The sequence below is a fragment of the Callorhinus ursinus genome, unplaced genomic scaffold (assembly GCF_003265705.2).
Source record: "Callorhinus ursinus isolate GAN/ISIS: 27379988/994484 unplaced genomic scaffold, GSC_fseal_2.0 scaffold29, whole genome shotgun sequence".
Taxonomy (NCBI): Eukaryota; Metazoa; Chordata; class Mammalia; order Carnivora; family Otariidae; genus Callorhinus; species Callorhinus ursinus.
Window position 1 is genome coordinate 251,098 of NW_027397091.1, and position 143,649 is coordinate 394,746.

Consider the following 143,649-nt stretch of genomic DNA (forward strand, 5'->3'; position numbering starts at 1 on the left):
TTCCTGACATAGCAAATGGTAACTGTCACGATCATCTGCCTCATTCTCTTTAATGGATGCATAATCCCATTGTCTCGAGTTTCTCTCTTTTTTTGTTAAAGATTTTATTTATTTATTCATGAGAGACAGAGAGAGAGAGGGAGAGAGAGAGAGAGAGAGAAGCAGAGGGAGAAGCAGGCTCCCAAGGAGCAGGGAGCCCGATGCGGGACTCGATCCCAGGACCCTGGGATCATGACCTGAGCCGAAGGCAGACGCTTAACCATCTGAGCCACCCAGGCGCCCTTGAGTTTCTCTTGATTTGGCAGGAAAGTCATCGCCCAGCTAATGAGCTGTGCTATTTTCTTGTCAGTGCCAGATAAGGTGGCCCCAGCTGATGCCGTCTGCAAGGCATTGGAGCAGAAAGAGGTCTTGCCCCGACTGTTGAATCTGGATGGCTGACCAGTGGACCGCTGCCCTTTTCCCTACCTCCTTTGGGTTAGAGCTCCCTTTAGAGGAGCACCCATTCGAAGTGGTGTGATTTAGGTTAACTCTGCTTCTCCTATTGCCAGTGAGGCAGCCACCCACCCAGGCCTGGATAAAGCCCTTTCCTCCTGGCAGTACTGGTTACTTTAAGCATCATTGCAGATAGGGTCCTCCCTAGGAGTCATTTGCTAGCACAGTCTGGAATAGCTACAATGAACCAGAAGTACAGAAATAGATGCAGCCCAGGGGCGCCTGGGTGGCTCAGTTGGTTAAGCGACTGCCTTCGGCTCAGGTCATGATCCTGGAGTCCCGGGATCGAGTCCCACATCGGACTCCCTGCTCAGCAGGGAGTCTGCTTCTCCCTCTGGCCCTCCCCCCTCTCGTGCTCTCTATCTCTCATTCTCTCTCTCTCAAATAAATAAATAAAATCTTAAAAAAAAAAAAAAAAGAAATAGATGCAGCCCAGCCCCAGACAGAGGTGATCCTCAGGTCTAAAAGGGGAGACAGCCAATATGAAGACCCAGCTCCCCAGTACCCCAAATCCCAAAAAGATCACTACTTTTCACTTCTCTGTCATGCCTTCCAACGAGGCACCAAAACTGAACTTCTCAGAAACCAGCTTTATCTGCAAGACAGAGATTTAAGGTTGCAGATTTAAGGTTGCCACAGAAAGACTCGCGAGGAGCAATTTCCTCCCAATTACTAGTTTCTCAACGCCATTCCCTTGGGAGGCTTTATCGAGGGGAGATGGTGCTGGCTGATAATGTCAGGGGATCTGCATTATTAAGTAAGTTCTGGAAATCCCCAAGGCTTAATGACAATGTTTTTCCTTTGACTCCTAACTTCTTTAGAGAAAAAAAAAAAAAGCATTCTCCAGCTATTTCATTTTATTGTGTTCAGACTATCCTTTGACGCAAATGGGACAAATATAGTCCTATCTGTCTCTCTGAGAGCAGAGGAGGTGGTGCGGTGTCGTGGAGAAGAACGCGGGCTCTGGCGTCAGACTGCTGCCTTCACCCTTGGCTCTGCCAATTAGCAGCTTTGTAATCCTGGGCCAGTGACTCGGCTTTTTTTGAGCCCCGGTTCCCTCTTCTGTGAAATAGGGGTTAAAAAGTACCTGCTGTGTGGCATTGTGGTAAGGCTCAAAGGAAATCATGAATACAGGGGCAAAACCTGGCACATAGTAGGTCTTCAATAAGTATTAGCTATTATTATTGTTGTTGTTGTTATTGTTATTGCAGACAGTCCAGGGATGACAAAGGTAGATAAGCAATCATGGACGGCTTCCAGGCAGAAGCATGATATTAGACATGGAGGCAGATACAAGGGCCAAGAAAATTGTCCCTGCTCTCCAGGACCTCACAACTAGGTTGGGAAAGGGGGACAAAATCAGGGGCAAGCAAAATGATAATGCCCAACAATTAGAAAGGGGTCTTCCATCAAAGATGTTTCAAGGGGGCATCAACACCCAGGTGTACAGTGTAGGCACTGGTGTGAGCTCCACATGGTCAGATGGGAACTCATTCATCTCCAGCTGGGACTCAGCAGAGACTCAAGCCCCAGGAGATGCTCAAGTAAACATATATATACATATACACGTTCAAATGTTCAGAGTGAGGACATTTGTTACAGACAGATGTGCTTTGAGAAGTGTCTTGCCAAATTCTCACAGGGAGGAAATGTCACGAAGTTAGCCTGGCTTAGAATTCAGGTCTGTCTGATGCCAGAGTTCCCAATCTTTCTGTGACGTCTCACTGCCTTCCCTGATTTCTGCCTACATCTCCTCCGTTCTGAAGCATGGTGGGTGCAGACAATAGAAGGATGCGTAGATGGCATACAGTGGGTGGATGGAGAGAGGGTAGATGGTGCGTGAATGGAAGATAAGGGATAGAGAGAAGGGTAGTGGATAGCAGAAGGGGTGGACGGTGGCCAGACAGATGTGCAGTGGATGGATGAGTGGCTGGTGGCTGGAAGAATGGGAGCGGGGGATGGAGGGGGGGATGGAGCGGTGGCAGATAGATAGACAAAGACGCAGACTTGCTTTATACATAAAAGCCCAGGAGATATAACCTATAGATGAGACACTAGCCTAGGGTGAAGTCCAGATGACAAAGCAACCTAGTCAGGTACTTAAGAGCCCAGTTACTCCTTGTTAAAATCACAACTATTTCATGGTAGTTAATAAGTACTATAACTGAGTACTTACTATGTGCCTGAGCCTGTGCTAAGCCCTCGAGAGGGATCATGTCACAAAAATCCAGAGGTCATTGTCGTCACACCCCTACAGAAACGAGAGCTTCGGAAGATGCATCCCCAGGTTGCACAGCAAGTAAACAAGTTGGCAGAATCAGGACTCAGATTCAGGCGGCCGAAAACCCCAAACTCCTGTTCTTAACCACTGTGATTGACCCTCTTCTTCACAGAAGAAGCGTCAGAGCACCAGCTAAGAGTCAAGAAATTTTCCCAGGGAAGGAGACACCAGAGCTGAGTCTTAAAAGCCAGGAGAAGGAAGGGCTGTCAAGGCAGAAAGCGCAGAGAGCCATGAGGAGACATGACAAATCCTACCTACATGTGATAGCGAAGCAGGAAAAGAAATGGGGCTGGAGATGTAGGCTGGGACCAAGTCAAGGTGGGCCTCAAGTGCCATATCTAGAATAAGTAATAGTAATATTAATAGCAGAGTACTATGAGTCAAGCACTCTGCAAAGTACCTTCACTTGTATTAGCTCATCTGATCCTCTTAAATATGTAAGCTTAGTGGCTACTGTTTGCCCAATTTGCAGCTGAACATCTGAAAGACTGTCACTTACTGAAGGTCACACAGCTAATAAGTGGCAGAGCCACACCTCGAACCCACATTTCTCTGACCCCATGGTCCATGTCTTAACCACCATGCTGCCCTGCCCAGTGTGAGCTTGAACTTGATCCATTCCACAAGGGTTTGGACTTCCTCCTGTCCAATGGGAAGCCATTGGGAGTTTTTGAACAGGGGAATAACCTGATAAAATGTGTGTCTTCGAAAGGTCCCCAACTCTGCAAGTTGGACAGAGTAAGACAAAACTGGTCTCCACTGTAAGTCCACCTTTGATCGGCCTCTCCTAAGTGCCTCGCTCTGCCTAGACAACCTGGAGCTCACCTCCCAGCCCCCAGAGCCCACTCACTGTGTCAGGAGGCCAAAACAACAGCTTCTCTGTGGGACCTTAAGCAGGACCTGCCCCTCACTGGGCCTCGAATTCCTGATAGGAAGGGGCTGGCTCCTACATCTTTAAAAATCTCTCCAGCTCTGACATTATACTTCCCTCTGATGTTCTCTGGGGCTAGGCAGAGAAATGTGTCACTTTTAGCCACTCATAACAGCCTTGGGAAAGTTGACATCTGCATTTTTTCCCCCACCACCGTGAAGTTCCAATGGCTCTTCCTCCCATCATAAAAGAGTTATTTTTGGCCGCTGTTCAATATAAAGCTTTGTTCTCCCAGCCCTCGTGTGTCATCACCAGTTTGTCGCTACAGAATCCCCTTCAAGACACCTTTGCCTTCCGGAGCCACTAATTCCAAGGGGGAACCTATTTATAAGCCTCCGACAGTGCATAATTGCTGATTGCGTCTAGCTGAGAAGTTGTCAACAAGTAGAGTTATGCTGGAGACTGGCTTTCTTAATGCCAGCAGATGTGTCAACTGTCACTTTGTTGAGACTCTGGGGAAGGTCTGCATTCCATTTAAATGTAGCCCAAGAACTAAATGGAGGTCAGGGGGGAGGGTTGTTGGTGAACATGACCTCTGGCCTGTGCCCTGAATCATATTCAGGTAGACCGGGCTCATTTAGTCCCTGATGGAAGGGCAGATGCTGATGAGCAGGGAGCACTGTCGTGTGGTATCCAGAGGAGTGGGCTTGGAGCCAGACTGCCTGCATTCAAAGCTCAGCTCTGCTTCTTAGAGGCGCTACAACCTTGAGCAAGTCACCTAACATCTCCGTGCCCCACGTTCCCCGTGTGGAAAATGGGGATATTGTGGGTTTAAAAGGGAGTTACTGTGTGTGAAGTCGTAAGAGTATAAGCACATCGTAACAGCTCAACAAAATGTGGGACATTGTCATTATTATTATTAGGATTACAGGCATAGTGAAAGCCCCCACCAGACTGAAGAAATAAGGAGACCACAAGGCAGTGGTCCTCAAAGTGTGGTCGCCAGCTTTACCAGAGAACCTGTTAGAAATGCAAATTCTCAGACGCCACCGGACCCACCTAATCAGACTCTCTCATGGTGGAGCCATAAATCTGGGTTTTAAGAAGCCCTCTGTGTGACACTGATACACAATGACATCTGGATGGCATCCTTCCCTTTCTCCTAACTGGTCATCCCCTAAGATGAATGAAAATGGCAGCATTCACTGTGTGACTTAGGGCAGTCCTTTTCTTTTGCCTGGCCCTTCTCTCCATGGTGAAATGGGTGAAGATACAGGGCTGGCGTGCGGGAGTCAATGATATTAGGAATATGACAAGGCTGAATGACCTCTCCCGCCTCTGTTTTGTCTTCCCAGGTGACCTGAGGAAAATGTCCCAGGGACAAAAGTTGTCCCTGGGACAAAACTCAGGCTCCAGCTGATTCCACAGTTTGGTTCACTGGCTTTGGAAACATGCAGACCTTTACAGTGAAGAGAAAACCAACAGAGAGGCGAGTGTCTGAGTGGCTCTCAGCAGGTGGCTTCCTCCTCTTGGATCCAATTCCTCCCAGCCATTGATAAACATGGCAGCAGAGGGCCTTCAGACCAGATGACTGGGGGAAGAAGAATGGCTTCAGAATGATCAAGACTCAAATCTTGGTTCCAGCTCAGTGACACGGGCAACTTGCTGCACCTCCCTGAGCCTTTCTGTAAAACAAAAATAAGCATCCCTCGGTTCAAGTGGCTGAGACAAGGAAATGAGATCTCTCACCAAGAGACCCTCCTCAAGCACATACTGTGTGCAGGCTCTACAGATACAGCAGTGACAAGACAGATGGGCCCCTGCCCTTATGGAGCAGATGTTCTAATGAAGGAGAGAGATATCCAGCATCCAGTTACCAGGCTAATTATCTTATTTCAGTTGTCATCGATACATGGTGGCCTAAGAGGGACTCCCTCTGATGTGTGAGCTTTGGGACTGGTGAGGAAAAATGGTAACATTTGGTCTGAGAGCAGGAACTCGGTGGGTAAAATTCCAGAACCTTGAAGGCCTCCTTGAGAATTCTAAGCAATAAGAAGCAATAACAGATTTCCAGCCAGGGTATGAAGTGATCAAATCTGAGTTTTTTGAAGAACCCTCTAATTTAAAAAAAAACAAAAACAAAAACAAAAAAACCATGAGGATGTGGAGCAACTAGAACTCTCCCGTATTGCTGGAGGGAATGTTAAATTGCACAATGACTTTGGAAAACAGTTGGCAATTTCATATAAAGTTAAAAATACTTCTGGGGCGCCTGGGTGGCTCAGTTGGTTAAGCAACTGCCTTTGGCTCAAGTCATGATCCTGGAGTCCCAGGATCGAGTCCCGCATCAGGCTCGCAGCTTAGCAGGGAGTCTGCTTCTCCCTCTGACCCTCACCCCTCTCATGCTCTCTCTCTCTCATTCTCTCTCTCTCAAAAATAAATAAAATCTTTTAAAAAATACTTTTATTACCATCTAATCTAGCAGTCCCATTTTTAGGTATTTGCCCATGTGAAATTGACCATATGTTCACACACACACACACACACACACACACACACACACACACACATTGGAGGCCAATGTCTATAGCAGCTTTGTACAAAATCACTAAAACCTGGAAACAATCCAGATGCCCCCTGACTATTCAAGGGATAAACAAAATGCCCACCACTATACAGCAAAAAGAAACAAATCACAAATACATGCAGTGACATGGCTGAATCTCATAAGAATGATGCTGTGTGAGAGAAGACTCGAGAGTACCTAGTGTATTGTTGTATTTATATGCTATTTGAGAAAAGCCAAAGCTCCAGATAGAAAACAGATCAGTGGCCGCCAGGGGATAGAGGGAAGGAGGGCTTGATTGTAAAGGGGCACAGGGAAACTTTTGGGGGTCACGGAACTGTTCTAGATAATTCACAAAACTGTACGTGAAAAAGAGGGAATTTTACTGTGTGTGAATTATGCTTTAAAAAAAAGTGTTTGTTACAGAAAGGAAATAATTAGGGCTGGGGGACCATTAGAAGGCTTTTACATGTCAGAGATAAGAGATGACAAGTCTGTGCTTGGGGTGGGGTGGTAGGGATAGAGAAGCAGGCAGATTTAAGAACTGGTCCAGGGGTGAGTATATACACAAAATGCCCCACAGCATGAGGGCTGGCACCTCACCTCTCTCCATGTTATTTATATGAGCCATATGTATACACAGACAGCTTTCACATACTTATCTGCAACTCCTGCCAATCACAGCATGCTGTGGCCTTGCAGTTTCATAAGGGACAGTGGTCAGGTGAGGGCACAGAGGAATCACTGGGGACAGGGTGGAACAGAGTCACAGGAGAACAGCAGGGCAGTTGGAGTCAAGGCATATCTAAGGTGTGAACATGGCGGCAGAGGCACAACCAGCCCCGTCCGTGAATGAAGAGACCAATGTAAGGATGACAGTGACCCTGACATGGCTGTCCTGGGCTACCACCACCCCTCCCTGTACCCACTTTGAGCCATTGAGCCTCAAAGCAGAGCCATGAATCATGGTTCAAATCTCAGGTCTAATTATTTCCTTGGATGATATTATCCTGTCTTTCAAATCTTGGACACAGAGCTAGTCTTGCACCGTAAGACCTGGGGTGGGAGTCGTGAGACCTGAATCATCATTCGGGTTCTGACACTCTGACTCTGGGTGACTTACTTTCACTCTCTGGACTTTGACTTCTGTGTTTGGAAATGAGCTGGTTGATCTCTAAGGACTCACCCAGCTTTTAAAATAAGTGAATTCTACCCCCAAATTTTTATTTTGCCCATCCTAATTCCAAAATGTATGTGTTAAAATATTTTACCAAAACGAATAGAGCAAGATAGAATTAATTGATTAGGAAATTGACATGAACGAGGCCAAGGGTAGGATTATAGGCTTGTACTTTGCTAGAGATTAACCTTATCCTTGACCTTGGAGATTGAATTTATCTCCAAGATTTCTAGCAGCCAAAGCAAAGAGGCAATCAAGATTCATTATATTAGAGGGCGCCTGGGTGGCTCAGTCGGTTAAGTGTTAGACTCTTGGTTTCGGCTCAGGTCATGATCTCAGGGTCCTGAGATCAAGCCCCATGCCGGGCTCCACACTCAGCGTGGAGTCTGCTTGTCCCTCTCCCTCTTCTCCTCCCCCTGCTCTCTCTCTCTCTCCCTCTTGAATAAATAAAATCTTTAAAAAAAAAAAAAAGATACATTAGATCAGAACTGTTTGATAGAAATTTCTATGATGAAGTCTGTGATGTAATATTCTATATCTGCCCTGTTCTAATGTAGTAGCCTCTAGCCACAGGTTTCATGTTGCTGTACTATCAGTGCAGCTTTAGAGAATTCACCATGTTTTCTCGGGGTGCCAATTATAAATCTACTGCCTCAGTCCCACCCCTTGTTGCTGGGTCTGCCATACTGCAGCCGGGCCTTATAATTATGTCTCCTTTGCCATCTGGTACAATGTTAGGTTTTATCACGAGCGGCAAGGGTGGGACCCTGAAGGAGGAAGGGGTTTCTCTTCTTGTTTCCAGCCCACTCTCCCAGGTAGGCTTCCAGAGCTCTGCCTGGTTTATGCAGCACCAGGCTCTGGGTAGCACCTGTGGCTTCGGCAGGTCCCAGCTCCTGCAACACACATGGCTTCTCCTGCAGTGTCTGGGGCTTCTCCAGGGCCTGGCAGCTTCTCCAACCTGCGGCCTCTGGAGAGCCGGCACCAGCTCCTGCAGTGTGCCCAGAGACAAGCAGCTCTCCCCAGGAGCTCTTCGGGTGCCTCCAGAATGGAAGGCTACAGACCAAGTACCTCCCTGTGAACCACCCCCCCTTGGGCAATTTTATAGCAAGCTCCAAGGCATCACATCTCCAGGCAGGTGGCTCCCCACTGGGACCCCCGAGGACAAATGTCCAGCAAATCCTGCAGATGCAGGACCTCCGAGGCTCATCCACTATCCCACTGGCCCTCTCCAAGGTCTGGGTCACAGCCCTGGGGCCGGGAACCTTTCCTAGGTCTCTCTCTTAGTCCCAAGCATAGGACTACCCTCAGAGCCTTGTACCCACTATTCCTGTATTCTTCACAAGTTCTTTACTTCTCACTAGCCAATTCTTTGTTACTCCAAACTTCTCTTTGGGTTAATTTTATATTAATTTTTCTCTGTTCCAATTTCTGTGTAGTTTTTATCTCCTGATGGACTCTGGCTGCGACAGGAGTCGTCTCCAGAGACAGACCTGTAAAAATGGGATTTTGGTGTTGGTGTGGTCATGCCCTTGGGCTTGAGAGCAATAATGAGCTCCTCGCCAATGGGAAATGGGATGCTAGTGATCCACTGCATGCAGCGCTGATTAAATAAGCTATCACCTGTGCTCGACTATGATGAAGAGCCAGCTGAAATAAGCGCCCAAGGAGCCCCATGAGACACTTCACTTGGCTCTATGGCCGTAATGATGACGATAATGACTAGAGTGGGGGATATGTTCCTTTGAGTGGACTGGAATGCTTACAGAGAAAAAAAATGCCAAGTTCAGTTCAAACCATGGCCTGAGAAGTTAAAACGATAGAAGTTAAGTGGGTTGAGCATCCGACTCTTGACTTCAGCTCAGGTCATGATCTCAGGGTCATGGAATCTGGCCCTGTGTCAGACTCCACGCTAGGCTTGAGATTCTCTCTCTCTCTCTCTCCCGCCCCTCCCCACTCTAAAAAACAAAACAAAAAGAATAGAAGTTAAAAGGATATTTTCTTTCCTAAAGACATAAGGTTGATATGACTGAAAATATAGAATCTAATTGTATGAGTGGCTGAATGTCAATAACAATAGAATTCACAGCTTCATTGAGTTAGTTGTTCATGTGAAACTAGATCGGGAAAGAATGGGATTATAAAATGTGGAAGGAAAACATCTGATTGAATCCAGATGAAACTGACAATCTTGAACCCCTATGTCATTCTGAGCATCCATTATCAGTAGCAGTAGCTTTCCCCCGGGTGTATTAGGACACTAGCATTTTTTTTTCCTTGAACCCCGTGATAACTTCATCCAAGGCAAATGCCTTAAGAGGGTATGCTCACTCTCCTCAAGACCCACCACGACCACCTCTAGTTGCCACTAAACCCACAAGTAGGGTCAAATATTAGTATGCTTTATGGAGACAGGTACACATGATGACCCTGGAGGAAACAGCTTAAATATCCAAGAATTACAAAATTTTGCTAATATATATCAGCAGAAATCTGGGATCCCATGTGTGGGTCTGGATTTGAAGAGTGGAGTGTTAGACCAAGGATGGTGGACTATAACACTACAGTAGGCAAATTCATTGATGTAGATGAACCTACTAGAGACTTCAGATTTATTGTTATCTCATGCCCCTGGAGGTGTCTCTAACTGCTCACTTGGTGATTGACTGAAACTTGAACTCAACAGTGACCTACATTTAATGAAATTGAGAGGCTACAGCCTGGATTTATATGCCTGGAATTATATGGAAGACATGAGAAGATTTGATTGGATTTGCCATGTACAACTTGTACACGCACCCACCAACTGTGTTCCATGAGAACACCCAGAAGACACTCCCTTGATTAAGGCATTGAGAAATACATTTGAGAGGGGAGCACCTATATTCTTGAAAGCTCTGGGGTTGCTCTTTTTGAATGATAGGTTCAACTATAGGGAATGTCACTGTTGATATGGGCTCCCTGATTTCAGTGAAAATCATGGGATCCTGAAGTAGCAGAGGACAAATGGTATTACTTAACTGCTAAAGACCAGGTGGGTATATCTAATGGCAGGAGGGATGTACCAGTAACTAGATGTCTTGGTACACAAAGATCTTTGGCAATGATTAATTGATCATGGAATCCTAGGGATAAAACAGATGGCCACCCTAGGAGGGCACTGCTTGATTTCTATAACAGGAAAAGACTCTAGGTCTCGTAGCCAAAAATCTGACCTAGTGTCCACAGTAAAGAGTCATGGCTCTCACCCAATTTCGAAGCCTAGGTCAATTCACACAGTAAGAGCCCTTTGATTGAAGGAGTGGTGGGGTACCCTTGAAGAATGGCCCTGCACCACTGCCTCAAATATGCACAGTAAATCTTCTTTAAGAGTTCCCCAAAAGGACCACCAGTCATTTGCTAGAGTGACTTTATTAGGAGGAAAAAGAAAATTTCAGAGCTAACTAGACACTGGCTCTAAACTGAAGCTTATGCCGGGAGACCCAAAACACCACCACAGCCCAAAGTGGGGGTTACAGTGGTCAGGCTGTAGAATCTTAGCTCAAGTCAGATTCACGGTAGACCCAGTTCATCCACAAATCCACCCTGTAGGTTATTTTCCCAGCTTCTAAATTTATCATTTAAATAGACATACTTGACAAGGGGCAGAGTCCTCACACTGGCTCTCCGACCAATGGGAAGAGGATCGCTATGGTAGGAAAGATTGAGAGGAAACTGTTAGAACTTCCCCTCTTATTGCTGTGGCAAACCAGAAGTGATACCACCTCACTGGGGAAATTGCAAAGATTGATGTCACTTTCAAAGACTTGAAAAAAGTAGGGAAAAGTTACCTATCACATACCCTAATTAACTCACCAGTTTGACCTATGAGGAAATCAGATCTTGAAAAATGTGAACTCTTATAAACGTAACCAGTGATGCTTCCCACGGCAGTTGCTGTTCCAGATTTAGTATCTTTACTGGAACACATCACCAAGGCCCCAGGCACTTAGTAGGCAGTGGATTGTCTACTGGATTTTCTAATGCCTCCCCCCACCCCAGATCAGTGTGTAGGGACAGTTAGAAGCAGTTTGTTTTTACTTAGCAGGGACAACAGTATACCTTCCCAGTTGTGCTCCATAAATACATCAATTCTATTCTCTGCCATAAATAATAATCTGTAGAGATCTTAATTATCATGATATTCTATAAAATATCACACCAGGGGCGCCTGGGTGGCTCAGTCGGTTAAGCATCTGCCTTCGGCTCAGGTCATGATCCCAGGGTCCTGGGATCGAGCCCCACATCGGGCTCCCTGCTCAGCAGGGAGCCTGCTTCTCCCTCTCCCACTCCCCCTGCTTGTGTTCCCTCTCTCACTGTCTCTCTCTCTGTCAAATAAATAAATAAAATCTTTAAATAAATAAAATAAAATATCATACCGATTCACTACATTGATGACATTTTGCTAATTGGATCTGAGCTATTTTATGCTTCTCAAATTTTTGTGTTATATACAAGTTTTTGAAACTTAATCTTACAATTTGGTCTTCTAATAACAATATTCAGTGGGACGTGACAGAACTGGGGAACAATTAATATAGCTAGCAATGGATACAATGCCTGTTGGGATGGTGCTTCTCCTCTTTTGGGAGAGAGGGTGAGAACTTCTTCATGTGTAATAAGGAGAACTATACCTTATTAGATGGAAAATTTAATCCCATTGGGGATTTCTGGGACACAGTGGAGAACCCACACCTCAGGGATATCCCCCCCCCCGAGGGTCAACACAGATAGACTATTTATGCGTGAACTCCCACCAGTCAGTGGTTAAAAGCTGCTGGGGATTGCTGATGCTCCAGCACATTTAGCTGCCAGGCCAAGGGCAATAGGAAACGCCTGGGCAAAGAAATGCAGGTGCCCACTTTTGGAAGGGGTGGTAAGGGCAGGAGGATGCAGGTGAAGCCCTGAAAGTGTCTGTTCCCCAGCAGTTTCCTTCTTTCTAAACCAGGAAGGACAGGGGCACCTGGGTAGCTCAGTTGGTTAAATGTCCAACTCTTGATTTAGTTTCAGGTCATGATCTCAGGGTCATGAGATGGAGCCCTGTGTCAGGCTCTGCACTCAGCAGGGAGTCTGCTTGAGATTCCCTCTCTCTCTTTCCCTCTGCCCCTCCCCCCCCAAAAGCGTATAAAACAGGGAGGAAAATTCCTACTTCATAGGGTTGTTTCTGTGCTCCTGACTTGCAAGCTCTGGGAGTCACTATTCATGACTTGGGGGCCCTGAACTGCTGGGAGAACTAAGAGAGACGGTGTAGAGAGAGCAGCTGACAAAGAGTCCATCCTCCATGGGAGTCCATTCCCTCTCCCTTTCCATTTTAGTAACAGCTTCCCTATATCCAGGACTTACTCTGTGCCTGTGTGGTACAGGTGTTAACCATCCTATCCAGAAGAGGAAACAGAGGCTCGGAGCATTTAAGTCCCTCTCCCCACGTCACTGATGGTCTGACTCCAGCGCCCTGGCTCTTAACCTCTGTGCTGCACTATGCCACTAAGGGCTGGTTTCCGACATGCTCTCAACGGTGCTTAGTGAGGAGCTCAGGTACCACACACCTCAGGAGCATCTGCCCTAGCCAGACAGGACCCAGATTCGCTTTGGGAGAAGCCACTGCCAGCAACGGGTGTGTCTTCTGCTTCTCTTCCTTCATAACTGGCGTCCCACCAAGATAGCTGAGGTGGGAGGGAGAAAGTCTCCTTCCTACCTGCCCAGGCTTCATCCTCTTCTACCCACACATGCCCCTGAGGCATCACCTAGCCTCACCTTCTGAGGGCTTCCTTCGGGGAATTAATTTTGAGTCTAGGCCTCGAGGCTCCCATGGCCAGGCTCTTTGTTCTGTCAAGCTGGTTCATCTGAGCACAGACAACATGGACATTCTGCCTACTTTCTACCTTTCTGCCTGGGAAGGCCCAAGCTGTCGCTACTCACCTTTTCCTCACTGGGCTCGTAGTCTAGCAGAGGCAGAATGAGCATGTGCTTAGAGCACCAGCAAAGAAAGGCACCAGAAAGGGATAGTGATAAGTGCAAACCAATGTAGTGACCAGGAAAATGGTTCCTACATTTGGGGTGTGCTTCTGACATCAAGGGTTGTCTCGCTCAACTCCATACCCCACCCCTGTGCCTACTTTACCACATGCTAGAGGCTGGCGAGCACAAGTCTACAGACTGGTCCTTGAGGAACTTGATTTCCAAAAATGGCCACGTCGTGTGGAAGCTAGAAGTGAGGTGGAGAATGTACTTCCGCTCTCTGCATTAATAAGCGTGTTCTTGGAGCATTTTTTTTTCCCTTGCAGCAGGGACAGCAGAGGTCCAGGGACTGGGGCCTCACTTTGTTTTACTAAGAGGAAGGTCCTGGGACATCCGTTTGGTCGCCTTCGATCAAGGCAGAGGTAGTATGGCCCTAGAGCCTAGAGCCTCTCCACCCCTCATTTGCAAAGGAGAAGGGGTAGCAGTTTCCTGATCTATGCATCTCAGCTGAGGAAACGTGGCTTGGAGCCAGCAACTGAGACACAGGCTTCCTGAATCTTCATCTTCCTCATCACAGAAGCTCCTTTGGTGGACCAATACTACTGGCACATTCTGGGAGACATTCCTGGAAGTTCTGCCTACATCTGGGAGGCAAAAGGCACGTTTTGCTCCTCTGCACTCGTGGTTAGACACATGGTTAGGATACTGAAAGGGGCTCTGGAAAACACATACGTGACCTCATTTGATTTTCACAGCAACCCTATGAAGAAGAGGCTGTCCATAATCCCACCTAACAGATAAGTAAGTAAAGGTTAAATAATCACCCTAGGCCACAGGTCTATTGACTGCAGAGCTCCTGTTCACTTTCTCCTATTCCCCAACATCCTGCCCTGCTCACCTCCACCCCTCATTTGCAAAGGAGAGGGGGTAGCAGGTGCAGGAGAGGAGAGAGCTGGGCAGGAAGGACCCAGAGATCGCCTGGAGCCAGGCAGCGGTCAAAGCACAAACTATCCTTGGAATGTTAGAAAGTTCTCTTGGAAAGTCCTTCAGAGCCTGAAGCACATTCTTCTAAAGCACTTTCTTGATGGGAAAAATCCGGTGCTTTGAGAATGGAATTGAACGTGTGGGAACGGCCCAAGGACGCTGGGTAGCACAGTTGCAGAGTAAGGAAGCAGGTCAAGCTAGGGGACACCATCAGAGGTCAGAGCCAGCCAACATCACCCAGAGACAGGCCCCAGGGGGCAGTCAACATTGTCAGGACCATGGCAGCTTCAAGGGAGGAACTCAGAGGATGAGCATTCCAAAGGCACTCATTAGCTGTGCACCCTCGGAGAAGTCACTTCCCCTCTCTGAGACTCAGAATTCCCATCAGCCCTCTGCCCGAGGGGCAGAGCATTACAGTGGTTAGGATTGCTGGCTTTCAAACCCGCCAGCTGAGTCCTTGGCTCTGCCACCAGCGTGGTTTCTCTGTGCCTGTTTCCACATCTGTGAAATGAGAATGAAAGTCCCTAGGAAACAGCGTCATTGGGACAGTTAAATGAATTGGCATAGAAAAAGGATTTTGAACTGCGCTAGGTGTATAGCAAACACCGAATACACGTTAGCTGTATTTAGTTGTTTTTCTTACCTAAGAGGATTAAAGGAGACAGTATGGGGGTGCCTCAGTGGCTCAGTCGGTTAAGCATCTGCCTTCAGCTCAGGTCCTGATCCCAGAGTCCTGGGATGGGAGCCCCTCATCGGGCTCCCTGCTCAGCCTCCTTCTTCCTCTCCCTCTGCCTGCAGCTCCCCCTGCTTATGCTCTCACTCACTCTCTCTCTGTCAAATAAATAAATAAAATCTAAAAAAAAAAAAAAGAGACAGTATGTGTCTAAGGTTTCATATATAATTTGCCTTAGAAGATCAGCTCAGAAAGTGGTGGTATTCTGGTTATCTAATACTGCATATAAAACCATTCCAAAACGTAGTGGCTTAAAATAACAATGATCAATTACTTTGCTCACAAATCTGCAATCTGGGCAGGACTTAGCAGGATTGGCTCATCTCTGCTCCATGCAACATCAGCTGGGGAGGTTGAAGAGGGGCTGACGGACTCACCTCCAAGATGGTTCACTCCCATGGGTAGCCAGTTGGTGCTAGCTGATGGCTAAGAGTTCAGCTGGGGCTATAGAACAATGGCCTATGTTATCTCTCCATGGCATCTCCATGGGGCTGCTTGGGCTTCCTCACAGCATGGCAGCTGGATTGTAAGAACAAGTGTCCCAAGAGACGGAAGGTGGAGCTTCCAGTCTCTAAAGGTGTTGGCCTGAAAAATGGGCCCAACCTCACTTCTGCTGTATTCTGTTAGTCAAGCACTCACTGAGACTGTCCAGTCTCAAAGGGAGGAAGATATATTCCTCCTCTCGAATGGAAAGAATGTCAAAGAATTTGCAGCTATCTTTAATCTATTACAGATAATTTGTGTTTTCACTCCAGGTACCGGCCCCAGGTCTGTGTAAGACATAGGTGGGTAAGCTCTTGTTCCCAAACCACACCCAACTGAGAAGTAGATGATCAAAGGGGGAAAGAGGTACCCCCTCCAACCTGGATAAGTCCTATTTGTTGTTCCAGATCCAATAGAAGAGAGTCTGTGAGTCTCTCATCTCCCAAGATCCCTGGGTCAAATGCCTACCCTGCATCCCCAGTATCCCTGCTTCCCTTTCCCTAGAGCTGGTTGGGAGCCCATGGTTTATTCAGGGTTGTAAGTCAGAATGGTGAAGCACACAGGCTTTGGGTAGCTTCCTAAGCTCTTTCAGCCTTACGCATCTCATCCAGAAAATGGGCATGAGACGCCCTACATCACAAAGTCGTTCTCAGGCTTAAGTGAGGTCATGAGTAGGTAGGGTGAAAGCAAATTAACAAGTGACCCATCAGGCTCATTTTTTTTTAATGTGGCATATTTTTTATTTCAGAAACAGATTTCCTCTTTCTCTCCAGCTCCCTACCCTACTAGATTGTGGTGAGTAGACAGGAGTATGATCTTAACTGTGTGAAAAGATAAGAGACTAGAGGAAATGTGCTGAGATACTAACAGTGGTTGACTCTAGAAGATGAGACTATGGCTGATTTTTCCCCTGCTTCTCCTTTATAACTTTTGTGTGTGCGTCCCCCACATCTTAGTAGATTCTGTGTCACTTTTATAATAAGGACATACAGATAAAATGAATAGATATGTGATAGCACCCTTCCCACACATCCCCACACAACCTCCCACACAAACTTGTCTTTCTACAGAGCAGGCTTTGCACAGGATGATGCTATTGGACCTTTAGGCCAATAAGTCTTCCTTGAGCTGGAGTAGACCAGGCATCAGGGACATTGAGCACCCCTGCCCCTCGCCCACGGAATTGCCAGCAGAGCTCCCCAGTATCAGCTAAGAACGCCCCCACGTTATGCAGAAAAAATGTTCTTGTTTTTCAGAGATGCATTTGGGGTGAAATGTCAGGATGTTTGTAATTTAGTTTCAACTACTTCAAAAAAAATGGAACAAACATAACAATCGAGAAATCTAGGCCATGGGTATATGTGCATTGGTTCAATTACTCTTCTTACTTTTCTGCTTGAACATTTTCCTAATCAAAAAGTGGGAGGAAATGCCCCACCTCCCCATTTTCCGAATGTCCCTGATGGATGTGGTACTACCCCTTGTTGAAAACCCTATGGCTACGTTCTGTACCAGCCTCTTCTTCATAGATGGTGTGTCTGGTTCTAAGTCGTAAACCCCTACAGTGCTGCTTCTTTGGTCTTCAAATGTTTCCTCGATGACGTCTGGAGGTAGGGGGCCTGTCCTCATGGCAACGGGAAGAAGGGGCCCTTGTCTGGTCCTCTGGGGCCTTGCTGGTTCCGTGAGGTGACCCCTGCCCTGCCTGGTCAGTGGTTGTCCCGATGGCTTGAGCTAAAACTCATGATCCATTCCCACTGGCATGGACTCAATGCCTCCACCTCTGTCCTGGGCACCTGCGTGGCTCAGAGACTCAGCTGCACCCTCCATGCAGCCCTGCCTCAGCTTGCCATGTGGCCGCTCTTCAGGCTCATCCATTCTTCCCTGGGGGCACATAGGGACCTCCAGGGCCTCCCAGGCCATGCACACCCTGAGATGACTCTTAACACAGGTGACAACACCAGATGGGATAAGATGCAGTAACAGGGATGCCCAACCATCCACCCATACCTTACTCGTACGTGGCATTTTATAGATTTCATGTACATGCTCCCTTCAGTCACAAACCCTTTCTGAGTGCCTACCCTGTGCCAGGCACTGTGCTAAGGGTCTGGGCCCCCCACCCCACTGCATATACATACCAGGTGTCTACTGATATGTGAAAAGGCAAAGAGATCATGCTGCAGCCATACAAGTGAATATCAAGCTGCTGTTACAAAGAATAAAATGAATTGATATGTACTGATAAGGAAAGATATCCAAGCAATGTCGTCCAAAGGAAAAGCAAGTTTCAATGTAATAGGTGGGGTAGGCTAGGAGCCCTTTTCCACGAAAAAAAAATGTATAACAATAAGAACTGAAAGTAACACTCTTTTCTGTCCCTGCATTAAATAATATTGCGACCAAGTAATAATTCAGTTGCTTGCTCTAGGAAATTCCTGCTCGCGGAAGATAAGACAGAACCAGCCAAATGCCTTACTTACCGAAACAAAATTTGCTCATCTGGACTCACTTCAAGTCCCTCGCCTCTCTGGGCCCACAATCCAAAGCTTAGGTCATAAATTTTGCCCAATCTCAACCAGTTACCTGCCTTATATGACCATGTTAATGAGTTATCCACTTATATGATCAGTGCAGCCTTTAACGCCCCAGCAGTATCCTTCCTTAACATCTTCACTTTCCGATGCCCCTAAGACTTTTTCTAGGTGGTGTTCTCCCTTTCTGCAGGAAGTTGAATACACTTAGCTATGTCTGATCAACAAGTTTTCCTGGTGGCCTTTCAGGGAATCAATGATCAAGAATTATAATAATTACTATGTGCTAGGGACTGAGCTGATTGTTTTATACACTAATCTTACTCTGTGAGATGTTTAATATCGCTGTTCCCATTTTACAGGTGAAGAAAGTAAGGATTGGAATTTGAACAAATTGCTCAATATTACACAGGAATAAGTGGCAGAGAAGAACTCAAGAAATCTGACTCGAGCCTGAGAGTTCAACTCCCTGCTAAGACCTCTGTTCTAACTGTTATGACTATATTACAAGTTGCTCAAAAATCCCAGTGGCTTAAAAAAAATTTCATTTTGCTTACGGATCTTCATTTCGGGCCGGGCTTGGTAGAGATAAGTGCCTCGGCTCCATGCAGCATCAGCCGAGGTGGCTCAGACGCTGGAAGCTGGAATCATCTGGAAACTCATTCTTTCGCTTATCTGGCAATTAATGCTGATCGTCAGCTGGGACCTCAGCTGGGCAATTAGCCACCACACATGCACGAGGCCTCTTCCTGTGACCAGGGCTTCTGCATAATGTGGTGGCTGGCTTCCCAGAGTGAGCATCCCAGGAAAAGAAATTTCCAGGTAAAGCCATATTGCCTTTCATAACCTAGCCTTGGAAGTCAGGCAGTGTCACTTCTGCCACATTCTATCTGTCAAGGCAATCACAGATCCCTCTCAGATTCCAGGGCAGGGGAAATAGACTCACCTAGCGATGGGGAGTGGCAATGTCTGGAAGAGCATAATGGGACCAGAAATATTGATGTGGTCATTTTTGGAAACACAATCTTCCACAGACCCACATATTCAGTGTGCATGCATATAAAACCTGAAATATTATATAACAGTTAGCTGTGGTTATGCTGGAGTTAATAGGGCATTTTTTTTTAATTTTCTATGCTGTTTGGATTTTTATAACAGGTGTGCAGAACACTATGGCAACATATTTTTCAAAGTCTAGTGTCCAATCTCAAGAACCTCATGCTGAAGGTGAGGAATACACTGACCCTTGGCTTTCTTCTCCTATATCCATTCTGCCCCTTGCTGCTCTACTTTGTGCCTCAAGAGGATGACCCCTACAGATGGTGTCACCTGGATTCCTCTCCCCTCTGTCTTCTGACTGGGTTGATCCTATAGGAGCTGAAGTCAGAGGGTGAGAGGAGAGAAGGGTGGGTATCTATTCTCCCCTCCCTACCTGCCCATGGTTCTCGTGATGGCCATGTTCCCCTATAGCCCAGGGCATCTGTTGGGGAGCCCCTCTTCCATAGCTACAGGTCTCACTGGGTTCCAGTAACACTTTGCTTTATCTTGATTATTCAGAGATAATGGCTAGTCCCTGGGACACCTCATCATCCCTTATGGGTTTCCTTAATCCTCTCTATTCCTCTATAATTGTCTCTTCATTAAACTCTCTTCAGTTGAGCCCTTTAAGTGTGCTCTCTGCTCCCTACCAAGTCCCAGTCCCTGACTGATCCAATAAGGCATTGATGGAGACAAATATGCAAACAATGACATTACAGTATACTGACAGCTTTGAAAGGCATGTATAGGAAAAGCATATCTTTTCTTTTTTTTCTTTTCTTCTTTTCTTTTCTCTTTTCTTTTCTTTCTCTTCTTCTTTTCTTTTCTTTTCTTTTTTCTTTCTTTTCTCTTCTCTTCTCTTCTCTTCTCTTCTCTTCTCTTCTCTTCTCTTCTCTTCTCTTCTCTTTTCTTTCTTTTCTTTTCTTTTCTTTGAGAGAGACAGAGAGCATGAGCAGGGGTACCAGCAGGGAGAGAGAGATTCCCAAGCAGGCTCCGTGCCCAGCGTGGAGTGCAACTCAGGACTCGACCCCATCACCCCAAGACCATGACCCAAATCACGATCAAGAGTCAGACGCTCAACCGACTGATCCACCTAGCACCCCAGGAAAAGAATATCGTGGTTTTAAAAGGAAGAGTCAGAGAAGTCTTCCCAAAGAAAATGACACTTAAATTGAGACAAAAAAGATGAGCCAGTGTTCACTAGTTTGTGAAAAAGAGAAGAACTTTCAATCTCATGAGATTTCCATGGATAAGCAAAGGGGCCAAGAGAGGTTAGGTTACTTAGTTGTGGCCACACAGGATGTACCATAGACTCAAGCTTTCTGCTTAATCCATCACACTACAGGACAAGTTTATATTAGTTGTATTAGTTGAGATGTTTTTGGCTGCAAGTAACCAGGAAAAAAATTACTTAAGCAGTAAGGAAAATATTTATATGATAGATTTATATAATCCTGTTATATAATAACAAGAAAACCAAGGTAAGGTAACTCCAGGGTTGATTAAATGAAATCAGATGTTCAACAAAGTCATCCAAGGATTGGAAGACTGAACACTGTTAAATCAATCCTCCTTAAATTGACTTATAGATTTAATACAATCACAATCAAATTCCCACAAAGTTTATGTGTGGAAATCATCAAGATAATTCTACAATTTATATGGAAATACACAGGAGCAGCCTAGACTATACTGAAGAAGAACATACACTACCAGATATCAACACTTAATATCAAGCTATAGTAATTCAGTCAGTGTGGTATTGGTACAAAGATAGACAAATAGACCAGTGGAACAGAACTGAGAGTCCAGAAATGGAACCAAACATGTATGTTCATTTTATTTCCAACAAGGGTGCCACTGAAATTCGGCAGCACTGGAGAAATGGGCTATCCATACAGAACATAGGCTGCATGGGGGGAAAAATGAATCTTTACCTCACACCATATATAAAAATTAATGTGATGTAGATCACAGACCTAAATGTAAAGGTTAAAAAGAAACAGGCTTCTCAAGGAAAATATAGAAAAATACCTTCATGATCTTAGGGGTAGGCAAATATCTCTGAAATTTGAGCACAAAAATAAACAAACAAACAAACAAAAAACCCTATACTGAAAACATTGATAATTTGGACTTCATTAAATATAAGAACTTATGTCCACCAAAAGACATTATTCTGGAAGTGAAGAAGCAATCTACAGACTGGGAGAAGATATTTGCATTCCATATATCTGACAAAGAACTTATATCCAGAATATAAATGAACACCTACAAATCAATAAGTAAAAGACAAAATGACCCACTTTTAAGAAGGGAAAGAGACTTGAACAGGCACCTCTTAGAAGAGGAAATGACCAAAATGCACTTGAAAAACTCATCAGAAAAATGCAAACTAAAACTACAACAGGGTATCACTACTCACCCACCAGAATGGACAAAATGAAAGACTGGGAATATCAAGCATTGATGAGCACCTAGAACAACTGGAAATCTCACACACTTCCGGTAGGAGTATAGGTTGGTTAAACCACTTTGGAAACTGGCAGTATCTACTAACTAAATAAAGTGTTATTTATCCCATGTCTCAGCAATTTCACTCCTAGGTGTACATTCAAGAGAAATGAGGACACCTATCCACCCAAAGATGGGTACATAGAATGTTTATTGCACATTTTTCCCCCATAATAGCCAAAAACTGGAAATAGCTCAAATGTCCATCAGCAGGAAATGGATCAGCAAAATTGTGGTACCACTGGAACACTACACAGTGATTTTTTTTTAAGAGATAAACTACTGGTATACATAAAAACATAAATGAATGTCAAAGAAAACATGCTGAACAAAAGAAGCCAAACACAAAATAGTAAGTACTGCATGAATCCATTTATATGAAGTTCTGGTACAATAATTTATGGAGCTAGAAATCAGAACAGTAGGTGCTGGATATTGCCTGTGAAGGAGCGTGAGATAACCGTCTGGAGAACCCACTGGTTATGTTCTGCATCTTGATCCAGTAGTGGTTACTCAAGTGAATACACACATAAAAATTTGCCACGCTGTGTACACTTAAGGTTTGCATATTTTATTGCATGGAAATTACACTTCCAGTTTGAAAATCTGCTACCAAGGATTTTCACTCTGCCATCCTCTGTGCGTGGACTCTGTTCCCACATAAGCACAAGACTGTGGCTTCAATATCAAGGCATCGCATATAGTCAAGAATATGGCTGGGGGAAAGGGAGACCCTCTTTTCCTGTGTCTCTTTGAAAAGTAAAGAAACTTTCCGCAGATGCTTCCTCACATCTTATTGGCCACAATCTCATCACATGTGCTGACTTAACCCAACCACTGGCAAGGGAAGTAGGAGTGTCCTGATCAGAGTTTACCTTCCTCCTGGTCATATGGGAAAGAGGGTCAGTGATAAATACTAAGCTCGTAGCAATCAGTTCTTGAACAAGGAACTGGGCTCACCCCACAGAGATTACCTCACAGGGATAATGCAGCATTCCATCCCTTAAAACGTCTTGTTTTGTCTTTTATAATATTTTTTTCCAAAATGCATCTATCTTTGTTGTTTTCCTGTGTAGGTGATTAATGTTCATTGTAAAAGTTCAACACATAAGTGAAAACCAGCTGTAATTAATTCTCCCCCCACACACATTATGATAATCACTATTAAAAGTTTGATCTATGGTCAACCAGAATTTTTTCTTGACGTATATGTCACTTTATATACTTATATGATTTTTTTTCACCTAAAGAAATAGGGACACACCATATTTGTCAAATACTACCATTCGCCTACACATTGAACCCTTTCTATCATTTTCTCTGATGCAACCCTCATTATTCTTCAGGTGTCTGGCGGCCAAGTGCTTCAGGGAAAGTAGCCCCTTCCCTGGCCCCAGGGGATGAATTATGATTAGTGTGAAAGAGTGGTTCTGATCCGTGCTGCCCATCAAAAATACCTAGGGAATTAAAAGATCTATGTGAAGGAGATGCCTGGGTGGCTCAGTTGGTTAAGCGTCTGCCTTCGGCTCAGGTCATGATCCCAGGGTCCTGGGACTGAGCCCCACATCGGGCTCCCTGCTCGGCGAGGAGTCTGCTTCTCCCTCTCCCTCTGCCCCTCTTCCTTGCTCTCGTGCTCACTCACTCCCTTGCTCTTTCTCAAATAAATAAATAAAATCTTTAAAAAAAAATCCTGTGTAAAGCCCTAGGTGTCCCACCCCCAGAGAGATGCCCAGACCTCACAGGTATTGCTGAGAGGCAGCTGGGGTTGAGATATGCTAGTCTCAGCTCTTAGCGATGTACCCATTCCCTGTCAGTGTGCCACTCCTAGAATGATGGCAGTCACCTAGGACCGGGAGGGGAGGAGACTCTGGAGATGGCCGAGCAGAAATGTGGAAAGAGCTTGAGTCCCTAATGATGTCATCATGCCGCCAAATCTGACCTTCTTGAGTGAGATGATAAGATTTCATTCGCCTTTTCACCCCTTTGAGTTACATACAGCCAGAAGCTTCCTAACTAGGGGAACCATTGTTCACAATCTGCTTACAAACTTCGTTGTTTTGGGTTTGGGCTTTTATTACAGTTGTACATTTGTTGTTTGTTTGCTCCCAGCCCCCCATTCGGGTTGCTGAGGACGATCATCTGTTAGAGGGAAGGACTTGGAACGGGTGAGGCTCTTGAGGGGCTCCAGCTTGGAACCTGAAAAGCAGCTACTCCCTCCAGATTGGGGGTGCTGTGGAGCAAAAGGGGGAGATGCTAGAATTGGGGAGGCCCAGCTCAGCTGTAGGAGTGAGGGGTCCAGGGGTTGTGCCAGATGTGGTCAGTCAGGGTCAGGAGCCCCTGCAAGGATCAGCAGGTAGGCAGATCCTGAGCCCTGGGGGACAGAAGGGGTAGAAGTGGAACGGGGGGCCAAGGAACCCATAGAGGTAGGAATCGGCCTTAGGGCAGCAGGGTCCCCTCCCAGTCTGGGCATATCCCATTTCATCTCACTAACCAGGTCCTAAAAAACAGATGTCCTTAATAAAAGTATCAAAAGGAAACCTATTATCATTATATTAAATGGGAAAACCTCAGAATCCTCAACAAATTTCCTGAAATTTTACTGAGGTAAAACTCAGTAAAATATATGTATGTGTGTATATACACACACACACACACATACATATACACATATGCACATACATACATATATATGTTTTATAAAACTATCGTGTTAGGGGTGCCTGGGTGGCTCAGTCAGTTAAGTGTCTGCCTTCAGCTCAGGTCAAGATCGCAGAGTCCTGAGATCAAGTCCTGTACCCGGCTCCGGGCCCCTGCATCTCCCTCTGCCCCTCCCCCTTGTTCATGCGCACGTGTTCTCTCTCTCTCTCTCTCTCTCTCTCTCTCTCACAAAAAAATAAATAAATAAAATCTTTTTAAAAAAACTATCATGTTAGGAGCTGGACAGTCTGGGTCACTTGGTTGACTTTTCAACACTTCTCCACGTATTTCTAATCTATCCATTTTGATTGGGATATTATGTGAAAAATTTTCTTCTAAATAATTTTGTTTAAAATGTCCTAATGAGGGGCGCCTGGGTGGCCGGTGGCGCAGTCGTTAAGCGTCTGCCTTCAGCTCAGGTCATGATCCCAGGGTCCTGGGATGGAGCCCCACATCAGGCTCCCTGCTCCGCGGGAGGCCTGCTTCTCCGTCTCCCACTCCCCCTGCTTGTGTTCCCTCTCTCGCTGTCTCTCTCTCTGTCAAATAAATAAATAAAATCTTTTAAAAAAATAAAAAATAAATAAAACGTCCTAATGAATTTTAGGATCTAAATATAAATGTTTTCCTATATGAACATTTGCCCCAAAAAAGCATTGTTATTGACAGACACATCTACACTATCAGTTTGGGTATTATAACTAAGAGTCTTTCTAGTGGGAGAACATTAAGGAGGGAAATATTCTACAGGATATGCCTGAATACTCGGGAGGTTTCTCTCTCCTTACAGCTCAACCCGGTCTTTGGCAACAGTCACATAGTAAACACACCATTGTGTGCCGTAATTGACGTAAACTGTCCTGTATTGTTGGACATTTAGAATGTTTCCAATTTTTCACAACTAAACAAAGCTGCATTAAACATCTTTGTAAAAACATCCTTTTGTCCAATTACCTCTTTGAGATGAATTAAAACCTTGAAATGAAACTGCTGGGCTGAAGCTTCTACAAATTTAAACTTTTGATACATACTGCCACATCGCCCTCCAGAAAGGTTGTACCAACTCCCCTACTTCCCCACTGCTGGAACAATGAACATGCATCACTGTGTCATGCTGGCCCACCTTGATGGAGAGGAGAATGGATGGCTCTGTTAACACAGCCTTTGGAAGCAGAGAGCTTCGTAATTCAGGTACCAACTACATTTGGAAATGAGATTAGCACATGGAATCTTCCCATTCATCTCTCTGGGAGTTTCAAGGTTCCATTCCTGGGCAGATGAAACAATAAAACAAAACTGGTGAAATGAAGTCAATGTGGAGCCAGGACGTTTATCCTGATAAATATTTTCATTTAGGACAGATTTCCAGGGCTTGCTTGGAGCTGACTTGAAGGAACATCCACAGCACACTCAGTCCCGGGTTGTTCCTCACAAGTGACCCATCCTCCCTAAAACATACACGCTGAGCCCATCAGCCCCCTTCTTAAAAGTAAATCATGATGCCCCACCCAAAACGTGTTCTTGAGAAGGATGCCCAGCCTCCTAATAGAAAAATTGCAGGTGTTCCCTATGTCCTAATAATGATGACATCAACAATGGTATAAAAGTTAGCACTTACCTAACAGGGAGTTACTGTTTAACGGGTAGGGAGTTGCAACTTGGGGCTATAAGAAAGTTCTGCTGATGGATGGTGGTGATGGTTGCACAACACCGTGCATGTACTTAATGTCTTGGAACTGGACACTTAAGGATGGTTAAAATGATAAATTTTATGTTATGGATATTTTACTACAATGAAAAAAATGTAAAAAAAAAAAAAATCCCCAACTTCCAGTTTCCAGTACAGCATGTAAGGAATTGGAAGTCATCACTCTGTCCTAACAATAAGGACAGAACTGAACAAACTGAAAAATCGACGACTCTTCTTGGATCTGTAAGAGAAATGAGGTCCCAGGGCAGACGGCTGCCCCTAAAATTGGACAGACAGGCAGATACAAAGAATCACGATTTGCAGGAGCGGAAACGTCCATGGGAGCCAGCGCCAGGGCAGGAACATCTAAACGACAAATTGACAAGTTGCAGGAGGCTCAGTGTGAATAAGGCTGAGAGATATAGCCTCTAGGGGATCCCAGTCATGGGGAACCCTTATGAGTTTTTCCTCCAGGAGCTTGACCAGGTTCTCACAGTGAATATTGGAATTTCAGTGAATATGGGAGGAAAATCCCTTCATGCTTCTACCAGGGCAAGAGGAAATAAAAGAAAGCACTCTGTTCTTACCAATGCCTGCCCTCAGGAGAAACTATTTTACCAGCGCTTAACCTATTGGGGTCTTATCAGAGCCTAACTGACCTAGGGGAAGAAAACACCCAACTCCAGCACCCCCTAGCCATCTTGTCCCACATACGGGAGGGAGAAACTGAGAAATGCTTGTGAAGTCCACAGCCCAGACACACAGCGTCGTCAGAAGACTGAGACCTAATCGCAGGACAATGGCATGCTTGCCCTCCCCTATACTTTACCACCACATCACTAAAGGCCTATTTACTGGAGTTTCTTCTATCCAGTCTGGTTTTCAACAAAAAAAATCACAAGGCATAGTAAAAGGCAAAACACAGTTTGAAGAGACAGAGAAAACACTAGAACCAGACTCAGACATAGCAGGATGTTGAAATGATCAGACTGGGAATTTTAAATAACTATGATTATTACGCTAAAGGCACTCATGGAAAAAGTAGACCACATGCAAGAACAGATGCGCAACGTGAGCAGAGAGATGGACATTCTAAGAAAGAATGAAAAAGAAATATTAGAGATCAAAAACCCTGTAACAGAAATGAAGTGGTGTCTGCCTCCCATCAAGACACATAACATGAGGAATTCCTCAAATAGAGCATAGGGGTTCAGATGCAGGGTGGCTTCCAAATAATAATCTCTATTCCACATATCATGTGGGTGAGGGCTGGACCAATTTAGGTACTTTGCACCCTTCTCTTGACAGACCCTAGCATCTGGTGCTAAATCAGAGGGTCAAGGTATTGCCCTGACCGCCCCCCCCCCTTCCCTTTACCAAGTTCAGGTTCAAATTCATAGTATTCAGAAGAGCCTCAGTAAACCCAGCCCTAGTAGGTAACCTAAGGACAGAAGCAAAAAGAGTTTTAGCGATTGCCCTGTCTTCCCCTTTTTCTTTTCCCAGTCAGCTCACTCTGTCTTCTGCTGAGCTTTGAAGTGTAATTCGAAGGCCTGAGCTGATTTACTCCCAAGCACCTACCCACTCCAGCTCTCAGCCCAATTAACAAGCACTTTATCCTGAGACTGGGCGAGCAGGTGCTGCTGGGAGATTATTACTCAGCTCTCCAACCAGGCTGTTGGGAGAAAAGGGGCTTTTGCATCCCAAGGCAGCAGACGTATCCCTCTAAAGGAGATGAGCGAGGTGGGCAGAAATTTGGGGAAGCACCAAGGGGTCACCCAACCCAGACAGAAGGTTGGGGGTCAGGGAAGACTTCCTAGAAAACCAGTATTTCAGGTAAGTCTGGAAAGAGGAGGGGGAATTAACTCTACCAACAAGGGAAAGGTGCTCCCAGTCAAAGTACCTGTGTGTACAGAGCCCAGAGGCGTGAGAAGACAAAATATATGCAGGGAACAAGCCCAGGGTGAGAAATTAGAAATCTAGTCAATAAGTGGCCCAGCCCTTAGAGCATCTCAGATTCCCCCCAGAGAATCTGATGTGTTCGTTCTACCCCAGTCATGAGTCTGTATGCACACCTATGCAGAATCTGGCACCCACTGTCAAGGACAGCAAGGATCCCAGGTTAAGGATCCTTTCCGTAAGTCCACCCTTCAGTAGCAGCTGCCCAAACAAGCCCAGAGAAGGCCAAAGTGGCAATTGCAGCAAAGCATTGCCTCTGCAACCTTTTCTTGCCTCTCTCTCATTCACTGGAAAACTTAGTGACTAATCATCTTTATTTCAAAGGGAGGCAATCACTGAAAGCTTTACAAGCATGGAGAAGGTTTGCCAACCGACATGTTTCACTGTAGGGCAACTGAGTGTCCAGCTAGACTTCATGAGAAGTCCTGGATGGCACAATTGCAGGTCTTTTCTCTGGGGCAGTTGGGTTTCTTCATAAAAGGAAGCTCTACGTCACTGCTTGGGGCAGGAGAGGGGCAGGGGATGTTGCTGAATGAGCCCACATGCAAATATTCTGGACCTCCGCTGGGAAGGGCAGGGGGGTGTCATCACTCAGAATGGAGCTTTTTAGGCAACCCCTATGTCTAGTTCAGCACCCTCTCCCCCATTCCCATAAGCTGGGACTGTGGTCATGAAAGCAGGAACCTCTCTGGTTAAAATTTTCCCGAGATTAAACCCCTGAGGAAAGAAGCACCTCTCAACAAGGGGTCAAAGTGCCCCATGACAAAGAATTTCCGTCAGTCCTCTTGTTTTTGGCACCCTCCCTTGCCTCCATGTCCTGCAAGACCTCGTTCTGCCAATTCCAGAACCTTCCGGGATTCTGGGGTGAATTGGCTGTCCGTCAATATATACCCCTCCTTAGGCAAGATGGTGGACCCTCCTCCATTCCGCCAAATCTTTTGTCATTCCCCAACCCAGTTTCTGTCTTCATGTATTGTGTTTCACAGTTAGAGATGTCTCCTGGTCTCATCAAAGATGGAAGGGGTGTTTGCATTTCTTCGTATTGTCTGAAGTGGATTCAATGAGAAGAGAACAAGATAGAAAGAAAACCCAGCTGTTCTTGAATATACTTAACACTACTGAACCGCACACTCACACATGGTAAAAATGGTACATGTAATGTTGGGTGGTTTTTTACCACAATTAAAAACAAAAATGAAACTTAGCCGTCTTAAAACCAGAAGTCTCCCCATTGAGTTTTCCATGGATTTTGAAAACCAAACACAAGAAGCCATTTCCTTGAAAACCTATTTACATGTAGACGTGAATATTTTGATTCCTTCTATACAAGACAATTACTGGGAATACCTATGCAGTGGTTCTCAAAGTGTGTTCTCCAGATCAGCAGCAGCAGCATCACCTGGACACGTGTAAGAAAAGCAACACCCACCCCCCAAAAAGAAATGCAAACTTCTAGGCCCTACCGCAGACCTACTGAATCAGAAGTTCTACAATGTGTGTTTTAAAGCCCTTCATGACTAAATATTGAGTATCAGCTTTGTGACAGCTGATACATAAAGTCTGAGAACCACTCATCTAGAGCAACGTGGGGGGAAAAAAGAATGAAGCCAATATAGGCTGACCATCAAAGGAAAGGTCTAACTCCATAACATGGATAAAATGTAAAGGAAATAGTGAAATGGGGAACGAAAGCAATTCATTGGGTGCCTTCCACGCATCAGGTACCATGCTTGCCAGGTTAGGTACTTATTTAATCCTCAAAGTTTCCTTGAAAAGAAAGAATTATTCCACCTATTTTGTAGATGAGAAAACTGAGGCTTAGGGAAAGTAAGTAACTTAGCTAATTAAGAAGGATTTCAACCGCAGCCTGCCTGACTCCTTAGGTCCAATGAGGACAGAAAAGAAAACAAGGTTTTTTTCTCTGCTTGGTAAAGCCTATTCATCCTCCAAAGCAGAACTCAAATGTCACCTCCTCTGGGAAGTCTTCAAGAGAACTGCCTCACTCAAAGTTAACCTTCCCATAGCACTTTGCACATACCTGTCTTGGAGGACATCATATATTATTATAGAAGTTCTCAAATCTTTGGTCTCAGGATCCCCTAGAAATTATTGACATTCGAACCTTGACCTAAACCTCACAGTTTATACAAAAATTAACTCAAATTTTTTCATCAAAAAAGGATTAGATGTAGAATGAAAACTACACAACTTTTTTTTTTTTAAAGATCTATTCCTTTATTTAAGAGAGAGAGAGAGATAGAGCAGAGGGAGGGGTAGAGGGAGAGGGAGAATCCTCAAGCAGACTCCCCACTGAGTGCGGAGCCTGACACAGGGCTCGATTCCAGAACCCTGAGATCATAACCCCAGCCGAAATCAAGAGTCAGCCACTCAACCAACTGAACCACCCAGGCACCCCACACTATACAACTTCTGGGGGGAAAAAAACTTAAAAAAAAAAATCTTTGTGACCCAAGACTGCATGAAAAGTTCTTAGTAAAAGTATGATTCATAAAAAAATAATAAGTTGGATCATGCAAAATGAAAATCTTTTGCTCCAAGAAAGGCCCTGTAAAGAGGACAAAAGCGGGGGGCGCCTGGGTGGTTCAGTCGTTAAGTGTCTGCCTTCGGCTCAGGTCATGATCCCAGGGTCCTGGGATCGAGCCCCATATCGGGCTCCCTGCTTGGCGGGAAGCCTGCTTCTCCCTCTCCCACTCCCCCTTCTTGTGTTCCCTCTCTCGCTGTGTCTCTCTGTCAAATAAGTAAATAAAAGCTTTAAAAAAAAAAAAAGAGGACAAAAGCACTGGGAGAAAATATTTGCAAACCACATATCTGACAAAGTACTGGTATCGAGAATACGTAAAGAACTCTCCAAACCCAAGAGTGAGAGCAAACAATCCAGTTAGAAAATGGGCAAAGAACATGAATGGACATTGCACTGAAAAGGATATACAGATGGCAAGTAAGCACATAAAAATATTTTCAACATCATTAGCCATCAGGAAATGCAAATTCAAATCATAATGAGCTATCACTACACAACTATCAGGATGACTAAGATAAAACACGGTGATAATACCAAGTGCTGGCAGAGATGCGGAGAAACTAGATCACTCATAGATTGGAATGTAAAATGATACAGCCACTCAGGAAAAAAAAATTGTGATGGCTTCTTACAAAATGAAATATGCTTACTGTACTACCCAGCAATTGTATTTGGGGGGTATTTACCCCAGACAAGTAAAAACTTCTGATCACTCAAAAACCTGTACATGAATGCTCACGGCAACTGTATTTGCAATAGCCAAGAACCAGAAACGATCCAAATGTCCTTCCCCAGGGGAACCATTCAGTAAACTGTGGTGTGTCCACACCATGGAACACCACTCACCAAAGCAAGGGGTACACTCTGGATACACACAACACCTGAGATGGATCTCAAGGGAATTATGCTGAGTGAATAAGCCCATCTCAAGAGGTTACATAATGTATTATTCCATTTATAGAATATTCTTGATGACAAAATTATATAGAGGGAGAACAGGGGTCCAGGAAGGGAGAGGGAGGGAGGTGGCTGTGGGTACAAGAGGGTGGTAGGAGAGATCACTGTGTTGGAATTGTTGTACATCTTGACTGTGGTGGTGGACACACAACTCTACGCATGCGATAAAGTGGCATAAATTAAACACACACACACACAACCGGTGGGATCTGGATAAGGGAGTTGGATTATATCATCGCCAGACTCCTGGTCGTACTGAAGTTACGCAGGATGTTCGCCATCAGGGGAAACTGGGTGAAGAGTACACGGCCCCTCTCTGCAGTCTTTCTTACAACCCCATGTGAACCTACCGTGATCGCAAAGTGAAAAGTTAAAAAAAAAAAAAAAAAGTATGGAGGACTGAAAGAGATTTTGTTCCTGTGGACCATATTAATTGGTATCTGCTATATTAGAGATTAAAATGGAGATATTTTTAGGTATTTATTACCTTTAAAACAATAATAAGCCCATCTTATGTTAATACAGACAAATCTTTCTTTATGAAATATATTTTTTGAAAAATAGTGAGAAGAGTGACACCATTTTACAAATTTACACATTCTCTTTAATGTCTGGCTTCACAGACAACTAATTCTCCTGTCTGCTTCTGCATTATAATATGTTATGATAACAGACATCATACAGTTTCTGGAAAATTCCACCGTACACATAAGAAAAATTAAGAGTGAAAAGGGCAAATAATGTCTTAGTGTTATTATGAAAATAGTTTTGGCCTCATGGATCCCCTCAAAGGGTCTCAGGGCCCCCCCAGCGGTGCTGGGACCACACTTTGGAAATTCTTGCATTATTGTGATCATTCTTTCATACATTTGCGCCTGCACTTAGTGAGGACAGGGAGAACATCTTTTTCATCTTTGTATTCCAAGCACCTTATACAGTGCCTGGCAAAAAGCTGATACCCAATAAATATTTGATGAACCAATGGAATATTAACAACTTGTTAGCCCTTTGAGGGGGCGAGAGAGAGCACCAATCTGATTGACAATATAGGCTTTAGACTTTTTAGTTCTGAGTCAGAATAAAGGTCAGAGTGTTCTGGCATAGCTTGGTCCCAAAGAACAAACATCGTTCTGAGAAACCAGGAGGCTCCTGGGGCATGAAACATGGGTTTGCAGTGACTGAGTGGTCTTTTGAGAAAGGTCTCGCTGTGTCACCATTTCTCACAAGTTTTGACCTTGAGGCCTCTCCACACCATTCAGAACAAACACGGGAAGATGGGGGCTTCATGGGTTGTGCAGAGACATAATGAATTCTTTCTCCTCTTTATTATCCTCCTACACCTAACCCCCAGGTCATCCCCAAAGCACCCACTGGTGGCCAGTCTCAGTCCACTTGGTCCACAGCCATCCTGGGAAGAGAAAAACAGTTCTAACCACCATTCCAGATTACAAATTGGTTCTCATTTCTCATCCAAAGAATTCACCAAAGCACAATTTAGCAGGGAGCACAGAAAAACAGCCGAAGCTGACTTAGAGTTACCCCTGAAAGATGTTCGTTAGAGTCCACTCTGCTTCAAACACTGAGCCAGACCTGTGGAATATTCCACCATGACAAAGCTCATGCCCCTCCCGCCCCCCGACCCCCTGGCCAAGGAACTCCTGCTCCAGTGGAGATGACTTGAGTCTACGCTAGGCAGCAACCAGGGCTCTGAGGTGGAGAGAGAAACCATCTCTCCTAAGATCAGGGAAAGGAAGTGCATTTGATTTTGTCCTTGAAAGGCAGGAGAGGGCTGTTGCCAGGCAGATGGTGGATCAGCACACTGGAAGGTAGCACATTAGGGAAGATAGTTGTGTTCACACAGACCTCAAGTAATGGTGGCCTAATAAAATGGAAGCTTCTTCTTTTATCACAGTCCAGTCTTAAGTGGTCTAGGGCCCCTACGGTGTCAGGGACCCAGGCCCCTTCCCTCCTGATGCTCCACCATACCCGAGGCCCAGCCCTCATCTGTTTACATGGTTCCAAACCATCATGCCTGTATTCCAGCCGGTGGAAATGGGCAAGTGGAAGGGCAGACATGTTCTTTCCTTCTGCGGGCACAAGTAGGGAATTGCACACTCCACTTCTGCTCACATCCCATGGGTCAGAACACAGTTGCAAGGGAGGCTGGGAAATGGGATTTCAAAATGTGAGCTTCTGTTGCTCCGTAGAAATTGGGGGACAGCTAAGCGTTTCTGCCCCCAAGCACAGAGGTGAGAAAGTGCAGGGAGGTTTGAGGAGCCAGTAGCTGGGTGTGTTTAGAAGTTGCGGGAAGGAAAAGGAAAGGGGAGTGAGGGGCATAGGATGAAGAAGGGCCCCTTCATTCTGTAAGTCAGTGCTGCCCAAACTGGCGTGCCCATCAGCATCACCGGATGGCTTTGTTGAAGCCCGAATGCTGAGCCCCACCTCCAGAGAGTCTGATTCAGCAAGTCGACGGTGGGGCCCGAAAACGCACAGTGCTAATCAGTCCCAAGTGCCGCTGGTGCTGCTGATCCAGGAACTTCGAGAAAGGTGGGGGTCACAGAAAGTTTGAAAGAGAAAAATGAGATGACAAGGTCTGTATTTCAGAAAACGTGTTCTGTGCAGCAGCAGGGAACGAGCTGTACCGAGGCCTCCTGGAGCACTGAAGCTCCTCACCCTCTTGATCCTCAGTGTTTCTGAGAAATCTCACTCGAGAAAAACAGGGAGGATAAAGAGCCTGCAAAGCAGAGGTCACAGAACTCCAGTGCTCAAGGGTCGCTCCCTACCTCCTGGCGGGCCTGATGGTGTCGCTTATCAACCTGGACCCACCAGTTCTTTGCATTGTATGCAGAAGCCTGGATATGGGTGAGGGCAGGCAAGTTAAGTCCCTTTCCTCCCTGGACCCGGGTTTCTCCACCGGTAAGAATCATGAGGATCATTTACCTATCCGGGTGCCAAGGACCGTCAGATGGCACAGATCAAAAAGCTGGACAATGTCCCGAGACTGTGGGGACTCACCGACCCACTACCCCGTGGGTTGGAGAGTAAATTGGACTCCCCATGAAAGGCAGTTTGACAACCAAATCAGAATTTAAGATGCCTATGCCCTTTGACCCAACAGCTTCATTTCCAGGAAATAAGCCTATAGATACACTCATGTTTATGTGCAAAAGACAGGTTATTCAATGCCCAGTGTTTGTACTGGCAAGAGGTAGGAAACAACCTAAAAGTGACCCACAGGGGGCTGGTTAAATAAACCATGGTGCTTCCACAAACGGAATAATGGGCAGTCCTTAAAAATAAGCTAGATCTAGGGGTGCCTGTTTGGCTCAGTAGGTTAAGCGTCTGCCTTCGGCTCAGGTCATGATACCAGGGGCCTGGGATCGAGCCCCACATCGGGTTCCCTGCTCAGCAGGGAGTCTGCTTCTCCCTCTCCTTCTGCCCCTCTCCCTGCTCATTCTCTCTCTCTCAAATAAATAAAATCTTAAAAAAAAAGAAAACAAACAAAAAATAAGTTAGATCTATGAGCCAGTTTATCTATCAGAGATAGATGATAAGGATGAGAATGATGATGACGATGATGATGATGGATTGAGATAGATATATGTATGTCTGTGAATCTCCCTTTCTCATATACATATATATGATATGTGTATGCACCTCATATGAGATATATATATATATGATACATATATGGCTAGGGGCTAAATACTGTCATGATATGCTGCCATTTAAAAAAATATACATGTGTCAAGAAGATCACACACACACACACACACACGCGCGCACATGTACCATGTATATATGCTTACATATCTCTGGAAGGATTTGGAGAAACAGGTTGCCTTTCAGGATAGGAATTGGAATGGAAGTCTAGGTCGAGAAGGAAACTTACTTCTCATTGTAACATTTGTTTGTTTCAACTCTCAGTATGCATCATTTATTTAAATAAACATACAAGCAATGCCTTGTGCTTTACTTGCTTCATCTCACTATATCTTCAGAATAACCTAGAGGGGAAGTACTCTTACTATTCCCAAGGCACGGGGAGATTCACTCATTTGGGGGAGGGATGTGGGGGTGGAAGGAGCCTTGATGTATAAGGTTTGCCAATTCCCATGGGGTAAATTCTCCCACCGTGGCTAATTTCAAGCTGCCAATGTGATGTCACCGAGCAGAGCTGGGAAGAGATGCAAAGGATCAGCTCTCATGGGTCCGCAGGAACCAGCTCCAGCACACACCTGTAATGGACCCTTGCACTCAGAAGGAAGGCAACACCAACTTCCCACTTCAAACCTGAAACAGTCGCCTTTCAAGAGCAAAACAAATATAAGTAAATATATCACTTCAGGACCTAAGAGCAGCTTCCAGGGATCTTTAGACATAGATGCCAGAGCATTTATTTATAGTGTAAATAACCTGCCTTGTTCTGCAATGGATTTGAAACAGAAACCCAGAAATTAAAATTAAGCATCTGGGTTTTATATTTGCAAATTGCTCTGCCATTCTCTTTATGAAATACTGCACACAGCTATACAAGCAGAAGGCAATAAAAGAATAATAAATTAATCAGTGTTAGCATTCTGTCAACACAGCCCCACAGACTTACCAGAGCCAGCCATCTAAATTAGGAAGTTGGTTTAGAAACTTTTCCAGTGCTTTAATGGGAGAGGTGGCGGCGAGAGGGCCAGATACACTTGGATTTGAGTTGCGTTCTGGCTCTGTCATCTGCTAGGCACCTTGGGTAAGTCACCTTACCTTCTGCGTCTCAATTTATACACGTGTTAAGTGAGGATAGTGGCACCACACGGATTTGCACAGACAGATTCACCACGTTTAATAGGTGAGGTTAACATGTGGTAAGTACCTGGACATAAGGCAGGGTGTTTATCCCTAAAAAATTAGCCCACGGCATAAAGTGAGAGTTGCCTTATATTTAAGTTCTTACAAAGGCTTACAGAATGTTATGTATTCCCTAGCCTCTCAATTACTTGATTTTAAGCAACAAAGTATCTTGGAGGAAGACCAATTTATAGAATCACCCAATGGAAGTGATTTCAAAAAAAAAAAGCAAACAATCTTTGATACAGATATAGTCATTATCCTGGGGGTTGGCCTCACACCCCGTATAATGAAGCCAGCCTTCTAAAGATGACTTTAAAAGCAACAAATTAAATGCTAGGATGTTGTGATCGCAAATATAAACCGTTAGGACAAATGGAAAAACAACAGTGTCCTAAGATCAAGTGAATCGGGACTTCGAGGTTAAAATCTTTCAGCAAGAGAATCAATACAGGCTCAAAAAGTGCTGCATCACACACAATTTCAATAGGAGTGAAATTTATGTGATCTAGAAAGTGAGTCGGGTGATTCAGAAACCATCCCTGGTAATAATAAGGATCCTAAAATCAAAGATGCACAGGAAGAGATGGAATAAAACTGTTTCGTAAAATGTGAGAGTGGAAAAAAAACAGTATTTCTCAATTAAGATATTATTTATTAATATACTATATATTTAAATTTATTTAAATAATATATTAATCTTGAAAGTATGTGCCTACCTAAAGTAATAAATATTACACATAGACATTTGCTTATTTCATCTACAGCCTTAAGAATTGATATATTTGAGTTGGTCCCCCCAAATATTTTCCTTTTTGCAATCTTCTTATTGTGAAAAATGGGAGGGTCGCCTTATATTTAGGGCTACCAAATATGGAGAGAAGTATGGGCAAGCACTTAAAACCCAACATAGCTCCGTGCAATTTGCGACAGATACTGTTAGGGTTGTTAATACTATTTTTTATTATGATTGTTGCACCACAGGCTGGGCTCTTTGGTTGTGCTCCTCAAAGCACTTACCTGGATTGGAATTCCCTGATCTTCTACTTCCTAGCTGTGTGATCTTGGGCAAGTTGCCTAACCTCTCTGCGCCTCATCTGTAAGACAGAAATAATAGTAGTACCTCTCAATAAATTAGTATATGTAAGAAGTGTTTGAGCCAGTGCCTGGTAACTGCTTCTTTAATGTTATTACCATTACATTCACCAACGGAGACCTGTATTTTTAAACATGGCGGGTTTCCTCACAATGCAGTGAGATTTTATCAGCAGGGAACTTGTCTTGCTCTTCCAGATCCCCAGCTCACCCAGAAGGCCAAGTGCCCAGTAAATGTTGGCTGGACCAATAATGAGTTCTCTAGAGAGAGGAAGGCAATGTGTCATGTCGGGGGCCCAGCACAGCAGCTGGCTCCCAGTTGCTGCAATGGATAACACTTTGAGGTTGATACCTAGGGCGCAGCCTCATTCCTCACTGGGCAACTAAAATCGAAAGTAAAATTACAATGCAACAGAGCTGGGCAAAACTGTAGACTGGAATTGGTACAACAACTATGGAAAACAGTACGAAGTTTCCTCAATAAATTAAATAGAGACCTACCATAGGATCCAGCAATTCTGCTTCTGTGTGTTTATCCAAAGGAAACTAAAATGCTAACTCGAAAAGATATGTGCACCCCCATGTATATGGCAGCGTTATTTACAACAGCCAAGATATAGAAAAACCTGAGTGTCGTGTCCGTCAATGGATGAATGGATAAAGAAAATGTGATATACATATATAGGAATATATATATTATATAGAGGAATATATATGTTATAGATAGATAGACAGAGAGACAGACTGACAGACAGATAGAGAGATAGATAGATAGACAGGAATATTACTCAGCCATAAAAGGAATGAGATCTTGCCATTCGTGACAATGTGAATGGAATTTGAAGGCATTATGCTAGTGAAATAAGCCAGAAAGAGAAAGACAAATACTGTATGACCTCACTTATATGTGGGAACCTAAAAAAAGAAAAAACAAAACCCCTCAACAACCCAAGCTCACAGATACAGAAAACAAATTAGTGGTTGCCAGAATCAGGCAGCTAGGTGACGTGAGTGAAGGGGGTCAAAGGTTCACATTTTCTGTTATAAAATAAATAAGTCCTGGGGAGGTCATGCACAGCATGGTGACTATAGTTAATAATACTGTATTACATATCTGAAAGTTGGTAAGAGTAAATCTTGAAAGTTGTCATCCCAAGAAAAATAATGTTGTAACTATGTATGATGATCGATGTTAACTAGACTTGTTGTGGTGATCATTTCATTACACATACAAATAGTGAATCCTTATGTTGTACACCTGAAGCTAATATTATGTTATATGTCAATTATATCTCAATTTAAAAAAAAAAAAGGCTATAACGGAGCCTGGGTGGCTCAGTCATTGGGCGTCTGCCTTCGGCTCAGGTCATGATCCCGGGGTCCTGGGATCGAGCCCCACTTCGGGCTCCCTGCTCTGTGGGAAGCCTGCTTCTCCCTCTGCCTGCCACTCCCCCTGTTTGTGTGTTCTCTCACTCACTCTGACAAATAAATAAATAAAATCTTTAAAAAAATTAATTACCAAAAGACATATATTAAAGTTCAAATTATACAAAAATGTTGAAAGTAGAAGAATCACCTAAAGGGAATTCTTGGCATCTAGAGTATTATTTATCTAAATGTTCCTTTATGGATGCATGAAACTAACATGTAAGTACACAGACTGTATCATGTGATGGTTTAAGACCACGAATCAGATGTGCCTGGGTTTAAAATCTAGCTCCGCCTTTTTAGTGGCATGGCCTTGAGAAAATCACATAACCTCTCTGTGGCTCAGTTTCTTTGTATTTTTTAATATTTATTTATTTATTTATTTATTTATTTATTTGAGAGAGAGAGCTCAGCAGAGGGAGAGGGAGAAGCAGGCTCCCCGCTGAGCAGGGAGCCCCACTTGGGGCTTGACCCCAGGAAGCTGGGATCATGACCCCAACCAAGCAGAAGGCGGATGCTTAACCCTGACTGAGCCACCCAGGCACCCCTGTGCTTCAGTTTCTATGGAGAATGGAGATGATGAAACCCACCCCCTAGGCTTATTGGAATAATAAGTCTAAAGAGAGCATTTAGGATAGCAACAAATACAGAGACACAACTCAGTGAAGATTAGCAGTTATGAATTTACGAATATATGTTAAAACAAAATATGAAGTCGCACTATAGATCCTAGTTTACATTTGCTTTTTTTTTAATGTAAGAGTATGTTGTGACTAGTTCCCTGTTAGTACATACAGAGCTAATTCCTTCTTTTTGATGGCTACATTATATTCAAATGCATATGTAACTAATCCCCTGTCTCTGCTACCTGAGTATTTCTAATATTTTACTATTAAAAATAACCACAATAAAAATCCTCATTGCACATATATTGCTCCATCCTTGGGGACGTATTTCTATAGGATAAGTTCTAGAAATGGAATCTCTGGATCCAAGTATATGAATTTTTAACTATATTAAATAAACAATGAGTTATCAAATTTCCTTCCTAAAGGCTGTATCCTTTACACTTTGATCAGCAAGTGTACTTTGTCACCTTGTGGCTGTATACATTTCAACCTGATCGCCCAACCATTTATTTTGAATGTCCCAGTCGTTAACAGGATCAGGGACTTTGCCCTGCTACTTCTGCATTATATTCCCTTATCTTTCCAAAAATCATAAACAACTCCTAAGAACCTAGTAAATAATTTTGTGCAGCAAATGTTCAGGTACATAGCCTGGAAGAGAATTTTTATACTATTCCCAGATGAGACAGGAAGAAAGGTTGGAATTTCTGATCCTTTTCAGGGGCCAGTAGGAAGAACATGTGAAATTAGAACAATCCATTAAGTTTGGGAAACGGTACCGGTTATCTGCTTCCATCTTTGTTTTCTGTGACTTGGACCCTCGTTAAGGAGACAAGAGGCCGCCTTTGCTGAGTCTTGCTGGGGACCAGAGTCTCTAGTGCAGAGTTCCCAGGGTGTGATTTGAGTACTAACTACTTGCAGCTCTTCTGATGCCTTTAGGTAACATAGGACAACAGGAGGGCGTCAGAGCCAGAAGCTGAACAGCGCCACCAAGAGGACAGGCTGCTTCAGTGGTAGCTAAATCCCATGCCCACTTTCATTTTTAATTCAGATTCTAATCCAAGTAATAAATATACATAATGGTTAAGAGTTAGTTACTACTACAAACTAGATCCTATGACAAGGCTTATAAGAAGAATTCCACCTCCAAGTCTCATCCATGAGGCCATAACTCATTCTGTGGTTGTCTCTTCAAACCTGATTATGGTGGCACTTCCAATATTTTTTAATTTTAGGCTTTTCTATTAACTTACAGCTATGGAGAATAAGAATTTAGTTTTCCTCTCTCTCTCTACACACACACACCCTCTCCAATTTTCCCCAAATAATTATAGCATAATTTTTGGTTAAATCAATGTGCTGTTTTTACATTACAATGACAATGTAATATTATTTCCAGCTAAGTGTTGTAGTTATGATGATTACAATGTTTTTCTTATAAATCGTTTTTGTTTTCTTGGCTTTAATAATCACTGTGTGTCTTATTTGTTTAGTTTTCTCTGTAATAGTTCCAATCCATCTCCTAATTCTTTGCCAGAATGCCAATCCTTTATAATGGTCTCAGCTTTGCGCTCAGTCTAGGGGCAGCATAGTGTAATGTTGTGGTTCTCAAAGCGTGGTCAGTCCCTAGACCAGCAACTGTAACAGCATCACCTGGGACCAAGCTAGAGATGCAAATGATCGAGCCCTACCCGAGACTTACTGATTAGCTGCCACTCTGGGGCTGGGGTCCAGCCGTCTGTTTTTTTAACCAGCCCTCCCGGGGATGCCGGTGTGCACTCAAGCTTGAGAACACCTGTACAAGGATTAAGAGCTTGGATGCCCAAACCCAAGGCTGCCGGGGGTTCGGATCCCAGCTATTGCACTCGTTTGGGATGGAACGGCTTTCAGGGCCCAATCTTTCCATTCACTAAATGGGGACAAACCGTCTCTCCCACATAGTTGTTGTGAGCTCCTTGGTGTTGGGCAGTGTAACAAGCTCCAGTTTTCCTGGGGGATGCCCCTCCTGGAGCCCAGTGAAACCCATTCCAGTATGGGAGGGGAGTGCAAGCTGGCTGCAGAGCCTCCCCAGGCCTTCCTGGGTCTCCTACTCAGAATATGCCCTCCTTCAAGGCACCTACCTCGAGCCTCTGTCCTTCAGCACCTCCACAGCCCTCCGAAGTGAAGTCCCCTCTTCTACCCCTGTAGGAGCCTCACCTCCCTCTGCTACAACCACCAATTCGCAGCATTCTCTGCCAGAGCCCCCTGCCACCCAGCCCCACCCTCCCTCCTCATCCCCCTCTTACTCTCTCCTAGCCCACTAGAGCCATCTCATGCCCCTCCCAGCTTCCATTCCTTCCACACTCCTCCACTCCACCCAACCTTCCCCTCCTGGGCCAGAGCTCCCCATTCTCCCATGGAACCACCCCCATGGTTGCCCCTGGGGCGTTCTCCTCCCCGTGAAATCCTGGGATGGGCAGGGAGCATCACCACTCTGCCTTCTCCCTCTGGACAGTTCTCAGAGTAACAACATCTGTGAGCCTCAATTTTCCTGCTCCTTCGCTTTCTGTGGTGCTCCGTATATCACAAAGGCTCAGTAAACCCCAAGTCCTCATCACCACCCACAAGTTGCTGCCTCACCACTAGCCCACCACCTCTCTCTCTCCCTATCTCCTGCTTGTCTTCCTCCATTCCCTGCGCTCCAGCCACACCAGCCTCCTTTGCACTTGCTCTTGCTCCTCTGACACAAATGCTCTTCCAGTAGATAGGCATTTGGCTGACTCTTACTTCTATCAGGTCTCTGCCAACTGTCACCTCCTTGAAGAGGTGTTCCCAAATCACCATTCTCAAACAGCACCTGCTCTGTCCCTTGCTATCCCTTTACGAACTGCTTTAGTGTCCTGTGCAGGACTAATGTTATTTAGGACCACGCAATTCCATTACATCTTTAAAAACCTTTTTTTTTTTAAAGATTTTATTTATTTGACAGAGAGAGAGCAAGCGAGAGAGAGCACAAGCAGGGGGAGCAGCAGAGGGTGAGGGAGAAGCAGGCCCCCCACTGAGCAGGGAGCCTGATGTGGGGCTCGATCCCAGGACCCGGGGATCATGACCTGAGCCGAAGGCAGACTCTTAACCAACTGAGCCACCCAGGCGCCCTCCATTATGTCTTATGTTCTATGTCAGCCCCTCAAAGGCAGGGGCCTGCTGGAAGGGCATAGACCTCACTGCTGCCCCTCCCTTTTCCTTCATTTCTTCTGTCACTAAATGCTGGGCTCCAGTCATGTGTCTGGCACCATCTGAGGCTCTGGGGATATGGAGGCAGGCAGACGTGCTGACAGAGAAAGGCGTGGAAGGCTTGCCATAATTTTCACATAAATGCTTACCCTGGGGAGGGTTGAGCAGGAAAGGTAGAGTAAAGAGTCTGGGGTCTCAGGTCCAATCCTAGCTGGGCAACCTCCTCCCTCCTCAGTCTCTTCATCTATAAAATGGGGCTAATGATAGTAACCACCTCACGGGATTGGCACGAGAATACCTTGTTAATTCCTGTGGCTGACAGACAACTTTAGTAGCTGTTGGCAATTGATTAAAATAAGAGGAGGGTTCCTTCTGTAACTTAAGAAAAGCCATAATGAAGGGGGAAAAAATCAGTCAAGCCACCAACAATGTTTCAAGCAGCCCAGCCCTTCTCACACACACAAAGATTTATGTTCCTCATGGTCCTCCCAGAACATCAGATCCAATCTCTCTTCTAAGACTCAGGTGGGGGGGGGGGCACCTGGGTGGCTCAGTCATTAAGCGTCTGCCTTCGGCTCAGGTCATGATCCTAGGGTCCTGGGATCGAGCCCCACATCAGGCTCCCTGCTCAGCAGGGGGCCTGCTTCTCCCTCTCCCACTCCCCCTGCTTGTGTTCCCTCTCTCTCTTTGTCTCTGTCAAATAAATAAATAAAATCTTAAAAAAAAAAAAAAAAAGACTCAGGTGGGATCACTAGCTGGGAGAAAACTCCATTGGTCTTGCTCAACTCTGGGGCCAGTAATGGCGGGAACCAGGCCAGCACCATGCAGCTTTCCATCCTTGGAAGCTCTGAGTAAAGATACAGGTGCTCATGGTGTGGCAGGATTTTGGTGGTTTTTTTTTTTTTTTCACCTTTTAAATCAACTTTATTGCAGTATAATCTCCATACAATAAAATTCCATCACCCAGAAAATGCTCTTGTGCCCCTCAGCAGTCAACTCCGACCCCAAAGATAACCATTGATACATTTTCTGCCGCCACAGATCAGTGTTGCTTGACTTTATATTAATGGAATCACACAGCATGGACTCTTTTTAATCCATTTTTTACAGTTTTAATGAGGTAAAGCTGTAAAACTGATGTACATAAACGGCACCTATTTAAAGTGTAGAGTTTAAAGTGGCTTTAACACATTCCCAGGCCCCAGAAATGATCACGAGATAACTTCAAGATAATAAACATATCCATCAGCCCCAAAAGTTGTCCTCATGTACCTGCCTCCCCACCCCAACTACTAATCTGCTTTCTGTCACCGTAAATTGGTTTGCGTTTTCAAGCACTGTAAACAGAATCATGTAGTCTGTACTCTTCTGTGCCTGGTTTCTTTCATTCAGCATGATTATTTTAATTCAACCATGTTGTTGTATTCCTCCCCAGCCCCCCCAGCCCCCACTCCGGCAGCATCTCACCGTGTAGGAAGACCCAGTTTGGTTATCCATGCACTTATTGGTGAACATTAGAGTGTTTTTACAGTTTGGGATTCTTACGGAAAAAGCCACTATAAGCTTCTTATGAAAGTGTATTTGTGAAGATAAATTTTCATGTATCTTGGGTAAATACCGAGGCATGGAGGTGCTGGGCCATAGGGTAGATGTATATTTAACTTCATAAGAAACTGCCAAACTTTTTTTTTCCGAAGTGGTTGTACCACTTTACACACTCACCAGCCGGCTGAAGTTGAACATCAAGCTTGTTCCTGTCTCACGGCTTCTATACTTCTTCCTGCTTCCTTAATGTCTTAGCACTAGTTTTAGCATGGCTGGCTTCAGGTCCCCCCAAATTCATATGTTGAATTTATAAGCCCCAGTAGCTTAGAATGTAACATATTTGGAGATAGGTCTTTAAAGAGATGATGAAGGGGCACGTGGGTGGTTCAGTGCCTTAAGCCTCTGCCTTCCGCTGGGGATCTCGATCCCAGGGTTGTGGGATAGAGCCCTGCGTCAGGCTCCCTGCTCAGCGAGGAGTCTGCTTCTACCTCTCCCTCTGTGTGCTTGCTCCATCTCTCTCTCAAATAAATACATAAATCTTAAAAAAAAAAACTAAAGAGATGATTAACACAAGCCCATTAGGGTGGGGCCCTAATACAATATGACTTGTGTCCTTACAATAAGAGGAAAAGATAACCCACACAGAGGAAAGACCTTGTGGGGACACAGTCAGAAGGTAACCACCTTCAGGCCAAGAAGAGAGGTCTCCGGGGTGAAACTAAACCTGCCAACACTTTGATATTGGACTTCTAGCCTCCAGAACTGTGAGAAAATGAATTTCTGTTAAGCCACCCAGTCTGTAATATTTTGTTATGGTGGCCCTAGCAAACCAACACAGAGGACTTCCCATCACCATTTTGCAACCATTATAGTAATAATTGATTCAGGCAAGAATCATCAATGAACGCTAAAACCAGTGGGCAGAGAGTGAGATGAAAAACAGGATAGTCTCAAAATATCTTCCCCCAAGATACTTATTAATTACAAAGGGAAAAACAGCAACTTTTCAGTGGAGTACGTTGGCGGACATCATCTTAACCAAATGATCAAAGTTAATATCACTAATTTTGGGACAAACCAAGCCAGGTGCCTTCTGATGTGATGCACTCAGGACATAAATTTCTTTCAGTGGCATTCTTGCCAAAAATGCATAACCTGAATCTAATCAGGAGAAAATAACAGTCAAATTAAGGACATCTACAAAATAACTCGCCAGTACTCTTCAAAAATGTCAAGGTCATGAAAGACAAAGGCTGAGGAACTAACCGCTTCTCCAGATTAAAGGAAACTAAAAAGACCAGACAGCTAAATGAAACCTGCGATCCTGAGTTGGATCCTGGGGAATGGCTACATTATTGGGACAATTAGCAAAATTTAAATATTAAAGGTGTATTAAAAGAATCATATCGTTAAAATTCCTGATTTTGATCATTACCCTGAGATTCTGCAAGAGAAGGTCCACGTTCTTAGGACATAGACACAAGAAGTACATCAGATAAAAGGGCATAATGTCCAGAAACCCACTCCAAAATTATTTAGGGGAAAAAAGTATACGTACATATTATATACACATACACATACATAAGAAAGACTATGATAATGCAAACATAGCAAAATACAATGTTATTTTGGTTAAAAGTATATCAGAATTCTTGTGTTCACTTCGGCAGCACATACACTAAAAATTGGAACAGAGATTAGCATGGCCCAAAGTATATGAGAATTCCTTACTATTCTTGTAACTTACATGTTAATTTGAAATTTTACCCCCTCAAAATTATAGCCTTTCAATGACCACACAATCAGAAGGGGCCTGCTCCCAAACCCAAAGCACTTTTTCACTCATTCTTTTTCTTCATCATACTTATCCATGTCAAAAATTATTCTATTTGTTCAGTTAATAGTATCTAACATTTACTGTGTGCAAGGCCCTGTCTTGTTCTAAGTGTTTTAACTGCACAACCACAGTGACTCAACTACTGTTCTTCCCATTTTACAGATGGGAACTAAAAGACATGTTAATTAACTTGCACAAGATCACCCATATCATCTGTCTCCTCCAGGGGCGTAGACCCTCAACTAAGGTAGATTGTCTTGTTCACTGCTCTTTCCTCAGAGACTCAGAACAGTGCCTAGCAAATTAGAGGAATTCAGTAAACACCCAGATTTAGTTTAAAAACAACGGGTACCTACTAGGCATTGGAGTACAAAGCGGTGAACAAAATAGCACTTTCAGCCTTGCACCCAATTAGCCACTTATTATATTATATATATTCACATATACTTAGCCACTTAGTATATGTATTTATATTTTTATATTTATATATAAAATGTGATATATATATATATTTCATTTGGTGCTATCAACACTGGGAGGTTAAGGTCCAACCAACCCTTTTGCAGAACAGAAAACTGAGACACGGAACCGGACAATGATTTGCCCAGAATCAAAGGGGCTGTTGGGAGGCAGGGTGTGGATTCCGGCCCAGTCCGGAAGGTTCCCAGGCACTGCCTATGAATCAATCAAACCGACCAATCCAATCAACCAATCAGTATTTATTAGGCGCCTACTGCGCGCGGCGCCCCTCTTCATCCAGCGAAGGCGAGGAGGGAGGAGGCTGTGGTGGGCAGGCAGCCGCGGAGAGCCGGAGCACGCAGCGGACCGCGGGAATTTGGCGCCTATTTTTTGTTGGCTGGGTGTTCTCGCCTGTGATTGGGCCCCGGCGCGGCGTGCCCGGTGCGCCCGGCTGCGGCTGCTCTGTCGACCTTGGCAAGACCCAGGCGGCGCCGTACGCGACCGGCCTCCCGGGGGATGGGCCACCAGGAGCCTCCGCTGGCCCGACTGCGGGCGGGAGGTGCGGCTTATATAAACAGGTTATGTAAAGGGCTCAGCTGGCGCGAACACGTGGAGAGCCGCGGGAGCTCGGACGCCCGGTTCTCCCCCGCGAGCGCCGCCGCCACCACCCGTGCCGCAGCAGGCTCCGAAACACACCCGGCCCCAGCCGCCCCCTCTCGCGCCGCTCCGTACCGGAGGCAGCCCTGGCCCGGAGCGGACCATCCCCAGCCCGGGGCGCCAGGGGGGAAACGAGCCGCCCGGAAGTGGAGGGGCGCCAGCCAGGTAAGGGCGCAGTCTGCGGAGTTAAAGCAAGCGCCGAGGCTGGAGCCACCTCCGTCCCCTCGGGCGCTTGAGGAGGGCAATCGGGCCCCCAGTTTGGCGGGCTCAGGGACGCGGAACTTTTAAGCCAACCTCCTCCACCCGCCGCCCTCGGGGACTTGGGTTGGTCCGCCGAGCACCGTTCAGGCTTAATTCAATGGACTGTTTACACCCGGGAGAACCCAAGGCGGAATGCGGGGAGGGGAACCCCAGGGGGGACCAGGTAGGGAACAAGATTTCCACAGAGTTGCCCTCTGAAGGCAATTTTCTTAAGTCGTAAAGACTGCTGGTCCTTGTTTTTCCTGTTCTTGGGCGACAAATTAACGGGGAAGCTGGGGGTGTTTTGCTTTTCTTTCCGGTTCCCCCTCTGAGCCACAGCCTAGTGGTTTCGTCCTTCCCGCTTTCCCCTCCCCTCCCCCGTTCAGTCAGCGGCGGCGGCTTCCGTCTTAAAGGGGCCGCAGCGGCCGAAGGAGGTGGAGGTGGGGCGCCTCGCGGCCTGCGCTCCCTTCCTCCCCGCTTCGGCCTAGTTGGTTAAACCGATTCTTTCGCCCGCAGGTCACAATCCAGGGTCCCGCTCCTCCGCGTCCCGGGGCCGGACGGAGGGATGAGGCAGGGGGGACCCAGGCAGCGCCGTTGCTGCTCCCCCCGCCGCCCGCAGCCATGGAAACGGGGGAGGAGGACGGCACACGCAGAGGTACACAAAGCCCCGAGCGGAAAAGGCGAAGCCCAGTGCCGCGGGCGCCCAGCGCGAAGCTGAGGCCGGCGGCGGCCCAGGCCATGGATCCGGTGGCGGCCGAGGCCCCGGGCGAGGCCTACCTGGCGCGGCGGCGGCCAGAGGGCGGCGGCGGGTCGGCACGGCCGCGGTACAGTCTGTTGGCCGAGATCGGGCGCGGCAGCTACGGCGTGGTTTACGAGGCAGTGGCCGGGCGCAGTGGGGCCCGGGTGGCGGTCAAGAAGATCCGCTGCGACGCCCCCGAGAACGTGGAGCTGGCGCTGGCCGAATTCTGGGCCCTAACCAGCCTCAAGCGGCGCCACCAGAACGTCGTGCAGTTTGAGGAGTGCGTCCTGCAGCGCAACGGGCTAGCCCAGCGCATGAGCCACGGCAACAAGAGCTCACAGCTTTACCTGCGCCTGGTGGAGACCTCGCTCAAAGGTAGGAGCGCCGCCGGCCGTCCCGCCCACCCGGGGCCTGGACCCACTGCTCTGGATGGCTCGGCCCCAGCGGACCCCCAGGCCCGTAGGCCCTGGTCCTGGTCCTGTCAGCCTGGGCCCAGACACGCCCTCCTAACCGGGGCCCAGACTAATAGGCCCTCCTCTCATCTCAGGACCCCGGATCAGTCCCTGGCACAGACGGGGGCTGGTATTTTCATAAAAGGGGGCTCATTAAGTGCTCACCATTATTTTAGTTAAGTGCTCAGGGAAGGTGGACTGTTATTATCAAACTTTTAGCACTTTGGAGTTTCCACGGGGGGAGTGAGGGGTATTGGGCTGAGTTGGTGGAAGAACTTCAGAGCCCCCTCTCTAGGGTGGCCTCTTCTCTTTCCTAAAGCAAACAAAAAGAACTTTACTGGACCCATCCACACCCCCTCCCTGTCTGGTTCCAAATGTCCTGACACCCTTCAGCTCCACCCCCAAACTCTTGCTTCCTAGTCTTCCGTTTTCCTCTGAGACCCCCCAGCCCATCCCAAGGCAGTCAAGCAAACTGGCAGGCTTCCTGGCTAAGTCCTCTGGGGCCTGCTGAATAATCCCCCCCCCCCCAGGTGGGCCTAGAGCTGTCACATAACATGTAACATCTTTTTTTCCTCCTTTCCTCCTTTCCTCCTTTTTACACACTTAATCTTTTTCTAAACCCCCTGAGGCTGGCTGGCTTGGGTGTTTATAGGGAAGATGGGCCTCAGGGAAGCAAAGGGGATTTTGCAGTCATGGGAGGGCTAATCCTAATTTCTGGGTTGTAGCTGCAGTTAGGGAGTGAGTTCATCTTGAGTGCCCAGTACTCGCATGTCTTGTTCAGACTTAAAAGTAGCTAAGGATCTCTAAGGAGAGGAGAGGGCCAGGGGGCTAGAAAGGTCTTAGGAGACTTTCTCAGAGGAGAGGTTACTAATCTGAGTCCCAGCTATGTCCTGGATGTCTTACAGAGTGACTTTAGGTAATAACTTTAAAAGTAAATCCTCTCCTCTTTCTATAAATGGAGAAACTAAGGATTAGAGGTAAACAAATACAAGTTGATGAGGTTAATCAGCTTGTAAGGGAAGTTGGGTTTCCGTACAGTTTTTCAGAGCCTAAGTGACATAAACCCAGACCTGTCTTGATTCAAGGCCTAGATCCTTTCAAATGGGTAATGATGCCCTCACTTCCCCGAGAATAAACTGGAACTGACCTTTAAGAATGGGTAGGATTTGGGGTGGGGTTGGGCAGGGCATTTTGTTTGGAGTTTTTGCCCAATTTTAAACTCCCGAAACCCATCCCAGGAGAACCTGCCACCCACCCCAGGAGAACTCTGTCCCATTTCAAGTCAGTTGTTTGACAGTGGATTGAGGGATATGATCAACATCACCTGGGGTCCTTTTTCAGCCCTGCCTCATCCTTTCGGAAAAAGCCCACCCTTTCTCCCCAGGGTGAATGTATTTGTTTTGAAGAGAATTTCCATGAGAGTCTTTGAAGCTTACCTGTATCCTAAAAGCTCTTCACTTCCATTCTCAGACTGTCTTCTCTACCGTGATTAACGAATAGTCTGGACTTCATAATACATGACTGCCTTGGGATGTGGGAATTCACTTTGCCAACGATCCTCTTCTACCCTTTAGTTCATTGAGGCCAGTCTTGAAACTTCCACCCAGGTGTGAAGTCTTGGATTCCCCTCCTTACGTATAAATACTGCTCAGATTCTCCCATGTGTAGAATTTGTCAGAACTCCACAGTAAACAGTGGCAGGATAGCCTCGTGGTTAATACCGTAGGCTTTGCGGTTAGGCTCACTTTAAGTCATGGCTCGTCTGAACTGACTACATGAGGCATGGGACAAGTTGTTTAAAACCTGTGGGGAGCATTCCTTTATCCATAAGATAAGGGTGCCTGTGTCCTCGAGCTGCTGTGCAGCCTGGGAATGCCCCTAAGTGCTCTGATAAGGAGGAACTCAGCAAGTTCAGTCCACATTTGGAGTCCTCTTCATCATCCCTTTTGAGAATTCACTGTGTTCTTGTTCAAGTTTGACGGTGGAACACATCCTATTGTCTGGGTTGTCAGTAACACCAGGTTGAGAGAAACACTGGTATTTTCTGCCTCCCTTTGTGAATTAAAACAGGTCTAGAGAAACGGAATAATTTTGCTATAGGCCACACACTTCAATCATCCCTTTCAGTTGGGAGTCTTCAAAATACTTGAGCCTCTACTATGGGTCAGGTAATGTTCAGGGCTCAGAGAGCAATAAAGGAAATGGTGCACAGCCTCCCTGATGAAACTGACATTGAAATTTACATGTCAAATGTTGATTTAGCAAGCAGTTTATAGGCATTGTTTTCTGCTATTAGTATTAAAGTTAAGAACAAAAAGACCCACATTGCTCTTAGGTTAAGTTTTCCTGCCTTCAGCTTCCAGAATTGAGCAGTCTTAATCAGTCCTGGGGCACTGGATTTACAGCATGCTGATATCACTCAGAAATGTTGGAGCTGGAAGGAATCTTAGAGATAATCTGGTTCAACCCTGTCACTAAACTACTGTGCAGTCACCTTTTGCCCAGTCTTTTGCAATTTAGAATCATTTTGAAATAGGCCAAAAAAGTGTTAATCTGCCTTAAAGTCTCTTTTGAACTAAATTTACATAGCTTTACTGAATCCTCATAGTAGCATTTGGGGCCGGGCGGGGGGGGGGGGGGTGGCACAGGTGGCAGCCTTTCCCCCAAAGGAACTTAATTTGTAGTTTGAGGACCTGTGGAAGACTTAAGTGCTCATCAGAGTCATGGGAGGAAAGGCAAGTTGTCTGGTTAACAAGGACTTTCTACAGAGTATTGCACAGGATTAACAAGAATGATAATCTAGAGTTATCTAGGAATTGGCAGAGAAGATAGGCTTGAATGAAGGGCGCCTAGGACCATGTAGACAGGTAGAGAAGAAATGGGATTTATTTTACAATGGGCCAAATAGGGAATAGTTGGGTTTTTTCCCTCTTCAGTATCAGCGCTTTAGTGAATACGCAGAAGGCATCTCTGTAGTCTTTAAGAAATTATTTGACCTGTAAATCCAGTCTCAAAAAGAAAAGAGAAACTTCTTAATGCAGTTCTTAGTCTTATCCAACTTTGATAGGCTTCTAGGTCTCCTGTCCTTCCTTCCTTTCTGAACATAGGCCAAGCACATAGAGCATTATGTAGCAAACAGAAGTTCCAGAGTCAGCAGTGGTCTTAGAAGCCTGATCTGGTCTTCTGTTTCACAGGGAAGGAAACAAGCCTGGGAAAGAGACAGGACTTGCCCCATATGAGTTAGTGGTAGCATTCAAACCAGGCTCCCAGACTTTTTTAAACCAGATTAACAATCCTGTAAATTATTTGGTGGATGCGTTGATGTCTTTGTTTATCTTTTAAGTACTTGTCACAAACAACAGGAGTTAAAACATCAGCAGTTTGCTTTTACCCCCTTGCTTCCATTGCCAAAGGACCCTGTCCTGAATGCACCTAAAACTAAATTCAAGATTGCTGCCACTTAGAAGACAGCAGGCAAGCCTGAACTCATTGTCAAACTAAACTCAAATTCCTGCGTGCTCTCTAACGCACACACTGATCCTTCTGACAAACAGCGACGAATAAGGAGTTTATATATATATCATCTCCAGGACAAACCCAAGGCTCATAAGATCAAATAAGAAGTTTGGAAAAGCTGGGGGTCTAGCTTATCCCATCTTGGTAAGACCCTAACTAGTTCTGCTTTACCGACTATTTCATGTTTACTGTGCTCAAGAGATCTTTAGGCGGCTTCACATGGTGGGAATCTAGGCCCTTGGGAAGTCTGGTCTGTGCCTTTGTGCCCAGTGATGACTGAGAGCCAGGCACTGCGGGAGAGCCTATGGCAAAGTTTCCTCCATGAGGCATGCAGAAGACACAGGCCCAGATGACCACAGTTCAAGGTCCCGAGAGGTGGGTAGCCTAGAAAGTGAGGCAGGAGTTAGTGTGGGGAGGGAAACTGGGGTCTTAGTAGTGGACTGGCTGTCAGCCTGCGCACACACCCCCCGACCCCAGTCTGTTGAGTGCCTAGGAAAACCTGAGGCTCAGAGCTGGCCCACCCCTGCCCAGACCCCTAGAAAGCAACTCTGAATTCTCTACTATGGCTTGGGCCTCAGAAAAGTGGAGAGCTGGGGGGTGATGTTCAGCTACTCGGACATGATCAAAGGTGTCATTAATGGCCTTGGAAATTAACGGGACACAACAAACAGAGCGCTAGCATTGACTGGGAGTCCGAAGGTTTGGGTTCCACTGTCACCATTAGTAAGAGCTGCAGCTTACTGATTGCTCTGGGCCAGGTGCTGTTCTAGACTTTATACCCATTAACCAAGTCATCCTTGCAACCCCCTTTTGAAGTCAGTGCTATAATTACCCCTATTTTACAGGTGAGGAGACCCAGGTTAGTGAAATTGCCCCATTTAGAACAGCTAAGCAACCAAGCTGAGGTCCAAACACAGGCATTTCGAGCTTGAGTCCGCGCTTTCTAACTGCTGTGCTGCACTCTTGGGACAGGTGGCTTAAATTCTGGGTTCTTCTGTTTTTCTTGGTTGTTAAATGGGCGTAATCACATTTTACTCAGAAACTAATGGCCACTGTTTATTTTTTAATTAGGTGCTAATCCGTATTTGGCACTGCCGGTCTCTACAGGTGCCTCCCCTGTGTCAGCTACCAGGGACCCTGTTCCTCCTTTCTGGTCTGCCCTTGACTGTCTTGAGACAACCATGCAGACTTCTCTTTTATTGCTGCCTGCCTGCCTTCTGTGTGCACTGGGAATTTTAGCTATCAGCCTCAGGAGACAGGAACAACCCTTGGCTTAATTGAGAGTTTTGGCTAATTGGGTTGCACGGGGTAGGCTTTTTATAGTGTAAATTTCCAAGAATTGCTTAGCTTCCTATAAAACATCAGTTCACTCAACTCAAATTTGGCCTTTGTTGGGGTCCTTAGCGACTCAAAATTTTTGGATTCTTACCTTGTTGTCTTTAACATCCACATTCTGCATGCCTCCTACTAGAACTTTCCCTGTGTCTTTTTTTTTTTTTTTTAATCCTCCAGCTCACAGTTCTCCTCTTGTTTCATTTCACCCAATTATTGAGCCCCTGCTATGTGTGAGGCGGACCGAGAGGAGCGTAGAGACTTGGTCCCCCCGCCCCTCACCGTGCTCAGGCTCATCATGGAGGAGATGGACAGAACACAGCAGATGTTACTTCACCACAGCCTCTGAGAGGTGCTCTAGGGGAACAGTGGCCAGGAATGTGGACTAAGTTTAGGGGAGGGAAGGATGGGTTGTAAAAGGGTAAACAGAAGCAATTCTGGCAAGAGGTGAGGCCTAGATTAAGTGGGAAGGCCCTCGCATGTGGAGAGAAAAATGGGCCAGGGCTGCCAGGGATTACTTCCCACTCTCTGCTTGGCTGGCAGAGTCTGCATTTTAACAAGACCCCTGTAATGTCCCAGTCCTAATAGCTAGGCTTAGTATTTTCATGTTTGTGCTCATTTAATCCCCCTACTTGAAGTTTGGTGTTTTTGTAACCTGGTTTTATACAGGAGAAAATCCAGTTCCATCAAGGTCAAGTAACTTGTCCAGTACCACCAGCGAAGGGTCAGGCTCTAGATCTACATCCAGAAGCTCCTTCCAGTTTTCCGTGTGCTTGACCTGCTGCCTTATGACTGCCCGAGGGCTGCCCCTGGTGTCCAGACATATTAACATAATTAACACCCAGTAGTTGTATGCTCCGGTGTCCAGGTGCCATGCAAAATGCTTCCTGTATCACAAGCCTTAACAGTAGCCCGGTGAGATGTCTCCCAATTTATGGATAATGAAACAGATTCATAGGGTCTTAAGACCTTCGCCCAGGGTCACGTAGCCATGGAAGTGAACAGTGGGGGTGCTGACCCTGGGCCTGGCAGGCTCTGCAGCCCTTGTCGGCAGGCTCTGCAGCCCTTGTCGTCTTTTCTGTCAGGCCTGCAGGTTCTTGACCTCTTGGCCTCTGTAGGACACTGTATCTTGTCTTGGCAGCCACCCTAAGGGGTTGATTGTCTAGTGCACAGTGACATTTGACTAATCTTGTGAAGTACTTTGAACACACCCTGTGTGTTGATACTGGACCCAGCCTCTTTATAGTGACAGGACACAGCCCAAGGTCATTGAGCCGGGGACCAGGGCTTGGTCTTTGTGCTCATCTTTCTTTGGAAGAAGAGCTTATCTTGGGAAGGGTCCTTGTCTTCAGCTTCTCAGGACTGATTTTCAGCTAAGCCACTTCTTTAAAATATATATATTTATATATAGCTTTTAGCTAATCAAAAACAGGGCTGGCTGTAGTCATAATGAATTCAGAGTTCATTTTTCTAGGGTTTTTTTTTTCTAACCCTTTTTCTTAAGATTATAATTTTATACTCTATTTTTCATTTCACATTAAACTTGTTTCTGACCTGTTATGTGACCTCCTCTTTTGACTTTTTTTTTTAAGATTTTATTTATTTATTTGACAGAGAGACACAGCGAGAGAGGGAGCACAAGCAGGGGAGTGGGAGAGGGAGAAGCAGGCTTCCCTCTGAGCAGGGAGCCCGATGCGGGGCTCGATCCCAGGACCCTGGGATCATGACCTGAGCCGAAGGCAGACAGTTAACGACTGAGCCACCCAGGCGCCCCTCTTTTGACTTTTTTATTTAAGTAAATTAGAAGTATAACATGGCCCTTTAAAGCATTCAGTCAAGTGGCAATACTGTAATTAACCACTAACTCTTCTTGGACCATTCTTTTCGATCCTTCGCTTTTACTTTGTTGTGTAGAATACCCGTTCTGGGTGCTTGGGGGGCTTGCTGTGCCCTTTTATTTGCTGTTGGTGATAGGGGTTTCGTTCGTTTCTGGTTTTTGTGTTTTTGGTACTCAGAATAAATTCCTCGAGTGAGTTTTTTTATGTCCAGTGGATTGAACAATTTTAAGACTTGTGATACATACTGCTGAACTTAGCACATTTAAGTCAAAATCCTAATTAGTTCTCTACTGAAAAATGAACCTGCAGTTCGTGTGATTGGACTATCAACACGAGGGACTTGGTGAACATGAAACTCCTTGGGGGCATATGTCCGTGAACTTAACAAAGAATCTGTGTCAATGGTGGGCCGTGGAACATTAGGCTGTAGGATCATGGTTAGGAATCCAGACTGTAGAGCCTGGGCCCATCTCTTACTAGCTGTGAGACCACGGGCAAGTAATTATTCTTGAGCCTTTGTTTCCTCCCCTGTAAAAGGGGATGTAACTATGGTCTTAGTAGATAGGGGTTTGGAGTAAGAAGAGAGGATTGCCTAGAGTACTCTCTCCATGCTTCCTTCGTGTCACAGAAGACATGTGATGTTACTAAGTTATATTGATTCAGGATCTCCCCCCGCCCCCACCCATCTCTCCCTTGCCAGTCCTCACTTCTTGGGGTTTCCAAAACTCCTGATGTATCTCTCAGCTGCCGGGCTGCCTTCCATCTCTAACTCCTCATGCCTGCAGAGGGAACTTGTAGGAGGGATTCTGAGACCTGCTCTTGCACATGTCCTCCTCTTGGTGATCAGAACCCAGCGTAAGCAGCTGTGTTCGGTAGTGTTGTTAGCAGCCTGTCTTACTTAAATGGTAGGTCTTAAACTTGGTGACTTAAGACTCTGTAAGCAGGATATCGTTTTAAAATGTGTCAAGAACTTTTAGTTCCCATTTCTCAGAGCTTAAGTTCAAATCCTTCAGTCAGCCAGACCCCGTTTCTTAGGACCCGACTCCAGTGGCTTCACCTTCAGCCTCCTTTCTGCACATCTCCTGCTACATCTTTGATATGCTGACCCCAGATGACTTGGGTCCCGAGCTGAGAGCTCACACCCTGTCTGTGGTGTGCTCACTCTCCAGCCTGGGAGACTCTGCTCAAGGGCCACTCCTGAGTGATCTTCAGCCTGCCTCTCTCCTAACCACCTTGCCCACTCCTTGGGCGGAATTGCACCCTGTTCTTGTTCTCATCCCTGTGGGCTGTCATTCTGCTTCTAATGACCAGAAACCTGAACGAGGGCAGAGACACTGCTGATCTCATCTCTGGTGTCTCACAAGCAGCGTGTGCCCAGGAAGTGTTTAAATGGAATTGACTAGAGTTAGGAAATCCCAGTTTCTGGAGGCAGCTTGGGAATAGGCTCAGGAACCTCTGGGTATGTTGTATCCCTTTCTAGGAGGTGCCTTCTGTCCCAACGCTCACACTGACTCAGCCTTATGCCGAGCCTGCGGGCCTCAAGTTTCTGAACAAAGCAGGCCACATTTTGTTGGGAGACACCTGCTTGACTTGTTTTTTTCCCCCATTTTCTCTGTCTCCCTGTGAAGTGTGGCATGGAATGTTTTGAAATAGAGTATAATCTGTGGTCTCCAGGCTGTTGGACTTGAGGGGAAGGTAATCAAACTGTCCTGAAGGTGGGCCTCTCTTTAATCACAGTGCATTTCCTAGCCCCCTCTGGGACCCGGGTGACAGCATCGTGTTGGTGGAAGCACTTGGCAGTGGAAGCTCATGTCTTACCCAACCAGCCATGGCCGTGAGCTTGGGCAAGTTACTTAACCTTCCTTTTAGTTTGCCCACCTGTAAAAGCGTGTCCAGAGAGCAGAGACGGCTCACATAGTGAGCCTATGTAAAGGGCACTTTACATAGTGCCTGGAACCCAGTGGCCTCTTAGGTGAATTTACCTCAAATCCTTAACATTTCCAGGGAACACTCCATCTCTCTTTAGCTCTGGGAAGCTAAATCTTTGACTCTTCCTCACCTTACAGAACTGTCAGGCTGTACCAAACAAGGGAATTATAAAATTTAATTTTGTTTCTATCCACTCAAAACGTTGTAAGCTTCATGTGGGGGTTCTGCTCTAGTTGGTACATGTGTATTCCAGTTCTCCATCCTGAAACTGGAGGTAGCCCCAGGCTGGCTTGGCAACCATCGGACCAGCTGTGAGATGGATGGGCACTGATGCTCCCTGGGGCCCCCTGACCTTCACGAGCCCCTACTGACCGGTGGACCCCAGGGATGTGTCTCCAGGAATCCGTGTCCTTGCAGGACCATGGTTTGGTGATCCCTGGAAGTTTGAGCACTTTCCCTTCCCCAGTGTGCAGTCACCATGGTAAATTAGAAGACAAGAGCTGTGGGCAGTCAGAAGAGGGAAGTTACCTGGGAGGTCAGGCAAGCATCAAGTAGGTTGGCATTTGGGCAGGGGGTGAAGGTACACATTCAGATGCACCAGCAGAAATTTGGGGAGAAGGAAGGCTTTCTAGGGAGGGAGCACCTCAAACCCGCCTGGTCTGGCTAGAACATGGGCTTAGCTATTTACGGCCAGAGAAATATGATAAAATCATCCACTTTCATTTTCTGATTTCAACGTCCTGTTTCCTAGCGCTTCACTCCGTGGCCTACAGCACTGGGGTTATTGGGATCGGTGGCTTCCTCGGACTTGACGGAGGCCCAGTGGAGAGGTTATTGATGATCAGGATGTCCTTTCCCCAAAGTATCTGAGGCCCTGCAGAATCTGTTTCTTGTCTGAGACTTAACTCCCAGGAGTATGTGGTGTCGGTGTCCCCCTGAATGGGGTGGAGGCAACAGAGGCTCACAGAGCTTCGGCCATCTTCCCCAACCTTTGCCCAAGGTCCTTCCCGTCGTTTCTGTCTCCCCCATGTTTCCCTTCGAGCTAGGAGCCTACCCAGTTAGCCAGGGCACAGAGTTGTCATCTAACCCCAGACTCAGCACCTTCTCGCCTGGGCATTTCCTGTGACTTCACCCTGGCTGGCTTCTCAACAGAAACGCATCAGGTGCCACGTGTCCTCCATCCTACTGTGAGGTGGGCAGGGGCCCAGGTGGGCAGTCTGCCGGAAGGAAAGGACTGGAATTGTCGCATGCCTCTGCTGTTTGTGAGTGGGCAGCAGGGGATTCTGCGTGAAAACCCATGCTGCGGTTCTGATGAAATGAGCCCACAGCCCTGGCCTGTGCAGGGAAGTGCTTCTTGTCTCTGGGACAAGTGCTGCCTTCCCTGGCTTTCCATTCTGTCATGCTCCCTGATGCCGGGTCGGGTTCTGAGCCCGCTTCTTCCTGTCCAGCACTTTGCTCTCAACAGACAGCCCCCTCCTGTAGCATCTCCGGAGCTCAGCTCATTCCCCGCCCAGGAGCGAGCTCTTCAGTCCCTGGCACATAACCCCTCTGCCCCCAGGGCACTTGTTTACCCTTCTTTTCTTTCCTTGGGTCCTCATAACCTGGACTTACAATGTAGTCTGTTTTGTAGACTTGTTTTCTTTTTACTTTAGTTGCCCTGGTTACCAGCTTTGTATATAAAGTAATCACCATTCCCCACCCTTTACTTCCCCACTGTTTCAGTGAAAAAGTTATGCTGTTTTCTGATGGTAGCCCTCGTGGAAGGAATTTGATGGCTTTTTAAACACTTCCTTTCTGGCTGTACCACCAGCAGACCTTTCTTGCCCTCCTTTTTACGGGTCTTTACTCTGGCCTTGGGATGGATTTGGGCTTTAGATCACCGCATCATTTCGCAGTGTTTTTAGATAAAGAGCCTCAGCCCACCAGAGCCAGTGACCTAGAAAGAGGATTATGAGATGGGAAAGAGCTAATTTTAAAAAGAAAACGCCCCATCTGCCCTAAACAGGTTCTACCTGTGTTGCTTTGATTGTGAGTAATATAAACAAACAAATTATATAATTACAGGGGAAGTGAGGTCTGTCTGATCATGGTCAAAAACCCAGAGCTTTTGCCTTGTCCATCTCTCTTCATCCTGCCTCAGCCTAGAACTCCCAAAGCACTGACTTTTGTAGACTCGGCTTTGGCAGAGGCTATGTAAAGAGATGTAGCTCTTGTTTTCCTGGTGGAATGGAGACCCCGTACTAGGGATGAGAGGGCTGGTCTTCACGCTCAGTCTTTGGACTGATCCATATGAACCACCCATGGCAGGCCCCGCCTTTTCATCAGCAAGATAAGACTTCTGCCTATTTAGACTTTGGGGGCAGTTATAGTCCTCAAATAACTTCCACAGAAGGACTCCGTGTGCCATTAATTGCTTTATAAAGGACATTGGGAGTTGTTTGGAGATGCCAATCACCAGCTCTCCTGGAGTTTCTGTGGTTCAACAAAAGGAAAGACTTTTTTTTTTTTTTAAGATTTTATTTATTTATTTGTGAGAGGGAATGAGATAGAGACCATGAGAGGGGGGAGGGTCAGAGGGAGAAGCAGACTCCCTGCTGAGCAGGGAGCCCGATGAGGGACTCGATCCTGGGACTCCAGGATCTTGACCTGAGCCGAACCCAGGCGCCCCAAAAGGAAAGACTTCTTGAAAGGCAGAGCTGGAGTGTCAAGCCAGCACAACTTGATTCTAACTTATGTGTGCTTTGGACCCCTGTTCCCACCAGACTTCCTTCTGTTTATACCTCTCCCATGTTCCATTATCCATCCCATCTCTCAGCCTAGAATTCTCTTCGCTTCTCCCCACTGATCTACTGCCTGTCCTGTAGGTGGAACCCAGGTCTTGCACTATCTGACTACCAGATCTGGCAACTCCTACCCACCCGTCACTGCTCGTAGTAAAAGTTGACCTTGATGCAGATACTTAAGATGCTTGCTGGCTTATATACTTACCTGTTATCTCCTTGAAACTAAGCTATGTAGAGAGGAGGGGCCTGTTACAGACCTAACTTGTGCTAGGCAGATACGGTGGGTGAGCAGGAAACACTGGAATATGCCTCTAAAATAAAACTGTAGTGCCATTCTAGGTGCATCCACAAGAGTCCTGCAAGTTAGGAGAGAGGGGAGGGGAGGTCCTTTGCCTGGTAAGAATTAACAGACATTTTTATGGCCTTCTTGCACCCTTACCCTTGTCTCATCGGCAGCCCTGCGAACCATGGGGGGGCGCGGGTGATGCTGGTCCAAAGGCGTTAGGATGAAACTGGCTTCCCAGTCACATAGATTGGAGTCCCTGGACTCTTAAGTCTCTGGGAGCCTCAGGTTCTTCATCTTTTAAGATGAGGCTATTTCCGTCCTACCCCCTGGGAGTGGGGAGGGTGAATACTAGCTTGAAGGTCAGGCCAGTGTAGGTGTTCTGTAAGTGACTTGTGGCCGTGTACAGGTGAGCCAGCAGAAGCAGAGACTTGGAAAGGTGAACTAAGTGCAGTTGCCTCCTGGTTATTCATTGAACCGGTCAGCAGGCACCGGGTAATTCCACAGCCAGGTGCTTGACCCCAGTGTCCGCAGCCTGTGTCATTCCTTAGCTTGTTAGCCCTTGACTCATTCCATGTGAGTAGAGCTGGGCCTGCTTGGTGCAGTGTTGGCTCCGTGCGGGGTTTGCTGGTCCTCTTGGATGGGAACCTGGTCACCACTGTCCCATCGTAAGTCCGCTGTGCTGCATGCGTGTCGTCTGAGAGTGGTGTGGATGTGTCCATGGCACTCAAGCTCTTTCCGGTCTTCCTTCGATTTAGGAGAAAGGATCCTGGGTTATGCCGAGGAGCCCTGCTATCTCTGGTTTGTCATGGAGTTCTGTGAAGGTGGAGACCTGAATCAGTACGTCCTGTCCCGGAGGCCGGACCCAGCTACCAACAAAAGCTTCATGCTACAGCTCACGAGCGCCATTGCCTTCCTGCACAAAAACCACATCGTGCACAGGGACCTAAAGCCAGACAACATCCTCATCACCGAGCGGTCTGGCACCCCCATCCTCAAGGTGGCAGACTTTGGACTAAGCAAGGTCTGTGCGGGGTTAGCCCCCCGAGGAAAAGAGGGCCATCAAGACAACAAAAATGTGAATGTGAATAAGTACTGGCTGTCCTCAGCCTGCGGCTCAGACTTCTACATGGCCCCCGAAGTCTGGGAGGGACACTACACAGCCAAGGCCGACATCTTTGCTCTGGGCATTATCATCTGGGCAATGATAGAAAGAATCACTTTTATTGACTCTGAGACCAAGAAGGAGCTCCTGGGGACCTATATCAAACAGGGGACCGAAATCGTCCCTGTTGGTGAGGCGCTGCTAGAAAACCCAAAGATGGAGTTGCATATCCCCCAGAAACGCAGGACTTCCATGTCTGAGGGGATCAAGCAGCTCTTGAAAGATATGTTAGCTGCTAACCCACAGGACCGGCCTGATGCCTTTGAACTTGAAACCAGAATGGACCAGGTCACATGTGCTGCTTAAAATTCAGGGCAAAGCATCTTGAGTGTTTTTAAACTAGGTGAGTGTACTCTTTTTGTTCTGCATGCACACTTCCCGGACTGGATTCTTCATCTCGGGCCTTACAGCGGGCCCCGTGGAGCTGGGGGGGGATGGAGGGTTGAAGACAACCGAGTGCTTATTGTGAGAGGACCCGCCCGAGTCTTGAGGAGGAGAGCTGTGGGGGGAGGGAGAGCTGAAAAGTCTAGGAAAGTTCTCTGAGTGGACATCGCATTTGAGCAGAGTCTCGTGTGTTTTAGAAATGCTTTTTCTCGTCAATTAATAAATGCTTACTGGAGAAAATGTGCAAAAGAGATACGGACAATTTTTTTCAGAGAATAAACGTTATCCATAATTGTATCCTTCCTATTCACATGTCCAATGCTGCACAGTTGAGATCGTGCTATATTTAGGTACAGTTTTGTTTCCTGCTCTTTGAATACTCATCTGAGCATCTCCCCATGTGATACTTTGGAAGTTTGGTTTTCAATAATTGACGTCCCATTATATGTACAATGTAACCATTCTCCTGTTTTAGATATCTGATGGGTTTCCTTCATCTTAGATAGTGTAGATGGTGCGTGAGTGAATGTTCTTATATGGAAGTCTTTGCTTATTTAAGAGATTGATTGTGGGCTTTCATTTGTCAAGTGTTGTGCTAGGCTCTGGGGTAACAGCGGTGATAAAATTCAGAAAATGCCCCCCCCCATCCTCATGAATTCTGCAGCTTAGTTGAATTAGGGAGAGAAACATTGATCGTTATTTGTCATAGGTGCTTTACAACAAAGGAGGAATGATATTAAGGGAAATTAGCCTTTTAGGTGATGGTGCCCCGAGGCAGGAGTAGGGAATTGGGGGTAGCACTGCATGTAAAAGGAGTAACCTCTGCAAAGGACCTGAAGCCTAGCACACTTGAGCGCCTCCGCCAGTTTGGGGTAGTGAAGAGAGCAGACCTTTGGTAATCAGACAGTGACCTGTCAGGAGAGTTAGGCAGAGCTGAGGTGGAAAATCCAAAAGTGTGTACCGGGCAGGGCAGTGGTCGTTGAGATGGACCAGAGTCTGAGGTGTGAGCAAGGGACATAAGATCAGAAATAAGGTGAAACGGGGACCCTGGAATTTGACCTTAGGAGGCATTTGGGAGCCACGTGCAGACCAGAGCAGAAGGGTGCAGCGTTAGGGACTTCCGGTACATGCGAACGGAGTTGAACCAGAGCCTGGGAGACCAGCTGGACCAATGGTTTTATTCCCACTGCGAGTAAGGAGATGTTGTTGAACCGGAAATTGAGTAGCACCGAGGATGGAGGAGTGCCTGGATCATCGTAAGGGCAGGCAGTTGGCAAGACAGCCAGCCAGATGTGGAAGCAGAAGAAAGCAATACATTGGGAGAGATTGATGGCAATAGATAGAAAGGCTGGCTGGTGTATTGGTCAGATTTGGCTTGTTTTCAAATAAGGCAGCCTAGCTTTGTGGGAAGGGATAAGAACATTTGACTCTTCCCATATATGCCAAGTGGGTAGTAACAATTTGTTTCCCCTTTGCCACCCTGCAAGGGGTTAAGTCATTTATCCACTGTCCTTCTAATTTAAGTGCAGGTGTATCTTACTCATGACCCTCCCCCCATCCTACCTTTTTTCTTAATCTGGCAAGCTGGAAATAAGCTATTCCTACATTTGCTAAAGCCTTGAGATGAGGTGATGAGGGATGGTGCTAATCCCAGGGGTCACCCTGGGCCCAGAGCCATCCATCGCCGGGGTGGGTTCTTGGTCCCTTCCTTTCCCCCCATTGCCCTCGGAGTGTTGGTTGCTGTCGGTGAGTGCTGAGCGGAGCCCGGTCACGTCTGTAGTGTTCTCAGTGAACTTACTTCAGGAGCGAGCCACTAGGTTTAATTCTTCCTTCCCAGAAACATTGAGCACTTTGGCAGATGGCAGGCCAGTTTGCCCTGCTGCCCAATGAGTGAGAGTGTTCTCCAGAGCTCGGTTTGGGGTAGTGCCGTGTTAGAGCCCAGAAAGGGTTGGCGAGACCACGTTTTAGTCCTGTTTCATGCCACCACTTCTCGTTTCCAACTCATCCCTTCCACTTTTAAAAAACCTGTTAGAGGGACACCTGAGTGGCACAGTCGGTTAAGCACCTGACTCTTGGTTTCCGCTCAGGTTGTGATCTCTGGGTCATGAGATCGAGATCCGCTCAGGGTGGAGTCTGCCTGAGATTCTCTCCCTCTGCCCCTCCCCCCCATAAATGTGTGCTTGCGCTCGCTCTCTCAAATCTTAAAAAAAACCTCTTAGAATTCAAGTTTTGTCCTGGGGTAGGATGAAGGTTGTCATTGGGAGAGACCTGAATTTGGGTTAGTATTGTGGGGTTGTCAAAACTAATTGAGATCAGGTCTCCATTTGGACAGCCACTGTTGGGATTTGTGCTGGTTTGCAGGGCAAAGTACTAGCTAAAAGAAGGGTGATTCCTTCAGGTAGGAGAAGTAGGTGACGTTGACAGATGAGGCACATAGCCCTGCTGAGTGTCCCAGGCTCTGACCGCTAGTGACAGTATTTGGTGCCTATTTGATCCGTAGCCTAGCTAGCCTGTCCCAGTGGGGCATTTAGATTTGTGGACCTGGGCCCAGGTCTGTGTAACCAGGAGCTGACCCTCGTAGTGCCAAAAGCTTCAAATCATTTGCGGTGTCAATGAGCTGTGTCTTGCTGGTTAAGGAATCAGAGGCTTGAGTTGGAAAGAGCTATTGTCCAAACTACCCCTGCTTCCCCACTTAAGTTTTATAGACAGAGAAGCTAATTTCACGTAGTCAACGTATTGACAGACTATTTGCCAGGGATTATTTTAGTTACAGAAGATACTTTAGTGGGTAAAATAGACAAAAATTCTTGCAGTTGTGGTGCTTACATCCTGGTGGGGAGATAGACAATAAACACAACATGTTTGAAAATGCTAAGTGCTCAGAAGACAGGGGAGATCAGAATGCTGGGAGGTGGAGGGTGGAGGTGTATTTTTAAATGGAAGAAATCAGGGTGGGTCTCTTGAGACAGTGACCTTTTGAGTAAAGGCTAGGAGTTGAGAGAGTGAGTCATGAGGATTTCTGGAAAAAGAGCATCCCAGACAGAGGGAACAGCCCGTATAAAGGCTTGAAAGCTGGATAGAGAGCTGGGAGGGGAGTGTAGTAAGAAAAGAAGCAAGAAAGGTAACTAGGAGTTAACTAGAGTAGGCCTGTAAGGCCACTGTAAGGATTTGGGGGTTTGGGCCTGGGTAGGATGGAAAGTCCTGAATGCGTGTTCGTTCAGCTGTGGGTTAGCTGATCTTTTGAAAGGATCCTTGTGGCTACTGTGATAAAAGTTAACTCTAGGGGAACATGGGAGGGGAAAAGATGGGAGGCTACTGTGGCAAGCCAGGTGAGAGAGAATGGTGGCTTTGAACAATGGAGCCCGGGAGGGGATAGTAGACTTGGGGTGAATTTTGAAGTCAGCCAACCATTTCCTGCTGGATTGAATGTAAGGTATGACAGAAGGGAGTCAAAGAGGACTTGGAGGTTTTGGCCTTGGAAGCCCTTGGAAGGATAGAGTTGCCACCAAGTGAGACGGGAGGGACATGGAGAGGAACGGGTTGGGCTGGAGAAGGTTAGGCTTTGCTGCCATGTGTAAGTTTGCAATGCCTATTTAAAATCCAAGTACAGAGGTGGAGTGGGTAGTTGGGAATCTGGAGTTCAGGGGAGAGATCTGGTCTAGAGATAGAAATTTAGAGATGGCCAAGGCACCCCCGGGGGGATAGTTCAGAGAATGGGCTCTGGGCCATCTCACAGTGAGGCTGGGGAGAAGGAAAGGAGCCGGCGGCACAGAAGACCTGGGGTGTGGTGTCTTGGAAGCAGGTGAAGACGCGGTGAGAAGGTAATCGGCCGGGGCCCATGTGCTGGCGGGTGGAAGGAGATGGGGACTGAGGATTGACCTTTGGCTTTAGCCAAAGTCATTCGCACTCGGGAGCAATTTTGGTGGCACGTAACGAAGAGAACCCCTCAAACCACAGCAGGTTTGAGAGGGAATGAAAGGGAAGAAAATTGAGACAGTGAGAGTTGACCAGTGATTCTCCAGGTTTTTGGTTTAAAAGTCCATTTATACTTGAGAAATTGTGGACTCTAAAAAGCTTTTGTTTGGGGTTATATCTATGGATACTGGTAATATTAAAAATTAAAACCAAGAAGTGTTTTAAATGTTCTTTTCAAACAAAAATTTAGTGAGTAGAGTGGCATTGTTTTATATTCTTGCAGACCTTTTTACTATCCGCCTTAATAGCTGGGTTCTCCTAATTGCTTCTGATTTTAACCTGGCGCCATGTCACTCAGCAGGTGACCTCTGCAAAACTCCATTGCAAACCTAAGAGAGGATGTGAAAAAGGCACGCATGTCTTAGTGTTACTACGAACAGGGTTGGTTGGCTTCGTGGAGTCCCGCACTCCAGACCTCACGTCCGAGAACCAGTGGTATAGGTGACTCTTCCTGAGGAATTTTCTGTGAAGGGGAGCTGCTGAGAAGTAGGGGGCAGCTGGAGACCTAGAAAGAAGGAGTTATTCAAGGTCCCAAATGAAGGGGCAGAACTTGTGTGTCCTTACTCCTTGTCCACGTTCCCATTAGACCTGTTACTGTGGCTCAGACTCCAGCTGCATATAGGAAACACTCTTTGTCCCTAGCGCAGCATAATGCAGAAGGGTCTCTGTAATCTGGGATTGTAGATTTCAGAGTGGTGTTCAAATCAGGGCTCACTGGTTTTAGTTTTTTTGCAACAGTGAACAAATGCACTTTGGGTGGGAAACATGGGATTCCTCTGAAAGGAGTGTTGCCTACTGAACTGTCCAGGACTGAGTGGTTCCATGTTTGGGGCTTACTGGCCATGTGACTTCAGGCAAGTTATTTTACCTCTCTGGGTTTTATCATCCATTAAACGGGGGTAGATCCTGTTTACCTTGAGGTTGTTGGAATCACAGGAGGTTATAAAAGTGCCCTATATGACCTGCCTAAATGAAACGCTAAATTTTATTTTATTTATTTTTTAAGATTTTATTTATTTGACAGAGAGCGACACAGCGAGAGAGGAACACAAGCAGGGGGAGTGGAGAGGGAGAAGCAGGCTTCCCACGGGGCAGGGAGCCAGATGCGGGGCTCGATCCCAGGACCCCGGGATCATGACCTGAGCCGAAGGCAGACGCTTAACGACTGAGCCACCCAGGCGCCCTGAAACGCTAAATTTTAGATACACGCTTTGGCTTGAGGTGAAAGTATTGTCTTCTCTTTGTCTCTGAAGACAGTGGTCTTTAGTAGCCTTGCTTCAGAGGATTTACCAAATAAGCTTTTTTTTTTTTTTTTTTTTTTAAACAAAGCTGGACTCCAGGCAACTGTGGCCAATTGCTTGTTCCAGAAAATTTATCTATTTTTAAAGATTACTCAATGGCGGATTCTCTCTCTCCCTTATTTGTCATTTTTTAAAGATGTTTAATAATTCCTAGTGTTTCCTCCCAGCCAGCCACAGACCTTACCCAAAGTGGGTAAGCTAAACTGCTGTTCTAGGTGCCACCGCCCACCTCTGTTGCCAGGGAGGGTGTTGTAAGATGAGGGAGTCTGCGTTCATGGCCAAGTTTGCTGTCTCATAGACGAGCCTCAGTTACTAGGGCCTTTGGTAGTCAGGGTCCTTGAATGACATTTATTTGGAGCAGGCACCTCAGGCCTGCTGAAGGAAATCTAGATGTTGGTGTGGCCTGAAGGGTCGTAGAAAATATTCTTTGTTCCATATGTGGTCTTGGTAGCTGCCTAACATCAGAGGAAAAAAAATCCAACTTATTGTTGAAGTAATAAAGGATATATTTATTCTTGGCATGAGGTCCAAAGATGTGGCTCTGGGCTCATATGCTAGAGGACCTGAGTTGACCCCTTGACCTGGGCTTCAGATTCTTCTTGTTTTTATGAGATTTGAGGTGAAGGTCCCCAACCCGCTAGTTGGACCCCTGATGGTCTTCTGGGGATTCACAAGCTTCAGCTCATCTAACAGGCAACAGCATGTTGGCTCACATTGAAGCTGTAGAAACCAATACAGAACACTTCTTTACTTTTTGGCAGAATTATACCCCAATTGTGTCACATTATAGGTGTCGAGTTAAAAGTGATGCTGGAAACTAAAAAATGGAAAAGAAATTCTTAATGTGGTTCATTTTAAACAGCAAAGTTTTCAAAACAATCCCCGGAGGGTAAATTAGAAACGGGTTTTTCCGTGAGAAGTTGGGAGCCTGGGACAAATAGGTATTCAGGTCCCCTCTCGGTTGAGTGTGACTTCCTTGGCCAGCCGCGAGGAGAGATGTGAACAAATCCAGGAGCACATAACACATGCCCTTCACTCAGGACCCTGTGGGAGGTGGCCACGTGAAACTGAGCTTCTGGGGTGTGACACCCCCCCCCCACCTGGAGCCTTGCCTTGTCCGTGTGGGGGGCTGAGGGGTTAGGTTTTGAAGGAGAGCGACAGTGCTGAAGATGGCCAAAGATGTTGATAATCACTGGTTATCTCTGGGGCCTAGTGCTTTTTGACCATTATTTCAACTTCCCAAAGGTCACAGCTGATAAGGAGCTGAACCCAGATCTGAGTCCCTGGTGTCCACTGATACGGGGTAATGCCTTATTGAAAGACCTAGAAATCACGTGTTTTTATAACCGAATTCAACAAATAGTTGCGCGCTGAGTGGAGTGTGAGATGAGTAACGTGAGCACGAGGCGCGTGGCCATTAGTAGCCTTCTAGTTGGGAGTTTCTTGTACCCCGAAAAGTACAGTGTGCTGCTGAACAGCTAGGTAGCCCAACGGGGGGCGGTGGGTTGGGGGGGAATGAGCAAGGACACCTTCTCCATGAAGCCTTAACCGCCGAAGGGACCAGAGTCGGTTTGATTCCTACACCCCAGAGGCTCATCCCGCTTAGTCTCTGGTGGAGCCTTGAACCTTCCAAAGAGGATGGAAGGAGGGAAATGCCATCCTTGCCCTGAAGCAGATGATTAGATCCTTACAGGATAGGGGTTTTATTTAAAGTTGAAAGATCTTTGGGAGGGGAATGTATTTAGCTGGTGATTATCAATCCTTGGATCCAAGCAGATCTGCAGTCTCTGAGCCTCTTTTGAATCCCTGTCTATAAAATGGATGCCTCAGCCTGGCCTTACCCGATACACTAGCACTCCATAGGGCTAAGAGCGGAGGGGTTGTGCATAGGGATCCAGAAGGTTTGCTTCTCTTCTCGCTGGGAAGTTAAAGCTGTGTCTTCACTCTGAGGACCTGGTGGCCCGAGGTACCAGCATCCATGGAGGCCGTGGGGCCTGGTCTGTCTCCTTGTGTTTTCTCGGGGCTCCCCCAGGTCAAGAAGGCTGGTGTTTGTAAGGCCAGGCAGCTCCCTGGGGGCCGGCTTTGCTCTTGCCCTTGCCCTCCCCTGACAGCTCCAGCTGTACCCACAGGAGGAAGCTGAGCTGTGGGTTATGTAATGGGGCTGGTGGCCCCCGGGGATAGTCTGTCCCCTGAAGCTCTGCAGGACGTCAAAGCATCCGTGAGGGGACAGGCCTGCCCCAGGGCTGTTGTGGCTCATCTTCTACTCCCTGGCATCCTTGGCTCCTCCTAGCCCAGACGGCATCCCTTTGGGCAAAGCAAAATCGCTTTTGTAATCATGCAGCTGTAAGCAAGGCTTGCCTGATGGTTGGGGTCCTTCCAAGTCCCATTTCCTCTCTCCCCGCCCCCCCTCCCACCCCGGGACACAAACACTTCTACCAACAATAACAGCTCCTGGGTATAAAAACCTGTTTTGAGGGGCCCCTGACTTGTGCCGAGCAGAAGCCTTGTCCTCTCTCTTCAGCTCTGAATGAAATACTTTCCACACTTTTTAATAGTTGACACCACGTGTGTAATTACCACACAGCATCTGCATGACGGCCACCCGCCGGCCTGCTGCAGATGAGGAAGCGGGGAATCCGTTTACTAAGTTTTGAGAGCCGGGATTTAAAACAAGGTATCTGCCCGGAAATTTCACTGTTCCCTTCTGCTTCCTGCAGCCTCTTTAAAAGCAGCTTTTGATGGGTTTATATTTTCAGGCGGATGGTGGACTCCCTCTCCGAGGAGCACCACACAGGTGGCCCCTTAGGTATTTGTGTACGGTGCTGCCCGTGGGCCTCTCTGACGACTGACCTGGGCACAGGCACACTGGAGCGGGGCCACCGTCCGCTCTTCCAGGTGAGGTCCCCTGTGTGTGGGTTCCCCTTGGGTCACCCTGATACAGCCTCACACGTGGGCAGGTGAGGCGAGGCTGGGTTAGTGAGGCACCCACATCACCAGGGATGGGCCACAGCAGGCAGAAGTCAAAATTACCCAAAGTTTGGAAGGTGGGAGACCAGAAACCCGCTCCATGTGATGGCCGCCAGGAAAGCACAGGCACCAGGCTGAGGGAAGGGCTCGGATGTGACCCAAAGGCAGCCTGCTGTCTCTGTTCCCTCCACCAGGGATCCTGGCAGAAGCCCCTTCCCAGTGAACATAGCCTGGGCCTTTGAGACTGAGGACCCAAAGCAAAACAGCAGTAGTGGCCAGGTTTCTCCCTGACAGATCTCCCGGTTCATTTATGAAATCTTGACTAAAGCAGGGGATTTCGTCATTGGTGCCCATCACTGATATGGCTGCCCGCAGCCCTGTGTGGAAAGATGCTGGGGCCATGTTGCATTTGGTGAGCAAGAGCCCTCCTGATAACATGGTAGGCACTCGCCTGGGGGTGGTGTTGACAGGATAGACCCCCCCACCCCCGGTCCCCCGCAGTGTTGTCCTCTAGTCATTCACCATGCAGCAATGGGGAGATGACATGGAGACTTAATTGTAGTAGCTGTGGCTCAGGAGAGATACAGGAAGCCTGGAGGGAGCAGAGGGAAAGCTTCCTGGAGGAAGGAGCACCTTGGGCTGGTTCTTGAAGGTCAGTTTAGTGGCACCTTATAAACCAGAGGATAGCAGGTCACAGCTCAGGGCTTGCCAGAAACTCACCTTTCGCGCCCTGAGGCTTTGTTGGGTACAGGACCCAGCTCTGCAGGGGAGAGGATACTGCTGTAGTCGTGAAATCCGAACCAGAGATGCCTTCTAGACCCAGAACCTGGGGCGACAGCCCAGGGTTCCGTCTTGATAAACTAGGGCAGCAGCATACAAGCTCCCATCCCCCCCTTTTGTTGCTGCTAGCGAGTCCTCAGTGGTATTGCAGAATCAAAGGAAATGGAGACCTCCTCCTGCATCTCTAGGACTCAGAAGCATGGCAGGCCTTAAAACTGCCAGCCAAGTTTAAAATAAATCAATACCATAACATACTGCAATGAATTCCCAACTTTAAAGGAATTTCACTTTAGTTAGAGGTGCCAGGGGAAAGCTATAACTCAGCCTGCATCATATACAGGTCAGATTTCTTTGTGTTGTTTCTTTGTAAAAGAAAACGATATCCAGGGACTTGGTGGGGAGATGGATTAGAGCCACCCAGCCACACCACAGGGCATAGTGAGGAAGATGAAAATGCTTCTGGTTTTTCCAGGCTGGAAAAAGGAGCTGGATATGGGGCCTGGGCAGTAATCTCACAGAGGGGAACCTTGGCTCCGTGTCATTCCAAGGCCTGGTACCGTAGCAGTCATGGAAGGCAGGTCGGCTTTGGTATATGGTGTTGGATTTTAGCATTGGTCAGCTGTTCCAGTGGGAAAGTCACAGACATGGTGTGAGCCAGTTGACTCATTCTGCATTTACTTCCATCCATTTGGAAAAAGGAAACGCTTACATACGTGGACAGCACCCTTTTGTTTTTTTGCCTTTCTGCTTTTTTCAGACATGTCTAAGACATGTCTTTCCTTCCAGAAGGCTCTGGTCTGGGGCACCGTCTGAGGCATGGGCTGGAAGTACAGTGCAGTCAGATCTTGGCATAGTGCATGGGCCTTACCAGCCCAGCCCAGCCTTGTACAGACGTAAGGAGAATTGGAAGTCACAAGTAAAGACTCATTTGTTGTTAGTAACCAGATTGCATACTTGGATTTGACAAATGGTTTGCATGGGGCAGCAGAAATGAGTGTGAGTATACCACACCCCAAACAACACAGTGACTCTTACCTTCTAGAAAAAGTTATTTGGAAGTTTAGGCCAGTTGCCTCAACTGAAATCCAGAGGTCACCACTGATGTGATCCAGGGTTACCCCCCCCTGCCCTGCCCTCAGATGCTCGGGGCAGGGGCACCAACCAGGTGTACCACCAAGAGCCGTTGGAGAGCCCATCACTCCAGCCCAGTGTTTTGTGTGGAGTCCTGTGGCTATGGGACAGCTATTCTGGAACTGTGGCTTCCCACCTACTCGTAGAGTGCCATTGAGTTGGGGCTAAGCTCGTGGTGCCCTGGGCAGACCCAGATGTGAGTCTTCAGGATCTGCAGCCTGATTTTGTGGCCTGGGTAAAGCTGTACCACAGCTCAAAAGATTGCTTCCTTTCTATCAGTGCGAGGAACGGAGAACGTCACGAGTAAGAAGTTTCCTACTTAATAGATCAAGATTCTAGCCTGTGAACTTGAAGATGTTGACGAGCTACCACCATACTCCTCCCTCCTCCTCCTCACCGGCTCCCGTCTCCCAACGCACGCAGTGTCGGGGACAGACCTTCTCAGAGTGTGGTCCCCAGGCTGGCAGCATCACCTGGGAACTTGTCAGAATGCATCTCTCTGGCCCCACTTTAGTCCTACAGAGTCGGGAACCAGGGGACGGTATTCAGCAAGCTGTCTGGGTGACACTGATGCACGCTCAGGGTCAGGGTTGAGGGCTACCCTGGCAAAAGAAGGTAAAGGCACAGTCTGCCACGTTACCGTCTGTTAAACACACAGCCACATACCTTACTACCTCTTAACCTTTGGTCCTCAGAAAGTTTAGATCTAGGCTTAAGAGCTAGGAAGAGGGGCCTGCTGGATCCTAATCCTGTCTCTGCCTTCCATAATTACCTATCATCGGGACTTTGGGCAAGTCACTTCTCTGTGGGCCGTGGGTTTTTTGTCTAGAAAACCAGGGCACCTAAAGGACCACTCTCAGCCCCTCTCTCCCTGCTCCCTCAGCCTGGTCATGTTTGTGGATTCCACAGTGGATGAGTTTCCAGGAGTCGGGACTCCTGATTCTTGCTTGGTTTCTCCCTCGGTGCATGTGTCCTCAGGATGAGGTGAGGTCCTGCAGCCACCTGCTCCTGGGAAGAGAAAGAAAATAATTGAATTTCTCCGTGGGCTTCCCTGGCCCTGGGAGAGTAGACTTCTGAGCCATAATAACAATGAGTACCTTGCGATAATCTCCAGCAGAGTACCCTCAGGGGAGTACAGGGCCCTGTGAGGTCTTTGTGGTAGGATGGGAGCTCACCCTTCAAGAAAGGGGAACTTAAGAGGCAGCTGGGCATAGGGAATGGGGAAGCAACAGGATGCACAGGTCTGGTTTGGGTCTCCAAGTGGAGTCTTAGACATGGCTTGAATTCTGATTAGAAATCTTCACTTGTTCGTTCCCCCAGACGTGTTGAGCACCTGCTCTTTGTCCAGCTTGGGCCATGGAGACAAAGATAATCCCTGACCTCAGTCCAGCTAAACTTTAGGCATCTCTCTGAGCTTTGGAGTCCTCATTTATAAAATGGGTTGCTAATAACATTTACCCCATAGGATCTTCATGGGGATTCAATGGAAAATGGATGTAAGCTAGCCTGGGGATTCTGGGCGTGCAGTAGGTACCCCATAGCTCTTGGGTTCTGTTGTTTTTTCATACTAGTTCTTGGCCAGCCTGGGGACAGAGTGTGAAGTAGTCTCAGAATGCTTCCCACCCACCCCCATCAATAAAGAAAACACACATACCGGAGGGGCCCATTGATTTTTTTTTTTTTTTGGTAGCCCCTGTACGGTGCAGGCACTGGTAGGTGCTTCCAGTACATCAGGGACAGCTCAGACCTGGTCCCCACCCTCCGGGCCCTTTGACCTCTGTTTGAGAGACTGGTCCTAAGAGAAAACTAAATTTCATGCCTGTATGGATGGAGGAAACAGAAAATAGGGGACCCTCCCCAAGGCCGGAGGAGGAGGTGCCATTGAACCTGAGACCTGAAGCATGAGGTGTCTGCCAGGCAGCGGGGCAGTGAATGGGTAGGGGCAAGGTGGGAGAGACTGGGAGGAAGAAGCAGGAGCCTGACATGCCCGGCGTTGGGGATGGTGGTAAGTCTCAGATCAGCTTCCCCCTCGGGTTCCGTGTTTACAGGAGCACTCTGGCTCTGCTGCTGGGGTTGGAGAGGGCAAGCATGGACCTGGGGGCCCAGCCAGGAAGTCGAGTTCCCCACGTTAGGGTGGATGGTACATGGGATGGGGCAGAGTGAATTTAAAGTGCATTTGGAGATTGCTGGAGGACTGCAGGTGGACGGAATGAGGGAGATGAAGGCAGAGTGGCTCCACGAATCACTGGGCTGGGGGGCAGAGCCATTTCCGAGACTGTGAACCCTGTGGGAAGAGGGGCTTTGGGCAGCGGGGGGGGGGGGGGAGATACACAGATGTATCTTGGATGTATGGCCATCAACCCATCCTCTCTCCTTTAGATGGGTATTTGGTAAGTGATTATCTGGGTCTTCTTGGGGTGCCTCTGGATCCCAAATTTGGGACTAAGCCTGGGACACCTTCATGAGCCCCAAGGGCCTGCCTTAGACCCAGGGCTGCCTTCACAGCCTTCATCTGATGACTGTGCCTTGCTGTGTTTGTTCTTTCCTTTGTAATCAGCTTCTCATTAGGTGACTGGTGTGTCTGGCTCTTCTCTGTCTTTATTTGCATATGCACTCTGCTATAATTATGTCCCAAGAACATAGCGTTTTGTTGTTTTTTGTATTTACTTTTGCTTTTCCGAGCTGAAAACCTGTGCAGTGTCCTGTCACGTGGGCAAGCTGGTGGTTCTGCCAAAGAGCAGCTTTCTCGCGCCCGCATCTCCCTCTCCGGGTTTTTTTCATGGTTATATAATATCGAGACCATGATTGCTGGCTCTAAAATTGACTTTGAGGGCCACTTTAATTTGTGAATTAGGAAATACTTTCTATTTTGGGTTAAGGAGAAAACGGAGAGAGGTGCGCAGAGCTCTGTGGTCAGTTGCCTTCAGGCACTTAAAGTGCAAGAGCTGAGGGGCTACCCCAAGGCCTGAACTTGACATCAGGCTAGTGGAAGGGGGCTTCAAGGTCAGTCCTTCAGCAGTCCTCGGACATCTTGGTTTGAACTACATGTGGGACGTGGGGTAGAAGCCGGCCCTACCTGTTCACCACATCTCCTTCCCTGGAGATTAGGTCCGTGTTTTATACTCATTTACCAGTGCTTACTGAGAGCTTTGCAGTTTGCTGGCGGGCTTACAGTCACTTTGTTTGTTTCTGTTCTGCCCTAGAACAGGCCTGGGGCAGCCTGGAGTCTTTATCATCCTAAGGCATGAGGGCAAGGGGCAGGGGGCACTTCCTCTCAGTTAGCTTCTGACTTAGCGCACGCCATGTGCAGACTTCATACTCTTCCCCCTCTGTTTCTTATCTCCTCACATCCTCACATGGGTCCTGGGTAGGATGTCCTTCCCACTCCAAAGACAGTAAGTGATGTGCCCCACTGGCCACATGGCCAGGAAGGGCTAGCTCCAGGGCCCTCTGCCATCGGCTTCTGAGGATAGGTCCCATGCACAGGTCTGTAGTGGCACCGTGCTTGGTGCTCCCAGGAGCTCAGTGGAGGGAACGTTGGCTTTTGGCTGGAGAAGTCAGTAACGGCAACCAGTAGGACCTGTGACTTAAGATAGCCCTTGAAGAAAAGAAGGCAGTCAAGGGTGTTGTAAGCAAGGGACACAGCGTGAGAACATTGAGAATTTGTGTCAAGAGTAGATCTTCGGGTTGGCTCACACAGAGGTGAAGTGGGAGAGTAAAAGAGCACTAAGTTGCCCAGAGCCTTGAATGTCAGCCTAAGGAGGGTGACCTTCACCCTAGGGAAGAAAAAGTGGAGGCGGGTGATGGTGGTGTACAAGGCTGTTCTTTCTGGCAAATGAGTAGGTCACGGTGGGGAGAGAACGGTCAGCTCCCTGGAGGAGAGAGGAGATGCGACACCCAACAGGGCTAGCCTTCAGAAGGTACGAGACGGCACAGGCGCCCTCCTGAGCATGCAAAGGGAGACAGGGCAGCAGCTGATACGGCTGTTGGGAGCCCTGTATATTCCCTGTTGGTGTCAGTAAGAGACTGGCTTCGGAACCTGGCGTGTTGATAAATCTAGGTTTAAATTGCAGCTCTCCCAGGGCCCAGCTGGGTGACCTTGGGCACGTCTCCTAACTTCTCTGGGTCCCCATTTCCTGTCTGTTAAATGATGCTCATTTAACACTGACGTTCACTGTCGGCTGGTGTGAAGACCGGATGCACAAGAAATAGGAAGTACCCAGTGCAACTCCACGCATGCCGCGAGAGCTCAGTAATGGGCAGCTCTGTGTGTTGCCTTCGTGCAGTCTGTCTGTTTTTGCCAAATCCTTACAGGCCCGTCGTTCATTGCACTAGCAATCTGCAGTGCTTTGCTTTTCCCTAAGAGAGCTCCAAGCCTCCTGGCAATGCCCCCCGTGAGTTCCCCGGGCACACCAGGCTTCAGTCTGGTTGCTGTAACCAGAAGTCCATATGGTCCCCTTTTGCCCAGACTGCTCTGGGCATGACCTTGTTTGAGTCTTGCCTCTTCTAACCACAGACTGTCCAGTCACCATATGGAAGAGCGACTGCTCCCCTTTAGTTGTGACAGCACCTTAGGCATGCTTCTGGCAAAGGGCCAGGGAGGAGGGTTCTCCCAGGAGCCTAGCATCTCCCTGGAGCCCTTTGTCTGCTAATCACAGCGGCTCCAGCTGAACCTCGGTCTCTTCGGGGACCAGTTGAGGCAGTTGGCAGCTTTCACTTCATCCCCACACTTAATAAGTTGAGGAAGGGAATTAGTTAGGGGGTCCCTGTAGCCGACTGCCAATTACCGGGGCTGTTTCTGCAGACAAAAAGTTGCCCCTTCATTTGTCTGGAGTGCCAGCCAGTGCCTGTTTACCGGCGCAGGTGCTTCCCGGCTCCCCAAGGGCCCCCAGACGTGAATTCCCAAGGCCAGAGAGACCGGCTTTAAATGGGTCTACGGCCTTAGACCCCGGTGGGATGACTCGGGGTGCAGTCCTGTGGATTTTTGGAGAGCCTTCCAGATCTCAGACTCTGATGTCTTGCCAGCAATTCTTCCTTTGTTTTGGGGGTTGTTTTTGAAAGATTTTATTTTTAAGCAATCCCTACACCCACCATGGGGCTCGAGTTCACAACCCAGAGAACGGGAGTCACACGCCCCACTGACGGAGCCAGCCAGGCGCCCCAGCAATTCTTCCTTTTGTGCATTTGGCGAGCTTTTGAATACTAGCATTTGGGGCAGCTCGCTTTGAGAAATCAAAAGGTTTACAACGGTATTAGGCAAGACTGCAGTGGTGACGACATGAGCACTGCTGTAATGTGACCAAAGCCTCAGACGCTGCAAGCTTCCACGGTAACTGGCCGCCACATTTTATGTAGGCGCGTTCACTGCCCTGGCCCAGCTTTGTGACACACTGGAGATAAGGCTGGCATCTGTCTCCAGCAGCTCGCCACCTTGGCTTCAGGCCCTGCTCGCCCCTCTTCTCTCAGTAAGCCAGGCCCCGACATGTAGCCAGCCCATCAGCTGTGGCTGCAAGAGAGCGTGTATCCTCACCGTGGTAAGTGGGCCACCGATCGAGCTCAGCTGACTTGCCATAGAGCCCGTCTCCTCTCCATGACCTTTGTCTGCTTTAGGAGTCTCAGCTTTGCCTTGAAAATCTGTAAGGAGAGGGACCCTCCACCCCCTACCTCCCCCACCCCCGTCCCACTGGTGGGCAGGGCTCTGGTGCCATCAGCTGCAGCCTGGCTCCTGCACCCAGCTTGCCCTGCTCCGCTGTGCCCCAGGCAAGCCCGTGGAGCCCTCCCGGGGTGCTTTCTGGTTAGAGTCTTTGCCTTGATAGATAAGAGCCTGCCGAGGTGCTTGTGGTTCTTAGATTCCTCAGAAGCTGAGTGTCAGGGCTGTCCCTCCAGAAAAAGGCACACACCTGACGCACACTGTGGTACTTCATATGCCTTCCGGGCGCTTGCAGGCCCTGTGCATCCTTGGAGTTCGAAGGACCCCAGATGGAGAGCCCCTGCCCTGGTCCCAAGCACCCCTGAGTGGTGCAGGAAGAGACACGGTCCCCAGCAGAGTGCAGGGAGAGAGCTAGATGAGACTGGAAACCAGGGCCCCCACCACCAGATGGGGTCCTTCGTCATTTTCCTGCAGTTTACTTCAGTGTCTCTTAGTAGGGGCTAGATTCCTCCGGTTGCCATCTGTGCTGTTACAGCCTGGGCGACAGTCTGCCTTTCAGAATGCATGGGGTGGCCTCCTCCGGACACGCAAAAGTGGACAAAGGGTGGGCCCCTGGCTGCTCGAGAGCCGGTGTTCAGTTTCTCGGAGGGAGGGGGGGCTACCCTGCCGCAGCCCCCACCCCACCTGCGATTTCCACAACCCGTAGGCTTCGAACATGGGGTGTGGAGTGCACCCCGGCCGGAAGGCCACCACCGCCTCTCGAGCCGTTGGCCTGCTACGGAGCAGTGTTGGGCATCGGCGGCTTTTTGGGGGTCGGTCCTGGAGGGAGGCTGCGTGGGTCTTGAAGATCTGGGGAAGACGACAGAGTTGAAGCCAGAGCCAAGGCTTCCGGTCGCGAGGCCACCGTTCTCATTTGCGTCTTCCTGTGGCTGGCTTTCCTGGGGTGGGTGGCCCACTGAAGCCAGACTGGCTCCCGTTGGCCACCCCTGGATCTCAGGCTTCTCTCTCCAGACTGAACAGAAGGCCTTATTTTCTTCCCCTTTGAAAGGCAGTGAGGGAAGGCGGGGCAGAGAGCTGGCATTGGCCCCAGAGCTGCCTGGTTCTGTAGCAGGTCAGCGGTGTCGTGTCCGGGAAACCCTTCGTCCCCACCCCCGTGTGCCTCCTGTCCCCCACCCAGCTCTGCAGGTGTGTTGGGGGGGGAAGGGGGCGGCACGGTGTGGCCAGGTAGGAAATGAGCCCGGGCGACCTCCCGGCTCCTCCCCTGCCACCTGCTGGAGCCTGGCCAGGCGGCCCGGTTTTCTGAGGTGAGGGTGAGCATCTCTCTCTCCACCTGGCATTGCGCTGCTCAGTGTGAACTCAGCTATAGGCAGGGATGTTACAACCAGATTTTGTGTTAAGATCCTGTCATGCTGAATGATTCCATGAAGTTCGTAAATTAATTCTTTTATTGCCACGTGCTAGCTCCCGGGTCCCGTCAATCAGTCCGTATTTGACTCGAGGGCTTGGCGCCCTGAGAGGCTCAAGAGAAGCCCAGGACTGTCCTGTCCTTCAGGCAGTTAGGGTTAGGGGTGGGGCGGGGGGGCACATGGCATGGCTCATGGGGGTCTGCTCGCTGGGGCACAGGGGCAGGGGCCCCTGGGAGAAGGCCCATGGAGGGGGACCTGGAAGGGTGAGGGGCAGGGAAGGTGACAACCGGACCAGCGCTTGCTGAGGCCCAAAGCAGAAAGGAGGCTGGCTTGATGCCAAGTCGTCTGGTCTGGAATTTTTGCCTGGGCCAGCCAGGGAGGTGGTGAGGGTTAGGGTTGGGGTGTGATCGAAAGCTGTCATCACCACATGCTAATTGCCTCCTGTATACCTCAGTGTGCCCCATACGGATACTGTCGCTGGACGTCACACCCTGCACAGCAGACATGGCCACCTTGTCAACTCAGAGAGCTGAGGCTCAGGGACCTGGACTAGTAATGGGGAGGAGAGCTGGGGTATCAATTTTAGGTCTCCCACCTCGGCCCTTGACAGAGCAGTAGCTCTTCACTGCTCTGTAACCTGATGCTCGATGAATGACGTTCTCCCCGCGTTCAGGACCTGCTCCCAAACTCCTGCCTTCTTTTAGCCTCCTGGTCAGGGCTCAGAGACCGTCGCGAATGGCGTCCCTGGCCTTGCAGAGCATCGTGGCTGCTGTGGAGCCCCTGTTGGGTGTGCTCTGCTCAGACTCTTGTTCCCTTTTCCCTTCTGTAGACCCGTGCACCGCTTGTGGCACGGTGGTTCCTAGCTTTGCCCCTCTCTGAGCCCCTGTGGCTAGCAGAGCCTTCGGTAAATGGGGTATCAGAACGCTTGGCTCCCTGGCGTTTGTCCCTCTGACAGATGGGGACAGACAGTAGTACCAGGGCCACTGAACCCCGGGGCTGGCTGGTCGGTATCTACGTATGAAAAGCCAGCTGCTTTGGTATATTACGCAAGCGAGGAAAACTAATCCTGCTTAGGAGAGGCCTGCCCTCTGTGACCCTGACATGGCCTAGCCCCTGTGCCTCCACAGTGGGATATGCCAACAATGAATACCTGAGCCTTGGTTTGCCCATTTGTAAAGTGGAGATCTTTCCTCCACGCCCCTTTGTTTGGGCAAGGGAAGCATCGCTTTCGAAGCCTTGCACGGTGTCTGGCGTGTCAAAGGCAGCCGTAGCTACAGGAATAATACCTCCACGCGGGGGTGCAGGGAGGACAGGGGCACCTGGGTGTCTCAGTCGTTAAGCGTCTGCCTTCGGCTCGGGTCGTGATCCCAGGGTCCTGGGATCGAGCCCCTCATCGGGCTCCCCACTCGGCCGGAAGCCTGCTTCTCCCTCTCCCACTCCCCCTGCTTGTGTTCCCTCTCTTGCTCTCTCTCTCTCTCTCTCTCTCTCTCTCTCTCTCTGAAATAAATCAATCTTGAAAAATATATATTCAAAAAATAAAAAATATATATTTAAAAAAAAAAAAAAGGAGTGCAGGGAGGACTTACTTTAAGAGTGAGTTCCTGGCTCCCCACCTAAGAATACCACCATTTGAGTTTATGTTGTGCTTTAGTCTATGAGCATGCCAACCCAATGACTTCCTTTTCTCTTGAATAGATGAGAGGGATAGAGAACACTGGACTTGAGGTTTGAATCCCAGTTAAGCGTTTACGAGTCATTGAACCTTTTCGCATGTTGCTAAGTGTCGAGAGCATGTGCATCACATATGCTTACGGTTGCTGCTTACCTTCACAGCAGGTGGCATGAGCTCAGGTGCTCTGTGCCACCCTGAAACCTGGTATGGGAGCCCTCCTGACACTTGCCAGTGGTCACCTGGGGTACTGGCCCATCCTTCCAACGGGGTAGCCATGACATTCTTGTACAATATCACAGAAAATAGATCCTTGCAGACAGCTACGTGGTATTTCAGACTTCGAGGCTCATGGGCTTTAAAATTCCATCCTTAGGCCTGAGCGGGTTGAAAGGGGCTGAGGATAGCTTTGCCACCATCTGGCTGTCCTTGGGGCATTACAGCAACGGTGTGGCAGAGGCTGCCTTCCAGAGGGCGTATTGGGAGAGCTCCCCCCACCCCGCCTTCATCCTACACGTCCATACTGCAGATAAGGACAGAAAGTTTCTGAATTAAGCCTCATCTCTAGATAAGGTGTACAGTTCGGTCTGAGAACCAGAGTGAACAATGTGATCGATCGTACGGAGTGTCCCGCTCGGTACCAAGTGCCGGGATAGGCAGCTTACTTGAATCCTCACAACAGCCCCTAAAAGGGTAAAGAGCAGCATCCCCATTTGCTGGCAGGGAAAAGGAGGCTCAGATGCTATAAGCGGCTGGTAAGTGGCAGAGGCGGGATTTGAACCCAGGACTGTTCACCACAGCCTGTGCTGTTTCCCCAGTAGAGCACCTGAGTGAAGATGCTCTACCGAAACATAGTCGTGGCTCCTGGGAGATTCTCACACCCTGAGGCTGCCAGACTGACACATTTGGAAGGATGGTACAGTTTGAAAGAAGGAGGCAGAGTAGGAGACGGGGGACCACAAACCATTCCCATTTAGTTTCATCTCAAAATGACATTTTGACATCAACAAAGTAGGAGGGCCGCACTTGGAGAGTAAAGGATAGCCTTCTCTTCCCCGAGATGTTTCGTCTCTGCAGGCTGGGGGGGTCGGGAGGAGGTGGATCGGGGGGGCCCGTCCATCCCACCCCTTCGTCCTCACTCCCCGCCCCTTCCCCCACTTCCCTTCTCCAAAGTGCTGGTGGCATTCATGGGAGCACTCTGGTTCCCCCATTTCCTTGATCAGACAGACAACTGCTAAGCTGGCAGAGGAACTTGCTAGAAGGCTGCTCCCTGCCTGGTGGCTCCACATCCTCTGATGTGCCCTAGACACCAGTCTCTTGCAGAGGTACCTAAGCCAAGCCCTCCATGAACGCTTTTCTGAGTGAATGTGTTTATAAGTGAAGGGATTAAGTGGGTTTTAAACTCCGCTTAAGCTCTTGTCTCTCCAGGAAGGGATTTCCCGGGACAGTTCGATGCTGAAAGCAGGAGCTGTGGGGTGAGACTGACCCAGGCCCAGACCCTTCCCTCGCCCACCCTTTGGCCGTGCAGCCCTTTTCTCTGAGCTTCTCTGGAACTGGGTGACCGTAGTGCCTACCTCGTAGGGTTGCGGGGGCGAGATGAGGCCGTAGCTATAACACGCGGGCTCCGTGTGGGGACACAGCAAGGGGGAAGCAGTGGGAAAGAGCTGAAAGTTGCCTTAATGGGTTGTTCCCTACAAAGCCCTTGGAACGTTCGATGCTGGGTGAGCGATTGCTGTGATGATAATTACGGAGAAGGAAGGTCAGACGTGCTGAGGGAGCTTTGTCCGAGAGCTGAAAGAAGGGGAAGGATTTGCCAACACGCCTTCCCGGATCACTGGCCCCTCTCCCCCTCAGGACTGGCGGCAGATGCAGGTGGCAGCGGAACCCCTGGCCGGTGGCTTGAGGGCACTGCGGGCAGTGCTCAGCAGCGCTGTGGTGTGGGCCGAGCCGCTCCATCTCTCTGGGCCTGTCCCCTTGTTAAAATGGGGCGGTCAGCCTCACCAAATGAGACGATCCGGAAGGCAAATGTGGCAGTTAATCACACACCACTTGTCATTCCGCTCAGCGGCATGGCTCGGCCTCCGCACAGGGCTCTGTGGTCAGAGGTACGCATTCCACTGGAAGCGACGAGGCAGGCCCTGGTCCAAGCCAGTCACTGGGCAGCCAGGGAGCCGGGGTGTGACATCTGCTAGGATGAAGTCGGAGGCTCCCAGCCCCTTACACCATTTACCACCCCAGCAGGTGCCTGGGAGGGTCTGCTGTTGGTCTAACCCAGAACCGGGTGCTCCAAGCCATTTCTGCTCATAGCTGCAGAGCCTGGCTCCCCGTGTACCTGCCACACCATCGGCCCCCCAGGGCAGGTGCACCTTCTGTAATGGGAGGCGGGAGAGGAACCCGAAGCCAAGGTCCTCTCCCTGAAAGAGAGCCCTCTTGCTTTCCTTGTCCCTGCCCCCAAGAGAGAAGCAGACCCAGACCTTTAGGCCATCCTGAGGCATCCTCCTGCGAGGAGGGGACCCAGTGCCAAAGCCAGGGGAGGGTGGGGGAGTCTATGGGAAATGTCAGCCTGGCTTCCTGGCAAGGGGCCCAGTGATTACAGCGGTCATTACACACTGGTGTCTCGGGAGCTGTGCTGTTGGTTTGACCTTCTGCGGGCACACTCTGTTCTGCTAGTTTATTATATAAAAAGGGACTTCTGGCTTCTGAATCTCTCAGCCTCCTTGACCGCTGCTTTTCTGCTGCCATGGGCCACCTTCCTGCTGATGGGCATCCCTTTGAGCAGGGTATCCTCAGCTTGGGTCCTGCCAAGGGAGGGAGGAAAGCAGTGTCCAAAAGGTCATAACTGGTCCTGGAGATGAGCTTAGCAGATCACACATTAGCCTACAGTTTCCTGGGCTTTTCTTGTCCTGTTTCAGAAGGACTTGGAGTGTCTCGGATGGTGAGGTTCCCCCCCCGCCCAGCTCTCCCTCCCCCTGGCTGCTGGTTGCTCTGCTTTGTCTTGAAAGCACAGGGAGAAGGTCGTAGACATGCTGAGTAAAGCCAGAATTTGAGATGGCTTCTGGGTCATCCCAGGATGTGCTTCTGGTGATTTTATTTTGCCAAGTCAGAAACTGAGATACTAAACCCACCAATGCATTTTTTTTGTTGATGGAGCGGACTTCACAGGCAGGGAAACAGAAGCAGCAGAGGAAAAGGTTGAGGCTGAGAAAGCCAGTATTTTCTTCCAGATCAAATACTTTTCCAGCACCTTTATAATTCACCCCCACTCTACTCCCCATACGCAGACCCTGGGCGCCCCCTCCCTCGCCTTGCGCTGGAGGAAGGAACTGCACAATCTAACCTCACCTGACAGCTTGTGGAAAATTCTCCGCTGTCCACTATGTGTGTGGAAGAGCCCAGAAAAGAGCCTGGGTCTGGTCTTTTGGACTTCTTCTCCAGGGGCCTTTCTTTGGGGCTGCCAGCTTTTCTTGTCCCTTAGAGTACGCTGGTTTTCCCATTACAAAGTAAAGCATGACAGCGTGATGTGTCCTCAGTAGTAAGCAGGGGAAGGAGAAAATGCACCCACGACAAGTACATTTTGATGTACTCTTGACAGATTTCCTATACGTGGAGGTTTTTGTTTGTTACATGGTTCAGCTCGTACTGTATATGCCGCGGGACATCGTGGGCTGCTTATTTCTCCTTAACCCCAGGAAGTGCTTCTGCCATAACCTGCCTTCTCATTTCCTCTGTACTACATCACTGAGTAAGATGGATCATTTGCTTAAATCTTTCCTTTCTGGATTTCTGGGTTGTTGCCTCACAATGTAGATCATACTTCAACGAGCACCTTTATTCATAAAGTCCTTTTCATATATAAGATGACCAGTCAAGCTGGGTTTCCGGAAGTGGAACTTTAGGGTCTAGAGGTCTGCACACACCTGAGGCTCTGAAAACACAGGGCCAGATTGCTTTCCGGAAGGCGCTGGTACACGTCTCCAGCAGGGTGTGCATCCCTTCCGTGCCACCCTCACCCAGCTAGGAGCGAGCAGTTTGGGTGGTCTAGTGGCTGCAGACCGCATGCTGTCCAAATCGAACACATCCGTCGTTGCCGGTTGGGGACGAGGACGGGGTGGACTCATGGAGTCAGTCAGTTCCTGCTGGGGGCCAGGTACTGCACAGTCGTTATTCCAGTCAGACCTCAATGGAGAGCCCACCATTTCTCACAGAAGGAGACGGGCTGTCTCATACTGCCAGACCCCACTGCCTCCTGTGAGGACCAGCCAGGCGTCTGTCTCCCTGGGACCTGAGGACGACAGGCCCGGGTGGTCAGGCTGCACAGGCAGCGAGTGATGGTGGGGAGGGCACGGCTCCTCAGGCTACACGGAGCTTACACAAGAATAAAGCCATGGGGGTGGGGCAGATTTGGAGGGATTTCAAGCAGGCCATGAAAGACCCGTCATTCAGGTTGATGGCAGGCACTCCGAAACCCCAGGATGAGTCCCTGGGCTGTGCAGATGGAGGAGCATTGCTGCCTAGGCTGGGGCCCTGCTCAGCTCTGATTGGGCTGGAGGCAGGTGCTGGCTCAAGGCTGATCGCTGTAGCTCTTGTGTTCCAGGCCTCCACTAAAATGGGTCCCTGAAAGGCCGGTGGCTGGTCCTGTTCCCGAGGCCTGGCACCAAGGCAATTCCCAAGCAATAGCTAATCATAATAGGGCCAGGTGCTGTCTCAGGTGAGATGCATTGTTCATTTGGTCCTCATGATAACCTCTGATGTGGTGCAGGTGACGAGACCAAGGAGCAGAGGGCTTTAAATTTGCCCGTGGTCAAGGGGCAGAACTTCATTCTTGACCCTGGCCCTGAGTCACCCCAGCCCCTGGCTGTGGGGTTCTGGCCCCTCTTGAGACCTAAGAGCTTTGGCTAACTCAGGTTCTCAGGGGGCTGAGCCTCACTTGTCTGTGACACAGGATAAACCCAAGAGCGTGAGCGCGAAACTTCCGTACAGCACAGTTAGAGAGGGTGAGGAGGGACGTGGGCCAGGGTCCGGAGGGACTGATGGCTAGGGTCCTGCAGCATCTTGTCCTAATAGCACAGGGATGGGGGTCATGATGGGATTGGCAGCTGCAGCCAACCAGCCTGCGTTCCCAGCCGGGGTCGGCTGCTCCATCAGTGTGATGTTAGTCATATGTCTTATTAACGGTACCTCAGTTTCCCTCTGTGAAAAAGGAGAATAATGTGCCATGCCTACGGCAGGGTGGTTGTAGCAAAGCTAGATTCACTCCCTGTGAGGTATTCAGAAACCTCTCTGGCCCCCAGCACATCACAGCTCCTGAGGTCCTCGGGGTTGGGTGCTGGCCCCGAGTGGGGCATCCGGAGCCTGGAGGTGCCCCGAGCCCACCGGCCCAGTGTCCGCTCATCCCCGGCCTTCTGTCTTCTGTCTTCCAGGTTGATCCTCGGGACCCACAGTCTCATCGTGTCTCCCACAGAGGCCCACAGAGGTGGTGGCTTGGTCGGTTGGTGATCTCCCGACAGCTGGATCTCCGGCAATGTGAAGCTTTTGTTTGGGTTTCCCCCCCTCCTTTTAGTTTCGCTTAATTTTTTTTAAATCTTATTTTATTTTTTGTCCTTTTTTTTCCTTCCTTTTTTAATTTAAATGATTAAGACTTCAGAAGAGCAGGAAACTGTGCTGTGGAGAAACAACATGGACAAAAGCATATGTATAAATGTCATTCTTAATTTTTGTAAGGGGTTAGGGAGCTATTTTGTTTTGTTCCTTTATTTTCCCTCTGTCTTCTTTGATTTACCCATCCTTCAGTTCTGCTTAGAGCACCTCACTTTCCCAGAGAAGGCCTGCCTCTCTGCGGAGAGCCAGGGTGGGTCCCGGCCCTGGGGGGCGTGAAGACAGAAGGCAGCCTGTGGGCCACCTCCCCCGCAGACACAGGCGCTGCCAGACTCCGGCGGGCCGCCCTCAGCCCTAGAAATGGTCAGAGGCGAAGAAGGACCTGGAAGAGGAAGACAGGGTTTGGCCCAGAGAACTCAAGAAAGTCTCAACTGCGGGTTTGTTCTCTCTCAGCTGCCGGAAGCCCTGGGCCACTCCAGGACTCGCAGTGGTGGGAGGCCATTCCCTCTTCTGCCCTTTAGAACCCAGAGCGCTGGGGAGCAGGGGGGGGACAGAGGTGACTATCCCCCACTTCCCAGCGGTCGAGCGCCAGCCCAGCCCAGCTCTACAAGCCTACCTTTCTGTTAGTGGTCTCCCTCCCAGAGGAAGACCCCCTCCCCCCAGGAAAAACAACTGTTGTGCCAAACCTCTGCCTGGGACACAGCCGGGTCTTCGGCAGGCATCTGTCACTCCTTTGAGGTTAGCGCCCATCACCTCCTGCTTCCTGGATCATCTCCTTCCCACGTGTGCCCTCCACGCATCCCGGTTGTCAGAGACTGCCTGAGTCCCTGCGATCTGGCTGTGACCTGGCCCTAAGAACAGGGTGTCCTGAAACTGGCTGCCATTGTCACCTCCTCGCAGTGAAGGGCATGCCATGCACGTGGGCCCGTGGTGTCCCAGTCGGCGGCAGCGTCAAGCGCCGTCTCCCTCACCCCCAGGAACTTACTGTTAGGTGCCCTCCCTCCGCGTACACGTGTCCGGTGGGAAAAGATTGGACCCACCAAGAGCAGGGAGGGGACGGGCTAGATCCCCCCCCCCCGAGCCCCTGCAGCTGTCAGGTGCCCATGGCGTAAAGTTTGCCCCGCGTGACCCTGTTGACCTCAGCACCAGCGTCTGTGCGGGCCATGGTCTGTGTGGCCATCCCACGCTCTCTGCCAGCACGTGGGCAGCTCCCTCGCCTCGGGCTTGTGAACCTGAGGGTTTGCCCACCCCCTCCGCCCCCGGCGCAGGTTCAGGTGGCTGGCCCCGTGTTGTCCCTCTCACCCGCAAGCTGCTGAGGCTGCTCCAAAGGCTTCTCCCCCGTTACGGCCAAGCAGGACAGGGTCTTGGGGGAAAGGGAAATTCTTCTATGTTTGTTTCTCGTTTTCTCTAAACCAGCATAGGATCGATAGGGGAGGTACTTGGAGGGCATTCAGGTTGGTGTGTGACCAAGGGGGGCTCTCCGCCACCACCACCACCACCAGCCCCCCCCGAGCGGCAGTGCTTTGGCCCTGGGTGTTGCGGAGAGACCAACGCGACACCAGCCCAAACTTGCAAACTCACCACACGTTTGCTGGCATTCTCTCGCCTTTTCTCAGGGCCCTCAAATACCAAGGCTGCTGCTTCCTCCTGGGCAGACGGTTGGCCGCGGTGAGCAGGGCTGCAGGTGGGAGCCATGTGCTTCCCTGCCCTGTGAAATCCTTCATGCCCACCCACCTCATCTCCTCTCTGGCTTCTCAGGCCACCAGAGTGCACCCTGAGCCGCCCCCGGGAGGGTGGGGAGCACAGTGTCCCTGACTGCAGCGCAACCCCGTTCTCTGCCTTCCTTCAGGGGCAGCTAATGGTGAGAACAAGGGGACTGGCTCTCACCCCACGTTCCCTGGCTGCAGCCCCTGCCCTCAAGTTCTTGGTCAAGGCTCAGGCCTGACCTCAGGCCCTTTACTTCAACTTCACCTCGGCCCTCCCCCGGTCTCTAACCTCCATCTGGATCAGGTCTCGGAGCTGTAGCGGTCCCCCTTCATTATTTCTCTTGGCATCAGTGTAGCCCCCGTAGGTCACAGGATGCCTCTGCCTTTTGGGCAAGGCAGGCAGCCTGGGAGGGCTAGCCCTTATCCTGCAGGACTTCGGCCTACCCTTGCTTGGTGGCAGGGCCTCCTTCCCAGGCTCGCGATGGCCAGCTCATTAGCCCCAAGTGCCTGTCTCTCTCTCTTGTCCCCCACTTTGTCCACCCCGCGTGCCCAGCCAGCCAGGTGGACGTCAGCCCCAGGTGAGCGCCGGCTCGGCCCACAGCCAGCGGACTAGCCTCAGTTGGACCCAGGGAGCTCCCATCCACGTCTCAGCCCCCGCCCCGTTCCCGCTGTGGGTCAGCCTGCTGCCTCTCTTTCCCCCCTTCATCCTTCGCGCCTGTAGGTGCGGCCTGGCGGCAGCCCTGTGCCACCCCATCTCAGCGCCACCACGTTCGTAAGGCCTGTGCAAGTTTTAGGAGTTCCAAACCTTGAAATAGTCACTCTCTTCTCCTTGGATCTGTGAAACAGTTAGCCCGCAGCGGGGAGGTTCTGGGCCTGAGACCTGGGGCTCTTGAGCTCAGTATCTTCCCAGCGAGAGGACTCGGCAAGACAGATCATAGTGCCTTATTCCACTGCCCTCCCTTGACCAGACGTGCTGGCTCCGCTGGAAGTCCGTGGCGTCCTTCTCCCTACGTCTGCCTGTCACTTAACCTCTCACTCCCGCCCACAGAGAGCCAGGAGGGAAGCCAGGCCCGGGGCTCCCGCCACCACCGGGACACTAAGCGCAGCTATAGCCGGGGACAGAACAAGCATGTTTCCACCAGGTGGATGCTCGCTCTCTGCCTCTCAATACCCAGCAGACCCCCTGCCTCTTACCTCTAGCCAGGAGGATGCCGCAGTCTGTCCATTCAGGGCTGGCTCCGTCTGACCCCTTTCTGGGCGCCGGGGACGAAAGGCGCAGGCCTTAGCCCCCTCTCCTCCCAGAAGCATTGGGAGAGGAGCGTGGGACTGCTTTCCTCCCACGCAGACGTGGTTCGCCCCCGACCGGCTGCCTTTCTGAGGGAGTGTGTTCAATGTTTACTTAAGAGATACCCTGTTTACAGCTGGAGGAGAAACGAGCCCAACACTGGCAGAGATCTGACTCCTGATGGGGCCTGGCCTCCTTTGGGGCACTGCCGGGGGGGGGGGGGGGGGTCCCAGAGCGAATGAAGGCTGAGCCCGCAGGGGCGCACGCCCCGCACCCCCTCTGCTCCCTGACCCCGCGGTGCTAAGACCACTCACCACCTTCCTCGCAGCCTTCTTGCCCCTGGACATTCCCCGCCTCCACCATTCCCTTCCTCCCAGGTTCTCTGCTCCTTGACATATCAGCTGTCTCCTAGAAAACCAGTGTTTGGAGCAATAAGATTATTTTTGCCTGAGTCCTTTTTCTGAGGAAAGGTAAAGAGCCGGCATTGTAGGAGTGTTCTGTCTATGTTGTTGCAGTTTACCTTTGCAGAAGACAGATCTTTGTGGGACGGCTGTCTGGGTTTCAGCCTCAGAGTATCTTTTGGAAACTTGGAACAGCAGGAGTTGGGCCTCCACCCGCCCAAGAAGGGGACCCCTAACTCTCTGCCCTCACCTTGCTCCATGCTGCCTGGGCTCCTGGCTCCGCCCACCCAAGTGTGCCTGTCCCTTCCGATCCCCCTTGTGCTCCGCTCCCCTGTACACACCCATCTGGGGGGACCGGTGGCTCCTGGGTTATCGCTCCCCCCTGACTCCCTTCCCCTCCCTTGGCCTGCGTGGTGGCCCCCAGACCACAGCGCTCCTGGAGTCACCTAGGAACTGGCAGCCTGACAACAGCCAAGCCTGGGGCTGAGGCCCAGAGATGGCACCTTGGCCGGCCTCCGGGACGCCAGGCCCGGCTCTGACCCTGCCTGCCCGGCTCGGAGGGCAGGGCCTCCTGTGCAGAGAGATGCCCTCAGAGGGGAAGCGAGGAGGCGGGGCCGGAGGCCTGGCGAATGTACGCTTCCAAGGCCACCCTCGAGAGGTGAAGCCACTCCCACTGGTTGCCTGGAGGCGCCCACATCTTTTGCCAGGAGGGGCCACACAAAAGGAAGGGAGTTTGTTCAGGAACATTGTAAAGAACTCTGTGTGCCCCAGGGGTCCTCCTTCATCACAGCCGGGGAGTATGACGCCACAATTTAACATGCAGGTGGGGACGACTTGGGTGTGAGGGAGGCACCGAGTAACCCAGGCACAAAGTTAGCTTCAGATACTAGTTAATAAATCTATTTTTCTTTATTTTCTTTTTTTTGCACAGAAGCTGGTAATCTAGGACCTACGTGTGAACAACTTTATATGAATATTTTTTGTACTTGGTTTACTTGGGTTGGTATGATACATTATATTTAAGTTCCTTGAACACTGTGGATCCCCCTAATGTGTATGAATGACTGAGGCTTTGTAAATTAAGGGACGTTTGTGTGAATAAAGTTATTTGATGGGGTCAAAGAAGCCATACGTGATTTGAAAACGAGTGCTTCGTGGTTTTGTTGACACCCGTTTGGGGGAGGGAGGAGCCAGGCGGTGCCACAGGTCCCAGGTCCCGGTGGGTGAACTGCCTGGTGGCCTTCGACCAGCCTTCCAGCCCCAGCCCCACCCGGGGAGCAGGCCCCTCAGGAGGAGGAACCTGCCCGCCCTTGGGGCACGGGAATCCACACCTAACCCGGCCAGCCCATCCCATCGCAGGGGTTTCAGGGGCTGCAACCAGGCCCTCAGAGGCCCTCCCAGGCCCAGCTCTGCTTCTGCAAGTTCTGCCCTCGGGAGTTTTAACAGAGAGATAAAAGAGAGGTCTCCAAACCACAGCGGCAGGGGGAAGGGGACAGGGATGTCCCAGGGGGCCGGTGGGCTCTGAGCTGAGGGGCTGACACCCATGCCCCGAGAGCAGAGACTGAGCCGGGCCGCGGTGGTGGGCCTGGCCAACAGCAGCCTTCCACGTTCCATGGGCAGTGAGCACTTACTACAAGCCAGGTGCTACTGGCCCTCATGGTAGGTACGGTGTGTGCCTCTCTACTGAGGGGTGAGAAAACTAGGGCCCAGAGTCCTGCAGGGTGCTGGGTGGGTGCTCGGTGCACCAGGAAGAATAAGAACTTCTGCCACTTGTCGCCGGGTACGGGGGCTCGCTGCGCATCCCTTTCCTCAAGCAAAATGGCAGTGGTTGAGGCTAAATAGAAACCTCGTGTTGGGCCCAGCACTTAGAAGGCCTTCAACCAAGGCTCCTATAGTTCCCTTTTCCCAGAGAGCCAGGTTTGGGATGATCCCGGCATCTGCGGGCCACTGAGCCTGGACTCCCGGGCCTGCACAGCCTCGGGAAAGCTGCTCACTCTGGAAGGGCCGGTGTTTTACCGGAGGACCATGGCTCAGGCTTCTCAGAATCGGACCTTGTAGACCCAGGAATCCTAAAACTGCTGGAGGCTGAGTCAGGCCGCTGGAATGTGTGCCGGAGGAACAGATAAGTCCGCCTTCCTGCCCGATCTGAGAGTGAGCACGCCGCATTCCAGGCCCAGGCTTTGGTGTCTGGGGACAAGGCTTCTTGCAAAGGATCCTTCTGTGCTTAGCCTGGGGCTTGGGGAAGGACGACCCACAAGTTCGCTTTAATGACTTGGCTGAGATCATTCACCCTTTTGAAGTGTGTACAAGTCAGTGTTTTGTTTTTTTTTCATACGTTCAGAGTTGTGCAACCGTCACACCATCCAATTCCAGAACATTCTTATCGCCTCAGAAAAGAAATCACACCCGTTAGCAATCACTTATCCCCTCCCCAACGCGCGCTCCCAGCCCGAGGCAAAGGCTAATCTACCTTTTGTTGATGGATCTGCCTATTCTGGGCATTCCGTGTAAATGGAATCACACACTCTGTGGCCTTCGGTGTCTGGCTCCTGTCACTGCACAGTGTTTTCAAGGCCCATCCATGTCCTCGCGTGTGTCAAGAGCTTTGTCCCCGTTGATTGTTGAATTGTATTCCATTGTGTGGAAACACCGCGTCCCCTGCATCTGTTCACAGTCAGTGGACACTGTTTTCCATTTGGGGGCTCTTAGAAGGAACGCCGCTGTGAACATTTGGGTGCGAGTTTCTGCACAGACCTCTATCTCTGATCCCCTGGCACATGACGTATCTCGCAGAATTGCTGGGTCATATGGGAACTGGACAGTCATTGAGGAACCGCCAAATTGTTTTCCAAAGACGCTGCGCCATGTTCCGTTGCCACCAACGAGGTGCAAGCGTTCTCCTTTCTCCACGTCCTTGCCGACGCTTGCTACTGTCTTTTTTATTGTCATCACAGTGGGGCTCATAGACGTCGACACCATCGTACTACTTACTAATGGCAGATGAGGGGAGAAGAGCAAACAGGTACTTGAGACCCAAGAAGCAGCCACAGATCCAGCAAGTAGTAGGTACCTCGCAGAGTCCAAAGAATGCAGACTGACTCTGCTTCGTACTGGCTCCCTGGACCTTGAGGCAGATTGCCTCGCTGACTTCATTTTCTCATCTATAAAATAGGGTGGTTGTCAGGACTAAAGGTTTGTGGTGCAGACGACATGGTGGGCACTCCTCAGGGCCTTTCCTGGCCCCTGTGTCCTAGGGCACCCAGGCACCAGGACAGGACTCAGAAATGAGGCTCTAGGGGGGCTCCCAGTGTGTTGGGTTTGGCGTGGGTGATGAGGGACAGGTCACCGTAACACGGGGTCTACTGAGGGCCACACCACACTGAGCAGGGAGGCCCCGGGAGGGAGGGATCTAGGCGTCCGCTCGTCCATCCGAGCTGCCTGGCCTGGGCCCTGGGCCCCCTCCGGCCCTGCTGGGGCCCCAGAGCCTGCAGCGCCCGGACAGACAGCCTGCAGCGGGCGCAGCACCCTCTCTTGCCTGTTGCTGGCCTCTCCACTTGAAACATGGCAGCGCCTCCCTGGTTTCTGGGAGGTGTTTGCCTCAGCACGTCCCACATCCTGAGGAGGCAAAGGAGGGTCGATGGCGTTTGAGTCCTAGCCCTCAATCCAGCCCCACACCACAGAGCAGGCCAAGGTGCAAGACCATCTGTAGGTCTCCATTGCACGTGGACTATGGCCCAGACCCTCTCCTTGGCCTGTAGAAGGCGCTTCTCCTCCTTCCCCCTCTCCCCATGCTTACTCCTCAGACCTGCTTGCTACCCAGAGCCCCCAGGCTCTACCCTCTGGCCCGCTGTCCCTTTTTTATTCAGTCAGTCAGTCAGTCACTCATTTTTTTTTTTTTTTTTTGAGAAAGTGAGTGAGGGAGGGGCAGAGGGAGAGGGAGAGAATCTCAAGCAGACTCCCCTCGGGTGTCGAGCCCGACACAGAGCTTGAAATCACGACCCCAAGATCATGACCTGAGCCAAAATCAAGAGTCAGACACTTCCACCTGAGCCCCCCAGGTGCCCCTATTACTGTCCCTGAAGCACACACAACATTTCCATCTTGGGGCCTTTGCATTTCCATCTCTGGCCTCTGCCCAGAGCACATGACTTCTTGCTTCATCTAGGTCTCTGCTCACACACCCAAGAGATCTTCCCTGGTCCCCTTAAAGAAACCTCATCACCATCACTATCTCTTTAACATGCTTTATTCTTCTTTTTAGCACAATCACTGGCAGGAAGTTTTCTGTATAACATACAAATACACAATACGTGTAAAAGTGTGTGTATATATGTAAATAATCTCTCCTCTCCTTAAACTGTGCCTGACATGGCCCAGAGTAGACATTCGATGCATATTTAGTAAGTAGATAAATGAGAGCAGGTTACATCAGTAAGAACACAACCCTCGTGGAAGGAACTCGCTCAGGAGCCCACGGGGCGGGGGTGGGGGGAGCCTATGCAGTGTCTGTGTGCGGGGCCTATGGTGGACAGCATGGCCCATAACTGATGAGTCCGGCTTGGGGATGTGTCCCCGTGTCACGTGTCGGACCCATAGAGGTGATGTTGGTGATGGGGCAAGAACCAGGCCCAGAATTTCTGCCTTATCTCCAGCTGGTCTCTTGGCCACAGCTCTGGGGGTGTGGGAAGGACGTGCAGGGTAGGGAGATGGACATCACTCACCATCTGACGTATGTTCATGAACCTAGAAGCCCCAAAGTATGAAAACCTAGTGGGAACAAGAATTAAGAAACCTGGATCCAGATCCGGCTGGTCTCCTGCCGGCTGTGTGGGATGTGGCAAAATCTCTCCGCTCTGGACCTCATGGTGTGGTGGATTCTGGAATCAGGAGGGTTGGATGACTGCTTTACCACGTACAGTCCCATGACCTTGGCATGTTACCCTCTGAGCCTGCCTTCTTACAATACCAGTACCCACTTCATAGATTTTTCTGAGAATTCATGAGACAGTGCATGTGCCATCCATAGCACAGTGCCTGACGTGAAATAAATTATCCATAAACGGTATCTAGTGGTAATATTTTTTAAAGGGAAAAAGACCTCCTTTAAGAATCTTTCTCCAGAAAAAAGCGCTCGGACTGTTAAGGAATGTTGTGTGTCTCATTCCCGCCCCCCATGTCCCGGTGCACGCTAAAGGTCCTGAGAAGGCCTGTATGAGCCCAGTTTCTCAAGCTTCTGGGATCACTGATGCTTCCACATGGAACACCTGTTAACATCTCCTGACAGTGGGGTTCTGGGGAAACGCTTTGGGGCCTGCTTCAGAAGCTAACCAAGACCATCTTTGCAGCTCCCAGATCCTAACTCCCCGTCAGGGGACTGTAGCCACCCCATCCTGTTTTACATGGGGCTGGAATGACTTCCCTCTTGCAAAAGCCTCCAATAATTGCCTCCGCTTGGTCTGCTGGTTCCTTGAGGGCAGATCAGAATATGAGGAATTTAATAACTGCGGTCTGGATCCCCTGCCAAAATGCTGTAGGGCCCTGGCCTAGACTCGAATGTGGTGAGAACACAGAGCAGCTCCCCCAGCCAGCAGACCAGGCCACTGCCAAAACCCTCACACTCCCGGTGCCCTTCTGGCAGAGTGCCGCCACTCTGCCGCGAGCCCTGACCCAGCACACCGAGCACTTAGCCTTCTGCTGGGGGACACCCGCTGTTTGGTAGGTACGCACGCAGACCCTACTGCCAGACCTCTGGGGTTCAAGTTGCTCTACCTCTTTAGGACTCAGCTTCCTCAAATGAAAAATGGGCATCAAATCCACACCCATGTCGGTGAGGATTTGGCACGGCCTGATCGGGAGACCCCAAATAGCAGCAGCGGAAGCAAGAGAGAAGCTGGAGCTCTCTCCCATAAAAGAAGTGTGAGGGGGCACCTGGGTGGCTCAGTTGGTTAAGCGTCTGCCTTCTGCTCAGGTCATGATCTCGGGGTCATGGGATCGAGCCCCTTCTCAGGCTCTCCGCTCAGTGGGGAGTCTGCTTCTCCCTCTCCCTCTTCCTGCCGCTCCGCCTGCTCATGCACTCCCTCTCTCTCTCAAATAAATAAATAAATTCTTAATTTAAAAAAAAAGGAAGTGTGAGGCTATCAATCCAGGGCCATCCAGGGCTTCATATGTGGGGAGATGACTGGAGAACCCATCTCCTATCTTCGTGTTCTGACCTCTTCAGCAAGTAGCTCAAGTTCAAGGTGACTTCCCAGTCCAGGGTAGCTGCTGGAGCTTTGGGCATGTTCTCCCCATCCCTGACAACATCAAGGAGGGAGGGAGGCAGAGAACTGGCCCCCTCCTTCCATGGAAGCTTCCCTGAAGTCCCACACCCCCGTTCCGCTTACATCGCATTGGCTAGAGCTTAATGTGGCCACATATGGTGCCAAGGAGGCTGGGAAGCAGAGGGCGCAGTGGTCCTGTTACTAAGGTTGACGGAGTCTGGGTGTCAGGTGGGCAAGCATCCATCTGTGCCGCGAGAGTGCCTCCAGCTCCCTCCAATAAAGGTTAGGTGTTATCATCATTAATCATAGTCCTGCAGGCCTGGGTTCAAAAGAAACGAAGTAACTAAATTAGCCGGTGGGCCTCTAAGGGGGCTTGTTCAGAGCTGGGACACCAGCCACTGGGGGCTTGTTCAGAGCTGGGACACCAGCCACGGGGTGCAACCAGCAGAAAGTTGTCGACTTGGGTTCATTGTCTGCTGGTATGTCAGCTCTTCAGTTAGCGCGGACTGAGCGCCACCTTCTAGGGCTGGGGGTACAGAGGAGATGGCCAAAGAGGCAGTCCCGGGTATACAATACAGAGCCTGGGTTAGAGTCCCAGGTCTGCCACTTCCTGTGTGATCCTGGGCAGCCAACTTAACCTCTCTGGGCTTTATTGTCTTCATCTCTAAGATGGAGATGGTGATAAACACCATCACAGGATTATTCTGCAGGTCAAAGGAATTAATACAAACAAAGTGCTTTGAACACTGGGAAAAAAAAAAAATCCCTCCGATCTCTCTCCAATGGACCCACAAGCTTCTAGATACCTACTCTGCTTTCTTCCTGCCCATGCTGAGCATTCACTGAGCACGTTCTCTGCTGCTCACTGGAGACTCCAAGATGAAACACACCCTAAACCTACCTGCATCCCTTCATCATAGGTATGTTTCCTGAGCCCCTACTGTGTGCCAAGCTCTGTGTCACACATAGTTATAAAGGAAACTTCCAGGCAGAGGTGTGGAGTCAGGGGTGGGACACACAGAGGACCCCGGCTCAGACATGGATGGGGGGGTAGGAGATTTGGGGTCCGGCCCCAGCTCTCTTGGTAGCATGCAGTCTGTGGACATCTGTGTCCTGTGATTCTGGACAGGCGGCCTGGCCAGGCCTGTGGATGGGGCCTGGGAAAGGAGGCCACCAATTCCAGCACAGAAAAGTAGTCCTTTATTTTCCTGGGTCATCAAATAAGCAGTAATCTGGGAACAAAAGGTGATTAGCAGTGGATGCCTGCAGAGCTGAGCCAGTTGCCCTCACCCCGGAGCCCAGCCAGTCCTCTGCTCTCAGGGACCCAAGCTCGCTTCCCCCAGACAGTTCCTTTGACCCCTTTCCCACCCCTACCTATTCTTGAAACCCTCCTACCCCTCCCCTGCCAGCTTCGGAGAGCGGTTGAAATCGGGGTTCTGCCCACCTGTGTCAGTTACTCATTCATTGCCCCTCAGTTCCAAATGCTCCTTCAATTATTACTCTATGATGAGCAACAGAATTCCTTTAGGCATTTCTCCTGTAAAGTGAGCTCAATTTTAAGACCTCAGTAGAGGACTCTGGGGGGACATTGCAGAAGGAAAAGGCTTCCTGCAATTTCCAGCTTGGGACGTAGGGCTGGGGGAGGAGGCTACCGAGGAGGGGGTGTCCCACGGTGGATTCTTACCCCTGCCAAGAGCTCAGAGTGTGATCCCCCTGCAACCTTGCAGCCTCGGCCCAGTGATAACCTTTCTACAGCCTTCCTGAAACCAAAGCCCCTCCGTGGCCTGCATACAGTCGCCTGTGGCCTGGAGAGTCTCACAGACGCAACAATGCTCTCTCCGCAAGTCCGTGTGCAGCCCAGGTAGTCTGAAGATAACTGCCCGCCGGCGCCCCGTCTCCCGCTGCCCATGACCATTGGCTGAAGGCCTGCAGCCCCCAACACATACCCACTGAAGGGTGGCCTGTTGCTTCCCCTAGAAATTCCAGGCCAGCTCCTGCCTGGCTAGGCATCAAAGTTCTCTGCTGCCCGTGACGAAACTACACCTTTCCTAACAAGGTCTAAACCCCTTGCACGGTGTCCTTCCTTGGGCATTTGTGAAAAACTACAGCTAACATCATACCTAAAGGCAAAAGACAGAATATTCTCCCTCTTAGGTCAGGAACGAGAAAGGATGTCCACTCTTAACCATTCAACATTTACTGGAGTTTCTAGCCAGTGCAAATAGGCGAGAAATACAATTAAATACAATTAAAGATTGAGATTAGGAAGAGGTTAACTGTCTCGATTAGCACATGACATCACCATCTATGTAGAACATCCAATGGAATCTACAAAAAAACCTCCCAGAATTAATTGAGTTTGGCAAGGTTCGGGGATACAAGATCAATATACAACAATCAATTGTACCTTTATATGCCAGCAACGAATAATCGAGAATTGAAACGGGGGGAAAAAAAGAAACACAGTATCATTAAAAATGCCGAACTATGTAGGGATAAATCTGGCAAAAGCTATGAAATACTACAAAGCATTGCTAAGAGAAATTAAGGAAAGCCTAAATGAACGGAGAGATAGAAGTCAGTCCTCATTATTTGCAGATTCCACACTTGGAAATTCACCTACTCGCCCAAATGTATCCATAACCCCCAGATCAATAATGGCAGTGCTGTTGCCGTTATTCACAGACATGCACAGAACAGCAGAAAACTGTGAGTAGCCCAATGCACATTCCCAGCTGAGGTCAAACTAGGTGATGCTCTGCCTCCTTGTTTCAGCTCTCATACCATAAGCAAGTGAGCAAGTGTCCTTTTTGCAATCTATTTAGTTAGTGCTATGGTTTTCACACTTGTACTTTTTGGTGGTGATTTTCAAATGGCCACCAAGTATAGTGCTGGAGTCCTGTCTGGAGTTCCTTTGTGCAAGAAGGCTGTGATGTGCCTTACTGAGAAAATGTGTGTGTTAAACTTCACTCAGGCATGAGTTATAACGTTGTTGGCTGTGAGTTCAATGGTAATAAATCAACCAAAGATATTACATAAGTTCCCTTTAAACAGAAACACATATAAAACAAGATTGTTTATTGATCAATTGACAAAAACGTGACTAGAGGCTCTAAGAACCTAACCTTGTATTTCCCCCAGAAACAACAGTTCAGTGTTCGCTAATTCAGCATTCACGGGGACTTTATAGACCATACTATTGTGAATAATGAGAGTCAACTGTATTTTGTTCAGGGATGAGAAAACTCAATATGAAGACGGCAATTCTACCCAAACTGATCTACAGGTTCAGTGCAATCCCAACCAAAATCCCAGCAGGCTTTCTGTAAAAATTGACAAGCTGATTTTAAAATTCATATGGAAATAAAAAGGACCTCACATGGTCAAAACAGAGCTGAAAAAAGCAAACTTAGAAGGCTAATACTGTCTGCTTTTATGGATTATGAAGTTACAGTAATCAGAACAGTATGATAGTGACATAAAGGTAGACATATAGATCAAAAGCCAGAACAGAGTCCAAAAATAGAACCACACACATTCGGACAACTGATTTTTGACAGTTAAGAAGGCAATGCAGTGGAGAAAGAATCGTCTTTTTAAAAATGGTGCTGGGAGGCGTCTTGCTGACTCAGTCAGTGCACTGTGCGACTCTTGATCTCAGAGTTGTGAGTTCAAACCCCATGTTGGGGATGGAGAGTACTTAAAAATAAACTCTTTTTTTAAAAAGCGTGCTGGAATAACTGGATACACATGTGAAAGAAGAAAAAAAGAATTTCAGTGTATGCCTCACACTTGTATACACAAATTAACTCAAAGCAGTTTGTAGACCTGAAGGTAAAACCTAACACAATAAAACTTCTGGAGAAAACGCAGGAGAAAATCTCTGTGGTCTTCGGTTAAGCAGATGTCTCTTAGATATGCCAACGAAAGCACAATCCATAAAAGAACAAGTGAGGGAACTGAATTACATCAAGATGTAAATATTCCACACTTTGAGGGACACTTCAGAGAATGCGAAGACAAAGCACAGACCGGGAGAAAATCTTTACAAAGCACATATTTAATAAAGGACTTGTATCCAGAATATTTAAAGAATTCTCAAAACTGAAGAGTAAGAAAAACAACCCAGTACAAAACTGGCTAAAGATTTCAATAGACATGTAACAATCGAAAATAAACATAGGGCAAATAGCACGTGAAAAGATGCTCAACATCGCTTGTCACTAAGGGAAGTTAAATGTTTTAACCTTTTAAAATTTAAATTTAAAAAGGAAAACCCCAGTGAGGTATCACTGCACACCTAATAGAATAGCTACAGTTCTTTAGACTGACCACGACAGTCTAGGGGAGGATGTGCAGGAACCGGAACTCGGGCGCTGACTGGCAGGAATGGAAAGTGGTACGACCACCTTGGGAGCATGTTGACAGTTTCTTAAAAATTAAATGTACGCCTCTCATATGATCAGTCCTAGGGGTTTACTAGAGAGAAAAAGTAGTATATGTTTTTGCAAAGACTTACACAAATGCTCAGAGCGACTTTATTTATAATAGTCCCAAACTGGAAATAGCCCGAACGTCCATCACCATATCGACACGTGGACAAATTGTGACGTGTCCATCCAACGGAATGCTACTCAGCCACAAAAGTGATGAAGTCTCGGTACCTGCGGTAACAGGGAAGGATCTCAGTGATGATGCTGAGTGGAAGGAATTAACGTGAAGGAGCACAGAACGGTGCTTCCATTTCTAGAATGCCAGCTCATCCACACGACTCCAAGCAGATCCGTGGTGGCCTGGGGATGGTGAAGGGCTGGAGGGAAAGGTGACCAGATGAAGATGGAAATGCACCAGGAAACATTTGGAGGGACGGATATGTTTGCTCTCTTGAGCATGGTCATGATTTCATGGGTATAGACATATGTCAAAACGTATTAATTGTACACTTTAAACAAATGCAATTTATTCGATGTCAAATATGCCTCAATGAAATTATTATTGAAGAAAACATTGGGGCACATAAAGAGTCAGCTGGAAGGGACTTCCACAGGCCAAACTTGGAACAATTTGAACATCAAAAAGAGCAACGATCATCAGATTTTTAACATGTTGAATAGTAACATGATAAAACAATCCGTAAGTGTGTGGTAATAATACAAAAAGGTGGGGGAGGACTTTTCTTTACTGAGGAACATAGAAAGGTTCAGAGAATTAGGAACATCTCCACATGGCGGCCACCAATGCAGTCATTGATTCGGGCAAGGACTCAGGCAAGGCTGCTGAAATCACTGTGTGAAAATTTGTGGGGGAATTTACACAGGACATTCACACAGTCTCAAACATCATAATTCATTACACAGATGGATTATTATTTACAAAGGGAAAGATTAACTTTACAATGGAGAGATCTGTTGGAACCACTTGAATCGAATGATCACATTTAACATCACTAAAGACAGGACAAGTTGGCATGATGCCCTCCTTATGTAACACACGGCGGGGGTTGGGGAGAGGGGGGACGCGACCTCACCTCCGTAGTGTTGTTGCCCAGAATGTTCCACCCGAACTTAATCACGAGGAAACAATCAGATACGCCCAAATGGAGGGTCATTCAAAACAACTGGGCTGTCTCTTCAAAAATGTCAGTGTCATGAAAGAAAAAAAAAAAAAAGCATCATGGGTGGTGCAGTGGGCACTGTTCATTCTACATCTGATGCTGAAGGAAGGTAACCAGCAAATGAAGTGTCTAATCCTTGATGGAATCCCAGATTGAGGAAGGTCAAAGTGAAACAGCTGTAGAGGACATGGTGGAGACATTTGGGCTAGATGCTGACAGACTACACGCTGATGTACGGTACCAACGTCCCCTGGCGGTATCACACAGTGGTCAGCATTTGGGTTATTTTGGTGTTTTTCTTGTAGAGAGGAGCGACCTTATTTTTAGGTGGTAAATGGGGACATGCTGGAGCATTTAGGGATGAAACACTAAGACAGCCACACCTCTCTCTCTCTCTGGTCTCTAGAGACAGAGAAAGGGAGGGAGGGAGGGAGAGGGGGAAGGGAGAAGCTCTGGGGCCACATGCTAACAACTGGGGTCAAGGGTATCTGGGTGTGTTCATTGTAGGATTCTTTTAATTCTTCTGTGGGTATGAAAACGCTACAGTTAAAAATGGGAGGAGAAGCAGTAGGGTAGGTAGCCCACAGGGTCTTTCCAGCTAGAGGGTCGGCTTAGGGCTCAGACCCTTGACCACCAGGCGATACAGGGGCCTCTCCTGACCCACCATCCACCCGGAGGCCTCTTCCTGCCCTCAGCAGCCACAGTCGTGCCCGGTCCTATCAGGCCACTGGTGGCGGGACGGGATGGTTATCCCTTCCTGCCAGGCTCTTCTCTCCCAGACTCCGGGGAGCTCAGAATAAAGCATGGCCGAGCTGTGTGTGCTGGTGTGGGGGCGGGGGGGGGGGGGGGGGGGGCGGGGCCCCAGACGCCCTCAAGAGGTACCAGGCCACCAGCTCCGTTTGTGGATGAGCAACACTGTGTATGGTTCCGGGGCCAGGTCTGACCCAAGATCCCTTCACGAAAACCCTGCCATGGCTTCCGTCTCATGGCGGGTAAGAGCAGAAGTCCTCTCCGTCCCTTACAGGCCCTTAGTTGGCCACTGTCCCCATCCTGGCCCAAGTACTCTCCTCACCTCCTTCATGCTGTTGCAGCCCCACACACTTACCTGTTAGCTTTGAGGACTCACATCACAGCCACATATGCCTGCCTCAGGGCCTTTGCACTTGTTCGCTCTCCTGAAATTCTTCCCCTCCCGTCCTCCACCCCGATAGCCCCCCAGCTCCCTCACTCCCCTCTTGTCTTTTTCGCTGGCTTTATTTTTATCTTTCTCCCGAGCACCTATCCCCACCTCACACCCCAGGTAGTTGTCATCTTCTTTGTCTGTCTCCCCACCAGAGTGCCAATTCCCCACGGGCAGCCATCTTTGTCTGTCACGTTCCCTACTGTATTCCCAGCACCTAGAAGAACGCCTGCTCTCATAGTAGATGCTCAATACAGATTTCTTGAGTGACTGAGTCCAAAGCCAGGTTTCTACTTTTCTTTTAGACAGTGGGGTGTGTGTGTGTGTGTGTGTGTGTGTGTGTGTGTGTGTGTGTGTGTGTCGGGCAGGCTGGGGGCTGGTGAGCCAGGAGCCAGCTGGGTCAGTCTCCTGAGACTCATTTCCTGGGGTGTAGGCAGAGTTCTCAGAGGGTTGGGTGGATGCCACTCATAGCATCAACACATTACATAATCTGGCACTGGGCAGGGGTGAGAGGGGCAGGGCCTTTATTCTGTGTTTGCCCAGAGAAGCCTCCCCAGGCCACATCCCAAGCTGCCAGCCCTTCAGCTTTGTGCCCTCTAATCGCCCCGACAGGGCCCACCGCCCATTCACCCTGCCCACTGGCTCTGAAAGGAGCCTGCACGGATGCCTGGGGCCTGGGAGGAGCGGAGGCCCTGCTCTGTCCCCGACACTGTTGCCTGGGGCCTCAGCCCCACCCGAGCCTTGATGACCCTGCAAGACCACGCTTACCTGTCCACCTGCTGACACATGTCCCGGAGCTCACTCAGGACCCAGCCCGTCTGCCCACTGACCTTTCCTGTGTTGGGACTCCAAGCCTGAGCCGCCTCACTGGGCACCACCCTGTGCCTCAGTCTTCCTCTTACCCACAGAGTGACCCAGGACAGACAGGTCCTGGAACTGACCTCCCAATGTTACGGGCAGCGATGCCCATCAGGGTCCCGCTCCCTCTTAGAGGGCAGCAAGTGAGAGCCAGTGGCATGGTCCCCGTCACGGAGGGGCCGATCGGCCAGCCCCAGGCTGGCTGCTGGGGAGCCATAGCCCGTGTGCATTCAGCTTCTGCTTTTTTGGCACTTAGGGCCCAGTGCAGGGAGACAGATACAAACAAAAGTATGCCGCGGGCAGTGAGTGCTTTGAAGAAGAGAAATCAGGGCAATGGGATAGAGAGCGTGAGGGTAGCGGGGACAGCTTCCCTGCAGAGGGGACAAGGCGCAGAGGCCTGACTGAAGTGAGGGGCAAGCCAGGCCATGGCTGGGGAGGGGGTGCAGCAGGTGCAAAGGCCCTGAGTGCCAGGTGTGGATGGGGCGGGGCGGGGGGGCGGGATGAGGTGGGAGGTGCCAGACCATGCCGGGCGGGCAGGTCGTTGCAAGGTCTCTGGCTTTTTCTCCCTTGGTAGGGGGAGACTTTGGAGGGTCTTGAGCCAAGTGACAGGATCCGGCTTCCATTTTCAAAGAGTCCCTCAGCTGCCATGTTGGCAATAGATTTGGGTGAGGGGCAGGTGGAGAAGCAGGGAGGGGTCCCGGGGGCAAGCCCCATAATCCCAGGCCTGGAGGTCTGGGAAGTGGTCAGGGGCTGGGGGGATTCTGAAGCCAGAGCCTCCAGGACTAGCTGACCGATGACAAGATGCATCAATGACATGACAGCCACTGCCACCTTCCCCCTGACCCCACGGAACCGGCTCTAAGGAACACAGCCCCGGAAAACTGCATGCTGTCCTCATTTTCAAGAGAGAGAAACAGGGGCTAAGTGAGAGGCGGGACGTGAACCCCGGGCGGGGTGGCACTGAGTCATCACTGCCCTCCTTGGAGAGGTTTCCTCTGCAGGGAGGCTGTGGCCCAGGCCACGGCTCTCCCACCTGCAGCCACACACTCTCCCTCCCGCCGGCTGCACACAGCCCTTTGCTCCGAGAGAATGCGGTGGCCCGACACCGGTTCCGCATCTCATTATAGGCTTCCGGAAACCTCCATGCTTTCTGTCCATCTGCACCATGGCCTCCAGCCCAGGGCCCTGCCCGGCACCCCGGTGTTCCCAGACCTCCACTCACCCACCTGAGGGCACCTCCGCGTCCACAGGTTGAAATGGAGCTGACCTCCCCTCCCACGCTCACCCTCCTCCACTTCCACGCTCCTCTTGTCCCAGGGTGGGTGAGGACCCCGCACTTCGCTCAGCACTCAGGCAGGTTAGTTCACTCCCTCCTGGCATCTACTCTCGGAGGGAGGTACCAGGGCTGGCCCCATGGTACAGATGACAAAAACCAAGGCACAAAGAAGTGAGCTGGCTTGCCTCAACTCAACCAGCTGGTGAGTGGCTGACGTGGGATTTGAACCCAGGCAGTCCTACTCCAGAGGCTAACCCTACCCTCAACTGTCCACCAGCCACGACTGGGGAGGCGCTAAGCCTCGAGGGACAGGGAAAGTGCCTGACAAACATCCACTCTCTCCCGCCCCACCCCTTGCCCTTGTACAAGTTCCTGCCCCCTGCCACTGCTCCTTACGACACCCAGCGCCGTGCCTGACTCTGTGATGTGCTGTTATTGTGCCCATTTTACAGATGACAAAACCAAGGTCCAGAGCAGTTGAGGCACAAGCCAATTTCGCATAAGGAGAAAGCGGCAGAACAAGGATTGAACGTGGGTCTGTGTGATGTCGGAGCGCGTGCAGATGTGGAGGAAGGCAGTGTCTTCCGTACCTTGCCCAGGAGACAACTGAGTGTGTGTGGAAGGGGGCAGGGGGACAGAAAAGCCCGATCGATAACAGCCCAGGCAGGGGGAGGAGAATCCAAATCTAAGGCTCATTTTACACTTTGGGGTTTTTCTGCTGGGTGGAAAAAAAGCAGTTCATTATGGAGACGGCCACTGCGTTCCGCCGCCTGAAATGTGGATAGCCAAGGTAATTGGGGTCTTCTGTCTGGTCGCTCAGCCCCTGGAAAGAATTTCCAGGTAGATTTCAGCCGGGAGCGCTGAATTCTACTTAGAATGTAAAATGTGTGTGTGAAGTGTTTTCTCTGAAGTGGGAATAGGTAATTGATTTTTTAAAGAAGGCGACCTTTCTGAGCTCTGGAAAGCGTTTTCAGGTCCCTTTCTTATTTTTCTGTGCATAAAGGCAATTATCCCAGGTCAGCACTCCACACAGGAAATGGGACTCGCTAATTTTGCACAACGAATGTTTCGCCGTAGCTTTTCCTTACCTCAAGAAGGATTATTGTATCAGCTTGTTTCACATCAGAGAGAAAAACCAGGCTCTGCCTTAACAAGGGGGGGCTGAGTCCAGAGATTCCAAAATCCCAGCTCTGCCTCTACCCATTGTGTGCCCCTCCCTGCAAGAGTCACCTTCCCCTCCGACCTTAGTGTGTCTTCCGTGCAAAAGCAATCATCACAGCACCCGCCTCTAAGAATGCTTCCCGCCGCTGGTAAATGGTGGAAATGGCCACACACATACCCCCTCCCTCCGTTCATGCCCTTTGTCATCCTCCCTTACCTGACTCTGGGCACGGCCTTGCCACTTGCTCTGGCCGTTGGGACAAGAGCAGATGTGACACACACAGAGGCCTGCAAATCACTTGCTGCTCTTTGGAACCATGCAATTGAGCCTGAGCCAGGCTGCTGGAGTTTGGGAGACCATCCCCGCTGAGGGGCTCCCAGACCAACCAGCCCGTCAACTGCCAGATAGGTGCATGAGGCCAACCTAACCATCAAGCCCCGGATGAGCCCGTCCAGACCAGACGAACTTCCCAATAACCTATGGGATTGTGAGAAATAATTGCCGGTTGTTCCAATCCACTCATTTTCAGGGGGGTGTTTTGTTCCACGGCAGCTGCTAACTGATACATCAGCTGTTCGTCCTGTATCTGTTAGTCCTTTGGTATTGGGGTAAAAGGAGAATTTACTGGGAGATTACTGAGAATCACAGACTTGGGGGGGAGAACCAGGCTTGGAATCAGGCCGGGGCCCGGACAGTCGCTAGCAGCCCCACCATCCCTGCATCCCTGCATCCTTACATCCTCGGGAGTCAAAATTCCATACCGTGGAATGAGGTCACAGGTCCAGCCTGGGCTGTATCAGCACAGTGAGAAGCCCGAGGAAAAGACACCCACAGAGCAGTGATAAAGTGTGAGGGCCCCGGAGCCAGCCTATTTCTGCTCAAATCCCAGTCGGCTCCATAGGAGCACGTTCGTCTTGGAGTGTGCTTTGGCCGTCTGGAAGTGCGCCGGGTGTGCTGAGAAGATGCAGTGAAGTGATGTGTGTAAAGCCCTGAGACCAACACCTGGCATTCAGAAGACACTCGATAACATTAGTTGGTATTATTACTATTATTACATTCTGCAGGGGGAGGGGAGAACTAGAGAAGTTATCCGGAGGGATCAGTCAAATCACTAAGACTCCACGCCATGTGGGAAAGGTGATCCCCCAAAGGGAATCGGGGCACTGTTAGGAAGGGGAGGACGGGCACTGGGTGACCATGACCTATAAATGTCCCTGTGGGGGATGTTGTGAGGACCTGGCTTCATCATTTCCGATATTGAGCCCAGTGCTGTGCGGGGCGGGGCGGGAGGGCCGGGGGGGACAGTGACAATGGCGAGGTGGACCCAGTCCCTGCCCCCAGGGCTGGCCTTCTGGCTGGGGGGAGGCTGGCTCTGGACAAGTGAGTTTGTAGATAACACGATGATTCCTGAGAGCACCAAGTGCCAAGACGAATGGGAAAGAAAGGGTTGGGCATGGCTTAGGTCAAGGTCCTGGTGCTCGGGCATTTTATTAGCTGCCGCTTGGTCTGTGCAAAGTCCCTGTGCCCACCATGGTATCTCCCTTCCTCGGGGCAGCCCTGGGGTGGGGTGGGGGGGGCGGTAAAGAACCCTGGCTCCTAGTCCAGGCTGTGCTGCCCGAGCAAGCCCCTTGCCCTCTCTGAGCCTCCATTTCCATGCTGATGTGATGAAGGTGCTGGAGGGGTCAGCAAATTTTCAAAAACAGTTTACCTTCCGTTGTTCCGTGTGAGACCCAAAGAAAATGGATGAAAGGGAGGGGGAGTATCAGAGTCCCACTTGTGAGCCCAGTTCCTCTGTCACCTCCCCTCCAAGGCCCCTGAGACACTCCGCAGACACCTGAGGCTCCGAGGAGACCCACCTGCAAGCTACAAGCACGCATAAGTGATGCCTTGGAATAGGCAGATGTGGCTGGACTTCACTCCACCGCTTATGTGCTGTGTGGTCCGGGGTCAGTCATTTGACCTCTCTGACCCACCTGTACCATCTCTGCAGCAGGGATGGGAAGTAGAAGGTCGACCCGAGTTCTAGAGCCCGTGCCCACCACTGCCTTGCTCTGTGTCTTTGGCAAGCCCCCTGCCCCCTCCCTTCACTGGTCCCCAAACCTGATGGCAGATTGGGAATCCTCATTCCCACCTCTCCTAGGTCTGCCTCTCGAGGGGCATGACTACTTATGGAGTCCTCCAAGCACAGCCGGCCCCCTCTTCCCTCTCAGGCTCAATGGAGGAGAGCCATCTAGGAGGCCCCTGGCAGCCCCCAGAGCCCAGAAATAGCAGGCCAGCTGGTGGGTGGCTGACCTTGGGACTTGGGGCCTGAGCAGAGGCTTGTTGCCTGGCAACAGGTACCATCACACACCGTGGGTGGCCGGGGGTTCTGGCAGTGGCCCACATCACCATCCCAGACCAGCTCTGCCCGGGGTACTGGAGAGGGCAGGCGGAGTGTCCGCGGAGGCTTGGAAGCGAGGTTTCCCCCCCGCAGGGGCATTTCCATGTGGCCCTCCCCACCTTCAGCCTTCTAGCATCTCCTAGAAGCGCACAGCTTCCACCGTGTGGTCATCACTACCTTTCATCCCGACAAGAACTCGGCAAATAGGGATCGTCAGCCTCTCCAGGCAGGTGAGGAAAGTGCCACCCAGCCTGGCCGTGTGTCTTGCCCAGGATCAGGTGGTGGGGCCGCAGATGGCCCCTCAACTGGGGCCCGAAGAGAGGGAGGGCGGAGGGGCCAGAGGCCGGAAGTGGGTTTCAGAGCAGGTTTAGTGGCAGCCGTGAAAGATGAGGTGAAGAGAGATGGCATCTGTGGGCCAATCCTTGCCAAGTCCTGGTGAGGTAAGGTCCGGGGCGCCGGCCCTTCAGGGAGTGCTTCCGGGTACGGGACACTGACCCCTAGACTCCGCATGGCACAGACTCGGGCTCCAGCTGTCCTTGCCACCCTCCCCAGATGAGTCCACCCTTCTGGGGTTGGGCGGATTTCCCCTGAGACTACCTCGTCATGGGTGTCCTTACCCTTGTTCCACAGTCCGAGACAGCGAGCCCCGGGGGAGTGAAGCCGCTGCTCAGAGCAGAGCTGGGGTGCAGACTCATTCACCTCAGTTATCGGTTGCCGTGTGACCCTCATGACTTAAAAGAGCAACACTGTGTGTGACTGGGTGACATGGCCAGGGTGTGGCGGAGACCAGCACCCCTGCTCCTGTTGCCATTAGCTGGGGTCGCTCAGAGGCTGGGGCTGCAATCTGCCTGCTTCACTCGTGTGTGGGGTGTTGGTGGTGGCAGGTGGCGGGGACTTCAGCTGAGTGGCCCTCTGAGCGGCCCGGGCTTTCTCATGACACAGAGCCGGGGTTCGAGAGTTAAGTCCTGTGAGTCTGTCTCCAAAGCTGTGTTCTTCCCCAGGAAGGACCGAAGGAGTGGGGAATACAGCTCTGGGCGGTGGGGAGCTTGGGTCCCCAGCAGGAGCTAAGCAGAATGTTCTGTTCCGGAAGGCCAGGCCCGGGGAAGCCTCTCTCCCAAAGGCAGAGGAGGGAGGAGGGCCTGGAGGAGCAGCTGCCCACTGCCACCCTCCCCCAGCCCCGAGGTCTGAGCTGGTCAGAGGATAACCAGGGAGCCCAGACCCGAGGCAGAAACAGTCCTTTCAAATACAGACCTGCCCGGGATCAGCTGCCCTCCACGTAGGAGTCCAGCTGGGTCCAGGCCAAGAACCAGGGGGGCCCTTGCTTTCCCCTCTTGCCCCACAGTCAGCACCCCCTCTGAAGTGCATGGGTCCAGGCCCTTCTCCTCGGCTTCACAGCCACAGCCGGGGCCCAGCGGTGGTCGCTCTCACCCGGACCACTGCAGTAGCCTCCTCACCGTCTGCACTGCTCAGTGCCAAGTCATGTTCCACTCAGCGGCCAGAGAGGCTTCAAGCTGTAACCCAAACATCATATCATTCCCCTCTTTGAAGTCTGAGGACCTTCTATCTTAGACAACAATCCAAACTGTTCAAACTTGGACTCAGACACACACCCGTCGGCCCTTTGCCCTCTCTGCTCCCTCTGCTGAGAACAGTCTCTTGCAGCTTTGCTTGGCAGATTCCTCCTGGTCCTTCTGGTCTCAGCCCCAATGCCACTCCTTGGTGGGGGCGCTGTCTGACCTCCTGGTCCAAATGCATTGCCACCTTCCACCTGAGGCCATCTTCGTCACCCTCTGATGTCACTCTAGTTGTTTGCCTGCTTTTTTTCTTTGTTCCCCCTCCACCCAGCCTGGCCTCATGAGAGCAGGGACCATATCCATCTGGCTCACTGCTGTGTCCTCAGCATCTAGAGCGGGGGGCTTGGTGCAGGATAGATACTTATTAAACACTTGTGAATGAGTGAGAGAGGCAAATGAATAAATGCACCCATAGACACACACGTTCTCACTCCGGGCACTCAATCACATGCTCAGACCCTCTCTCACACTTGCAAACACACACACTCATCCACACCTGGCTCACAGGTTCCGACACTCCCAGGCGCATCCTGCCAGAGAACTCTGGAGAGGCTCAGGTGCCTGTAACCAGGGACGCTGCCGCCCCCTCCTGGACAGATCGGGGAAGTGCAGGCAGGGTCTTGCCGCCCACCTGAGGCTAACCCTAACTGGACTTCCTTGCAGATACCAACCCGGGGGTTCCTGCCCGCTGTCCCCTCCCAGGCGGGTCTCTGTATCATTTCTGAGCCTTCCCTCCCTACCCTGGCATTTGGGCCAGGCCCCAGACCTCAGGATGTTCCAACCAAGGGTGCAGAAGGAAGGGGGGAAAGTCAGAGAGCTCACCTCTTTTGACATTTCCAAGCCAAGTTTCAGGGTCATTGTCACGGGCCTGGAAGGGCAGGTGTGCAGCCAGTGTCCATGCTCTCATAGGTTTGGAATAAAATGTGAATGGCTTCAAACGCTGGGAGGAAGGCCTGGATTTTATCCCTTAGTTCATAAGGAGCCTCCGTGAGTTTCTGAGCAAGAGAGGGACAGGGAGCAGAACTGACCTTCACAAAGATAAAGCAGACCATGTGCATTCACTTTTTCATTTGTTCATTCATTCATTCATTCATCTAACAGGCTCTGGGAATCCAGCAGTACCAAACAGAGGTGAGGTTGGCCTTCATGGAACATGGTCTGGGGTAACATATGCAGGAGGGGGGATTTGGACACAGAGGGACATCACCCCAGTCCTGGGTCTGTCAAGTCCTGGGGTAAGGTGTGGCTCACGTAAGGGCCTCAGCTCCTGCCCAGGTAAGCCCTGTAGGTAGAGAAGAGGAGAGGGTCTGCTCAGCCACTGATTGAGTGCAGACCAGGGACAGGGCCAAGCCGGGCTCTCCTCCGGCGCTTTCCAGCCGACCTGCCTTAAGGGCTGCATCTGTTGAGTTTTTTTCCCCAGTTTAATCAAATAGATGCAAATAGAATGCAAATGTATGCAAGAGGTCCTAACTCAGGGTATGTTAAATAAATGTATTATGGTCTGCTTGCTGCAATTATAGTCAAACTCAGCCTTTAGGATGTGACCGACATGAAATAAGGAACTGATTTTACTATCAGACAGGATAATCACTTTGGAGACAAAATGAAGCAGAGGCCCAGGGACCCAGACACGCCATATGGAGAGATGCACCTGCAGCGCTCAGGTGTTTATAGGAGATTCACTGTGTGCAGGAGGTGAGGAAAGAGGAGGGAGCACATTGCACTCTCGGCCCGGGTTGGCGCTTCAAGCCCTTCTTTTGAAGGACAGCAGAAAAGGAGTTAGAAGTCCCGGGTTCTAGTCCCACCTGCGCTACTTGGCAGCATAACAGCTTCCAACTAGTCACTTCCTGACCCGTTTTCTCTTCTCTTCCCTCTCTTTGTGCCATGACAGCGAAGCATGAAGGAGACCACAGAAGGTGCCTGAGGTTAGGGTTCTTCCCAGAAGTTGACCCTGATACAAGGATTCCTACGAAAGTAAAGAAAGAATTCCATGTAATGTGATGTACTATAAGGATAGAGAGTAGACTCTATCTCACTCTGGAGCGGTCCCAGGAAAGCGAAGCGGTTGGGAAATCAAGGAGGGAGTGGACAGAAGCCAAGCAAAGGGTGTGTCATCTCCAAGTCCCACTTCGGGTCAGTCCTGAAATCTATACTCCTACACTCATCAGGGATGGGAGGAAGTCAGTCCCCTCAGGAGGTCATGCGTTTCCAGGCACTGCCTACTCTCTATCAATGAGGGCCCGGTAGGGTCCTCTGAAAGAGACAGGTGCTGGCTGCAGGGGAGGCGGGGGGAAGGGGTAAGGAGGGGTGGAGTGGAAGCATACCGGGAACCGGCACCCAAAGGATGATCTACTGCAGGAGGGGACATGCTCTGGAAACTGTGAAGGACTTTACCAGGCATGGGCTCCTCTCCCAGCTCACCGATGACCTTTGGGCAAGTCATCTTGCCTCTCCGGGCCTCTTTCTTCCCCAGGCCAATGAGAGCAGCAAGGCCCATGGGCTGTGTTGGGGTAGGAGGCGTTGAGCAAGGGAGGCTGTGGGGGTGGTGAGCCCGTGGGGAAGCAGCCCCTCGCAGTGAAGCTTGGGCTCACCACTCGGGAGGGCTGTGTGGCAGGATCGATCAAAACTGCAGATGCACGAATCCTTCAACATTCATTTTATTTCTAAGATGTTGTCCGACCTATGTACTCACACACATGTGAAGCAGCATGTCCACAGGTCTATCCAGCATGGTTTGTAATAGCAAAGAAATTAAAATAACGTAACTATTGAGCAAATTATGTACACTCGTGTAATGGAATATTCTGCAACCACAATAAATAAATAAATACCTAAATACACAAAAAGGGAATGAGGCAGTGCTCTCTGCACGATTATTGGATGATCTCTGAGCTCTGTAGTGAAGTTAGAAAAAACCAAAACAAATAAAAAAGTCAGGATACAGAACGTGTATGATATTTATTTAACAAACTGCCACATAACCAGGTCTTATCTTTGGTGCTCTACCGATATGAATTCACTTAGTCCTGACAATCCTATGAGATAGGTAGTATTATATGTCCATTTTGCAGATGAAAAAACGGAAGCAGGGAGAGGTTAAGTAACTTGACCAAGGTCACGAGATGAGAACAAGGCAGAGCCAGGATTGAAGGGTGGGGGGACTGGGAAATTTGAACTTTTTGTTGCTCTGCTGGCTTTCCTGTTGGCAGCTGCAGATGACTGCTAATCAATCATAATTGCTCTCCTTTCCCAGCCAGGGATGGGCCTGGGAAGGGCGCACGGCCCACTTGTGACCAATGAGATGTGAGGGGCCGCCCGCTGGGGGACTTCCAGGAAAGATTCCCTCATTGATTTAAGAGAGATGGCAGGGGCACCTGGGGGGCTCAGTTGGTTAAGTGGCCGACTCTTCGGCTCAGGTCATGATCTCACGCTCGTGAGATCGAGCCTGGTTGGGGCTCCACACTTAGTGGGGAGGCTCCTTGAGATTCTCTCTCCTTCTCCCTTTGCCCCTCCCCCCATTGCCTCTCTCTCTAAAGAGAGGGAGAGAGAAAGAGATGTTTGGCAAGCACAGTCCCCTGTGCTTCCTGATGTGCTCATGGGGAAGTTGTCATGGAGGCAACCACCTGGTGACTGGGGAAGGCGGAGCCTGAAGACAGGCTGATGCACCAACGAGGAAGGCGTGGACAGACAGACAGAACTTGGGTCCTTATAAAGCCATCAAGCCACTGAAATAACCAGCCCTGGGGCCTCTTGTTCCGTGAGCTAATGAACATCTTTAATGCTTCCGTCATTGGTTCTCGGACTTGAGTGGGCGTTAACAGCACCTGTGAAAACATAGGTGGCTGGACCCCCGCTCTCAGCATTTCCGAATCAGGAGGCAAAGCCAAGAATGTACATTTCTAACAAACTCCCAGGTGATGCTGTTGCTGGCTGGTCTGGGGAACCACACTAGGAGAACTACTGCTTAAAGCATTTTTTGAGTTAATGTTTTTATTCTATGAAGCCCAAAGCACCTCGAGGGATGATGCTGTGACCTGGGTCTGTGTGCTTCCCAAATGCTCTGGGGCGGGGAGGCCAGGGGTCACCAGTCAGGGAGGCAGCATGGGGGGATGGAACTAGCACCGGCATGGGAGTCAGGAGCCCAGGACGGTCTACCCACCCTTGTGACCTTGAGCACTTTCTTGCTGCCCTGCACAGTCTGCTTCTCCATCCCTAACTGGAAGGAGGATGGGGGAGATTTCAGCTGACTTTGCTTCTGGCTTTGATGCTCCTGTTCCAGGATTCACCAGAAGGGCACGATCTGACCTTGGGGACTGAGGGGGGGATCAAGTCAGTGCCTTTTGTGCCATCCACTTCTCTATCCCTCTCTCACGCCGTGGAGAGTCTCCTGCAGCATCAGGTGCTGGGAGGCAGATGCAGGCTCCACGGTCATTTTTAACATATTAAAGTTCCGGGCAGAAATCTCATTTGGAGCTTGTGTTTGAGCTGAGAGAAGAGAGGCTGGAGCCAAGCATCTCTTGCAGGGGTTTTGTCTCCCCAGCTTGAGCTGGGGTGCATCACAAGTCAGCATCTGAGGGGCGTGATGCCCAGGACTCCCTGGGAGCCACTCCCCAGGGGTCTGGATTTGAAGGTGTTGGGTAAACACAGGCTTGGCATGGTTTTTCTCTCCATATCCAATCAGTACTAGCTCCCCCTTCCTAAATGCCACTCAGATGTGCCAGCTTCCCCCCATCTCTCTGCCCAGGACTCTTGGAAGGAGCTCTAACCAGGCTCTCTGCCTCCAGTCTGGGCCCTGCACCCTCCTGCCCCACCAGCAACACCTGATTCGGCCTCTGGACACTCACACAGCCCTTCACAGTCTGGCCCCTGCCACCCTCTCTGGCATCCCTGTGCCCTTGAAACTCCAGTGGGACCAAAGTTTCCAGAATGTTCTGAGCCTTTGCACATGCTGGGGCTCCTGCCTGGAGCACAGTTCTTCTCATTCCCCCTCCCTCCACGCAGCCTCTCGGGTCTCGGTGTGGATCTCACACCAGTAAGTACCAGATACCTGACTTGTTGAGCACAGTGCAAAATGGAAATGTGGGGCCCTATTGGAAATGTACTGATTTACCAGATGGCAACAGCAAAGCATCAAACCAGGTTTGGGCCCCTTGTAATTGTGGGCCCTGTATGACTGCACAGGGCGCACCCCCCTGTGAAGCCGGGCCTGCTCCTGTCTGTCACCCCACAGTCTCCACCCTGGGTCTCCCCTGTGCCCACAGCCCTCTGTGTGTCCCCGTCATGACCACCTGCAGCGACGGGCTATTTTTCTCCTCCCACTAGACTGTGAGCACCAGGCAGCAGGACTTGCACCTGTCTTGTTCTCAGAATGTCCTGGATGCCTGGCACGGCACTTGGCAGTAGGCGCTCCACGCATACCTGTGAATGCCATTTGATGCACAAACAATCTGTTCGACGAATGTTTCTGCAGAGCCCCTGATGTGCCAGACACATTTCTAGGCGCTGAGATTACATCCCTGAACCAGACGGAGACCCTGGCTCTTACAGGGTTGACATTCTAGCAAGGAAGACACACTGTCTCAGGTGGGTTCTGGCAGAAGCAGGCCCCGAGGCTAGGATGTTCAGGAGGGGGTAGGCACAGCAGGGGACTGGGGAAGGGGGAGAGGAAAGGAAGAGGCGGTATCCAGAGGAGTGGGCATAGGACTCAACTCCAAGGGGAGTTCTGTGGGCTGGTGTCCCATCTGGCGGGGAGGAAGATGGGAGTACCGATCCATCACCTCCTGCTCTGCGGCGCCTAAGGGCTGCCCCTTGGGCCAGCAACACCCAGGGGCTTCTGCTCCTGGGCCAGAAGGGGTTTTTCGGCAGAGTCCTGGGGGCTTGCAGCGAGAACCCACTGGCAGGGAGGAGGTCCCGCGGAGCAGTGAGGGGTATGGCACGCCGCATATGCACGCAGCAATGACCACAACCAATTTGCACCATGTGTCTGAGGTTGGGGGGGGGGGTATGTGGAGCAGAGTAAGGGGGGCTGGGTGTGTGTGTGTGTGTGTCTGATTTGTTTCTGGGAGGGTTTGGATCACTGAGTCGATTTCGAGCCAGCACCTTGCCCTCCCCCACTGCCTCCCCCCAACAAAAGAGAATTATGAGCCCTCAAGTGGGGAGCATTTAACTCACACACCTGTTTTCAACGTTCTTCCACATCCACGATCTCATCTACCCTCAAAACAATCTTACGGATTCAGAAATAGGTAGTGGACATTGAGGCAGGTTAAGACAAGGTGTGGGCTGGTCTAGAGCCTAGATTTCTGGAGCCTTCATGCAGTGCATTCCCCATCACATCGAGCTGTGTCCACCTTCCATGAACGCTGTAGTGGGGATAAGATCTTTGGGAGGGATTTTTAAAACATTTTTTAAATGGAAGTATAACATAGATTTAGAAATAAAAAGTCAAGGGGATGAAAAAGTACAGTGTAGGGAATACAGTCAATAACACCGTAAACAGTTTGTATGGTGACAAGATGGTAACTACACTTACCATGGCGAGCACTGTGTCATGTACAGAACTGTCCAACCCCTATTTGGACACCTGGACCTAACATGATGTTGTATGTCAACTATACTTCAGTTAAACATTAAAGAACACACACGAATCATAAGCATACAGCTCAGCGATTTTCACAGAATTTTCACAAAATTCCCGTCTATCCAATACCCAGGTCTAGAAACAGAACGTTTCCCTGGAAGCTCCAAACTTCGATGTCACTGGAAAATCCAGGGAGATGATGAATGTGAAAGCCTTGTGTGAAACCAAGTTTCATGTGTGTGTGTTTACACATACATATTTGCAAATTAATCTGCTCATTTACACATGCTTATTGCACAGAAGCAAAAAGATGAAAACCCTCTGCAATCTCACATTGAGTAGGTATCTACGTAAAGAACGTCAGGACAACATGGAGGCATGGTAAGCCTTTCTGAGTGTCTGAGCTTTGCCCCACTATCAGATATCAGTGAAGAGAGCCTAGTGAGTGATGTGGACCACAAGGAGCCCCTCCTGCCTCAAGGTCCTCTGAAAGGAAGAGCTTTGAACCAGTGCATGCTGGTCGAACCTCACCCCATCCCCCCTCAGATGCTCTAACTCAGGAATTAATTGAGACCTCTATCACTCCGTACTACAGTTGGGCACATAACAAAGTCAAATCGTATATTAATATTTGGCATTTCTCTAGCTGGGAGTGGGAGTGGGAATCACTCCTAATTTGGAAAAAAATACCTCAGTAAATCACTAAGGGTAGAAGACAGGGGCTCCAGTGCTGGCAGGAGAAGCCAAACTGCTCTGCCCTAGATGTTTGTTTTGCTGAGAATTGTGTTCTCAACCAGGGAGGGAGAAGGAAAGGAGAGAGAAGAAAGCAGAGAAGGGAAGGGGGTTAGCCGCAGAGAGATGGTAGCCTGGACTGTGTGGGGCAAAGTGCCTGAAGAAAGCCCCCTGGAGACCAGATGGATTTGAAGAACGGGGTGGGCCATGCAACATGGTGGTGCTTGCAGGATGGTGTACCAGGCAACTCCTCCCTGGGACTCTCACACATTATTAATGTCTGCCATTTTCACTTTGTGTGGTTTGGGTTTCTTTTCTTTGGAGAAGATTAGGTGATGGGGGAGAGGACAGAGCAGTAGGGGACATTTGAAGGGACCCAGAGTGTAACAGAGATAACACTTGGGGAAATAGGAGTCCAAAACTAGAAGTGGCATTGAGAGTGTCCGCCATATTCCTACCCCTCCTACGCCACCCTGAAAATTCACAGATACCTCAGGGGAATCTTTGATGGGGCTTGGAACCGAGAGTTCTAGTCAATCTTATTCAGATCTCAAGCGGCAGAGAGGGCCAGCAAACACAGGGGTTGAATAAAAACCTAAAAGATTGCAACTCCGAACATCATCGTGCAAACACCACAGCACCAGCATCTGAAGAAGGCTGAGGGAGACATCCCCAGGAAGACTCTGTGTCTAGACTGATGACATGGATCACAACTGGTCTAAGCCCATCTCTACGGTCCTGTTCCCCTTTCCCAGCTAAGGGTGGCCTCGTGACCCAGTTCTGGCTAAAGAGACCTACACCAAAGTCTGCTGAACTGTGCCTAGGATGGGGTTGGGGGTTCTGGAAGCTTTTGTTTTCTCCTTCAGCCTTGAACACAGACATGATGATTGGGGTGAGGGCAGCCATCTTGTTACCATGAGGGAAATGTCAAGAGAATCACAGAGCTATGTATCCTGACATGGTTGAGTTGCTGAACCAAAACCAGCAGCCAACTACCTCTGGTCTTGTTATAGGAGAAAAATAAACCTCTGTTGGATTATAACCATTAGAGTCTGGTTTTCTGTTTCTTGCACTAAACACATTTCTAACCTGTACAGAGGTAGATGAAGGAAACTGCTCCCCAAATGACTTGATTTTACTCATATATGAGAATTAAAGACAAATTCAGAAGACAGTTTAACCAGATGCCTGGAAACAACAGGCTCAGCTCCAGTTCCGGTAGAGAATAGCAAAGAACTGCCAAATCTCATTACTGAAGACACAAAACAGCTCTCCAGTGAGGCATTCAAGTTAATAGTGTGTCTCAATCTCATCCACAGGCAAAGCCAAGGCAGCCAAATGAAGCCAGTGACGGATGCTGCCACATCAGCTGTTAGCTTGCTATGTTTTTAGTCCCTTAATCATCAACAGCTTAAGATCCCAGTGGAGAAATGGACGATCAAACAGGAGAGCTGAGAAAAGGTGAGCCACTTCTAGCTTGCAGGAACAATTCATGGGCAGGAGAAAGCAACCAAGTGTAGGTAACTCTTGTCCTTATTTTATATATGAGAAAACAGACCGAATGAGACTTTAAAGGGCTTTGTTTGGATTTAAATTAATTGATTCATTCATCAAACACTTACTAAGTACCCATTGTGTACCAAGTCCCATGCAGGGTGTCAGTAAGATACTCTGAGTATAGTGGGGACAATAAACCAAGGACACAAATAACCTATAACATAAACCAAAGGGATCTTGAGAATCTTGATAGAGGAACAAAATGTGCTGGAGTCTTGGGGAAGTGAGACAACTCTGACTTTGGATTTCCCGTGGTTGGAAGAAAGACTCCATTCAGCTGCACAATTACTGTTGGGACGCATGTGACAGAAGCATATAAAAATAAAAGGAAAAAGAGGGAAAGGAACAGACATCCATGAGGCAGGGAGTCTGTTCCTGATTGGTCCTCAGCAACTAGAACATGCTAAATGAGCATCTCTATTCGTCACGTACAGTGTTTGAGAGGGACTGTGCTGGGCACCTCTGGTATGTGGGTAGAGGGTTTATTGTCATTTTTCAGAAGAGGACTGGGTCCCAGAAAGAAGTAGTGTCCACGGCCTCACAGCCCGTGATGCTACATCAGGATTTGAACCCAGGTATATCTGAATCCATATCCAGACTCAATCCACACCACCACCACTACAGATTCCTTCTACTGGTCAGGACCCCTTCAAAATATCCAACTGAAACTGTCCTAATTGGAAAAGGAGATTTGCAGGATCACATAACCAAAGAGTTTAACAGTTGGTTCAGGCAAACGTTGATCCAGCAGCTCAAATTATGTCACCAGAGGGTTAATTTCTTTTTGTCTGACAGTGCTATGCTGTTTAGATTTCTTCCTCTGGCTCTGTATTTGTCCCATCATAAAATAGGCCCATGTTCTCTTGTGTACACAATGGTCCCATTGTTCTAGATTTCATATCATCTACGCTATTGACTAAGGGAAGACAGAAGGTATGCCTTGACAACTCTTGTAGAAAGGAGAACAAACAGCTTCACCTTTCCAGAAATCCTGGAAAACATATTCTCATTGACTCTGGTGGGTCATGTGCCCATCCCTGAAGTATCACTGTGGGTTCCCTAAGGATGTCTTTTATACACAGAAAAGACTATTTTTATTTACTTTAAGTTTTTTAAAATTTTTAAAAATTTATTTGTCAGAGAGAGAGAAAGAGTACAAGTTGGGGGAGGCAGAGGGAGAAGCAGGCTCCCTGCTGAGCAAGGAACCCGATGTGGGACTTGATCCCAGGACCCGGGGATCATGACCTGAGCCGAAGGCAGATGCTTAACCCACTGAGCCCCCTAGGCATCCCTATTTACTTTAAGTTTTTAAATTTCACACTAAATCTATTAAAATCAGAAATTAAAAACTCTGTTCATTAAACTTTTAAATCCAACCTATAAATCTTTATTCTACCTCTAGATCTAGCAAACTTTAATAACCAGGTTTCAGGGGGCCTTTGCAATTAACATTTTCAACTGCAATTTCATCATTAAATTTAATACAGTCGATTTTATTTTTGTAGGTATTTTATCTGTCTACTAAATAAAAACATTGAAATACTTTAGTAACACTTGCAATATGGTGACTCTTAAGGCTACTTGAATGTTTCAGATCAGTTCCCAACTTAATAAAACCACATAAACTTTTTATACAAATGCAGGGATCCGAAGGGGTATGTGCACCCCAATGTTTATAGCAGCAATGTCCACAATAGCCAAACTGTGGAAAGAGCCAAGATGTCCATCGACAGATGAATGGATAAAGAAGACGTGGTATATATACACGATGGAATATTATGCAGCCATCAAAAGGAATAAGATCTTGCCATTTGCAACGACGTGGTTGGAACTGGAGGGTGTTATGCTGAGTGAAATAAGTCAATCAGAGAAAGACATGTATCATATGACCTCACTGATATGAGGAATTCTTAATCTCAGGAAACAAACTGAGGGTTGCTGGAGTGGTGGGGGGGTGGGAGGGATGGGGTGGCTGGGTGATAGACATTGGGGAGGGGATGTGCTAGGGTGAGCGCTGTGAATTGTGCAAGACTGTTGAATCACGGATCTGTGCTTCTGAAACAAATAATGCAATATATGTTAAGAAAAAAAAGAAGAGGAAGTTCACGGGAGGGGAAGAATGAAGGGGAGTAAATCGGAGGGGGAGACGAACCATGAGAGACGATGGACTCTGAAAAACAAACTGAGGGTTCTAGAGGGGAGGGGGGTGGGGGGATGGGTTAGCCTGGTGATGGGTATTAAAGAAGGCACGTTCTGCGTGGAGCACTGGGTGTTATGCACAAACAATGAATCATGGAACACTACATCAAAAACTAATGATGTAATGTATGGTGATTAACATAACAATAAAATTTTTTTTTAAAAATCAGATAAACTTTTTAATGTGAAATCATAAATCTAAATCCATGACTCAATTACACTTTTTAATTAGATACTCCAATATGCCAAGTAGTCTTAAACATTGCAGACACTTCAAAAATACCCAATATAGGGGCACCTGGGTGACTCGGTTGAGCATCCCGCTCTTGATCTCGGCTCAGGTCTTTTGTTGTTGCTGTTTAAATATTTATTTGTTTGTTTATTTATTTATTTATTTGAGAGAAAGAGAGCTGGGGGAGGAAGGACAGAGGGAGATGGAAAGAATCTCAAGCAGATTCCCTGCTGAGTGGGGAGTCTGACATGGGGCTCAATCTTATGACCCTGAGATAATGACCTGAGCTGAAATCAAGAGTTGGATGCTTAACTGACTGAGCCACCCAGTAGACCCTCAGCTCAGGTCTTGATCTCTGGGTCCTGAGTTTAAGTCCTGTGTTGGGCTCTGCACTGGGCGTGGAGCCTACTTTAAAAAAACAAAAAACAAAAAACACGCGATATGTACAAGTTACTCTTAAACCAAACACATAAAATATATTCAAGTTGTGGGTATGATTTACTTGTTTTTATTACCACTGCTAAAGCTTTTTGGGGCTAAAAGACTCTTCCCCCACTTGGGAAACATGGTCTTCTCGGCAAGACAAGTCCCTGCCTCACAGGCAAAGGTGGACTTGCAAAAGATTGAGTTGGGGCCAAAGCATGAATAGGTCCTCAGCTGCTGATGGGACATGCTGAAACCTACTTAGAGGGGCCATAATAGAGATTACATAATTCTGGAGAGGTTGTGGCCTAGTAGGATTGAGGAAGGAAGGGAAGGATTCAGTCATGGAGGGTATTTTTGGACCGTCATAAGGACTTCGGCTCTGAGTAAGAAGGGAAAGCCTTAGAAGCACAGTAAAACAACATTTTGTTGAGGATTATTGCATCTATATTTATGAGGAATCTTGTGATATTTTTCCTGGTTTTCGTATCAGGGTAACATTGGCCTCAGAATTAGTTGGAAAGTGGTTTCTTCTTTCTACTTTCTGGAAGAGTTTGTAAGGGATTGATATTAATTCTTCTTTAAACTTTTGGTAGAAGTCACTAAGAAACCATATGGGCCAGGCTTTTCTTTGTGAGAAGGTTGATTACCAACTTCCTATCTTTGTGATACATCTACTCAGATTTTCCATTTTTCCTTGAGATGGTTTTGGTTGTTTTTGTCTTTCTAGGAGTCTGTTCATTTCATATAGTTTATCCAATACAATTGTTAATCGTATGCCCTTCTATTACATTTTAATCTCGTAAGGTTCGTGGTGGCGTCCCTCTTTCATTCTTGATTTTAGTAATTTGAGTCTTTTCTCATTTTTCCTGGCCAGTCTAACTAAAGGTTTTTCAATTTTATTGATCTTTCAAAGAACTAATTTTGGTTTTGTTGATTTTTTGTCTTGTTTATCTGTTCTCTAGTTCATTCATTTCCATTTTAATATTTACCATTTCTTTCCTTTTGCGTTCTTCTGATTTAGTTTGTTCTTTTTCTTATTTAAAGAAAGTTAAAGTGAAATATGAGGTTACTGACTTGAGATCTTGCTTCTTTTTGAATACACCTATTTACAGCTCTGAGCCTTGCCTTAGCTGCAACCCATAAGCTTTGGTGTGGTTTGTTGTGTTTTTGTTTTTATTCAAAGTATTTTCAACTTCTCCTGTGATTCCTATGTTGTTTCATTTTCACATATTCATGTAATTCCCAAATATCCTTTTGTTACTGATTTCTAATTTCAGTCTACTGTTGTCAGACAATATACTCTGTATGATTTCAATCCTTTTAAATTTACCAAGGTTTCTCTGATGGCCTGATGTATGGTGCGTCCTGTAGAATGTAGAATGTTCCATGAGCACCTGAGAAAAGTGTACATTCTGTTCTGGAGTGTTCTGTGTCTGTTGGATATACGTGGCCTATCTGTTGCTCAGGTCTTCAGTTTCCTTGTTGATCTTCTATCTAGTTGTTCTATCCATTATTAATAATAGGCTATTGAAATATCCAACTATTATTGTTGAATTGTTAATTTCTCCCTTCAGTTCTGTCAGTTTCTACTTTGTGTATATTTTGTGGCATTTTCGTTAGCTGCTTATATGTTTATAATTGTTATTGGTGCATTATAGAATGACCATCTAACAATTTTTATCTATAGTCTCTTGTTTTTACAACCACTCCAATTCTCTTTTGGTTGCTGTTTGCATGATAGAGCTTGTCCCATCCTCCTACTTGAAACTGTTTGTGTTTTTGAATCCAAAGCGTGTCTCTTAGAGTCAACATAGAGTTGTTTCATGGAGTCAGCATTATATTTCTTTATCCATTCTTCCAATCTCTGCCTTTTATTTGGTATGTTCAGTCCATACATATTTAATGCAATTGCTGATAAAGTAGGCTTTGCTTCTGCCATTGCTTTATTTTCTGTATTTCTTTTGTCTTTTTTCTCCCCTCTATTCTTCCATACTGCCTTCTTTTGTTAGAACTGTTTTCTAACATACCGTTTTAATTCCTTTGTCTTTTACTATATTTTTGAGTTATTTTCTTAGCGATTTTCCTGGGAATTCCAATTAACATCTTAAATTATAACAATCTACTTCAGATTAATGCCAACTTAATTTCAATAGCATATAAACATGTGCTCCTTCATAGCTTTATTTTCTCCCTATTTTGTGCTGTTATTGTCATACAAATCACATCTTTATACATTGGAAGTCCGTCAAAAGAGTTTTATAATTAGTGCTTTATACAACTGTCTTTTTAAATCATATAGGAAAGAAAAGTTACAAACAAAATATCCACTTATACTGTCTTTTATATTTACCTGTGTATTGGTAATTTGTTTTCTTTGTGTGGATTTGAGTTACTTTTTGGTGTCATTTCATTGCCGCCTGGAGAACTCCCTTTAGTATTTCTTGTAAGAAAATTCTGCTAGCAAAAATTCTTTCAGTTTTTGTTTATGTGGGAATATCTTATCTTCTTCACTGAAGCATGGTTTTACTTGATATAGAATTTTTTTAAATTTTGAGTATGTCATCCCAGTGCCCTTAGTTTCTGATGAGAAATGAGCTGTTGATATTATTAAAGATCCCATCTATATGATTGCTTCTCCACTGCTGCTTTTTAATTTTTTTTTAAGATTTTATTTATCCATTTGACACAGAGATTGAGAGAGAGAGAACACACATGCACAAGCAGGGGGAGTGGCAGGCAGAGGGAGACAGGCTTCCCGCTGAGCAGGGAGCCCAATGTGGGGCTTGATCCCGGAACCCTGGGATCATGACTTGAGCCCCTGGAACCCTGGGATCATGACCTGAGCCGAAGGCAGACTCTTAACCAACTGGGCGACCCAGGCGCCCTCCTTTGCTGCTTTTAAGACTGTCTTTGTCTTCATCCTTCAACAGTTTTCTTATGATGTGTATAGTGTAGATCTCTCTGAATTTATTTTACTAGGAATTCACTGAGCTTCTTGTGTGTTTTGATTAATGGTTTCCAACAAATATTCTTTTTGCCTTTTTTGTTCCTTTCTCTCTCTCCTCCCATTCTTAGTCTCCCATTATGTGTATATTGGTAAGATTGGTCTCTGAGGATCTGTTCATTTTTTTTTCTTTTTTCTGTTTGTTCTTCATTGCATAATCTCTATTAATCTATCTTCAAATTCACTAATTCTTTTTTGTGCCATCACAAATCTACAATTGAATCCTGCTAGTGAATTTTTTCATTTCAGTTATTGTATTTTTCAACTCCAGAATTTTCCATTTGATTCTTTTTTATTATTTCTATCTCTCTACTGATATGCTGTATTGGATGAGACATTGTCATTATACCTTCCTTTACTTATTTTTTAATGAAACCAAACATATTTACCTAGGATTATTATTAAATTACCCTTTTAAAAAAAGTTTTTAATTTTTTATTTCTAATGTGAAATATGTCACTGACCTTGTTTTGTTGATTATAAGAAGACCTTGCTCCTACACGTGTTTGTTGCATACAAAGAAAGGTGGGCAACAGAAAGCTGTCTTGTTTTTGAACAGGTCTTGCTTTTCTTGGATGATTTTGCTTATAATCCAACAGCCAAATGAAGAAACTCCCAGGAAGCTTGATCACCAAAATATTTAGCCACATGAGATACTTTCCACATTTTGAGACATGGGAGCAAGCATTTAGCTCAAAGCAGCAAAATGCTCGTGATGGATTTATTGATGTATTTTTAATGATGATTGCATCCAATACTAAATGGTAAGATTAACGAGAATAGGCATTTGTTTAATGAAATTCATATTTTTCTTTTGTCGTACAAGCCTTTATTTGATATTGGCATAGAGAGTGCAGCCAGCACACCTCATTCGGCTGAGATCTCTCAGAAGTCATCTCTGTTGCCTCTGTGAACTTTCCAGATAGCTAAGCTTACTCATCACTGATGAAAATCCAACTAAAACATGTTTTCCTGTCTTATGAGACAACACCAAGCACATTTAGACATTTTTTTAAAAAAATTAGAACTCTAATGTGCTCTATAAAATGGAGAAGGTACATAACAATTGAAGGCTGTTAGCCTATTCTCTCAGAAGCCCAACCTCTTCATGCTCTTGGGTCTCATTTTAAGTATTTCTTTTCCTCTGTTAGACTCTCGGCTTTCACTTCTCACTTCTACCAATGTGCCTTAGCCCTATTCCTTTACTTCCTTAAGAAAGGCTTCCTTTAGTTCTTTGAATATATTCTTTTTTTTTTTTTTTTTTTTGGCTGCGTCAACGTCTTCAGGCTGGCATCTGGGCCTTCTCAAAGGCCATTTCTATTGCCGACTTCTGTTCCTGATTGGCCATACTTTTTATTTCTTTGCATGTATCATGATGTTTTTGGAAAATTGGACATTTTAGATAACATATTGTAGCAACTCTAGATAGAGTCCCCACCCTCCCCTAGACTTGTTGTTGTTTGTTTGTTTATTTGGCTAGTGACTTTGCTGGAATATTTTGGCAAAATCTATTTCCCCTCCAGGGTGCAGCCTCTGGTGTTGCTTCTTAGAAAGCACAGCCTTGGGCATGAGACGGTCACCCTTCGATGCCAATGTATTTGGCAGGACTCTCTTAGACTGTCCTTTTTCTTATCTCTGTGTGACTGCCTCTCTCGGTAGCACACCTGGCTGTTAGCCTCCGTTAATTGATGACTGATTGTTCTATTGTTTTTGATAGTGCCCTGGAGTATACACTGCTACACTGTCAGCTCCAATAACATTCGCACTTCTTTGCAGGGATAGTCTTCTTAAAGACTATCTGATCCCAGAAGGGCTATTCTAGCTGTCGCTTTCCCTGACTTTCTCGATTAACCTACTAGATGGTCTAGGGCTCAGTTTGTTGCTTTCAGGGAGGTACCAATGTCTTGATAAGCGCTTACACCCAAGTGTGATTTTGAGCGCACCCTTAGCCCAAACTTCGCCTCATTCTGTTCCCAATAAAGTCGGTTCTTTTGAGGAGAGCATCAGAGTTTTCAGTTCTTCAGGCCTCCCTTCTTCCCCTGAAATAAACCTCTGTACCACTCCTCCAGCAGCCCACTTCTCTTGCAATAATATCCCTGCTGGGCAAGTGGGGTATTGGGTGGGCTCATAGCCTCTGGTCTTCTTGACTTGCCTCTCCTAGTATGGAACCTCTGCCCTCTGATCCAGCTGGAGGAAAGGCCATCAGGGTCCCAGTATACTCAACCTGCCATTCCTGGGGTAGAGGTTCTGTCCTCTGTGTGGGGGCTGAGTAGAGGAAAGTAATCCCGGATGTCTTAGCCACTCTCACCTGGAATTAGCCTCTGCCACATGGAGGCAGACGGGATGTGAATTCCAGGGAGCCTGCAATATTCTAGCCCTCAGCAGGGATCTGAGGAAAGAAGGAGTCCTGTGTTCTTATCTGCACCCACTTGGGGCAGAGATTCCTTGTGTTGAGCTGGGAGAGAGGAGGGGGGACAAGCCATGGCTCAAATGGCATAGACTTTTGTTGTTCTTACTTACCGTGAAATGTTTCTTCATTGTCCATATGTTGATAAGACAATTTTCAGGGAATTTTAAGAGTCTTTTTTTTAAAAATGCTTTTTGCCAGTTGTGGTTGTTTTATTGGGGAGATGGTCTGCAAGAGCTCCCCACGTCACCATTCTGGAAGTTGTTTCAAAGACGGAACTCGGATCTTTGCTTTAGCCAACCCTGGAGATTCCCTGCCTACTAACTTCCTTGACTTCTTGTTTGCATGTTTCTGTCACTTGTAGCCAATCGCTAATCCAGATTAGTCCTAAACTTCCCAAAGCCAAAATAATTTAGCAGAACTTTCTGCATCCAGAAAGGTGACATCACGTAAGACCTAGCTTGAAAGGCTGATCACAACACCTATAACTCTTTCTTGTTACTTTTTTCTGTTTACTGGCCTCTTTCACTAGACGGTGATATCTTTAAGTCAGTGACCATGTTCTGACTACATCCATGTTCTGAATATTCCAGTATTCCTACTTCCCAGCACTGGGCCTGCTGCTTAGGACGTATATGGGAAAATTAGCAACGAATGGATTGCTATTAGCAAGGTGGCTTCATTACTTTAGGACCATTCACCCTTTAGCTTGTCCCCCGCAAACTTCCCAGATTTCCTATGGAATAGAATTTGGAATTTTGCTATGAGAGCTGACCTACTCAGCCAGGCCTACTTACCTTGGCGGCTGACATGTCTGATAATGTAGAGATCAGACGGGGTTTGAACTGATTTCTATCGCTTTGCCTAACAACCTTGGACATGTGTGTGGCTTAACTTCTCGCTACTAAAGTTTTGCCATCTGTTCCTTGGGGATAACAATACCAGTCCACATGAAATTTTACGGTAATAATAGCTAACATTATTGAATGCATACTGGGTGTTAGACACTGTTCTAAACTCTTTACATGCACGAGCTAATTTCATCCTTACAACAACCCCATGAGGTAAGTACTACAATGACCCCCTCGCCATTTTACACATAAGAAAACTAAAATTGCCTCTGTCCTTGGCCAATGCAGCTGTTTACTTCAGCCCAGTGTATCATGAGGACCTCATTCATTCATTCATTAAAGACCCAGTCCCTATCATGTGCTTGGTACTGTTCAAGCAGCTGGGGTTTTCGTGGTGGACGAAAAAGTCTTTGCTTTCATGGAACTTCCATTCTAGTGGAGAAGGGTGGCATATAATAAACAGATATGTATATTTTGAGTAACGTCAGGTGGAAGGAAACGAAAAGGATGTGCAGAATGGGGGTTACGCTCTACCCCCTGAGAGCAAGCGAGGGGACAGCTGTACGGCTCTCTGTAGCCGCGCTCACTCTGGGCGAGGTCCTGCCGGAAGCCTGCACTCATGGGGCCAGAAATGAGTCGGCTTAAGAGGCCCATTGCACCTGCTCGCCAACACCATCTGGTGCGTGGAGCAGGCCCATGCTGCCACACTCACTTAGGATGTGTCTCTGTGGAATCGAGTTTTCCTCCTCCTACCCCCACCCCATGCCAACCTGGCAATTTTGTGTTTGGAATGACCTGGACAAGTCAACCGGGAGACTAAGAAAAATCCCCACAAACCTCGAAGCCAGGAGGGCATAGGGGACCTGAAGTGGGGGGCTGCAGGGCCTTCAGCCCCTCCCACCCCTGGAGACGCTCTAGCTCCCTGGCTCTCACACTCAGCCGGCCTTACCTGCAGCATGTGTAGAAACGCCGGTGGCTGGGCCCCACAGCCAGAGGTCCTGCTCAACAGGCTGCTCTCCTTTGTCCCCCCGTGTCCCCTCCCCAAAAGCCTGAAGATGGCCTCCATGCTTCACACTCTCCCGTCCCTGCCCTCCCCGAGCGCCCAGAGGTTGTGGTGGCATGAGGACCCGTCACGGCACTGTATTGAACACTGATGTGAATTAAAGAGCACAAAACAGCTCCTTTGTTCCCTAGATTTTGCGAGAAAGAGACATCTGAAGTTCTCAGTTGCAGTCTCCCTGGCACAGCCTGACGGGTTGCCTGACGGGTTGCCTGAAGACTGAATGACAAAGCTGATTGCTACTTCAGAGAGAAGAGGCAGAAAAGGAAAATAGGACACACGTTTTGTGAAGGCTTTTCAAATGTCAGTGACTTAGCATCAGGGAGCTGCAAGCCAGGGGGCCTTTTGGGATTGGGCTTCTGGGAGCTTCTGGGCCTTCATTTTGCTCGTTTAGATTCTGCATTTCAGCCCACTCTGCCTCTATTGATCTGCCTCAGTGTGACATCCCTAATCCGAGCCTCTCTGATAGCCTTGGAAGCACAGCTGCAAGGCAGACACTCTCCAGGGAGAACACACACTGGGGACTGTTACCGTGATACTGGTCTTTGTCCAGGGACAACACAGAAAGACCACAGCTTGGGAGGCAGACTCATGGGACCGTGGGCAATCCTGGGTCACACCGAACCTCAGTTTCCCTGCCTATAAAATGGAGAGAATGTTCATGACCTCCCAAAGTCATTGCGGGGATAAACAAGGTCAGATCAGGGAGGCGGACATTTTTGACCATAAGCATCTGCACGCTCACAAATAATGTTATTATATAGCCAAGGAAATGGATGAGCGCCGACATGCAAGGTAGCACGGCCGGCCCTGGGAGCGACATGGGGCTGGTGACATCTGTTGTCAAATTTCAGAGATTCACTACTTCCTCCAGGTCATTACAAGCCCAGCCCTTGTTCCTGCACTCTAAATTGAGAGAATAAAATGCGAACACGATGTCCGGAAAACGACTTTATATTTCAGCACTGAGATTCTAAGGCAGGTTCAGTTCTCCGGCTCTCAATGTTGGTGTTTGTATCCGTTGTAACAAATAAACATGCAGAGGCAAAACTGATCGACCATTTCATTGCTTTTAAGAAACGACGAGATGAACGGCTTCCCTAAGTCAGTGCGTCACTGCATTTCATTCGATGGTGTTGTTTAGAAACTCTAAGGTATTGTTTTCTAGGCCAAAACATATCAAGCATTTATGAGAAGAAAACCAAAAGACAAACGACCAATTCCCTCTAAAGAGGGAAATTACCGTGGCGGTTGATTATAAGTGTAGACTCCATTCCCAGGGGAGGAGGGCAGAGGTTCTTGCAAGATTCAAAAGCAATAAGAGAAAACTTCTGTTGTGTTCAGGTGCTGAGCATGGACTCAGAAGCCCCGGGTGTGGAGACCTGCCTCTGCCGTCCACGTTACATGACCTTGAGCAGGTCCCTGCCCTTTACTGCGCACATCCCCTCGTCCTCAAATGCACCATAGCCGTTCCGGTTCAGCCAGCCCCCTGGTTTGCCGTGAGCATCCACTGAGTGAGCCCTGCCAGAGCTGCACTTGATACCTGGGATTTCATTTAATCTTCACAAAGCCTGGTGACATTTGCGACTTGCCCAAGGTCACAGAGCTAAGAAAAAGAGAAGCCAGCATTGGAACTCTAGTCTGTATGCTGGCACCAGGAACTATAAAGAAACAAAATAAGAGCGACGATGAATATCATCGCTACCAGGGCCACCATGAGGCTGCCGCAAAAATAGAATGATATTCCTTCATTAACAATTATTTATTGTAGAGGACGAGCCAAGCACTGTTCTAGGCGTGGAGATTATGGTGGCGTATGAGCATGGTGAGGGGGACACACAGTAAATAAGTAAATAAATAACTTTAGATCACAGTCATTGTTATGAGGAAAGTAGAATGTGGATTTTCTAGCGGAACATGGGAGATGAGGGGTAGCACATTTAATGGAGGCCAGGGAAGACATCTCTGAGGAGGTGACTTCTGAGCAGAGACTTCGAGGAGTGAGCCATGGAGTGTTAAGGAGGTTGAAGTACAGGGATCAACTGGAGCAAAAGCCCCAACAAAGGACTACGCTTGGTCCGTTGAGCTTCAAGAGGAGGTCAGAGTGGCTGGATCTCGGTGAGAAAGTGCTAGAAGGCTAGGGCAGAGATGGGCAGAGTCCTGCTGGAGGCTTTGTGCAGAAAGGTGAGGAGACTAGATTTTTTGTCAAGTGAGATGGGGAGTGAGATCAGAGAGTCCACTACTTAATTCATATAAACATTTTAATTTAATTGATTTATTGTTGAACAAGTAATATGGTCACGCGATTCAAAATTCGGAAGTACCAAAGGTAAACTACCTCCCTCCTCACCGTCCCCAACCTGCCGGCTCCTCTCCCTAGAAGCCACTTAGGTGTGGTGTCTTGTGCTTGTTTATAGAACTCAAACCGCTCACCCAGTCTCTCTGCCCCCTTTTGAATTTACCAATGGTGGCATGCTAGCCACACGCGGCTTTTCCACTTCCTCTCTTGGAGCTCATTTGTATCAGTTCTGGCAAAACCTTCTCACGACCATATTTTTTTTTTTTTGGTATGTCTGCACAGTCTTCCATTACGTGGGTGGAATTAATAATAAGTCAGTGTTAATTATTAATTAATTTAAAAGAATGATTTATTCAAGCAGTTCCCTACTCAAAACCATTTAGGTTATTTCTTGAGGGTTTCAAGGCGAAGTACGATTCCAATTTATATTTTAGGAAGAGCCCACGGGCTACTGTGTTGCAGATAACACATCAGAGAACAGCCGTGCCAGTGGTAGGGCAGTCAGGCCCCATTAGGAAGGGCTGTGGTTGTCCCGGCAGGAGAAGCTATGGTTTGGCACAGGGTGCTGGCAGTGAGGACAGGACATGAGAAATGGGCAGGTGTGGGATGCTTAGAAGACAGAACCAACAGTATTAGTTGATGGCTCAAATGTGGGGGGTAAATCAAATGGGATCAGGGATGACTTTTGAGCTTTAGCAACTAGGGGGACGGTGAGACTCCCTTATTCTCTGAACAGCATGTTGAGCCCGATTTCTGTGAGCAGGTGGCAAAGGCTGGAGAACTGGCAGCAGAGACGGATCCTCTGCACTGGACTCTTCCTTACGTGGCAAAACAAAAGAACAATAAATACACTGTATATACTAAATGAACCATGTCACTTGTTTGGCATTTTCCACTCTCCGGGTCTGAATGGAATCAGTCCCAAAGAATCTCCGCCCATTTCGCCTGGCAGCCCCTCTTTCTCAGTCTCATAAGGCTTCCTCTACCTGATGTCTGAACACTGGCCTTCCTCAGGGATCAGCCCCGAGCCCCTCTTCCTCTCTGCGTGCACCGTGCAGGATCTCTTTCTGCCCTATGGCTTTTAATGCACCTGTCTGCTGAGCCACAGATTTCTGTCTTCAGCTCCAGCCTCTTCCCAGAGTCCTCCACTGGAAACTTGGATACTCAGCTGCTTGCTTGACATTGTCACCTGGATGTCTAACATCTCACACTTATGTTCCAAATAGAGCCCTTGACCCTCTACTTACAATCTTGACTTCCTAGTTCTACCACCTATCAGTAAATGGTCACCCATCCACCATCCACCCAGATGCATCAACTACAACCCTAGGAGTCATAGTTACCCCCCGTCTTCTGTCCAGCAAACCCTGTTGGTTCTAACTGGAAGTATCCTTCCAGGTCCGTCTACTTCTTTTCAACCCCTCCAGCCAGACACCTCCCTCCCAGGCTCTGTGCTCCAGCCACAGTGGCCTCCCTTCTCTTTCCTGAACACCTGAGACCAGAGCATTTGCGCTCACCATCCCTCTGCCTGGAACACTCTCCTCTTGGCTCCCCACATGGCTCCAAATACTTTAATCAATGACTTGAGAGGTCCGGGACTTGCAGAAGGCCAGTGGGGAAACTTTTTAGAGATCATCAAAGTCCATCATCCCCCTTTCTCGAGTGAGAAAACAAGTATCTGGGAGTGTGGGTGCCTCCTTTCTCTGAACAGTTGTGTGCTCTCAACCAGACACAGTGCATGTTTTATATACAAAATTGTATTCTAATTGAATAAGTATACTGTTCTAACGAACCACCACTTACTGCAGAGCGCCCTACCTGTAGAGTTACTGGTAATTTCTCCAGTAGGGTGCATGGGGTATACAAGATGATCCACTGGGGTGGGAGAAGAAAATATTAGGACTTGTATTTACGGCTATGCTTACTTTAAAAATAAGACACACACACACACACACACACACACACACACACACACACACACACACTAAGACAGACATTAAGCTTTACTAGCATTTATATGTGGTTTGACCCCAAAGACCACCCTTGGTCATGTGTCACGGACAGTCATAAGTCTTTTCTCGGCCTTCAGCCTATTATCATGTATTACAGTTTCTCTGCAGCAGGAAATCATCACCAGCGTTCTGGGACAGAACTTAGGTCCTTAAATGGTAGAATTTTTAAGGTATTTTAAAAGTTGGCTGCATGGGCTTCCAGATTTTTTCCTAAGCCTCTAGTAATAAGTGGTTGTATTAAAAAACAAAAATAGGTTCATAGTCGACATGCTTTTTTTCCCATCTAAACATATGGTTTGGACATCTTCTCATATCAGTATATAGAGCTCTACCTCATTCTCCCCGCCTTATTCTTTTAAATATTTGCATAGAATAGTTTTCCCCCTTATTACAAGGTTACTTCGTTCCTTAAAAAATTCATAGGATGAATTTTCATCAGTGGAAAAGAAAATTACTAAGTAAGCCAATGGCACATAATTACTGCCAGGGTTTATACATTGAAAAAAGAAACAGAACAATAGAGACAAAGGAAAGCAAAAGGAACAATGCAGGGGATGCTTGGGATCGCTGCTGCTATCACGCAGCACGTTTACTGATATATTTATTTATTGTTGTCAAATCAAAGTACTACTTCATTAAATGAGTTCTTTTACATGGTCTGGACATCCGTATAGTCACAGTTGTAAAAAAAAAAAAATGTTATAACAAGGATGGACTGATTTTCAGATTTCCAAATCAGAGTCAAGTGTACATTGACATGGCATTGTCTTTGCATGAAGCCCAGAAGGGGACCGAATAAGAATGGGCGTTTCTGTAGCCCCTTTATTTTTGCTGATCAACAGTTTGTTAGAAAAGCCGCTGCAGGTTGGTTACCTAAGGTCTGAGACAGGACAAGAGTCACAGATGTCACGAATTCACCTGTAAACAACTCTGTGTCTGAAACATCGCCGAGTTCTGGTGGAAGTGGAGTCTTAGGATGCGTGCTTTCAGAATGCTGTGGGAAGGTCTCAGGGTCTGGCATTCGTGTCCTACAAACAGTGCAGGTGTATGTGAAGGCAGCCTTGGCAAGAGCCTCTTGGTCATGTCCTTCTTTCCTCTTTTGTCCAGCTTGCTTTTTGGCATTTGTCTGCTGAGACTGAGGAGCCTTCTGCTGTCCAGGAGCCGTATCCGCCACTCCTCACAGGCCTGGCCGGCTGCTGTCGCGGGGGGGTAAGGCACCAGCTCCCAGCTCTCCCTCCTGCCCTCTGCCCACGGTGACCCCGCCCAAAGTAGCAAATTTAACTACAACCCGCATGAAGGAGGCCACTGTGACAAGGACCGCCAGGGGCTGGTCCTACAGCTCAACACTGGTCCCCATAAATGCAATGAAATTCCTCCAGCCCAGGAGAGGATATTAAGTGAGACTCCTCATGAACTCACACTCTCAAATTTACACGGGCCAGTCTCAGGATGAAATTCTTTTCCGTAACACAGATACAGCATAATTTATTTCTCCACTGCCCTGTTATTTGGACATTTGCGTTTTTATCAGTCCACTGAGGCAGCCATAACAGAACCCCCCAGACTGAGTGGCTGAACCACCCAACTGTGTTTTCTCACAGCTCTGGAGCTGGGCTGTGGGCAGGTCTGGTTTCTCCCCAGGCCTTTCTCTTGGGCTTGCAGACAGCTGCCTTCTTGCGGTGCCCTCCCACAGCCTTTTCTCTGATCCCTGCCGTCTCTTCCTCTTCTCATGAGGACACCTGTCGTGTTGGATTAGGACCCAGCCCAGATGACTTTATTTAACCTTCACTACCTGTCTCCAAATCCAGTTGCGTTCTAAGGGCCTGGGGATTAGGATTTCAACACAAGAATTTGAGGAGAACCCAATTCAGTTCATAAACAGGGTTGTTTCCATATTTTTCACTAGACATGTCCTCACCTCACCCAGTCCTGGATCCATGCCAATCCCATGCCATCCTCAACACTGCACTGAAGACGTCCCTCCTCTGAGCACTGCCTGGTCCAATTACGGTCATGGCTCCCTTGGACAAGTGTAGTAGTCTCCTTCTAACTGGTTTCGTGCGTTTATGATCCTCCCCCCCCACCCCCATCCCTTCTCCACACTGACATCGTAAAAATCTATTTCTGATCTAATCATACCACTCCTCTTGATACTCTTCCTTGGCTGTTACTTTGCAGTTAAAATGCAGACTCCTTAACACGTTGGACAAGACCTTGCAGTACCCACACCTGTCTACCGACTTCCCACCCCCCCAACACCCTGGCCCGTCCGTTCGATTTATTCCAGCCACACTGCACTTTTCATGCTTTTGCTTTCCAAAGAGATGAGCGGCTCTCATTGGAGGCTATGGGTTGTTCCCTCTGCCAGCAACGCTCTTCCAAATCATCCTTCACATCTCACATTAAAAGTCACTATCTCAAAGAAGCCTTCCTTGAACCCCCAGTTCCTTGACCTGAATGGTAAGGTTGCCATTATCCTGGCTTCCACAGAATCCTGGGGTTTTCTTTGCAGCAGTCATCATGCATGGTAATCATTGGTGTGCCGACTTAACCTGCATCTCTCCCACTTGGCCTGAGAGCTCTGCGAGGGCAGGGGCCCCGTGGAACTTGTTCATCCTGGCATCCCAATGCCAAGTACAATTCCTGGCATAGAGTCCCACTCAATGAATATGTCCTGAATATCCAAACACCTTGTGTAAATGGCTGTTCCCTCCATCTGGAAGGCCTTTTTCATTCCTGTCCAATGGGCAAATTGGGGCCAGTCAGTTCCTACCTCTTTCTGATTAGACTGTAAATTCCTTCACAGCAGGGTCTGTGTTCCCTGTGCCTCGTGAGGGTATGGCAGCCCACGGTAAGCCTGCCAGTTGAAGCACAGCATCTTTGCTTTGTAGCCAGGTCCTATGTAGATAAGCATTATCAATCTTCTATCCAATTCATCATGACTATCACGGTAAAAATAAATAATACAAAATAAAACTGACAACGGTTAAGAGGCACCTGCTAAAGATGTTATTAAAAATAAACAAACTCAGAAGACTCAGATCTTGAGGGTAACATTGAAAACTGGAAAGATGAAAAACTCGGATCCGGTTTGTTGAAAAGAAAGCCACAGGGCCCAAGGAGGAGTCGTTTGCCCCCAGGACAGCAAACCGAGACTTAATTGCAGTTTCAAACTCTCCAGGAGTGGAATTTTAAACCAATCAATCTGGAATTTTTTTCTGGTCAGGTAATCCACCTAATCAGACCCCCTGCTTGTCCCCTCTACGGGTCCAATAACCTTGCCTGAAACAATCCTTTATTTTCTTTTGCTAATAACTTCTTGTCCCTCCCTTCTTTCTTATAAAAATCTTCCATCTTGTGCAACTCTTTGGGGCTCCCCTCTACTTGTTAGACGGGATGCTCTGGGATTCTTGAGTCACTTAATAAAGCGGTTAGATCTTAAAGTTCACTCGGTTGAATTTTGTTTTTAAACAGGTTGAAATAATCAAACTGAAATAGACTGTCCATGTACAGTTTGTTCTTTACTGAACATTTATGAAGGACTTCCATTGAGAAATTTTAGACTCGCAAAATTGTACCAAAGAAAATTTGAACTTGCTAGCGACGATGCCCTCTAGTCAAAGACACCAGGAACACATCTGTCCTTGAACGAGTTGCAGGAGGGAGAACACACACCCCAGGGGAACCATGGGACATCTCAGTAATAGGGTTAGAAAGAAAGTTAACCCCATTTAAGCTTTGGTTGGGTGATTCGGGGAATGTGTATGAAAGCAGTGTTTGCTCTAGATTGGATACTTTTGGAAAGCAAGGGAAATTCTACGACTGGGTATCTCAATAAATCTTAACTTTTTTTTAAAGATTTTATTTATCCATTTATTTGACAGAGAGAGCGCATGCACAAGTGGGGGAGTGGGAGAGGGAGAAGCAGGCTTCCCACCGAGCAGGGAGCCCGATGTGGGGCTCGATCCCAGGACCCTGAGATCATGACTTGAGCTGAAGGCAGACGCTTGACCAACTGAGCCACCCAGGCGCCCCCTCACGACGCTTAACCAACTGAGCCACTCAGGTGCCCCCTCACTTAGTCTAACTTCTAAGGAATGCAAACTATAAAGAGGGTAAAACTAATAGGTAAGGAAGTAGCAGTCACTCATTCCAGCCAAGAGATGGATGTTTGGTATTTTGTGTGATAGTGACCACGTTTTTGTCTGTGCTTAGACAAAGTTATAAAGTAGCCTTACGCTGTCTCATTTTGTTATGCTATCAGAGTAACCTTGTTTGAGGTTGATATTCTGTGATTTGCTTATGTCCAATAGGAGAATAATATGGCCAAGCCAGAGGGTCAGGCCAGCTTCTGAATGTCAGGAGTTGTTCTTTTTCAGTAAAATGATGTTGGCATAAGGTACTTCACAATAGTATAAATGAAAGTAAAACTTGATATACAAATTATTAAATAAGTAAAATGTTTATTAAGAAGTTTACATGTAGGGGCGCCTGGGTGGCTCAGATGGTTAGGCGTCTGCCTTCTGCCCAGATCATGATCCCAGGGTCCTGGGATCGAGTCCCGCGTCGGGCTTCCTGCTGGGCGGGGAGCCTGCTTCTCCCTCTGCCTCTGCCTCTGCCTCTCTCTCTCTGACTCTCATGAATAAATAAATAAAACATTAAAAAGAAAAGAAGTTTACATGTAAAAGTCGTTCAGAGACGATAATTTCCATGAAATAAAAATGGGAATGGATACCGTTTGACTATATTGGATTAAAAAAAAACTGATCAAAGAATTAAATTGGTGGGACACCTGGCTGGCTCAGCCAGTAGAGCAGGCAACTCTTGATCTCGGGGATCTCGGGCATCTCAGAGTCATGAGTTCCAGTCACAGGTTGGGTGTAGAGATTACTTAAAAAAAAATTTTTTTTTTAAAGGATTAAATTCGCTTAATGGCAATGGCTCTGGAAAAGTTCTTTCACAACAGTTCATCACAGTTGATATAATTCTAATTAAAATTATTGGATTCCAGTTTTGGTGAGGTTGTAAATTTGCTAGTGTCTTTGGAGAGCAATTTGGCCATATCCATGGAAATTAAAATTGCATTTGGCTTTTGACAGCAATTTGACTTTTGGAAATTCTACAGAGAAAACTGCACACATACACAGAGGTATATACGCAAGGATGTTAATATAGCATTGTTTGTAGTAACAAAAGATTGGATAAAAAATTAGTGTCCTCCAGAAGGAGAATGGTTAAATACATTATGGCACATCCGATGCTAGGAAAATGAGGCGGCCTCGAAAAGGTCAACGGGTCTTCAGCGACAGGGACCTGACCTCCCCCCCACCCCCACCCCACCCCCCGTGCAACCCTCGCGCCGCTAAGGGAAGCCAACAGGGTGGAGTCATCAGGGGCCCCAGGCCTGAGTGCCCCCCTCCCCGACCGTCCTAAGAATCCAGGTAGGGCTTCCGTGTGATTCTCGCCGCCGTCTGCTACCCACAGCCGGAGGTTGGGGCGGGGGGAGCGGGAGGCGGACCCCGAGCCACGCGCGACCCAGCCGACCCCCGCGGCCCGCATCAGCACGGCAACTGAGGGCACTGACGGCGGGAAAACGAGGCCCCATCACCCCTAGAATTCAGAGAGCCCGGCGAGTCTCTGAGGCCTGGCGGCGAGGGCTAGTTGGAGCTTTTTAGACTCCTCTGAGCCCCAAAGTGCCTTGGCGGGGGTCGAGGAAGAACGCGCGCGTCCGCCGCTCCCGCGCGCCTCCTCGAGCCCGGGAGCGCGCCCCCAGCCCGCCGACCCCACTCCGCCCGGCGCGTCTCCCGGCCCGCATCACCATGGCAACCGGGGGCGCCCGGCCCGCGTTCCCGAACCTGGGCGCGCGCCCGCGACCCCGCCCCTTCCGGCGCGTCTCCTGGGTCCCGCATCACCATAGCAACCCCGGGTCGGGGCGGTGGGACTGGCGTGACCTCCCGCGGGGGAAGGGATGGGAGGGGAGTGGTGGGCTGCGGGCGGTGAAGGAAGGGCGGAGGGAAGAATGCAGGGAGTGCAGGGCAGTGGACTTGGGTTTTCTCTGGGTGCGAGGTGGCGAACTGGTGGCCGCAAGGGTGCGGGGGTCTTGCTGCGAGGGGGCCGGGGCCGCAGGCAGGACTCCCCGGAGGGCCGAGGCGGGCGGGGGCCTGGGGTCCGGGCGGGCGGGCGGGCGGGCAGCAGGGGGCAGCAGCGGCTCGCCGTGCGCGGGGGATTGGGCGCGGCCTTCTCTGGACTGGGCGCCGAGCTTCGAGAGGCAGAGGGCCTTCCTCACCCTCGGATCCGACCCCCGGTGCCGCCCTGGCCCGGGATTCCGCGTGACGCTCCACGCCCGGGAGCGAACAGGCCTCTCTGCCCAGTGCCCGGTCCCCTCGCACCCAGGCTGTAGCAGCTCGCCCTGCGCGTGGCGTCGGAGCTAGTGGCTAAGAGCACGGGCTCTGAGCTCAGCCAGCCGGGACACGTTACCCTCCGGAGCCCCCGGGAGTCATCTGACAGTGGTGATCATGATAGTATTTATCTTAGGGATGCTTTCAGTGTTCAACGAGCTAATGGGACTTGTACAGTTTCTGGGCTCAGGTTCTGGCACATGGCAAATGCTCAATAAATGTTCATTTCTATTAGCAATAAATGCTTGCTAACTTGGGCAAATGACTTAACCTTTCTGTACTTGACCTCACTGAAAAATGGAGATAGTAATGGAACCCATCTAACACAATTGTAAGGATGATAAGAGTTAATATTTGTAAAGCCCCTAGAATGGTGCCAGGCACATAGTAAATGCTGTGTAAATGCTCTCCATTATTACCATGATTATATTTGTTATCACTATTATCATCGGGTTGCCCGTGGTGGCTTGGGAGTTGAAGAGGAACTGATTTTGTCCTGCTGCCACAAAGACCGTTAGTCTCTGGCTGCATTACAGATATATTTGCCTGCCTTTCTCCTTTTTCCTCTCAAAGTGTTTCAGCCTTTGACATGGTTAGAAGAGGCAATGTGGTGTCCTGAAAAGACCATGGGATGGTGATTCTGCTGGATTTTAGTGTTTGGTATGCTCCTGGTTCTTTGCGTGACCTTGGGCAGATCATGTACAGTTTCCTCAACTGCCTTGAAGGCTCTTTCCACGAAGGGTGGCTGGTATTATTTATTTGTATGTGTTTAGCCTTTTCTGGTAATATATTCAGTAAAAATTAGCCCCTTCTATGCCAGGGAGTCTTTAGAATAGTAAGGCAGAAAGTGGCAAGTGCCTGATGAGATGCTGTGGGGAGTAAATGTCTCAGTTTATACTTTGTGATTCTCATAGGTACAAATGCCAAGAAGTTTGGGGGTAAAATGAGGATGGTTCCATCCCTCCCTCCAACAAAAGATCTGGGAAGAACTCCCCCCGCCCATTTCTTAGACAGCAGCAATGCAGCTAAATGCACTCCTGCCTGCCAGTCTGATCGAGCAGCTGCTACAGATTCCCGGATTTGGACTCCCCCTGCCCCGCCACCTCCTCCACCAGCTGAAGCAGGAGCACCTCCTAATAGTAGTTTTCTTGTTTTGTTTACAGAACCCCTCCTTTAACTCACCAGAAGGTGAGGCTTCTATTTATCCTCCTTAAGTGATAACCCACTAGGTAAAATGGACCTTAAGAGCTTGTTTGGAGGCTATAGCAGGGGAGCGCAGCTGCCCGTATACACTTGACCGAAGAATGGTCCTCCTCTACTGGGGAAGGTTGTCCTCTTCGAGCGCGCACAGCTTGCAAAGGAACATGGAGCGGTGAGGGAGGAAGGGGACAACCGCCTAGCCAGCCAGATCAGCCGAATCAACCCTGGCGATCAATGGGGTGACAGATGTCACAGCCAGATCGCCCTCATATCCTAGGTAAAATGATAAGCCTTTTTGTGGAGGTTATGGGGCATTGGCTTTGAAAGTCAGAGGGGATTTGAGCCCCTCCCCATGTGACCTTGGTTAAGTCTCTAAGCCTCAGTTTCCTCATCTTTGGAACAAGGGTAGTAACACCCACGGCTGTTGTGAGGATTATATAGGATGTTGCACTTAAAGGGTCCAGCAGGGACGACTGGATGGCTCAGTCGGTTAAGCGTCTGACTCTTGGTTTCACTTCAGGTCATGATCTCAGAGTCTTGAGATCAAGCCTCCCCACCCCAGGCTCTGAGCTCAGCGGGGAGTCTGCTTGAGATTCTCTCTCTCCGTCTGTCCCTCCCCTTGCTCTTCCTCCCTCTCTAAATAAAATCTTTACTACTACTACTAATAATAAAAGGGGTCCAGCAGTCCCCAGTGCCGGACTCTTTGTCAGCATCAGCATTGTGATTTCTCTTGTTCGCTTACAAAAGGCAGGGTCATCATTTAGAGCCTTTTCCCTCTTTATTGCCTAGCACGTAGTAGGGGCCCCGCAGATGTTGCTGAATGAATGAGTGAATCCACCCAGGAAACTAGTAACAGTCAATTTCACATCGCCCTAACAGCAGCTAGCGTTTATTGAACACTCGTTCTAGAAACTGTATTACATCCCATTACCTCGTTTAATACTCAAGTTCAATGACCTTGTCTAGCCTTCTCATTGGACTCCTGAAGCGTTGGTGTCATTGATTCACAGTCCAGAAGCTGGCAATGACATCTGCTGTAGATTTCTATATCGTTTCCATAATGAGGCCGACAGCCCCAGCATTTCGGTAACAATGTAGCCTCTGCTAATAGAGGATGCTGGTGTCGTGCTGACGTCAGGGCCTGTGTTCCCATTTCCCCCAAGGATGAGCTGGCTTTCTTGATGAAATTTCCTCCTCTGTTAGTGGATTGCTTGACATTACACTCCTGAGACAGCAGGGCTCAATGCGAATTTATCACTGCAGCCCCACCGATTGCAACAGCCTTAGTTATCGGGGTGATAATGTCACTTAGCATCAGGTTTTTCCTTCTACCTCTCTGGCCACTTTCAGAGCAGCAGCTCTGGGTCCAAGGGAAGCATAGACCGGGGAAGGTATTTTTGCTTCTTCTGATCCCCTCACTGTATTTGACTTTTGGGTTAGAGAAGCTTTTAGGAATCGTCCAATCCAGGGCTTTTGATACTCTTCTGTGGAGGTTTTAGGGTTCAAAAGACCCACCACCACCACCACCAAAAGCAGAAATTGCTTTTTGGGAAGAAGTACTATCTGAACAGGCAGAGCTTGGGTCATCCCTCCTCTGGTTAAATCAGAGTGAGTTTGTGACATATCTGGATGTTCCTCTTTTGAGGAACAAGTTTCTTTTCATTCTTCAATAGAAACGTTGACAGCAAATCAGCACAATCATCAGGCAGAGGCTTTGAGCCAGGTATTTATGCACTGATGTGGTCATTCGGCACATTCCCAGGATACTATACTGGGGTGCTGGGGACACAGCAATGGAGAAAGGAAGTTCCTGCCATTAAGTAGCTTATGTTCAATATATGCCATGTAGTTCCTGTCCGAGCAGGTGACAAGGGAACCGATGTGAAGGAAGTACAGATTGATAAATGGTGGCAGAGCGGTCCAGGCAGAGGGGATGGCTGTGCAGTCTCTGAGCTGGAACTGGGGCAGGGCGGGGCTGGGGGGGGAGGGGAGACAAGAGAGGCGGGGTCTGGACTACCGGGACTCAGGGACCTTGGAATGGGCTTCAGATTGGCTTCGGAGGGAAATGGAAATACATCAGGGCAGTGAGAGTGGAGGAGCGACATGCCCTCCTGGATGGGGCTGTTCTGGCTACTGGGTGGCGAGCAAGAACGGCAGCTGGGAAGCTCTCCAAAGCGCCCAGAGTGAGGGGACGATAGCGTTGACTGGGGTGGTAGACTATAAAAAGGGGAAAGGCACTTGGATTTGGGATGCATTTTGAAGGCAGAGCTTAAAAGTTCTGCCAATGGGTTCCATGTTGGGCATGATGAAAGCAGAGTCCAGCCTGACCCCAGGGCTCGGGCCTGGGTCCCTGCGTGAAAGGTGCCATCTCCTGCGAACGAGGTTTTCCCATTATGGTGATTTGCCCAAGGTCGCACAAGCCCGATCTAGGGGCTAGATCAACAGATCCCAGGGCTAAGGCTTCCTGGTGCCAAGTAGGGTCAAGAGAATTTCATTTCTGCTGGCCCCACTCTGGGTTCAGGCAGCTGTGACCAGAGAGAGGCATGAAGTGGGCTTGGATGCCCAGATGCCCGATTATATATCATTTGGGGTTTTCATATAATGAAACTTTCATCCTTTGTACTCTTGATGGGTTTGACTACTTCCCCTTGGA

At 48.6% G+C, this 143,649-nt stretch overlaps 1 protein-coding gene across 4 annotated transcripts; it reads left to right on the forward strand.

Annotated features, from left to right (window-relative positions):
- Positions 1–47,013: 47,013 nt before the first annotated feature.
- Positions 47,014–90,879, forward strand: STK35 (serine/threonine kinase 35). Of its 4 annotated transcripts, none has more exons than XR_003209209.2 (5): positions 47,014–47,373; positions 47,965–48,562; positions 61,079–61,828; positions 86,169–90,558; positions 90,667–90,879. XR_003209209.2 is itself a non-coding variant. In XM_025875948.2 (4 exons), the coding sequence occupies exons 1-3, from the start codon at positions 47,068–47,070 to the stop codon at positions 61,789–61,791; spliced, it is 1,617 nt and encodes a 538-aa protein (XP_025731733.1). In that variant the 5' UTR covers positions 47,014–47,067; the 3' UTR covers positions 61,792–61,828; positions 86,169–90,879. The 4 variants fall into 4 exon arrangements, 2 of the variants coding, with proteins under 2 accessions (XP_025731733.1, XP_073734389.1); XR_012374095.1 differs by having other exon boundaries at positions 86,169–89,176; positions 89,850–90,879; XM_025875948.2 differs by having other exon boundaries at positions 86,169–90,879.
- The last annotated feature ends 52,770 nt before the right edge of the window (positions 90,880–143,649 follow it).

What these genes read in the sequence shown, in the direction of transcription:
- STK35 (XM_025875948.2), top strand. Translation starts at nt 47,068, where the DNA reads ATGGGCCACCAGGAGCCTCCGCTGGCCCGACTGCGGGCGGGAGGTGCG. An exon ending in AGTGGAGGGGCGCCAGCCAG is followed by an intron (nt 47,374 to 47,964) that starts GTAAGGGCGCAG and finishes TTTCGCCCGCAG; the next exon opens with GTCACAATCCAGGGTCCCGC. An exon ending in GGTGGAGACCTCGCTCAAAG is followed by an intron (nt 48,563 to 61,078) that starts GTAGGAGCGCCG and finishes CCTTCGATTTAG; the next exon opens with GAGAAAGGATCCTGGGTTAT.